The sequence below is a fragment of the Solanum lycopersicum genome, chromosome 2 (assembly GCF_036512215.1).
Source record: "Solanum lycopersicum chromosome 2, SLM_r2.1".
NCBI lineage: Eukaryota > Viridiplantae > Streptophyta > Magnoliopsida > Solanales > Solanaceae > Solanum > Solanum lycopersicum.
Window position 1 is genome coordinate 44520401 of NC_090801.1, and position 144179 is coordinate 44664579.

The 144179-nt window shown below is 36.5% G+C and overlaps 3 protein-coding genes and 2 long non-coding RNA genes across 6 annotated transcripts in view; 4 read left to right on the forward strand and 1 right to left on the reverse strand.

Moving 5' to 3' along the window:
• The first annotated feature begins 30809 nt into the window (after positions 1 to 30809).
• Positions 30810 to 31547, forward strand: LOC101253842 (calcineurin B-like protein 3). Its single transcript, XM_019212081.3, has one exon. It carries the CDS (start codon positions 30810 to 30812, stop codon positions 31467 to 31469), a length of 660 nt encoding a protein of 219 aa, XP_019067626.1. The 3' UTR covers positions 31470 to 31547.
• Positions 31548 to 41121: 9574 nt separating this feature from the next.
• On the forward strand, positions 41122 to 67218 carry HSD1 (3-beta-hydroxysteroid-dehydrogenase/decarboxylase). Of its 2 annotated transcripts, none has more exons than XM_010317381.4 (13): positions 41122 to 41334; positions 41449 to 41685; positions 43400 to 43489; positions 43616 to 43749; positions 43836 to 44006; positions 44208 to 44333; positions 45587 to 45666; positions 52554 to 52752; positions 53320 to 53425; positions 55765 to 55939; positions 61313 to 61469; positions 66255 to 66321; positions 66504 to 67185. In XM_010317381.4, exons 2-13 carry the CDS (start codon positions 41451 to 41453, stop codon positions 66650 to 66652), a joined length of 1689 nt encoding a protein of 562 aa, XP_010315683.1. In that variant the 5' UTR covers positions 41122 to 41334; positions 41449 to 41450; the 3' UTR covers positions 66653 to 67185.
• Positions 67219 to 70491: 3273 nt separating this feature from the next.
• Positions 70492 to 95535, forward strand: LOC112940907 (uncharacterized). Its single transcript, XR_011214566.1, has 4 exons — positions 70492 to 71210; positions 85550 to 86688; positions 92296 to 92411; positions 95324 to 95535. It is a non-coding gene; the product is annotated as an uncharacterized lncRNA (long non-coding RNA).
• Positions 95536 to 99156: 3621 nt separating this feature from the next.
• LOC138342071 (uncharacterized) lies at positions 99157 to 99747 on the reverse strand. Its single transcript, XM_069294253.1, has one exon. The coding sequence runs from the start codon at positions 99745 to 99747 to the stop codon at positions 99157 to 99159; it is 591 nt and encodes a 196-aa protein (XP_069150354.1).
• Positions 99748 to 137166: 37419 nt separating this feature from the next.
• Positions 137167 to 144179, forward strand: part of LOC138341707 (uncharacterized) — a 9197-nt gene continuing 2184 nt past the window's right edge. Inside the window, exon 1 of the long non-coding RNA XR_011214567.1 lies at positions 137167 to 137210. This is a non-coding gene — a long non-coding RNA (uncharacterized lncRNA). The remainder of the gene's footprint in view (positions 137211 to 144179) is intronic.

A 144179-nucleotide genomic window follows, 5' to 3' on the forward strand; every position in this document is an offset into this window, starting at 1 on the left:
TCATGCAAGACCCATATTTAGAGTTAAAGATACAAGAAGTTAGGGTTGAAAACCCTTCTTGAAAATCTATTTGAAAGGACTCCTTGAATGGAAGAGAGTTCAAGGATGACTGTCATACCTTAAGTATAAGAAACCCCAATGATTTTGATGAAGAACTCGACCAACAACAGCCCTCTTAGCTCCTTCTTGACTTTTAGCTTCTATGGAGTTTAAGAGAGTCTTTTAAGAGAGAAGGGTTTTCGGTTTTAGGAAATGTAGTATAAAATTAGGTATTAGGGTTTGAAACACTTTAATATACTTATAAGACCATAAAACTATCACCCTAGGTTCATAAAATACTTGGTGTGAATTTACCAAATACCCCAAGTCAACACAGGAAAGTGACAACTTTTTGGGCAGCTTTACAGACGGCTCTAACCAACGGACCGTTTGTCCATCAACGGCCGGTTGGTGGTGGTTTGTTGGTTGGGATTTGTCCTATATCCAGTGAATTATTTCTTTCCTTGCAGTTCAAGTCTACTCACAAGGTCGGCATACCTTTTGTTAACAAACGAACCGTCCGTTGTGGTCGTCTTTTGTCGCTGCTTGGCAGCTTCTTGCCAAGAGATGGGGTCCTCTTCTAAGGCCCCTCGTGGGTCCTAGGTGGGGTTGTACCTGGACGTTACACCCCTAAACATAGTAATATAATTCTTAGGAACATCTCCCAGCTATCTCAAACAAAATGAACATGTAAAACTCGCTCAAACACATGAAGACACACGAGCACTTTCTAAGGCACACCTTGCGAACGTCATGGACGTTCTTGGACGTTTGACCTCCAAACTTAACCGAAATTCACACACTGACTAAGAACATCATTATAACTGAAAGTAACATAAAATTTACTCAATAAACATCCACGAATCTTTAGTTCACCTTAGTTCTTTTTAGGGTGTTACATTATCCCCCACTTGGAATAACATTCATCCTCGAATGACACTAAAACTTTGTCCATAAAGAACTAAATTAGAAAAACATAACACATTACAATAATTATCAAACATTCATACTCAAAGAACCAACTAACAAGGAGCAAAATTTCACATTTTCAACACTTTGCAACACATGCAACTTCGCAACAACCTTCACATTTCAAAATTCACCTTCGTTCTTCATTATGGAGGAAATACCTTCTCAAAAATTAAATATGCTCATATACAACACTTTTACACACATTGAAACTACAAATCAAGACAAAACAATTTTTTTCAAAAAAGAAAATTTTGACAGTGAAACATGCTAGAATTTCAAAATCCATTCTTTAAGAAATTCATTAATAAAAGCATGATCATATGAAATATAAAACCATATAAACTCATCTCATATCATAAACACAACAACCATAAAGAGTTAAGGCTTACCGGGACTTTCAAATCTACTCCAGCAAGACACTTACCCAAATGTTGCTTCCCACAAGAAGCACACCTAGTCCTCTCAAAAGTATGGCCACCTCCTTGGGAATTTTGGTTTGGATCTCTATCCTTGTTCCCCATGGAAGACTCTTGGTGAAAGAACCTCTTCTAGGTTTTTGCTAACTAGAATCATCCGACCTAGGCCTCTTACCCTCTTGTCTTATCCCCCTAATTTTGGACTCCTCAATTTGTTATTCATACACCATGAGCCTAGAAATATCCATGTCATTAAGAAGCATGGTCATACGACAATCCTTCTCCACCAAGCTAGACACTCCCATCACAAATTTGTTCATCTTATCCCTGGGGTTGGCTACCATGGTTGGGGCATACTTAGATAGTTAGGTGAATTTAAGGGAGTACTCTTGCTCACTCATTCATCCTTGAAGAAGGTTCATGAATTCAACCATCTTCTTCTCCCTTCACTGTAGGGGGAAGAACCTATCTAGGAAAGCCTCTTTGAACATCTCCTAGTCAACCGGACCATTTCTCAAGGGTCTGTTATCCCTCCATTGCTCAAACCACACTTCAGTCACATCCTTAAGTTGGTAAGCGTCTAGATACCTTTCTCCTGAGGGGTCACACCTATAGCATTCACCACTTTGAACACCTCATTTATTAAGCTTTGTGGATCTTCATCCACCTTCGTGCCATGAAAAGTAGGAGGGTTCATCCTCATGAAATTGTGAATTCTAGAAGCAAGAGTACTAGCATGAGGTTGAAGTCCACCTCCTTGGTTAGCTTGGGCAACAACGTGATTATTGATGACATGAGATTGAGCCATTATGAGTTGGGTCAAATTCATTAGGTCATCCCTCAACTTTGCATTAGTCATATCCCCTTCAACAAAGGGAAATTGAGGACCTTGGGGCATAGGAGGCACTTGGGGCACTTGAGGCTCTTGAGGTTCCGGAGGAACTTGAGGTTCTTGAAGGGGAAACTCCTCATTCTCTCCCTGTAGGAAAACAATAGTAACTTGGTCAACACAGGGAGGGATCCTCTCATTAGCTATACCTATGTCCTCCCATCTAGTTGTTGATCTTCTCGTATTCATGTCCTAGTGTTCCTTTGCATATTTTACATTTTGGTTTGAGTACAAATTGATGGGAAAGGTTCCTCACATCTTGACGAGTATATTTAGTTTTGAAACATCTGGTCACAACTCTCCAAGGACCAACCTAAGGGTCCTTGAGGAGGACCCAAACTTGGGCTTGAAACTGCCTAAGGCATTACCAACCAACGATTACACAAACGACGAACCGTAGTCCTATGCACGTCTCATCGATTGGGGGCGTCACTCCACGCTTATGGTGGGAGATGAGCCCCAAAATTATGAATCTCTATCATAAACAACGGACCTGCATGACGGTTTTGTTGTTCCATCAATGGTCCGTCGACTGCAGGTATTGTTTGGCGCCTGCAATTCCTGCATATTCTCGGCCAAGATAAGGGTATTTAGGGAAATTCACCTAGCTTCTAAATAAAATATTGGGAAGTTACTTAAGGTGTTTTTTGGTATTTTAAGTCACTTTATAAATCTAGAACCTATAGTTGAGTTCATTATCCAAAATCAAAACCCAAACCCCAAATAGAATTCTATAGTACTCCATTGAAGCTAGGAGCAAGGTTAAAGCTAGGAGCTTGATTTCTCCACTGAATCTTCCACAATTTTGTGGATTATATTCATTGAGGTATGGTGTTTCATTGTTGAATTCTCAGTCTTCAAGGATCCAAACTTCAAAGGCTTTTCTAAGAATTTCTCAAAACATAAAATCTTCTAGTTTGATTTCTAGCCATGGGTTCTTGCATAAAATAATTTAAATCAATGATTTATGTTATTATTGATGTTAAATAAATTATTTTAGATCAAAACTCCTATGAACCCATTCATGAAATTCTAATTTTGACTCTAATGTGAGTGATTTTATCATGGCTTGATTGTATTGGATTATTATGTAGATTACTTTGTGCTATTGAATTAGGTAAATATCATGTTAGAATTGTATATAGGCCTTCTTAATTGTATCATTGTATGGTTTGATTTTTGGTTTGGATTGGTATGTATGGCTATTGGTAAGATCCTTTGTAAAAAGAATTGGTTGGAATGGCTAAGGATTGGAGGTATTGATGATGGAATGGTGGTAAGATGACAAAATCTCTTCTATATTGTGTAGTATAAGTATTGAATTGTGTTGATTGGTATGATCCACTTATGGTGGTGGTGCTTATGTGTTATAAATGTGAATAACATGGCTTTGTCGGCATTACTTTATGAATTGTGATGTTATTATGTTGTAGCTTGTATAGATGATCATGTGAAGGATTATGTGGTACATGTGTATGAATGAAGTGAAAACACATTTTTTTCCTAATTGATTATAAGTGATCATGATAGACTATGATGATGTCTTTATATGTGTATACTTGATGTTGAAATATGATTCTCTCTAATGTCTATATAAGGCTTATGATGGACTATGTTGATATATCTATAGGAGTGAATAGGGTGGTAGATTAGTTGTCCCTATGTGCTATTTAAATGTGATTCTACATGTGATATGATGATGATGTGTGTCTTGATCTGGTAGACATATGTCCCTCTAGTTGATACATAAAGAATGTGGATGTGAATTCTTGACTTAAGCTTAAGAACCTTTGTCATGTATGTGTATGTATGAGCAAAATATTACCTTGAACATGTTAAGACGGTCATTAACTTGGAACCTTCAAACTAGAAAGAAGGTTATAATATCCTTAAAGTTAAAAATCGTAATGGTATCCTTCTTGTGTGAATGATGGACTTAGGGATAGGTGGGCTGGAACGGCACGAAACCATCACTAAGAAATTCACTGAGCTATCCTATTTGACCATTGAGTGGCAACCCTAGTGGACCCATCTTTGGTAAGGTGTATTATGATTTGGTAGTGACTTAAATATGGTACCTCTTCATATGCCCTTGTGATTGAACTTACTCTATGAGAACATGGCTAGCACCGACTGAATATGCTTGTGTTAGTGACTCTACTTAAGTTGAGAGTAGAGTTACAAGAAACTCTTGATATTCCTTAACCATGTGCTTACATGGGATGTGTCCTAGTTCTACCTTTGACAAGTAGATTACCCTCCATCGGAGTAGGGTAGACTCTAGATTCCATGTCTAGCTAGTATGGTCTATATCGGTTAATGCGTATTCTCATCATGTGGGATTCATTCTAGTTAGAGAAGTTCTACAAAGTATATGTAGTGGAGTGAGAATTTATCTATACATTGCACGAGTAGGCTTTGAAGGTGCTAGGATGAGGGTTCCCTAGGTCTTCAAGACCATGATGTGAAAGTCCTTAATTGTTGAATGTCTTTCAAATGGATTAATGAACATAGTCGACTTAAATTAATGTATGTAAGTAAAAAGGTACTTATATAGAGTAGCTTTGAAGATCGCTTAGGTAGGATTGAAGAAGGTGTATGGGTTGTCTCTTCATATCTTACTTAGGTGAGTCTTAGAGTAACTTTAGATATGGAATTAATTAATTAAATGGGAATAATCTTGCTTTATGTAGTCTTGAGTATCACTTAGGTGTGTGTGAATGGGTTGTAGGGGCGGCCGCTTCATATCTTACTTAAGTGGGCCTCAGGATAACCTGTGGTAGGAGTGTTATATGCTTTTTTGGTTTCCTAAGTGTGTTAATGCTATAACGGGGATTACATGGGATATGTCTCGTATGTTTGAATGTTAACTTGAAGGTGGTTTCTTATACTTATGTTATGAGGTTTTCTCCAAAAAGAGCATGAAAGCATGCTTTAATACAAATGTCATTTTAGCATGATTTCATTGCATATCACCATACTTAATGCATTCTAATGTATTAATTACATATATTATCTTATCTCTAAAGGTGTAGGTGGAAAGTGAGGAGTCATTTGAAGTGAAGCTTAGGTAGTAGCATTATTTCAAGCAAGTTGTTGTATGTCCTCAATTGAATCGAGGACATAGCTATGTTTAGCTTTTCTATTCAAAAGACATTGTTTAGACTTTGATATTTTCTATTTTATTGATGTATGGGCCATGACCCAAGATATTTAAGTTTCTAAAATGGAGACAAGGAGACTTAGCATCTACTATGTTTTTTATAAAGAGATTTTGAGTTGATGTTGTGAAAAGTTTTAATTCTGCACTACTTTTCATATATATATATGCGATGAATGATGTCAATGGGCTTGTATAAGACCTCTGAGAGGTTGAGTACACCGAGCCACGATTTGAGAATACCATTTCTTCTAGGGTTGACTCTCATGTCGTGGAATCCACGGTCCCGCTGACTACCTCCTCGCCTACCTTGTGGACGCTCTCGACCATTATTACTATTTCATATAGGTACCACTACTCTAGATGGCTACTGCACAAAATGCAACAGACGAGGGTGGGGAAAATCTCTCCTCGTAGGTTCTCCGCAATTGTAGCAAGTACGATCGGGAAATGGTCTGCCGCCTCATGTAGGAGTGTCTCCCTGGATATCCTAAGTCAAAATTATAAGGTGGAGTTCCCGAGTAATTACCTGTAGAAGCGGGTATAGCCGAGGCATGACAGACTGAATTGGCCTTGCTGCAAATGTTGGTCTCCCTACCCTTTAGAATTAAGAACCTTGAAGTTACTTGAGTTTTTGGCTCGTTTAGTCAATGCCTTAGCATGACTGTCTCGCCTTACCCCCTCGACTTTTTTAACAAAGTTTGTTACCCTAATTAAAGCTCCTTCCTGCAGAAGTCATATAAATAGATAATACTTGCAACTCATAATTTAGTCCCTTAATAAATAAACAGATCCTCTATTCCTCAGTATTGAGTAGCATATCTAGACAAAGCATGAAACTTACCCTCATAAGTAACCATAGTCATACCACCTTACTTCGAAGTAATGAACTCATCCTTCTTACGATCCTGAAATGCTCAAACCTACCTCTCAAATACTAAGTAAAGCAGTCGTATCAAGTAAATAACCCAACTAATGAGGTTGGGATCGTTTCCACGAGGAAAATAGTTCAGGCTTACATTTTTTCTATTATTACTATTATTTAGTCAATTATTTCCTTAGAAAACAAAAAGACAATAAAGGGGGGGTTTCATTTCCAAATTAATGAAAATAATTAATTAAACTAAAGTAAACAACTAACAAATTCAAATCGTGGAGCTTAATCAATTAATAAAAGTAATTAGGGCTTAAATGTTCCCTACAGGTTCCTAACTTGATAATTCTAACTATAACAATTCTTTCCTAGTATCTTGCATGTAAAGTGATAAGTTATGTATCTCTAAATCCTTGGTCCGCCATCTAGAAAATTTAACTCTCCACTTTGGTCCGGCTACGTGTGTTGCTTTACTAACCCTTACCTTTACCTCATATTAAGCATTGTATTCGATATTTGACTAAGTTATTACCTCATACCAAATATACACTAAATCTATGTTGATAATTATTTTCCTATTATCTACCTCCTTGATTCGACAAGTAGAATTAAGGAGAGTTCTAACGTTGGTCATCTGTTAAAAAGACTTCTAAACGAAAGAATTATCAATACATGCAAGACATTATTCTAGAATTGCTATTTTAAATAGATTTCACCGCATTACTTACCCATGGTTCCCACAACCCTAGTTATGGAGTTTAGTTACCCATAGTCATAATCACACTATTCATATATTTAATATAAGAATTCATGCACTTACTTTGATGAGAAAGAATAAAATCCAGAAATTCACTTGACTAATCAACAAAAAAACCAACAATCAATTCCAGAAAAAGTGTAACAATTGCTGAAATTTATCCTTCAATACTTGAACAAGAGAACTAAAGATTATCCAAAATTTTAACTATCAAAAAGTCTCTTATAAAAAAGTCTAACATCAAAAAGTCTAACTTCAAAGAGTCTAACCCCAAAAACGAGGTTTTTCGAACTATTTATAATAAAAACAAAAAAACTAATAAAAGAAGGATTCTAATTACTGAAAATCTATGAAAACGCGTCCGAGTCGACGGACTGTCATGGTCACGACGGGCCGTCATGGCCTCCGTCGTCCCAACTTCACAAATTCTTCTTCTACTTTCTTCATTACCCTCAATGGACAGGTATGACATACCGTTTCAGGCACGACGGTCCATCGAGGGTCTTTATTCCATACTTCATGGAATAAGAAGAAACTTACATAAAAATCAATACAAAAAGGCTTTTGGACACACACTAAACTTAAGGAAAAACATTAAGAATACCGTGAAACCACGGTATATCAACACCCTTAACTTAAATTCGTTGTTTTTCCTCAAGCAACGCACTATGACTCACTACAAAATCTTTGTACAATAGTATCCATATTTTAGCTTTTGCAATCATTTGTCTATCAATCTCATCATGTTTATGCATGTTATCACTATTAGTCTTGAATTATGTCGAACCAAACCATGACACAGACTCACCATGCACTGACACCTATCCTCTTTAATTTCTCACCTAGGTGCTAATATTTCTGGTATTGCAACTAGTGTCCTCACTTCAAAACAACATCCTCATTTTTCACACAATGATTTCAGTTCGAGTATAACAATTACTTTTCAACACTCACTCTTAAAACAAATTCACAACTCATTCATACATATTTCCATAAGCTTGCCCTTATTTTCACTGCTTTAAGTTTGTCATACAACTCTTAGGATCACGATAGAACTTTCTTAGCTTGTAACATAGGCTCAGGGTCAGGTAGGGTATATTTAGGTATAATTTAGTGACTTGTTGACCTCCTTGACATATCGGCTAAACGTACCACTTGTTATCGTTTTATTTTGCCCAATTTCTCATATTCTTTCACCTTGATATTTTCCCTTCTTTCTTCATTTGTGTAAGTGACTCTTTTCTTTTCTTGCTTGTATTTTTTTCACTTTTCTTTCAACTAGTTCTTGAGTCACTTTACTTTTGTTCTTTCTCTCTCTTTGTTCTTTCAACCCCACTTTCCAGAGCATTCCTCATAATAGCCACCCTCAACTCATGGTTTTGCATGAGTCAAAGTACACAATACCCAAAGTTGGGTCAGGGCCACGAAAAGGTTGTTTACTGCATTAGCCACCCTCAACTAATGCTTTTGGCATAAGCTGAGGTGCACATGTCCAAGGAGTGACCAGAGCCAACACATTATTCCCAGAAAAGATCAGTTGGGGTGAAAAAGAAAGGTCTATTTAAATCTCAAATCATTTGGATCAAATATGGATTAATTTCATTCTTTTTTTATATAAAAAAATTTATTTAAGCTAAAAATTGGTTATATTGAACAAGGACCTATGATCCTTTCCTAATTGTCTATTACAACTTACTTTTAGCAGTACTAACCAAGCAAGTTCTAGCTCAGTACAAATAGTGGACTATTCAAATTTTCCTCACACTCACTTGACATCTAATTACTCTACCAGATTATCAGACACCTAGTTCGAGTCTTAGACTTAGGGTCATGCAGTGGTGTATCTTTATGTCATGCTTAGAGCCACACATCTATCAATTACTATGACTAGCCATGCATCATTTTCATTACATCAGGATATCATGTTTGTTTTAGCCATCATGCTTCAGAGTTATACTATGTATACAAGATATAGACAAGCCAGTTCAACAATAAAAATAATCAGTCTGTTAGGGAAAAAGAACACATGCAAGAAAACCCCAAAGGAGGATCATGAATCGGGCTACTCAGACTTCAGCCTACCACTCACTTTCCATTTACCCCACCTCCAACAAAAAGATATGTGATTTTCCCCCATGCATAAAAAACTGAACTACGAGAGTGGTAGGTGAAGCAAAACTGAGGCTCAAAGCGCCGGCAATTAGCAAGCTGGTGGGTCCGGTTCCCCGGAACCCACGACATATGTAGTCTGGACACCCTCAATAGTGTCCTCATCAGCAACAGCATTATTAGTAGTGCCTCCCGCTGTCTCCACATTTCTAGAGCTAGATGCCCCAGCAGCTGACTCTATAGCCCTGATCAGACGCGTCTCCTCATCAACAATCTAGGCTCTCCTCGTAGCCTCCATCTCACGGCGCTCCTTTTTCCATGCTCTAGCCTCATCCTCCTCTGGACCCCTGCGCCTCTTGGCATGCTCTCGAGGGAGAGGTGGTGGAATCTTAGAAGTGGCGAATAAAGTCGCCAACACTGTGTCCTCAACAGGCTCTGCAGAAGGGGCCTCAGAATCAGGCACCCTAGCCTCTAGGATCATATCAATATCAGCTTGCAGACTCTCAACCGCAACCTGAAGGGTCGACACGTCCACCTGAGGGGCTGGCCGGGCTAGCACTCGCAACTCAAAAGCACTAAGCGCTTATGAACCTCAGCGATCTTCTACTCGGTGTGCTGATCTATCTTACTCTACAAGTGCTCCTCCGCCTCAGCTATAGACCTCTACATCCAAGGCTGGATGTGATGCAAAAGTTGGCCATCTGAGCCTCTAGTTTCTGGACCCTAGCAAGCGGGACCAGAGAAGTGAAAGGGGCTAAGCGAGAGGATCTAGGAGCAGTGCTACTACCCGGGATAGACTCGACTGGGGTAGTGTCAATGGTCGCTGAAGTAGCCTGCATAACCGTTCGAGCATGTGCTACCGTATCAGCCAGATTTTCACCAAGTGGAGGCAACTCTGGACGGGGCTCTCTGTGTGGAGACAACTCATTGGCCTCATCCATGATGGGGCCGATATCAACAATACCCAGCGGAGTCTTGAGCTGATCAATGTGCCAGATGGGCACACCTGCGGACCTGCATAAGGAAAATATCATGCACGGAAAAGGGTAAGTAGTGGTGACCTTGAAAGCCCTCTCGTGCATGATCGTCTGTGGAAGCCAAGCGAATTCCACCTCAAACCCGGCTATCATCGCCGCCATCAGAACAGCACAATCGCACGTAACTATATTATCACCAGCCGTGGGGGAAAAGGCAGTGGCAGACAATCAACTATAAAAACTTAGCCATGAAGCTCCGTAACCCAGTCGGCACCCTCTCCATCAATAGATAAGTGCAGTGCCATCAACCTCTTGGTGGTCTCTCTCAGCCATGGCTCATGCAAGAATTGGCCATCTTTAACAATTTCCCACCGGTAGTCGAACTCAGCGGTGTGAGGGGTCCTGTTGGCATCAACATCCTCGCCGTACAGATACCGCTGGATGGTTGGTAGGAAGATGTCGACATGTATACCACGTACTCTAACGTGCTCACGTGGGGCTTGTTTGGCAGGGGCAGCCCGCCTATCGATCAGTGATCGGAGAGTAGCCACATAAGAGGCATAAAACTCTCAGACCAACTCTTCACTGTAGCGGCCCAAAGAACGAGTTATCCACTCTAGCCGGTGTCTGGTGATGAGATTGTGGATATCTGTCATGGTGGGGAAACTCCCCATAAGGACCCATTTCTCCAGTGTAAGGGTCCGTGTTATGACGCCTTTATCATTTAGAAACTCAGCATCTGAATACACTTGGTATTGCGCGTCGACACACCACCGGTAAGGCTGGTCGGAAACCGGGGTGAGAGCGCCAGTTGGTGATCCTGGAGTGGAATCAGTACTATTAGCCTCATCAGTGAGGCAGAATGTGCAGCTGTGGTAGGTGCAGGGACTTCTACGGACCCGGAGGCTTCATTCAACCACGAAACTCCTAAGGAACCAGACGCCCCTTCTTCATGTGTCGCTAACCTAGAAGGTGTGCCGGTCAGTGTGCACTCCTCATCAGACTGGGAGGCAGTAACTACGTCGGACGCCACCTTTTCGGGCGTAGCTCTGGTTGCATATGCAGCTCGTTCTGGAGTGGAAATTCTTGGGGGCACGTATTCGAGATCATGCTCATCATTAGAGCTTGTAACCAGTCGGGCAGACGCGACGACAGATTTTGAACGACCACGTGCGTAAACTCGATCTTGTTTTGGTGCCATAGAGATAATACATGTAAAGAATCACTATTAGTACTAAAAGGAGCAAACAATACAAGCAAAAATGACACAAAATAAACATAAAAGCAAAGTGTAATGACATCGTTGTAGTAATACTGAAACACGACGTACCAGGTGACGGCTCGTCATGAGTATGACGGACCGTCATAGGGTCCGTCATAGCTTACTTCAACTATGTTTATGTGGAGACCCCTGAAGGAAAGTCTCTGACAGTTATGACGGATAAGAAGGACGGACCATCGTGATAATGACGGCCCATCTGACAGTCATGATGGTTATGCAGGACAGACCGTCGAGGGTATGACGGTCTATCATAGATGTCCGTCAAAGGACACTTGGAAAAAAATGGAGACCCTTAGGACAAGGGTCTCTGACAACCATAACGATTGTATGGGACGGACCGCCATGTTAATGACGGTCCGTCTTAGATGTCCGTCAGAGGACACTTAGAAAAAGTTGGAGAACCTTAGGAATAGGGTCTCTGACAACCAGAATGGATGTGCAAGACAGACCATTGCGGGTATGGGTCCGTCGTAGATGTCCGTTAGAGGACACTTGAAAAAAAATGGAGACCCTTAGGACAAGGGTCTCTACAACCATGACGATTGTGCAGGACGGATTCGTCATGTTAATTATGGTCTGTCATAGATGTCCGTAAGAGGACACTTAGAAAAAGTTGGAGACCCTTAGGAATAGGGGCTCTGACAACCAGAATGGTTGTGCAGGATGGACCGTCAAGGGTATGATGGCGTCGTAGATGTCCGTTATAGGACACTTGAAAAAAAAGGAGACCCTTAGGACAAGGGTCTCTAACAACCATGACGGTTGTGCAGGACGGATCATCGTGTTAATGACAGTCCATCTTAGATGTCCGTCAAAGGACACTTAGAAAAAGTTGGAGACCCTCAGGACAAGGGTCTCTCACAACCATGACGGTTGTGCAAGATGGACCGTCGTGGGAACGACGGTCCGTCGCATGTGTCCGTTGGAGAACAATTAGAGAAAATAAATAGTGGGGTGTTGTAACAAACCCTATGACGGTCCTTCGTGTATACGACGGTCCGTCATTGGGGTCTCCTTCAGTCATTCAGTGACAGAACTGAGGATGACACAATCATCCCTTATGACTCAAATGGAATACTTAGTGTTAACCTACATGTTTCTAACCCAAATACCTAGCAAACTAGCAATGCAAAAGCACTAATTTCTTGAGTTTTAACAAGGCAATTCGAGGATTCTCAACCTAGGTTAGACAAAATTGGATCAAAGATTGAAGACCCACAAAAAAGAAATAGGCTAACAGTAATTGAAAAACAAAAATGCAATGTAAATAGGTAGAGATCAGAGACACATACCTGAGAAGAGGAGAAAAAACAAGCAAGTGAGGCACTTGGTTATTAAGAGCAGAACCACAACAGCACACTCGAACCAGTAGAAAGAAGATTTCCAGAATTGGGGATTTGGGGAAGTGATCAGTTGAAAGAGAGGTAGGAAGTTGAAGTTTGAAAGGGAGGGAATGGGAGAAAGAGGGAAAGAAATCATTCAAATGAAGGGGTGGGGGGTTTTAAAGGTTGAAAATTTTAAAAGTTCCCCAGCCGGGTCGGGTCGGGTTGCTGGTTAATGATGCAACAATTCCCCGACAATGGTCCGTCGTATATGCGATGGTCCGCTATGGGTTCCATCGTGGGTGCCCTAATTTTGAAAATAACTATAGAACGTACCTGGCACGACAGATTCATGCGATGGTCCATCGCATGTGTGACGGTCCGTCAATATGTCCCTCATTGAATGTTGCGGAGTGATTTTCTGCAGAATTTCTTAGTGATGTGCCTGCAAATTTAAAACACATTAGTAGAAAATTCTACCATTACAAGAAATAAACTATACGTATTTGGTTGCCTCCCAACCAGAGCCAGATTTAACGTCGCGGCATGACTGAAGACACTTGATTACTCAGACTTCATCAAGATGGTATGCCTCGATTACTTCATTTGCTGATTCAGCATGCCCGAAATAGGTTTTTATTCGTTGTCCATTCACCTTAAACCGCACACCCTCCTTGGTTTCCAACTCAATTGCTTTATGAGAGAATAGTTGGGTAATCAAGTTAGGGCCAGCCCATTTGGACTTGAGCATGCCCGGAAAAAAGCTCAACCTAGAATTGTATAAGATTACCAAATCCCCTACCATAAACTCTCCTTTTTGCAATTTTTAGGTCATGGTACTTCTTCATCTTTTCTTTGTAGGATATAGCGGATACCGATTGAAGCTCACCACTCTGCCTCATGGAACTACAAATGTTGAAGGTCACTTCTTCATTGTTCAACCGAAATTTCATCTACCCTTTTTCCATATCAACTAAGTCTCTATCTGTAGCAAGGAATGGCCTCCCAAGAATAATAGGCACTTCAAAATTGACTTCACAATCAAGAAAACAAAATCTGCCGGAAATATGAACGACTCCACTTTTACTAGCACATCGTGGAGTATCCCTGTAGGCCTTTTTACTATTTGATCGACCATCAGTAGCCGCATCGCAGTGGACTTTGGATCAACCAAACCCAACTTCTAGTAAATCGAGAGGGGCATGAGATTCATGCTTGCCCCCAGATCACATAATGCTTTCGCAAAATGTAATAACCTGACTGTACAAGGAATAGTGAACGCACCCGGATCTTCTTTCTTTTGTACTAGAGATCTTGTAGCAATAGCACTACAATGTTGCATTCTATCACTATCCTCAAAAGTGACCGATCTTTTCTTTGTAACCTGATCTTTCATAAACTTAGCATAACCGAGCATTTATTCTAAAGCTTCTACCAAAGAGACATTGATAGAAAGCTGCTTCAACATTGTAATAAAACACTGATATTTACCATCCTCGGTCTTTTTCATTAATCTTTGAGGAAAGGGGGTGGTGGTAGAGGCATGGGAGTTACCTTTGTAGGAACTTCAACATTTTTTCCGGTGTTATCTTCTACTTCACCACTAAACTCTACCGCTTTATCATTATATTTTGTCACCTTTTCCTCATTAGACGCCATAGGTGGGTCAATGGTTTGCTTACCACCCCGAGTAATGATTTACCGGTTGCCGTGTGTTCACAGTCGTAGATAATTGGGCCATTTGTAACTAAAGTTGCTTAATCGATATTCCATGTTTATCGACTTTCTGCCCAATACCCGCTAAATCACTCCTTAACTCTTTAATGTGCTCATCACTAGCATTGAACCTCCTCATCATTTTGTGCAACATATCCTCAACTCGTGTCATACTACCTCCACCATCCCTCGGAGTAACTTCACGATTTTGAGGAGGAATATAGGGCTCATTCCTATCATTTCTGTTATCATAAATACCCCTGTTGAAATTGTTGTCGCGGTTGTAATTTCCATCTCGGACATAATGACCCTCACGGTTATAGTTACCATAGATCCGGCCTTGGTTTCCTTGACCTCGGCGCCACTTCTCCTGATTTGAGACTTGGGCACTCGGTCGGAAACCCCCCGTCTGCTCATTTACCGCATAGAAATCCTCCTCATAATAACATTCATTATTTGGTGGTGGTGGTTTAGACAAGTAGTTAACTGCATTTATCTTTTCTGAACCCCAGTGACATGTTTTAATACCAATCTAAGCTCAGTTCTCATCTGAGCCATCTCTTCACGAATCTCATTTGTGGCTGGGTTGTGTGTAGATTGCACTGCGAAGGTATTTCTTCCAGTATTTGACTTCCTAGTACTGCAAGCTTTATTATATCGGGAGATTTTCTCTAACTTTTCAGCAGCATAAGGACACTCCCCATAAAAACCACCCGCTATAGTATCCAATACCATTTTATTATTATCATCTTGTCCCCGATAGAAGTATTGCTTCACTGACTCATCATCTATGCAGTGATTGGGGACACTTCTCAAAAATGAAGTGAATCTGTGCCACAAAGTTGTTCACTCTGTGTTTGTGATTTAGTTTCTTGGAGACCGGGTAGTAACATGCTAAGAAAACGTCCCTTAGTTGGTTCCAAGTGAAAATTGAGTTATAAGGGAGCTCAGTGAACCAAATAGCAGCTTCTCCCGTCAGTGAGAGAGGAAATACTCTTAACCCTATTACATCCAAATCCAAATCAAGCCTCCCTACACAACTTTTACACACTGCCCTTACCTTAGCTATATGGGCATGTGGGTCCTCAGAAGGTAGCCCTAAAAATAAACCTCTAGCAATGAGCATTTGCATAAGACTACTAGTTACCACAAAGGTGTGGCCTTGTGGTAGAGGGGGCAAGACAAGTGGCCATCAGAGTCTGCAATATTATCATAGCCTTTGTAGTATTCTTGAGGACGTGGAGCGGGATTTTGGCCCCTTGGTTGATTTTCACCATGATCATCGGGTAATAACTGACCATGAACATTAATCGGAGCTGGGATGTTCTGGTTTGGATTATCATCGTTAATACCCAAGTTTTGATTCATATTGCATAGTGTACGCTCTAATTCGTGGTCGTAGGGAAACAAGGGTTCTCTTTCTCTCTGTGAACTTGGCATAAAAGAAAATTAGTTCTGCAAGAATCAAAAACAAAAGAAAAGTAAAATTAAGAAAATATTGACTAAACTTCAGTAATAAGTTTAAGTTAATCTAAAAGCTATTTTCCCCGGCAGCGGCGCCAAAAATTGATACGCTCAAACTTACTTCTCAAATAAGAAGTAAAGCAGTTGTATCAAATAAAGAACCCAACTAATGAGGTTGGGATCGTTCCCACGAGGAAAATAGTTCAGACTTAACTTTATTCTATTATTACTATTATTTAGTCAATTATTTCCTTAGAAAACAAAAGACAATAAAGGGGGGTTTTATTTCTAAATTTATGAAAATAATTAACTAAACTAAAGTAAACAACTAACAGATTCAAACCATAGAGCTTAATCAATTAATAAAAGTAAATAGGGCTTAAGTGTTACCACAAGTTCCTAACTTGATAATTCTAGCTATAAAAATTCTTTCCTAGTATCTTGCATGTAAAGTGATAAGTAATGTATCTCTAAATCCTTGGTCCGGCATCTAGAAAATTTCACTCCGCACCTTGGTCCGGCTACATGTGTTGCTATAATAACCCTTACCTTTACCTCATATTAAGCATTGTATTCGATATTTGACTAAGTTATTACCTCGTATCAATCGTCACTAGCCTATTAGATAGTATACACTAAATCTATGTTGATAACTCTTTTCCTATTATCTACCTCCTTGGTCCGACAAGCAGCATTAAGGCGAGTTCTAACGTTGGTCATCCGTTAAAAAGACTTCTAAACAGAAGAATTATCAATTTATGCAAGACAGTATTCTAGAATTGCTATTTTAGTTAGATTTTTACCTCATTACTCACCCATGGTTCCCACAACCCTAGTTATGGGTTTAGATACCCATAGTCATAATCAAACTATTCATATATTTAATATAAGAATTCATGCACTTACTTTGATGAGAAAGAATAAAATCCAGAAATTAACTTGATTAATCAACAAAAGCACCAACAATCAATTCAAGAAAAAGTGTAACAATTGCTGAAATTAATCATTCAATACTTGAACAAGAGAACTAAAGATTATCCAAAAGTTTAACAATCAAAAAGTCTCCTAGCAAAAAGTCTAACATCAAAAAGTCTAACATCAAAGAGTCTAACCCCAAAAATGAGGTTTTTTGAACTATTTATAATAAGAACAAAAAAACTAATAAAAGAAGGATTCTAATTACTGAAAATCTATCAAAACGCGTCCGAGTTGACGGACCTCATGATGGACCGTCATGGTCACGACGGGTCGTCATGGCCTCCGTCGTCCCATCTTCACAAATTCTTCTTTTGTTTTCTTCATTACCCTCAACGGACAGGTATAATGGACCATTCCAAGCACGACGGTCCATTGAGGGTCTCTGTTCCATAATACTTGAACTTCTTGGAATTTGGGTACTAGGACTACTCTCTGATCACAAATTCTTCTTTTGTTTTCTTCATTACCCTCAACGGACAGGTATAATGGACCATTCCAAGCACGACGGTCCATTGAGGGTCTCTGTTCCATAATACTTGAACTTCTTGGAATTTGGGTACTGGGACTACTCTCTGATCATTGCGACGAACCAGCAGGAAGGACCATCGTGGCTATGACGGTCCGTCGTGGACTTCCATAATCTCACACTAAGTCAGACTTCCCCATCTTTCTTCAGCAGGTTCACTGCGATGCCACCTACGGGCCGTCACAGGATCGACGGACCGTCATAAGCTCCGTAGGTGGTCTCTTCTGCATTTCTTCACTCTAAAACTTCCGCGTTCATCTTTGGACAGATTTCCTGCAAATAAGGAGAAACTTACATAAAAATCAATACAAAAGGCTTTTGGAGACACACTAAACTTAAGGAAAAAGCATTAGAAATACCGTCAAACCACGGTATATTAGATCCCTCAAAGTCCTAGGCACATATTTCTCCAAAAACAAAGCATGAAATCAGGTCCAAGCAAGCTCTTCACCACTTCTTAGCCTCACCTTGGAGCAGAAAATTCACGAACTAAACCCTATGTTGATGGACAATTCCAGACTAATGAAACCTCTCGTAACAATTTAGGATGAACTAATATGCATATTCACACACAGAACCATGGAACATAGGCGGTTTCAACTTCAAAAACATGGTCAACATTTCATGCTCATTACCAGTCATAACAAGATACAACAAGGGACGAAGAAAGTATCATTACTAATAGTTCCACCCATATTAGGGATGGTGATAGTAATAGATGATGGGAGCTTGAGTTGCTTGAACAGAAGGAACAAATCTAGGACTAACCACCCCTTTCAAGAATGACATGATCTGTTGAGCTAACACAGGATCGATGGGAGGAATACATGTATTCTCAGGATTCATATCTTCTTCTTGTCCAACCCCTCAACATTTTCAACCTCAACATTCTCATTTATCTCTTCATGATGTACAAGAGGGGCCTCATTTCGGGGAGCATTTTTTATCGGTACCCCATCTCTAGTACGTCCCACTCTTTCTCGGTCTCTACCCCATAATCTTACTTTACCCCTGCCTCGACGTGACCTCTCACTGAATAATCCTCAGCTGGAGCATTGACGGAAGCTACGGGCATGACGTTGTTGAATTTGGTATTAACCATATGTGGAGAAAAAAAAGAGTGAATAAGGTTAGATACTAATCTAAATCAACATATACCAATTGGAATCATGTTGTAGCACGAAGGATACAAGAGAAAATAAAGATATTTCCTAAAGTCCTATAGCCTCTCTAAGAAAAGTACAGACATCTTTGTACTGTTCCGCAAGACTCTACTACATCATTTTGGTACACCAAGATAAACAAACCAAGGCTCAGATACTAACTTTGTCACAACCCAGACCATCGTGATTGGCACCCACACTAATCCTCCAATGGGAGAACCATTTATGTTAATTAGCTAACAAACTTAATAAAAAAATACTAAGAAAGTTAAGTTACAGAAACAAGTTAAATGTCAAGGAAATAAGTAGAGTTCCCATAAACTCCAAATAAAAGTCTAATAACAACTTACATTGAGGAAGTAATGCCTAAAACGTGAAAGACAATGTATTAAAACATCTAACAGTGAACCATAAGTCTAAACAAGAAGAGTTACAACCCCAAACTATTGAACTAATTACCTAACTAGAAAAGTCTAAGTTCTAAATGGACATAGATGAAAGGAAAACTCATGGAAATACGAAAGAACTGGCTCACCCTTGAATTCGAACGATGCCTAGTTATCTTCTAACTGAGGTCTGTCGATAGAAACCTGAAGATTCCATGTACTTAACAAAGAAAGAGCAAGTGCAGTATCAATACACAACCATAGTATATTGGTAGGATCACATAATTATCCTATTAAGTGCAACATACATAAGTCATTACCACAATATGACCACATGCATATACCGAACATATACAATATCATCAACATTTACGTATAAGTTACAGTTTCACATTTCTCTAGATACACGATTATAAGAATCTAATGTTTTGAAGAAAAAAACAATACAAAAATTTCTAATATTGAATTCGAAGTGTCATGCTATTATTACTTGGTATATGGAGAAGATAGTCTTCTTTTTTCTCTCAAATACAAATCATTGGTCCTCTCATGGAACCCAAACCCAAACTGTTAGCATATCGTAACGTGGTCCCTGATCCAATATTTATGCTGAAATATGGCAATCAATCCCATAATTATGTCATAAAGTAGCAACCGATCTAAGTTAGTATGTTAGAACGCAAAACCCAATCCATTCAACAAGCCACAATCACAATTAAAAGTGTATTCTCAAGATCATACAATCAAGTCATGATTCATGCATTCATCATTCATCTGTTTCATTTACATACACACACACACATACACATACACTCACACACACACACACACACACACACACACACACATATATATATATATATATATATATATATATAATGAGGAAAGAACAAAGATACATCACACAATCATAAAATCACAACAGACTCCTACCTCATCCTAAAACCCTTAAGAAACTTGATCCTTCTCTTTTTGTATACATTTAGTTTGTTCTTGGTCTACAAAAAATCATCATAATACGGAAATGAATAAACAATAACTAATTACCTGAATTACTAATCAATTCTATCAACCCTAGATCATACCTATGATCCTCATACCTAGATTAGGTCTTTCTTCATCATAATTTCCATATCAAAAGCCTTCCCGTCAATAATTACCTATTAGATTACGTTCCACTGATCGAAAAATGAATTCAGGGAGTTAAATTTTACCTTTAGCCTTAAGAATGGTGAAAACTGTCAAGAAAGCACTAGGTTTGTTCCTTAGCTCTCAAGTTCAAAAATTGCGAAATAAAACATTTTTGGGTTTATACGACTTTAAGTCTCGTCTGTCCCATGGCGGCACCCACCTCGTTATAACAACCCTGCCCTGGTGACATAAATCCTTCCTCAACAGCTTTCACGGAACCAGTAAATGAAAAATATAATAATTCCAAGATCTTGTTTCACAACACACCTTCCACCAACGACATTTAGAAACTACCCGTTCACGCTAAGATCAATTCTAGGAGTTCCACTCGCTCGATTTTAATTATGTAAAGTCGAACGGGTTCCTTAACGACTTATCTATATAATCATGTGATCAAATTCATAATTAGACCAATCAATTTCTACCAAATTTACCTAGACTTTAATGATTCTAATTTCATCCAAATCTTGGCGAGGTTTGGAAAATCTAAGTTACTACGAAAAAGTTTTTCACCAAAAAAATTTCCCCATTGACTTTTCTATAACCACGGAATACGGCCGTTACATTCTTTGTGTAATGAACTTCTAGTCATTTTATGTACTTTTTTCTTCATTTTAACCATTTCAATAGCTTTTATATATGATTTATCATTTGCGAGAATGGATGACACAGCTTCAAAAGTAATCATATGAGTTTCGGAGAAGATAATTTATTTTGAAAATATAAATGGGACATATATAGTGAATGTTATTAACATGAAACTTTCAATTAATTTTTTAAAGATATTTTTAATTGAATATTATATTAAATGGAAAAAATATAATAATTCATATATTTGTAAGAGTTATTTGGTTCGATTTTTAAAAAAAAAGTTATTTGATAATTTAACCAAAAGGAAAAAAATATTTAAGAAATATTTATTTATTCATTTATTTTTAAAAAGGGAATAAAGGGGAAAAACCCAAAAGAATAAGGAGATAAAATAAATAAATGAAGGGTTTTAAGTATAGCAGCAATTGTTCGCAGTAGTTTAGTAGAACAGGAAATACACAGTGAAAAAAAGAAAAGAAAGGAAGATAAAAGAAGGAGAAGAGGAAAACAGGAACTTCATCCCAAGCATTAAGGTAATTATTCTCTTCTTTTTTATGAGATTTTTATGTGATTTTGAGTAGATTTTTAAGGCAGAAATATAATGAAATTGTGCTAAATTAAGAAATATAGCCCTAGGGTTCTTATAACAAAACTTTGATTTAAGAGTCGAATAACGATTTGGTTTAGCTAAAATTTGACGTGCAGACTTATTTTATTATGGATGAGAATACTCTAAAACAAAAATCTAGATTTTACTTCGACAGATCACATTGACATTTTGACTTGATTTTAAGACAAAATAAGAACAACGTGGCTATCTTTAGATTCATATGCTTATGAGGATTTTTTATTTGAATAGACTATAACCATTAAAAGAGTTATGAAAGGATAAGTTCATAATTTTGCGTTAAGCTTAAATATGAGGTGAGTAGAGATTTCCTATTTCTTTTCAGTGTAAGCTTTGATGTAATAAATGAATTTGGGGGTAATGAATGGTTTTCAGAAGTACTAGATTCTAAAACAGCTTCTTTTTTATTTTATATGTTATTTCCTTCTAGACAATTGTTTAAGTTTTTTAGACTAAGTTCGTATTCACAGATGCACTTATACTAGTTTTATCAAGTTTTGAGGTAGTTTTATTATAACTTTTTTATTCTGCACTTATATGAGTTAGTTGCTTAATTCAGTATAATTTTTGCGGAGTGTCTAAATGGTTAAATAGTATATAGAGAAATGAGGTTCACCAAAGGTACTGGTACGTTCCCTCATGGCCTAGTGAGATTTTGAATCGTGATAACATGTATGGTTCATAGGTCCCATTAAGTACAAGAGCAGAGTCTAGTGAAGTTTTGTGACTTGGTGTAGGGGCATCCGCTACTTATCTTGGGGAGGCTATGCAACTTTAGTGAATTTCAATTATTTTATTTCTTATCTTGCATATGTGGTTTAGTTTAAGGTTTAAACATCATTGTTTCATTCTCCCATCAATAGTAATGAGACATTCTCAAATTCGTATCCCAACGACAATAATGATGTTATGGGGTATAATGTGAGATATTACTATTGTCTAGTAAGATAATTGTGTAACAAGCATTATGACTTTCAATTTAGTAATAAGATAATAGTATTTTCTCGAAGATAAGTCTAAGCTTAGAAGAATCAATCAATTAAATAGAAGTGTTGAGACAATGATAAGGCTTTGATGAGAAGTTAAGGAATGACAAAAAGAGTAAAGGTGATTTTTTATGATCGAGGTAGAAGGAATTATTATAAGATTTATAACAAATATTTCCTTTCTATCCTATGGAATAGAGGTGTATTAAAAAGAATTCAAATAATTTAAGTTGGGTGACATAATGTGTCATGTTGGCATGATGTTCGTTTAAATGAAGCCACAAGGTGATGTTAGTATAATATGTGACGAGATGATAAAAAGTTAAGTTGGGTACCAATTAACAAGGACATTCAAAGTGACAATTAATGGTAGATATTGACATATTGAACTTATGAGTTATCCCTCTAATATTAAATCAAAAATCAATAATATTAGTTAAAACTAATAGGGTAAGACAATTCGTTATTTAATAAATTTTGAACAAAAATACTTGTATGAAACTATGTGAGTAACATTAATAGATAGATGAGTATAGTGGCAAAGAATCACCCTAAAATCATTGACCAACGTTGTGAAGGTTGAAAATATCATATTGATAGAATACTAGCTCTATTGGAGTAATGAAGGTTGTCCTAAGTGTTATTCAGTATGTTCTCGATTTTTTAAAATTTTATTTTGATCATGAATCTACGTTCTTTTAGATGGATATGCTTTTTGACCATTTTATGTTTGTATTTATTTATACATCCTTAGATGGTTCTTAGTGGTGAATCGATTACATCGATCTTAATTTATTAATTTGTTAGCACAAAATATGTGGATAGACTTAATTATTTTGAGTATGTAGACATTGATATCAGTTTGAATTTAGATTAACTTTCTCCATATTATGAAAATTGTATACTTCTAGGCAAAGAAAATGATCTTAGATATTTTGGTACTCTTAAACTAAAGTGGTACGTCAGTCCAGTATCTATCTGAGAAAGGTAATATTATTTTCAAAGGCTCGGAATATGATTGAGAAAGGAATGTATCACCATTCTAGCTTATGTTGGGGATACTAGTGTTTGTACTTATCCAATAAAGTCATTGTCATGGTAAACGAGCTTCTAAAGGTTTCTAATGACCTTTTAGGAATTCCACTTGATCACACTACATTGATGTTCTCTTGTAGTCGGGAACTCAGGCTATTCAATCTTACCATATCGAATAAACCCAATGTAGTTGAAGGAGTTATGATATTTGTAGAGTAAAGTCTTTATTAGGCCCAATGTTTCCTACCAGGATACTCTGATACTATTTGTGAAGAAGAATGATGGCACCACAAGGATGTGCATCAACTAGGAACAATTGAACAAAGTGATTAATAAGAACAAATATCATATTCTACATATGATGACTTACTTATTCATTCAGTATTCTCTAAGATTGATTTGAGGGTTGGTTACCATCAATTGAGGGTTATAACAGAGTGTATGTTTAAAATAGCCTCCGTGATTCGCTATGATCTTTATGCATTATTGGTTATGTCTTTTGGGCTTACTAACTCCACAACAATATTTATGGAGTTGATGAATAAGACAATGAGGTTCTATTTCAGTTTTCTTTATCATAATTTTCATCAACGATGTATTGACATACTCTTAAAGTAAACAGAATCATGAGCAATATTTAAAAATTGTTCTTCAGTTTTTAAAAAGGAGAATTTTGCATACTTTTTTTTGTAAATGTAAGATCTATCTCTTGTTAGGATCGAATACACGCACACACACTTGATGAATGATAACACAAGAACTTTAGAGAGAAAGAGATGAGAAATCTAAAGAGAGAAAGAGAGAAACCAATATTTCGTGGTAACACCCTGTGAGTAAACTTCCACGGCGGTATGGTATATATATTAATAAATATGAGTATTTTTGGTTATAGAGAATAAATAGTATAGCCTAAAAATAGTAATATATGACAGTACATCAAATATTAATCAGGCTCCACAACCTAACAATTCTCCCACTTGGAGAATGATTCAGTCATCCAAAAAGTACATTCTCAAACAAAAAAATCTTTTCATCATCAACATATTTACCGCACCGCAACATCTGTAGCAACAACTACAGAAGACCAACCGAGGTTTTGCATAACCCCAGTTTCCCAACATCAACACATTTCATCAACGTGTCTGCTGGGTTCTTTGCACCCTCGATATTCTCCAAGCACATATCACCATCCTCCACTGCCCTGCGTGTGAAATGGTACCGCCTTCTGATGTGCTTTGTCTTCGAATGATAGACTGGATTTTTCACCAACTGTATGGAACTCTGGCTATCTGAGTAAAGAATCTTCTCGCTCTGCTTCTTGCCCAATTCCTCTAGATAATCTGTCAGCCATATCATCCCTTTCCCAGCTTCAGCAATTGCCACATACTCAGCTTCAGTAGATGAAAGAGAAACACACTTCAGAATCCTGGACATCCAACTCACTGTTGTTTCACCTATGGTGTAAATGTACCCGGATGCACTCTTGCTCGAGTCTACATCCCCACCAAGATCACTATCCACAAAACCCTGTAGAGTCACCTTGCCTTTGCCAAAACAAAGTGAAGTACTAGATGTACCTCTCATATATCTCAGAATCCACTTCACAGCTTCCCAATGCTCTTTCCCTGAGTTCGCCATGTACCTGCTAACAACTCCCACTATATTTGCTATATAAGGTCTAGTGCAAACCATAGCATACATCAAACTCCCAACTGCTGAAGCATATGGAACAAGTGTCATATGATCACACTTCTCGGCTGTCTTGGGTGACTACTCCTTTGACAATTTAAAGTGATTTTCCAATGGAGTAGTCCTGGCTTTAGCATCATTAACCTTGAATCTGCTCAACACCTTATCAATGTACAACTCCTCAGATAGATTTAAAGTGCCAACAGATCTATCTCGAGAAATTCTCATCCCCAAAATCTGCTTCGCTGGACCTAAATCTTTCATCTCAAACACTGCAGACAACCTTTTCTTCAGATTGTTAATCTCCCTCATACTAGATCCTGCAATCAACATATCATCCACATACAAGAGTAGAAAGACATATGAATCAGTGTATTTCTTGACGTAACAACACGAATCCTTTTCACCTTTGCAGAATCCACTATTGGTCATGAAGGAGTCAAACTTCTTGTACTACTGCCTTGGTGCTTGCTTTAGTCATATAAGCTCCTGGTGAGCTTGCACACCATGTGTTCCTTGCCTGGAACCACAAATCCTTTCGATTGCTGCATATAGATCTCTTTGTCCAGATCTCCATGTAAAAACGTTGTTTTTACATCCATTTGTTGTAGATGCAAATTCTCCAATGCAACAATACTCAACAGAATTCGAATAGAGGTTAACTTCACAACAGGAGAGAATATTTCAGCATAATCAACACCTTTCCTTTGTGAATATTCTTTAACCACTAAATGAGTCTTCAACCTTCTTTTGCCATCTAGTTCAGTCTTGATTCTGAACACCCACTTGTTCAGCAAAGCTCTTTTCCCTGCAGGTAACTCAGTCAACACCCATGTGTCGTTCTTCTTAAGTGACCTCATCTCATCATCCATGGCTTGCTCCCACATGTTCAAATCATCCACCTATAGGGCCTCATCAAAAAACTTTTGTTCCCCCTCATCAGTCAACAATAGATAGTGTAATGAATGTAAATACTTATATGGTGCCCTGATGGTTCTGGATAATTTCCTTAAAACCTGCTCAGGTGTAACTTGCTCCACTTTAGATTCTTCAGTTGGAGTTGGTTGAGTATCTGCTTCGACATCTCTGGGTTACTCTTCTCCAACTCAAACTCAACTCCCACTTGCTTTGTAATCTCTAGAACCTTCTGCTCTCTGTCCTTGTACAAGACAGACTCATCATATGTCACGTCACAATGTCTCGGGATCTTTCTATTCTTGTCATCCCAAAACCTGTAACCAAAAAACAGAACCATAGCCTATGAAGTAACACTTCACAGCCTTGGCATCAAGCTTGTCTCTTTTATCTGGATCAACATGAACAGAAGGAGTGCAACCAAAAGTCCTTAAGTGTGAGTACTTGAGTTCTTTTCCTGTCCACACCTTCTCTGGAATCTTAAACCTTGAATGAACTAATGGTCCCCTGTTGATCAAGAATGTAGTTGTGCTCACAGCATCTGCCCAAAATGTTTTGGGCAGCCCACAGTGTATCCTCATACTCCTTGCACGCTCATTCAATGTTTTGTTCCTTCTTTCAGTAATTCCATTCTACCTTGCCTTACTAGGAAATGTTCTCATCAATCTGATTCCCTCAGCTGCACAGAATGCCTTGAACTCTGATTTGTCATACTCTCCTCCATTGTCAAACCTTAGGCATTTGACTTTCAAACCGGTTTGATTCTCAACTTCATCTTTTCACTTCTTGAAAGTTGCAAACACATCTGAGTTATGCTTCAAGAAGTAAACCCATACCTTCCTGCTGAAATCATCAATGAAGGTAACATAGAATCTGGATCCTCCAAGTGATGATACTAGAGATGGTCCCCAAACATCTGTATGGACCATTTCCAACCGCACTTTCTTTGGCTCTCTAGGAGTCTTCGTGAAGCTTACTCTTTTCTGTTTGCCCATAAAACAGCTCTCACAAAGACCCATATCAACATACTTCAGACCCTCTAATGCTCTTTTTGCAACCAGCATCTTCATTCCTTTATCACTCATGTGTCCAAGTCTGTTGTTCCATAGACATGAACCGGAAGCACCTTCAGCAACAGCGGTCATGTTAATACACCCTGCAATGGTGTACAAGGTTCCAGATTTGGTGCCACGGGCTACTACCATAGCACCTTTCACAATCTTCCATGAACTTTTCCCAAACTCTGCTGCATATCCCGTGCTATACAACTGACCAACAGAGATCAGATTTTTCTTGAGCCCAGGAATATATCTTACATCCTCCAATGTCCACTGGTTTCCCAAGGTGGTTTTTATGCAAACATCCCTCTTTCCTTCAATCTCTAAGGCTTTATTGTCAGCAAGATACACCTTTCCAATATTTCCAGATTTGAAATTTTGGAACAACTCCTTGCTTGGAGACGAATGGAAAGATGCACCAGAATACAAAATCCATGATTCAACCGGTTGTTTACATTAAGGATTAGAGCATCCCAAATGTCCTCTACTAAATTTACAGAATCATTCTCATCTCCAAATTTCTGATTCTGTTTCTTCTTTGGCTTTGTATAGCTCGTCTGAAAGTGTCCTTTTTCTCCACGGTTCTAACAAGTCATGTTTGATCTGTTCGGGGATTTTTCTCGATTCTTTAATTTTGATCGACCATGTTGATTTTGGCCTTTCGTCTTACTTGTCCCCCTTCAGTCAACGCTGAGAGCACTGCCTTGCTAAGAGCAACATCACGGATTTCATCAAACTTCAGTTTCTCAGATCCACGATAACTGCTAATCGCAGCAACAACAATATCCCAAGACTCAGGCATACATGACATCAAAATCAACGCCTTAATTTCACCTTCGAAATTAATATCGACGGAATTAAGTTGACTCACAATCATATTGAACTCGTTTATATGATCAGAAACAGATCCATTCTCAGACATCTGTAAATTAAACAATCTACGCATCAAATATACCTTGTTCATCGCCGATGGTTTTTCATACATGTTCACAGTGCATTCAACAGACCAGACGTAGTCTTCTCCTTCACGATGTTGAACGCCACATTTCTTGACAAAGTCAACCGGATCAACCCTAGAGCCTGGCGATCCTTGATCTTCCACTTCTCCTCCGTCATGGATTTCGGCTTCACCCCGGTCAACGGTTCGTGAAGATCTTTTTGGTACAGATAATCTTCAATCTGCATCTCTATTGAGAAAACTTACTCATAAAAATTTGACTTTTCAGTGATCTAATAAATGTGAGGTGAATTTTCATAAACTTAAGCCATCGTTGGCTTCAACCTCGACTATAATATTGTACTGGAAGATGAAGTTTTCACTATGTGGTATGATATTTCATGAATTGATATTGAAAATGCTTTGATGTATAAAGATAATATAATAATGTACGCTTTGCGGAGGTTGAAAGTATAGGTGAATAACTACACTATTCATTATTTAGAGTTGGCAGTGATGGGTTCTGCTTAGAAAATTTGAGGACATTATTTACTTGGAAGCATTTTGAGGTATTCACGAATTATCATAGTATTCAATATATTTCTAGTCAGAGGGATATTAATTGAGATGGTTAAAGATACTTAAGAAATATGATATAACTATCTTATATTACTAGAGCAAGAAAAATGTAGTAGCAAATGCATTAAGTGGAAAGTCAATTATTATGGACAACTTAATTATGTTGCGAATGGATAAATGTTCAACTTTTGGCTAATAGATTTGTGAGATTTGATATTTCAGAGTCCTATAGATTTCTTGATCATGTTGAGGTACACTTTTTTGTAGTGAATTAGTTCAATGCTACATCATTCAAATATGAGAATTTGAATATATAATTCAAGACAAGACGTTATATGGTAAACATGAAGAAGGAAGTTTTTATTCAAAGGGTGTTTTGAAAACTAAGGGTCATATTTGTATTTTAAGAGTTGATAATTTGACTAAGTTAATTATGTAAGAGTCTCATGGTTCTAGATATTCTCTTCATCAAGGAGTAGAAAAAATATATTATGATATGAAGCATTATTGGCGATCTCGAATAAACATAGACATGTCGAGTATTCATGTTGATGTTTGAACTTCTAACATGTAAAGTATAAGCACCAGAGGAGATGGTGAGTCTCGGAGGATGCCTACACATGAGTAAAAGCGGGGGTGAATGCAATGAATTTTTGGTAGGATTGGCAATGACTTTGATAAAGATATGTGATATTTGACTTATTGTAGATAGATTGACCAAAACAACTTACTCTATATTGATTTAGACTTCATACATGCGAAAAAAATTTACTAGAAATTACATCCAAGAGATAATATTTTTCATGGTGTGTCCAGTTTCATCATTCCAAATTGGAGTACTAAGTTCACAATCAATTATAGAAGTCTATGAAAAAAGAGTTGTGTTCTCAAGTGGAGATTATATAACTTTTCATTCACATATAGATGAATAGTCTCGGACTATTTAGATGTTGAAAGGTATGCTATGAATGTTTGTGATTGTATTTTTGTGGTTATTGAGGCTAGTTCTTGTTTTTAGCGGAGTTTGCTTATAACAATCACTACCATTTTAGTATTCATATGGCCTTATTGAAGTGCTTATATGATAGAAGATGTCATTCCCTAGGTTGTTGGTTCAATGCATTCGAGGTCAAGATTCGAGTAAATATTTGTAGAGAGATTCCTTTAATAAGGTCAAGTTGATTCAAGATAGAATTCTTATACCTTAGAATAGACAAAAGAGATATATTGATCAAAAGATTTGTGATTTAAAGTTCATGATTGGAGAGAAGGTTTTAGTAAAAGTATCACTCATGAAAAGATGTTATGTGACTTGACAATGATGGCAAACTCAGTCCAAGGTTCATTGGACCAGTGTTTTAGGGAGGTGGTGTATGAGCTCGTTATGTCACTGGATTTATCAGATATTCATTCGAAATTTCATGTTTTGGTGTTGAGGAAGAACTTTATCGATGACTTTTATGTGATTAAATGGAATCAATACATTTAGACAAAAACTTAGTATTTATGGAAAAAACTGTATTTATTATGGATAAACAGGTTCAATCTCCACTTCGAAGGTTGAGTCCAACATGCAGAGTAGATATTTTACATTATTTGACATTTCATAAACTTCTTCTTTAGATTCAAGGACGAAAGTTATATGAAATTAACAACAAATTTCTAGTTAAGAGTATTCATATATATGACGCCCTAATATCGTTGCAACCTTTACCTAGCTCTTTATTTTTCATCTCTCTCTCTCATATCACGTGCGAGGCATGGACTCAAATTTCTTTTACTTTCTTAGACTCTTTATCAATTCAAAATAGGCTAAATAAATAATGGTATGAGTATATCATAAAAATACAAATAATTCTTTTAAATGTTGATCGATTAAAATATCCCTCAAATATTGATCATCTTTTATGACCTTAACAATTTAAGTTAAGGATAAAATTTAAAGTTAAGGATAATATACTTTCTTTCAATTTATATTGAGAAAAAGAATAAGCCAAAAAATATTTGACATGGCAAATGAGTATCTCAATTTGTTTTGGACAATGGTTCTTCAATTTTTATGAAAAACAAATAGAGTACTTTAAACACCTCTATAAAGGAATTCATTGTACTATATTATTCATTTAAGGAGTTTCTAACTTATTTGTCTTCTTGCCTCAGAGACTCCACCATGCTGTCGTGCTTAGGTTCTTACCTTTCAAGGTTTTGTAATATTGATTTTGATCAATCAGCGGACCTCGACGATATTGATGTCCTTGCAAGAGAGACAATGTTTAGGGTCAATGAGATTGAAGCTCTTTATGAGCTCTTTAAAAAGATTAGTAGTGCAGGGATTGGTGATGGCCTAATCATGAACAAGAAAGAGTTTCAATTGGCTATAAACAACACAAATGTGAAAGAAAGCTTCTTTGCTGACAGAGTATTTGACTTATTTGACACAAAGCGTAAGGGAATTTTGGGCTTTAAAGAATTTGCTTGTGCACTTTCTATTTTCCATCCAAATTCAGCTATTGATGATAAGATTCAGTTTTCTTTTCAACTATATGACATCAAACAACAGGGGTTCATTGAGAGAGAAGAGGTGAAACAGATGATGCTTGTTGCTCTTGCTCAGTCTAATATGAAATTTTCAGACAATGTGATTGAGAGGATTATTGACAATACTTTTGAAGAAGCAGATATCAATCGTGATGGAAAGATTGATAAGGAGGAATGGAGAAGTTTAGTGTTGCGAAATCCTTCCCTTTTGAAGAATATGACTCTCCCATTTCTCACGGACATTACTACAATGTTTCCGAACTTTACCTATCACTCAAGAGTTGAGGACTGATTTGAGATTGAAAAAAGGGATTTCCTTTTTGTTTTTGGATGTTCAATGGATATATGGAAACATTGTGTTTGCTTTTTTTATTTCTCCATGTTGATTTTCGACATTAGTATTTCAAAAAATGGTTATGTTTGTTCATTTGTTTTTGATGAAGATGATACTCATTCAACTTCGTTATTGAATTCTTATATGCAATGACAATGTTAGAATACTTGTTTGGTATTAGTTTGTTATCTCAATTTATTTATTTTACCTTTTGTTCACAACATTATGGGTTTTTTTGGTATAGAGGAAAATGTTTCCCATTTTTTATATTTGATTGGCTTAAATGTTTGAAAATGTTTTTCTAATCTACTCATTTTCCTCAAATTTAAGGAAAATGATTTCCCTTCGAAAATTAAGAAAAACAATTTCCAAAAACTCTATTTCATCCTTTTTTTTCTCTTACCCTATCTATACGATTATACCCCATACCCGACCCTCCCCATTCCAAAGGAAAGTTAAAAATTTTAAATTTCAAATATATATTTATCCCTTCAACCAACCTCCTCCCCCCCTCCCCAAAAAAAAAACAAATTAAAAAATATTTTTAAAAAATGTTTCAAATTCTGAGATTTTTTTACCTCACCCAACCCCTACTACCCCTACTCCCTACCTCCCCCCTCCCCCTACCCCCCCCCCCCCCCAAAAAAAAATTGCTTTCAAAAAATATATTAGACTTTTTTTAAAAAAAAATTACGCCCCCATTCCCCAACAAGGTCACCCCCACCCAAGTCGTCCCCTTCCCTTCCACCCTGTCAATTTTTTAAAAAAATATTTTGAGAAATATTTCAAATTTAATTTTTTTTTTTTCATTTTTTACACAACCCCTACCTGCTCCTCCTCTCCGTCAATTTTTTTAAAATAAATTGCTTTTGAAAAAAAATCCTAGGTATAATTTCAGGGTCGGATTTTAAAACGGTTATCGAGGTCTTGTCCTAGTTTGGGTGTCAGGGTTGGTTCCTAGATCAGTTATCAGGGTTCACTTTCGGATCAGAAATTATTTTCCTAAATAGTATTTTTTAGTCTCAAGCCAAAAATAAAAGAAATTTTCTGGAAAATATTTTTTATTTCACCAACAAAAAAAAATTCATACTCAACCAACCAAACATGAGAAAATAAGTTAGAAATCCACTTGTTTTCCAAGAAAACATTTTCTAGAAAAGTATTTTCCACGGAAACATTTTCTTCATACAAAACATTTTTGAGTAATTGTTAACTTATAAATGGTTTATAGATTAATTACACATATTATATATTTTTTACGTTTTTTCTTATCTATTAAAGGTGTTTGTGAATGATAATGGCATCAGCTTAGAAAAATTAACGTTCTTCTATAAATAATCTTAAATCTTATTTGATAATGGATAGGTAATTAAAGTATAAAGAAATTCCAGTTAAAAGTCTAATTATATAAAAACTTAAGAGACCTATTATCATATTATGTCTTATAGTTCTCCAAATTCATTAGTTAGCAGGCAATGAAAATATTATACTAGAGTAATGGAGAATTACTACATGCATGACTTGTATTTGAATCAACGCTCGATTAATCGTGATATTATCTCTATTATAGGCCCGTTAATATTCTTATGTAAGTTATATTGTGCTCCTTAATTGTTGTCTTACGTAGGGTGTGTTTGGTAAGAAGGAAATAGTGGGCGGTGCTAGGGTGCGGGTGGATTGAAAAATGAAAAATTGAAATTGAGAATATTTTTTAAAAATAAACTTTAAATATTTTTTTTCTTGGGGAGGGGGGGATAAACAAATAAAAAATTGAAGTTGAAAATATTTTTTTAAAATGAACTTAAATTATTATGTTTTGGTGTGTATGTGGGGGGGGGGGGGGGGGGGGATGATAGGGCGCTTATGGGGAGGTCGATGGTAGGGCTGAGAGTGGGGTGAAAAAATAAAAAAATGAAATATTTTTAAAAACAAATTATAATTTATTTATTTTTTTCAGAGGGACAAATTATAATTTATTTATTTTTTTCAGAGGGAGGGGAGGTTAGTGGGCTAGTGGGGGCATGGTTGGGGTAAAAAATAAAAAATTGTAGTTTAAAATATTTTTTAAAAAATAAACTTTAAATTTATTTTTTCAAAAAATAAATTGTAATATGAAGTTGGAGGAGAGTTTTGAAAATAATTTTTCTCAATTTTTGAAGGGAAGTCATTTTTCTTAAATTTGAGGAAAATGAGTTGATTTGGAAAAAATTTTACCCAACCAAACATGAGAAAATAGAAAAATATTTTTTGAAAATTGTTTTTCCTTTATACCAAACACATCCGTAATCTCATCTTTCTACAAGATTAAGTCAATTTTAATTAGAGGAATACATAAGTCTCAAAAACACATTTAAAATATTTTCTTTCTTTAGTTTCATACTCGAACTATTGAGAATGTGAGTTTAATACCTTAACTATCACTTAAAAGTTTGAGAAACACACCTCAGTGGGTGTGTATAATACACTCTCTTTTTTATTAATTGGAGAAACACACCTCGCTATAGAGGTTCCCACCAAAAAATTAAAATTTTCTTTTGGAAGCTATTCTTAGGAGATTTTATGATTTCTAATTTGATGCTCACTAAAATGCAGGTTCATAACTCAAATGGTTGTCAATCAAGAATGTACTTATCCTTACATGATATTCCCCCATGAAGCTAGATAAGAATGTTTTATGAACTAACGGAGTATAGATATTTTCTTTGAGATGAATTTCTACATGCAAACAGGGGAGGAAAAGGGCCGAACCTTTTAACCACCGACTCCAAGAGTTTGTCTAGAATCCAGTGGTTGAAGTTCCCTGGTCTGCCCTCTGAGGCTTGGTGAGAGAATTCTATGCGCTTCTCCCGACAATTTTTTTGAATTCCCCTCAGGCTTCCTTTCACATTTGAGGGGTGGATGTCCTTGTGTATATTTATATGGTGAATAAGGTCTAATGAGTATCGAATGCTCCCAATGATGAATTTAAGGCCAAGCTAAAGACGATGGATATTAGGTGGTTGCGGGATGCACTGTCAATTAGGAGTATCAAGATAAGGTATATTGGATCCTCTTTAGCTTAGATTTCACGGTCCTCATCTTGACAAGTAGGACACACTTTTTTTATATGAAAGTTGTACACTTAATTTCATATTATAGATCGTATGGTTTATATTGGTTAACGATATCTCCACACTATGATATGATTTATATATATTGTTTGACCTTGTACTATATTTTTAGATCACATTAGGTTTATGTTATGTTTACATGGTCATTGTATTATCATGTTTAACGGACTTATCATCTTATATTTATGTACTTTCCCCATACTCAGTATATTCTGAATATTGATTGCATACTTTCCTACCTATATTGTTTCATAATATAGATTCCGACATATCTCATTGGGCTCACAGTTAGTATTGCTCTGATCATCCAGTTAGCAGTATTGGTGAGTCCATACCTCCGCGAGAACACCACTTATGATTTCCTTCTTATTTTTACCTTCAATTTTTTATAGTTAAGAGTTAGCTAGGGACTTGTCCTAACAATCACTTTGATTAGAGGTTTTTTAGACCCGTTATTTTCGCATATATTGTTTTTATATCAGATTTCTTTTTTATGATATGATAGTTAATTGAAACTTACTCTGCTTTTAAATTTATTTTAGTTATGTATGATATTTTAATGTCATGCTATGTCATATGGTTAGTTTGGGGTCAATATTAACTCTAGGTGTAGTATTGGATCGTGATATTATTGAATTGCAATGTGTTGTGCGGAAAGGATTTGATTCATTCTTACATATGCATGTTGTCTAGAATTTGCCTAAAAATAAATTTCAGGGCGAAATTCTAGATTTAACTTGACTTGAAATATGAACATAGGTCCTTTTGAATAACCACTCTATTCCAATTTTTTCCTCTATTGATGTAACCTTAGTCCATCCAATTGATCCTAAACCCAAATTTTTGTCCACTATGTTGCATATCTTAATCCTTTGTGACTGTTTGTCACCCTCAAAGTCTAACTAATTGCTAATAAGTTGTGATATAGGCTGAAAGCTTAAGTTTGGGAGAGAAGAAGTGATTAATACCCATGTACTAACAACAACAATGATAAAATTTATTAAAATATGATCAAAGCAAAAAAAAAATATACATCCAATAGCATCCGTAAATGATAGGGAAAAAGGTCTAAGAAATACTTCAACTTAATCGAAATTGCTGATACGATACCAAATTTTATGGAAAGACTTGTTACCCCCAGAGCTATTTAATAGTATATTTTAGAAGTATATATGTGCCCACGTGGACACAGTACTATTTATAATTATGCAATATTTTTTATGTCCACGTGGACACATATATACATTTAAAATACACTATTACATAGTGTTGGGAATGGGGGGGGGGGGGGGGGGGGTAAAGGTCATTTCCAAAATTTAGTATCATAACAACAATTTCGATCAAAATTCGAATATATTTCATACCTTTTTTGCCTAAATGATACATATGTATTAGAAATCTATTTTTGCTACATATATCCAGCAGATATAGTATATCCAACAAATTTAGAAAGTATTGGTATAATATTATTGAATGAATAGATACAACATATTCTAACTAAATTGAGGAAACAAATACATTAATATTGAACGAATAAATACAATGAATTATTGTATCATTCATGAAGAGTGAATCCTATATCGTTGATATAACATGAATTTCAGAAGCTTTATCATAATACAACTCATATTTTAGTAAGTTATATCAATGATACAATATGAATTTTAGATAGCTATATCATCGATATAATATTATTTTCACGGAAGTTTTTACGTTTGACAATTATCTGGACTGTATCTATGTCTGATAACTAGAGTACCACTATTTATAAAAGTTATCCAAATAAATTATCATCTTAAAAAGTATTCTAATATTTATTATTAAGCTAGTCAAAAAATTAACTTATGATATAAAAATTGTTTAAATTCATAAGACAATAAAAAATATTCACGTAGGTGACTTGAAGTTTGTACTATTTACATGCATTTGCTCCATAATCGCTCTGGTTCGCACCATCTTTTGTTTCAAATAGAATATTCTATCAATATAGCAAGATTTGTGAACGACTTAATAAAATATAAAATTGTAAATTATATTAAAATTATGATCCATCGTAATAGGGAGTTCACGGTTTGAATAAAAATCGATTCAAACCAAAAATCCAAATCAAACTGATAAATAAATGGATTTTATTTGGATTTTGTTTGATTTGGTTTGATTTTTAGATTTTAAAAACTCAATAGCATTTGGTTTGATTTTGTTTGAGAAAATCGAAAAAATAATCTAATTGAACCAATAAATTAAATGCATATATTTCATCACTATACAATATTATTGTATAAACAATTTCAAAGATCTAATATATGTTTTCATTTTTAATGTATTTATGAAATAAGAAAATATCGAAAACGAAAATATCTATCTTATTGGTTTCATGTATACGAGTGACTCTGACAATTCTTGGTGGGATTAGAATTGTCACGGTCTCTTTCTTCTAGGGCAAAATGATAAATGTTGAAGCTTTACTCACAATAAATTTAGTAATTGTAAGTTCTATAATAGTCGTTCTAACTATTATTCGTTTTGAATGGATTGTTATCATAATTTTTTCTTGTTTTGAATGAATCGTTTCTCTTATTTTTGTTATGGCTGATAACTTAATAACTGAACTGATGACAACTAACCCGATAAATGTTTATTATATTTGATTTGGTTTGATTTTGAGATTTTAAAAATCAATTATATTGATTTGGTTTTGATTTTAATGAATAACCGATTCAAACCAACCCGTGAACACCTCTAAGAACATCATCATAACTTGTAAACAATTAAACACATGCAAATTTTCGTAATTACAACACTTGTGAGTAATTTTAATAAGATACTTAGAGGGTATATGTATTGGCTTAAAAGTGAGTTAGTATCTTAAAAGGTCATTGAACTATGGGAAATTATCTTGTAAAGCCACTAAACTTTATTTTGTATCACTAAAATCACTCAACTTAACATATTTATCTTCTAAAATCATTTAACTTAACACATTTATCTTCTAAAACCACTCAACTACAATTTATCATTTAAACAAATTTGACATGGTAAACTAAATTAATTTTTATGCCATGTTATTATAGACCCCACAATAAATAAATTATAAAATTTATTTATTTTAATGTCATGTAAGCATGAACCCCACAAATAAACAAAATTATAAATATTATTCATTTTTATGTCTTCCCTCTTAAATTATGTGTTATCAAATCTATAACTTTTTTTTGGAACCATTACATACAACCAAAAAAAATTTCTTGTCAACAACATTTTTAAAAAAAATTCTAATCAACATTCGGAAGAAATATTAAATTCAATGCACCGACTATATTATATTTGCCTCCTGTGAAGCACCATTGTTAGCTAGAAAAAAAAGAGAACAATATATTGTATCATAATAGGTGTCTCACATAACTACAAAAAATTATTAAAATAATTTATGTACTATATTATACATGTTGAAATCTTGTCCATAATGAAGTGTTTTGCGATTTGAATCTTCATTTCAGTTTTTCTATATATGCATTCCATTCCTGTTAAAAATAAGAAATTATAAGATTAATTATTTTAGGATAAATTCACTATAGACTTTATATCGCCTTTATGTGGATGAGAACTTAGGGGAGGAATAGAGAAAAAAGTAGAAGAAGGAGGCGGCAGATTTAAGGGAGAGAAATAGAGTTTTAGTATTTTACGAGAAGACAATTTGTCGATGGGTGAGTATATATTAATAAATATATTTTATAATTTTATTTATTTGTGGGGCCATTAATTGTATGGCATAAAATATATTTTATTTTGCCATGTCAAATTTATTTTGGTGACAAATATAATTTAATGATTTTAGAAGATAAAAGTGTTAAGTTGAGTGATTTTGGTGATACAAAATAAATGTAAGTGACTTTACAAGATGATTTCTCATAGTTCACTGACCTTTTAAGATATTAACTCCTTAAAAGTTGGTCAAACCTATTTTTTTAAGTCAGTTTTTTACTTTTGAAGTGATTGATAAATATAAAAATAACTTAAATTTAGTAAAAAAACGACTTGAAATAAGTTAGAAAGTGTTTGACAAGTTGAAAAATAACTTAAAAAATAAGTTTAAAATGACTTGAAATGAGTTAAAAACCAAAAGTAGACCTGCACCTACTTTTTATTTTTTGACTTAAAAGTCATTTAAGTTTATCTTTTTATTTTTGACTTGAAAACTATATATAAGTCAATTCAAATGGGCGAGGAAAGGCTCAAAATAGTCTCTCATCTTTGGGTTAAGACTCAAAGTGATTCTTGAATATCACACGGAGCACTAATAGTCCCTTATGTTTGCAATATTAGTGCACTTTTGGTGCTCTCCTAAAATTTTGCCTATTTTTTAACATTAATTTTGTCCAAAATTTTATTTAAGGAATGTCCAATCGTCTTTTTATATATTTAATAGAAATAATAACTTTATCCGAGAGAATTGATAAGAAAAACACCTTTTTCTGTTTATGAAAATATTACTGCAGCTAAACTAAGAACATTTTAACATATGAATTTGCAGGAATAGAAAAATGTGTACTATTGCACGTGAAATTATTGTAATAAATCTCTCGACTTTACACGCAATACGATTTCTATTAAACAAAATAAAGTGTTTTTCTTCTCAAATTCTTTGATATGGAGTTGTTATTTCTACTAAATATATAAAATGACGATTGAACATCCCATACATAGGTTATGAATAAAATCAATGCAAAAAAATAGGTAAAATTTTGGAGGAGGACCAAAGTATACCAATATTACAAACAAGAGAGATTATTAGTGCTCCATGTGAAAACTCAATAATCACTTTGAGCCTTAGCTCAAAGGACTATTTTGATGCTTTCCTCCAAATGGGCTCTTAGAAGTATCACTTGTGAAAGTGTTTTTTTTTTGGGTGCCTTGCTATTTATATATTTTTTTAATAATGATTTAGTAGATTATATTGTATATATTTTTTGTTAAAGGGCAATAATGGAAAAGGGTCAATTGTCCCTGAATTATACGAAATAAATCACTTATATCTTTCGTAATATTTTGGGTTCACAAACACTCTACCATCATTTCAAAATATCATAAATATTCTTCAGAATTAACACCCCAAATTTTAAATGACGGGCTGATCCCTCTACCTAAATTGCTAACTTGGATTTCCACTAATTCATTCTTGCTAACCCATAAATTCATTTCCTAGGATTCCCACTAACCTATTCTTGGTAACTCATTCATTCATCTTCCTAAAGCAAATTAAATTCCCCTTCATTATTCACTATTGACTTCAGAAATCAAACTAAACTCCAAATTTGATGCATAAAATGGGCATACCAATTGCATATAGATTAATATTTTCTTGGTCCTTCAGCCGTATCAATCTAGACCTATCAAACATCATTGTAAAATGCAACATACTTAGAGATCAATGCCTAATAGGTCAAAAATTGCATTTATAAAATCATTGTATTTTATATTCGTCTTTATAATAACGTGATCAGTAATACCTCCTCTATACGAAATGGATCCATCGGATAGAACTCATTCATCTTCCCACCGTGACAGAAATAAAATAGTGTTTTATCTTCAATTCCCATTATAAAGGATGACAATCTTGAAAACTAAAGTCTATCAACAAATAAAATTTAATGAAAACCCGTTACTTGAAAACTTAACTAAAAGCCCGTTGTTTGTAACTTTATTAGAAATTTTTTTTCCCCTCTAAAACTAGGGTTTGATTTAGAGGATGACTTGATGAGTTAATAAGAATGTGTTAGGGAGGGAACCCTAGTTGGCAGCTTATATGGAGGGATCAGTCTCACGTGGCTTGCCATATCATTAAAATTTTGATATGTTAACTCTTGAGGTATTTGTGATCTTTTGGGATAACGACGGGGTAGTTTTGATCCCAAAATGTTACAGAGGATATAAGTGATCTATTTCACATAATTCTGAAGCAATTTTGATCCTTTTCTAAAATTTGAATATTAAATGATCATTTTTGTGCAAATCTCCCAAACTTTAGTAGGCGTTTGAATATGCGATATGAAATTAATGTTTGGACATGCGATTTTTCGCTGATTTCAAAGACCAGTTACACACAACTTATGTTTCTATTATGTCAATATTAATCACTACTGTTGGAATTATGGTTCTTATTTATAGTGATAATTATATAGCTCATGATCAAGGCTATTTGAGATTTTTTGCTTATATGAGTTTTTTCAGTACTTCCATGTTAGGATTAGTAACTAGTTCGAATTTGATACAAATTTATATTTTTTGGGAATTGATTGGGCTGTGTTCCTATCTATTACTAGGATTTTGATTTACACGACCTGTAATAGATATTGTATTTTTAAAGAATATCTCTATAATTATTTATCATGCGATTTTATAAATTTGTGCTTATTTGATAAAATTGATAAAAGAAATGGACAATTTTTATAATTTTACCGGTTTATGAAAATACATACAAAATAAAATGTTCAAATAGCAAGGCCAAACGGGTCCTTGTTCGTTGCTCGTCATCACAAATCACATATTAGAATATTTCTTTATTCCTCTCACATCTCTTCATCTTCAAGCCCCAAATTTGTGGTAGAAACCCTAGAAAATTCTGAGATTTTACCGCAGATTATGATATTGAAGTCATTCAAAGTGCTCCCTCTTTGTCTGTAGCTGCTACAGTTTGAAGTACGAAGACAGAGAAGGTATGTATGTGGCTGCATTGCCTCCTACTTATATTAAGATATTCCAAGCTGCATGAGTCCTTTTACGGATACATAATTGATTGATCGACTTTATTTTGTTTATTGGAGTAGTAGGAATGGCTGATGTGCAAGAGAGATGGTGTGTGGTGACTGGAGGAAGAGGCTTCGCTGCTCGGCATTTGGTGGAAATGTTGATCCGATACGAAATGTTTCAAGTTCGAATTGCAGATTTAGGTACAGCCATTAAGCTGGAGCCTGATGAGGAGGAAGGCACAGTTGGAAAAGCTATGCGATCAGGCCGTGCTAAGTATGTATCCATGGATCTTCGTGACAAGTCCCAAGTACTCAAAGGTCTTTCCACCTTTTAATATTTTACTCCATTTTTTTTGTTTTGATAACTGTGTTTCCTGGTCAACTTGTGTGAACCTCCACTAATTCCACGGGTACATGCTACCCTCAACATCACAGAAATAGATGAAAAGAAATCATCCTAGTATTTTGACTCCGCTAAAATTTGAACCTAAGATCTCATAACTCTTAGTCCACTTGATTGATTATAAGTTATACCCATAGGTGCATCCAGTTTTATTTTCTTATAGAAACTCTTTAACTTGCTCCCCACTGCCAAAAAACAGATTTTTAATTCTTCAAATGAGATTAATTCCCTCATCTCCCCTCCAAGCGAAGACATTGGTTATATTTAGAACCTCTAGTTCTAAAAACTCCTATTTGTCGTAAAAGACAAAATATTGAGTATTGTAATGAGATATAAGCTAAAATAGAGCTAAGTAAAACATAGAGGATATATGCAACCTACCCGTTTAGTTTGGGATTGAAGTGTAGTGGTAGTTATTATTGTTTGTTTTTAATTTTTCTTAAAAAACTTATTTAGTTAGCTTATCTATGATGTCCTTTTATTTATCCATTGTATAAAATGTAAGAGCTATAGACATCAAAGCTTTGCCATAGCAGATCCTAGTGTTAGCAGGTCTATCTGCTGCCAGCTTAGTTGCGTGGACTAATTTTTAATACCGCACCCGCGCCCGTGTAGGGTTCTCCAAAAATACAGTACTTTTCAGGAATCTGACACGTACCTGTTGACATTTTTGAAGTGTCCGAGCAACATAGGCTGCCAGTAGTGCATGATTTTGGTGTAAGAGAATACTGAATCAAATCTTCTGTTCAACACCTCTGTCATTATCATAGAACATGAGAGTTTGTCCATATTGACTATAAACAAATGTAAGTTAAGGTAGTGAGAAAACTATTTGTTGTGTACCAGGTTCCTGAGAAAATGAGCAGCTTGTTTATTATTGACTGGCATTTGGTCCTGTTTTCAGCTTTTTGGCCAGAAGAGTAAAACATGTGGAACTTCCATATGTACATCGAATATATGCTATTCCTTCATTCCCATATTGATTCAATTAGAATAACATATGCCAATTAATCTTCCCCTGTAAATTTAATTTAGTATCTAAATTAGCAATTTTCTTGATGGATAAAGTGTAACATCTATTTGTAGAACCAACATAATCGTTAGACATCTGTTTTTTTGATGGGTGAAGTGTATCTTTTATTTATAGAACCAGCATAAATGTTGGCAATACATTTGTAGATTCCATGTAGTGCTAACTTTTTTCTTTTAAAAATGTCTATGCTTAGCAATAGATTACCAATTTATTTGTGAGCCATTGGTATTGATGATCTCGATAACTTGGTCTCTAGCTGAAAATTGAAAGATGTAGCTTATCAAGGGTATAAGTTTTGAAGGACCAAACAGTTTCAAAAAAATAAGTTTTGAAGGAGGTTGACAGTGCTTCCAATTATGGCTTGTGATCCCTTATACAGCTTTAAATGACACTCCATGTACTTTTAACCATAGTATGAAAGCAAAAATGTCAGTTTCCACATTTGGGAGACTGTTACAAATAAAATTACCTGGCATCAAAGCAAAAGGACGAATTATGACAGGAATTGTCCAAGACCATCTTATTTGGGTTAAAATATTCAAAATAGCTTTTCTTTAGTTATGTAGTGTCATAAATCTTCAATTGATATCTTGCAGCGTGTGAAGGAGCTGAGGTTGTCTTCCACATGGCTGCGCCAGATTCATCCGTCAACAACCACCAGCTTCATCATTCTGTTAATGTGCTAGGTACTGTTTACAATTAGGGAAAGCTTTCATTGTCAGAAATTTGACTTGTAAATGTATTTTACTTGTGTGGCTTCCTGTTTCCTGTATGAGAGTTTTACTCTCCTCTTTTGTTGAACAAATATAAAGGAACCAAGAATATCATTGATGCTTGTGTTGAGCTAAAAGTGAAGAGACTTATTTATACCAGCTCCCCCAGTGTGGTGTTTGATGGAGTTCATGGTATTACTAACGGGGATGAATCATTACCATATCCTTCGAAGGTATAGACTTTGTTTCCTGTTTAGCATCCAAATGAATCTTTGTCAGATTTATCTATAACATACTTTGTTACTGATAATGTTTTCAGCATAATGATTTCTATTCTGCAACTAAAGCTGAAGGAGAGGCACTAGTTATCAAGTCAAATGATACTAAAGGGCTCCTGACCTGCTGCATTAGGCCTAGCAGTATTTTTGGCCCTGGCGACAGGTTGTTGGTTCCATCACTAGTTGCAGCTGCAAGGGCTGGAAAATCTAAGGTGACTATATAATATGTCAAATTTAATGTTCAGTAGTTTGATTAGAAAATGTGTTATGAGGAACTTTCTACTAGTTGACTATTAATTTTTTATTTCTAAAATTTTTGTAATGGTGAAAGAATGATGGATTTTAAATGTCTTCTATTCTCTATCTACTATTTGAATGATTTTGACAACTTCTTTGATTCTTAATTGTTCCAGTTCATTATCGGTGATGGCAACAACATGTATGATTTCACATACGTAGAGAATGTCGCACATGCTCATGTATGTGCCGAACGAGCTCTTGCATCAGGGGGTGCAGTTGCAGAAAAAGCGTCTGGTCAGGTAACATTTCGAATTTTATTTAATTTCTATGTTATGTATAAGCTTCTGCTGTGATCTCATGCTTTGCCATATGCTTTCAATCTAATGTATCCTATGAGGTTCCGACCCTTCAAAAATGTTAATGGGTGCATCATGCATGGCAGATCCTCCAAAAGTGGTGCATTTTTGGAGTTCATAGCTATTATATGTCTTGACCTGTGAAGTTGTAGCCAACATATGGAAGTACCCAGGAGTAAACAATTTAATAGAAATTCTTGGGCTGCACCAATAGAAAAAGAAGAAGATAGTCTTTGAATTACCATTGAAGTACCATTAATTTTTGTACTTCGCGACATGTGTTTAATGTCACAATAATATTAAGATGAATATTATATCTTGCAGCAACAAAAGTTGAGCCATCAATCTTTGGTTTTAATTGAAAGATCTTAAATAAAGGTCTTACAAATGTTTATACTGCATCATACAGCACCATAGGTTTGGTGAAGCTCACTACTTTCCTTTAGGTCCATGTAGTTTCTGGTTCCTTTTTTGCTTAATATCTGTCTTATTTATTGGCGTTTTCCACTAAGGACTAAATGCCTAAGTCGTTAAACTATTGAAGGGTCATTGGCTATTGTGTGGTAATATATTAGTTATACTTCTTTGGTAGGCAGAGCCTGCAGAGGTTTCCTCATCATCTCACTTATCTTAATATTGTTCTTTGCTTCTCTGACAATGCATTTAAAGAGTACAGACTTATCAAATTGCTGGTTATGTGGAACTATTAAAAAACTCTATTGGGTAACACAGATTATGCCGGTCGTTATAGTTGACAACACTTGTGCATCCATTATTAACTAGCTTACAGTTTCTGTGATCAAATAAGAAACCTTTCTTGTAGTTAGATTCCTTATCTGTTTAGGGAGCTTCGATATATTTGCCTTTGCCCTCCTCCCTGTCACAATTATACTGTAAACGATCAAATAAGAGAACCTTTGTTGTCTTTCTTTTCTCTAGCAAGTATGGGAACTTCCACCTTAGAGTTCGTCATGATTTTCTTACCCCCTTCCCTGCGTTATTATGGTTAACACCTCTTTGTGAGGTGAGGTTAGATATGAAAATGGTCATATTGTCCATGTAGACTTGTGAGTAAATAATGTTTTTTATATTATCAAATTTCCTCTGAGAGGAACATATTAGGAGTTTCTTTTGCTATTTTTTCAATGTTAGCTCTGTTGAATAATAAAGCCTTGATAAAAGAATGCTGTTTGCAGGCTTATTTTGTCACAAATATGGAGCCAATAAAGTTTTGGGATTTTGTTGCACTTATTCTTGAAGGTCTTGGTTACGGAAGGTATTCTTATTTTATGCCTCTGGCTTTGCCAGAAAATTTTCCCTACACAATTCTTGTTCTATCTATTTTCTCTGGATCACTTTGTGGTCTTATTATGAAAAACACTCTAAAGCTTGTCTAGTATAATTCCTACTTTGCAGATGTCTGGAATTTATCCTGCATGGATCCATCATTTGTCTTGACATACCGGTGTCTAAATTCTAATGGGTCTGATAAGGGTGTGGGTACTTCCTGTGATGTCTTCAAAATATACTGAAAATTAGCAAATAAGTTGATGTACCTGTATAAGATATTTCCATGCAACGTACCAAGTACTTACATGTAAACAAGTCCGAGAAACATAGAATTTACCTGCTTTATATTTTTTTGTGATTTGGAGATAAGTTTTACCAAAAAAGTTCAAGTACATTACATAAACAGTGAAGATGGCATCCTCTGTCATGTAGAACTAGGGAGAAACATTATATATTAAAAGCTTTTAAGTTCTTTCTGTTCATAAGCCATAGCTTTCACAAAATTAATTAATTACAGAAACCACTTGCTGGAACATATTGAAGCCTCATTTTGATTGTTTAACTTATAGAGCAGAACCTCTGTTATGCTTAAAGTTCCTGGGCCATAGTAGAGGGGTTCCACAAATTATGGTGGTATATTTAGTTTGGATTATGACCATCAAGTATGAGGCATCTTAGGTTTGTGTATTGAAAGAAAAAAGAATGTCAGTATAATATATGGTTTGCTACGCTTGGTTTTACTGCTGATTAAAAAAAATAGATACTAAATGGTTAAATGGCCTATTAAAGTGATAAAAATGTGCACCTAGTAAACCCATACATCCATCTCAACATCTTCATCACCACCACCTTCATCTTCTGAGAGAGAGTTCTTGATTGGCCAACACTTCGCCCATACAATATAGATGGTCTAACAACCATTTCATAGAATTTGCATTTAAGTTTAGGTGGCACATTTTTATCACTCAAGACTCCGGACGCAAGCCTCCATTTCATCCACTCGGCACCAATATGGTGAGTGACATCCTTGTCTATCTCTCTATCTCCCTGGATAGTAGACTCAATATACGTGAAACTACCTCTCTTTGGATGGCCTGTGTATCAAACCTTATTTCCACCCAGTTCCACACCATTCTCATGCATCACCTCACAAAACTTGCTCTCCATGTATTTAGTCTTGAGCCTGCTGGACCTAAACCCTTTAGACCCCAGGGTGTACTCCGTACTTCCAACTTAGCATTAACTCCTTCATGAGCGTCTTCAATCTAAACTTCGTTATCCACAAATAACATACACCATGACACCTCACCTTGAATTAGTCGCGTCAAAACATCCATACCAAGCAAATAAAAACGGGCTAAGGGTTGATCCCTTGGAAACCCCATCAATAAGGGGAAGTGCTTCCAGCCTCCTTACTCGGGATTATTGAAAGAAATCACCTAACATTTTTCTGTCTTTGCTAGGATTTGAACTCTGATCTCCCATACTCTTTCCCCACTTTATTGTTGGCTAGGCCAGACCTTGAATGTTGGCTAAGGGTTTGAGGGTCTGAAAAGTAGCGTGTGAGCTGGTGACATACAATATTGAATATAAATCAGGGAAGGTGAAATGGTGTTGGCAAAATCAAATAGAATGTTCTAAGAAGGCATTGTTAAATGAATCAACTTATGTTTGAATTTTGATGTCTTGTAACACAAGCAAATTGGATCAGTAGAACTAATAATAGATTAAATAGAGACCACATTCGTGAGGTAGTTTTGAACTCATCTATTTTTGCTAACCGTGGTGTTCGAGCTAGCTTGCACACACCTCGACTAATTCCATGGTTGCTACCTCTCACCAACACATGTAGCGGGTAACTCTATCTACCAAAGCCTGGACATAAAGGAAAAAATCACGTAGTGTTTTTATTGTGTCCTCTGAGATTTGACTTGAGACCTCATGGTTCTCAACCCACTTCATTAACCATTTGCCCACACCCTTGACTGAAATTTCGAGCTGATTTTAAATTCTTTCGAAGAGCCAGTTATGGGTGAAACCCATGTTCAACCCTTTCTGTAATACGAATCACACAAAATGCTGAACTATGGGGTGTTTTTACACAAATAGCCGGCCGGATTCAATATTTATTTTTCCTAGCCGGTATACGTAGATTAAAGACCGATTATACATGGATGGTTATACACATATTATATATGGATTATACATATATTATACATCGACTATTTTTAGTTTATGAGCTGGGGGAGCAGATATTTAGATTAGATCTTTAAATAGAGGGGAGCAGATATTTAGATTAGATCTTTAAATAGAGGTGGTTTTTGTGACTTTCAAAAATTTGAGTTGAGATAGCCAACTCAAAATGATTGTTAATTGCTTTGGTTGTAAGCTATGTGAATGGATGATCTAAAAAGCCTGTGTTTCCATGGACTATATTAAGGTTAAGTAGTAAATTATTTTTTCCATTTATGTTCCAGAAGTAGAACTATCCACTCAAACAATAAACAAGCAAAACTATCCACGTATAAAGTAAAATCTGATTTTGGCTGTAAGATTATGTATATGTGCATAAGCATGTATCTTAGTGCAAGGGGGGGCTCGCTATGGTGGATGTTGTACATTATCTTTAGCCAATTTGGGAGGGATTGATATCTTAGGTTCTGTTTGGTTAGTGTTTTAAGAGAGTTATGTGAATTCTCAAAGGGGATCACAGGTTTCCGGATGAACAACAGAATGGGAGAGGGTAAGGAGATATGTCATCTATTGTATGCAGATGACGCCATCATATTTTGTGAGCCAACAGTGGATCAAATTAGGTTTATCAGTCTAATTTTGATACTCTTTGAGAGTGCTTCAGGGTTGAGAGTCAACTGGGGAAAGAGCAGCCTTTTTCAAGTTTTGGTGGTTCCTCGGGTTCAGAGCTTGGCCAACATACTAGGATGCAGAACAGAAAAGCTACCAACCACTTATCTCGGTATGCCCCTAGGCTGTAAACACAAAGCACTAGAGATATGGGATGGGATTCTAGAGAAAACTGAGAGGAAGTTAGCTAAGTGGAAGGCCCAGTACCTATCAATGGGGGGTAGATTAATCTATCAAACTCTGTCCTTGATTCACTACCTACTTATGTGATGTCACTTTTTCCAATCCCAGCAAAAGTGGTTAAAACACTGGATAAGATGAGGAGGAAGTTTCTGTGGCAAGGTAATAAAGAGGGGAAAGGTTACTGTTTGGTGAAATGGAAAACAATGTTGCTTAGTAAAAAAGATGGGGGTCTGGGAATCAGAAATCTTAGGCTGCAAAATGAGAGTCGTCTATTGTAATGGTTATGGAGACACATCAATGAGGATAAGGCTGTGGAAGGAAGTCATTGTGTCTAAGTATGGTGAAGCTAGCCCATGGTGCACGGAAATGGTAACTGATACCTATGGAGTGGGAGTATGGAGAACAATTAGGAATTTATGGCAATTAATGGAACACAATATTTGCCTCAAGGTTGGCAATGGAGCAAAGACAAAATTTTGGAGAGATAGGTGGTTGGATCAAACTCCTTTATAGGAGGCTTTCACTAACCTATTTCTTATTTGTGTAAACCCAGAGGTGACAATCCAAGAGTGTTGGTCCACACAGGGGTGGGATATATCTTTTAGGAGGCGTTTAAATGATTGGGAGATAGAGAGGGTAGTCCTGTTACTGGGAAAAATCGGGCAAGTTTCTATTAGCAGTACAGAGGTTGATATACCTCTTTGGAAACAGTATGGTAATGGGATATTTTCTGTAAAGAGCGCCTATACAAGAGGTCACCAGGTGACTAATACAAATTCTCAATGCAAGTGGAATCATTTCAGGAAAAGCAGCATTCGTACCAACGTTAAGTGCTTCACTTGGTTGGTTATCAAAAGGGCCTGCCTTACCCAAGAAGTGCTACAGAAGAAGAAGAGACAATTGGTTCCTAGGTGTTTTGTATGGTGACTGAAGAGACAAATAAGCACCTTTTGTTGCACTGCAAGTGCACTGCTCAGTTGTGGACTTTGTTTCTCAACATTACTGGCTGTAGCTGGGCCATGCCTGAACATACATCAAGACCTTCTTAGCTGCTGGATCAGAAGAGGGGGAAGTAAGAGCCAAAAGAGATGGTGGAGATTGATTCCCTCATTATATGGTGGTCAGTATGGAGGGAGAGAAATTTTAGATGTTTCGAAGATAGGTCCAATCCCATTTATAAAGTAAATGGAATTGTATTGTATCTTTACTCTTTTGGTGTAAACAATTATGTATAGAACAGTGTTCAGGAAAGCGAGCGCTTCATCGCTTAAAGCGATGAAGCTAAGCAATGTGAGCCTTCTACGCTTCTCAGACTAGAATGAGTATGCAAGCACTCCATCGCTTAAAGCGAGCGCTTCATCGCCTAAAGCGTGAAGCAAGGCCTTATCGCTTTTTACCGCTTCACGCTTCCCTGAACACTGGTATAGAAGATACTGATCAGATTATAGATCTGTTAGGGAGTCTGTAGTTTAACTTTTTGGTGGTGGCCATCATATCCTTAATGCTGAAGAATACAAACTTACCTATTTCAAAAAAAAAAAATCTCAAAAAAAGAGAAATAATCTATGTAAATAAAATCAACACAATGTCGTACGTTGTTTGATTGGTGATTTTAGTAGAGTTGATCTTTGTGATTTTAGCATAGCATATGTAGTGTTTGGTCAGATTTTTTAAATTTTTTAAAATAAATAATACCCACATAAGTTAACGAGGGAACTCATTATTTTTAGCTGGTAGAATATTAATAAGAATACGTGTACTAAATACTACACGAATTAGAACATTAAATGACAAAATAAACTATACAATGTTTATTATTTTGTAATATATCAAACTAAACATCCTACAAGAAATAATTCCTACATCACAGTCCTTGCATTAAATGACAAAATAAACTATAATGTTTATTATTTTGTAATATATCAAACTAAACATCCTACAAGAGATAATTCCTACATCACAGTCCTTGTATTGCTAATACATGCGTTACTAATCCTTGCATATGTAAAAAAATCAACACAATGTCGTACATTGTTTGATTGGTGATTTTAGTAGAGTTGATCTTTGTGATTTTTGCATAGCATATGTAGTGTTTGGTTAGATTTTAATTTTTTTTTTTTTACATAATACGCACATAAGTTAATCAGAAAACTTATCTATTATTTTAAGCTGGTAGAATATTAATAAGAATATGTGTACTAAATACTACATGAATTAGAACATTAAATGGCAAAATAAACTATACACTGTTTATTATTTTATAATATATCAAACTAAACCTCCAACAAGAGATAATATAATCCATACATCACAGTCCTTGCATTGCTAATAGATGCTTTACTAATCCTTGCATATCTAAACAAAACGACCCCTTAATATTTCCTTCTTTTGCTTCTTGCATCTGACAAGGATGTACCTTTTGGTGTGAATTGAGGAATAGTGTGTTTAACCTGGTTTGTTAATGTCTAATTTAGTTTTATTCTTTTGATAAGATAACAGATTTCATAGAACGCATCAAGAAGATGCATCGTTTACAAAGCATAGAGAAGCTCAAGACATTGTTAGCTCTATTACAAAAGGCTAATCTAAAGTTAGGAGCTAACAAAGTACAAAAAGGTTTCAGGAGAATTGACTGGGGGAAAAATTGCTCCAGCTGCAGAGGGTTGTTAAAAGTCTATACTTAAGGATGTAGCTTGGGGAAGAGGTGCCTTCAAAGCATCTATTGTTAATTTCTGTCCATACTCACCAAAAGATTCAAGCTGGGATCATCTTTCATACTTCCCTAATGGGGTTTCCGACCTTCCATGAGCTCAAGCTAACAAGTGCATCTTTAATGCTACTTGCATAAACCATTTTAGACCAAAAACTGAGATGGACATGTTCCATATGCCTGCGGTTGTTGTACAATGAAAAAGATGCCTGTTGGTCTCTAGAGCCTGGTGACACATGAAGCATCTGTTGACAATGTGGATTTTTCTCCTGATGAGGCTGTCTTGGGTGAGGGAGGCTTCATGAAGGGCTAGCAACGCTAAAATAAATCACCTTTGGGTGTAACCTGGTTTCCCAGATTAACTTCTATGGCCAATTAACTAGGATTTCGTTTTGAGCACATAGTGAATAGTATGCTGCTTTCACAGAATATTTACCAACTGCTTTATCCCCCCGAATGAGTCTGTCAGGTGATTGATCATTGATCTGGACAAATCCTAGTCTCTCCAGTAGTCCAGTAAGCTGAGAATGTCTTGTAGTTCCCAGTCTTGGAAGTTCCTCCTGAATTCAGTATTATTCTTTCACTTATGCTGTTTAGATGGTTGATCTGGTTATCAATCAGTATCATCTCTATTTTGTGATAGGACCAAGTGGCACTGTGTGATTTGGCTCTACATACAGAGTTGGCTATGAAAGTGATGAAGATATATGAAACATATTAAATTAAATAGGTTTCGACAGGTTCAGATTTGTTTTTTTTGGGTTTCTTTTTTCTATTTGGTCAGATTACTCAACATTTATCAGCATGTTTGCATATGATAGAGAGAGAGAGAGTGTGTGTGTGTGTTTTCTTGGTTATCTGTTACCTGTAAAATCAACTCACTGTAATTCCTAGCCAACTGAAGCTGTCTATGATGCCCATGACATTTGCAGATGTAATTGAATAACAGACCTGATTTTATTTTGTGCATTCATGAAAAGGAACTATGGCTTCACTGTTATTTCTAGGCAGTTTTTGGTTGCTTCACATTCTAGTAGATACCATTTGTCTTTTCTGCTTTTCGTTTACCTCATTTCTTGTGATGTATATCTTTAATTCTGATTGTTCATAGTATGCAGGCCAAGAATCAAAATTCCTGCTTCTGTTATGATGCCAATTGCATATTTGGTGGAGTTAACTTATAAGCTGTTGGCGGCATATGGAATGAAGGTCCCACAGTTGACCCCGTCAAGAATCAGACTCCTATCTCGTAGCAGAACATTTAGTTGTTCGAAAGCAAATGATCGCCTTGGCTACACACCAATTATCCCACTTCAGGTTCCCGTACTTTCCTTGAAATTGATCTATTGTTCGGTAATTCCACATATAAACCATAGTCCCCACACTTTCCTTGAAATTGATCTATTGGGTCTGGTAATTCCACATATAAACCGTAAATGCCATGCTGTATCTGTCTTTCACTGTCTGAAGTGTTAGGGGTTGTTTGGTATGGGGGATGGGATAAACAAAGTTATCCCTCCAAACAGCCCCTTAAGGTATTCTACTCATAATCTTCTGCACTGAGTAGTCCTTATTAACTTCTTAAGGATGCTTTCATTTCTCATGTGGTCAGTGTTTTCAGCTAAACCATATTCTTGGACTTTTGGTGCTCTGAGTTTGAACTTTTTATAGATACTCATTGCTTCGCAGATGCATCAGTCTGAACTTCCACTATGAAAGGAATTATGGAATTAGATTATATTTATACCTAGATTTTAAGTGTTGCGTATTTTGTTGTAGGCCCTCGTTTCATAACATCACTACAAATGATTATCATTTTCCCACAGTTTCTTTGGCTTTTGTTCTAATTATGTACCCTGTGCTGATGTGATTCTAATTCTTTAGGAGGGCCTAAGGAGGACAATTGAATCATATCCACATTTGAGAGCTGAACAACGGTTAAAAAAGGAAGGCCCTTCTAAAGCTTCTCTATTTCTCGGAAGTGGGAGAGGTATGCATTTGACCTCTTTCTCATAACTTGAACCTCTTGTCTCCCCCATTTGAAATTTAACAATATCTTATTTCTCTGATGGATTATTTTATTGTATAGCGAATGTATTGCATCTATCTATGGGATCTTTCTTAGGATAGGCCTTCCAAAATTTATTACATGGTATTTTTCTTGTAGAACATCTCATTCAGGTCAAGAAAATGAATGCGACTTGTCAAGAAATTGAATGTGACTTGTCTGAGTTAATGCACAGATCAAATTTCTTGTCTTAGTCAATGCACTGATTAAATTTGTCAGAGTAATTCAATAGCCAGGGTAAATCACAACCTTGAACTGGTCTCTATTGTACATTGTTATATGTCAAATTAAATATATGAGGAATATGCCTCTTGCATTATCACATTATCGAACTTATCTACCACGTCTGAAGAATGAACAGAAAGATATCCACAACCAGTAGTTGGTGGATGGTGGAGAGAGAAATGTTTGTATTATCACCATCTCTCTTTTTGCCTTCTTGTGGAATGATTTTAAAAAAGCTTTTCAGCTCTGATGCTAACCATAGTAGTGCACACAATTTTGTAAAATTTTAAGCCCATGGTTTCCCCTCTGTCAGCATCAAGTTGATTTCTGTTTCTGTGGTGAATGATCAGTTGGGAGTCGGATTTGAATTAGTCATCAGTCTGAAACTGGAGTAGGGATGGCAATGGCGCGGTGCAGGCCGGGGGTGGGAAAGGTTGTGCTTAACCCGCAAATTTTTAATCCGCCCTGCCCCGTATAACAACTTTTTTCATTCTTAACCCGCCCCACTCCGCCCCGCACAATTTTTTAATATTTTTATTTTTTCTCTAGTTAAGTTTGATATACTAAAAATAAATTCATTTTTTTCATTAAGTTGTATTATTTAATAGATAATGACTTAAAAATTTACATATTAGAGGTCAACTGGGAAACATGCAAGAAATTGTTTATTTTTTATTGAAACATTTTCATTTACTATCTTAAATATTATAGTAGCTTCAAAGAAATTATCTTAATAAATAATGCCCTATCACTCTTATAACATGTAAAAAGTTTAAAATTAAGTTTGAACCCACATAAAATCACATATACCAGCAACCCGCCCTGCCTTGCATTAGTTAAAAAAACCCACTTCAACCCGCCCTATACAACCCTAAACCCACCCCGCCCTGCCCCATTGCCATCCCTAAACTGGAGGCTTACAAACTAAGCGTCCGGAGACAATTGCTTGGTTCTCTACAATGTATAAAGTATTTTTTTTTTGAGAAGGTAACAGTCTTGTATTATATTCCAAAAATCAAACCTGCCACAACTTGTTACAGGTTTACTAATTACAAATGAGTATCAGGAAGATCTTCAATCCTAAATAAACAAAAATTACAAGGTGCCTAAAGCATTCATTACCGATTCTAGATCTTCCATATACTCCTGTTTACACCAAAAGTGATATAAAACCAAGCAATTCATCTTCATCTTCTGGATGCTGTTACTTTTGTTCTGGAAGTGTATAAAGTATTAAAGTACAAACTTTACAAGTGGGAGGTATTAGGGCCCGTTTGGACATGCGATATGGAATCATGATTTGAAGTTGAAGTTTCATTTTGACATGCAATTTGGATTTTTCAAGGTGTATTTTTTCTCATAAACATGAAAACCCCATAAATTGTGAAAACTATCAAAAGTTTCCTTATTCTTATACAATCTTACCAAATGAGCAAACCATAGTTTATAAACAAGATAACCGAATATCCCAAGGCAGCACATTGATAAATCATATATCTTCATGTTCCTTCAATAAATGTTTGCGATTACAAACTCCCAAATACACATAATTTTACAACGATCCACTCGTCAACAATAGTAGTAACTAGTTACTCTTAATATAATCCTTTCACGTGGTACGGACAAACTCCTCACGTCGAGCATGAGTAATCATGATTTGGAATCTCAAATCTTGCTTTTTGGAGAATTTGGAATATGAAGTCATGACTTCAAATCACATATCCAAATGCAGTTTTGAAATCATACTTTTCAAATAAAATCATGATAAGGAATGTCCAAATGCAAGCTTACTGTGCAATCTCAAACTGGTTTTTCCCTTGTTTAGGATGTTTGTCTGGAGAAATGGATCAATACTCTTCACTTTTTCATCTGCATACTGAGCACAATTTCAACATTTTGACACTTCTTAGATATATTGCATGTTTGTAGAAGATTGTGTGTTTAATGTGATAAACTGCGAATGACAAAGACTTGTATTCTATTTTAAGAGAAAAAACGAAAGTTCTGACTCAACCTGTGTGACTGTATTTTTGCAGTTGCTGACACACTTCTTTGGAGGAATAAGAAACAGACACTAATGGCAGCATTAGTTCTAGCTGCAATTTATTTCAATTTCATAGCTTCTGGCTCCACCATAATAACCTCTATATCAACAATTTTGTTGGTGGCATCGGTTTTCTTGTTCATCCATGGGAGACTGCCTCAGAGAATGTATTCATCTGTACCCTCTCTCACTCTTTCTCTCTGTCCTTGTGTTTGTCTGTGCAGCAGGCATCTATATGGATTGGTATCATGTTTATGTTGAAATTTGTTTCAGTTACTGCTGTAATTTTTTAGCATACTAAGTTGCTCTAGGTTAGGACTTGGGATGAATCTACTTTTTTGAATTTTAAATTTCTATTAGATTTGTGTAGTTTGTTGAGATATTCTAGTTTCTTTTTTTGAATTATTGTTAAGCATATTTCTGCAGATTATGTTTTTAAGTTGGCTATTTAAAACCCTCAATGCTTGATAAAATTATTGAGAGACATTTTTAATCACACTTTAAACCATTTTCGCTGCACTATCTTTTAACAAACCAACAAAGGTATCAGAGCTTTATTGGTTTCATCTAAGGATCCATTTTCTTAAAAAGGAAAACCCTTTAAACTTTTCAAACCCTTTTTAACCAATAGCAATTTTTAACCTATTTACCCTTTAAACTTTTCAAACCCTTTTTAACCAATAGCAATTTTTAACCTATTTTTCAAACGTGGCAAACAACAGTCTCTCTTTGCCTGCCCCATCATTTTTCTCTTTCTCTGGTGAAAACTATCAACAATTTTGCAAATCCTACAATTGTCCATATTAAAGAACTTTCGATAGAGCTTTTAAACAGGACAAGGTTATTGAGGGTTCCTCTTTCTGCACAAAACCAAAAGAAGAAAAAGAAAAAAGAAAAAAGAAAAAAGAAAAAAGGAGAAGAAAGAACAATGTTATGAAAGTCTGTAGGTTCAAAGACTCTCAAAACGATCCTCAAGAACAAACAGTAGAAGCAGAATTTGAGGATCAAAATTTTATAAATTGCAGCAACTAAAGCAAAGGAAGAGTGTGGAAGTTTGTTTTAGTTACTATAGTAATTCTTTAGCATAATAAGTTGATTAAATTTAGGATGAATCCACTTTTTTGAATTTTAAATTTCTAGTAGATTTTGTTTAGTTTATTTAGATATTTTAGTTTTCTTGAGTTTTTGTTGTGCATAATTCTTTTTTGAAATCAGTAACTTTGTATCATATCAGGATCAAAACAGTACTTTCCTAGTACTGAAACCATATATACAATAGAGCTCGGTTGTCTTCCCTCTCTAGCTATAAAGAATGTAGAACATCTATGATAGGCACAATATCAACTTCATCTTCTGCACATCACTCTAAGCTCTCAAAATATTTGGAATTCCTCTCCTTCCAAATTGTCCACCAGATACAAGCTGGGACAATTCTCCATCAACTCCTATCCTTAGCATGTTTACATGCTCCCTCCCAGCGGCTAAGACCGTCTGTTATCTTGCCTGGCATTGTCCATGCTATACCCTTAAGGTTTAGGATGATTCTCCACAAATGAGCTGTGTATGGACAATACAAAAATAGATGGTTCACTGTCTCATCTGTTTCTTTAGACATGAAGCATCTTGAGCACAGTGTCATACCTCTGCTCATCACGTTGTCCGCTGCTAAATTGGCCTCCTTGGCTAGTAACCATACAAAAAATAATACCTTGTGGGGGACTTTTATCCTCCAAATCTGCTCCCATGGCTAGTTTTCTATCTGGTCGTTGGACTGGTTCATAATTTTATAGGTAGCATTGACCTCAAAAATGCCTTTGGAGTTCCCCTGCCCCCATAAATGATCTTCATCAGCTTGAATCCCAGGAAATTGATCAAGTTTGCTAAGGAAATCAGCCACTTGTCATGGGCCTATTTTCAATGGCTTGTGGGACAACCTTAATGGCTTGCACAACAACTAAAAGGCTCAGTCCTAACCAACAAAAAACACTAAGGGGCTGAACAAATGTCCACAACAATACACACAAGGCAGCAATTGATGGAAGTAAATTTAAGGGCTTGTGGGAGGCAATATATTTTTAGTGTAAAATACAGGTGAAACTGTCCCATAGGATTTATACTTGCTGAAATGCAAGTCTACAAGTTAAGGGGATGAAAATCCCAAGGAAAAATGCTAAAAAAGATAGTCTTGACACAAGGACAAAGGTTGGGGGAAAAAGCTAGTCAAGCTTTCCAAAAATGGCAAAAAGTCACTTCCAAGAGCAGCTTTATCCCTCTTGGAATTGAAAAGGGTGACAATGGCATTATTTGGCCTTCAAGTATGTCTAAATCATCTAAAGAAGTTGGTCAGATGGAAAGCACAATATTTATCAAAAGGAGGGCAGGCTCACTTTGATGAATGCAGTCTTGGATGCCTTCCCTATGTACATGCTAACTTTGTTCCCAATACCTGCAGGAGCAAGGAAACAAGAAAAGAAAGGGATACCATCTGGTAAAATGGAAAGTTATGATTATGGGAAAAAACAAGGAGGATTAGGCTTCAAAAGTTTGAAAAACCAAAGCAACGCTCTAAAGCTGAAATGGTAGTGGAGATATGCTCATGAACCACACTCAATGTAGAGCAAGGTTATTAAACTGAAGTACGAAGAGATGGATTCATGGATCACCAAGGAAGCAACAATCCCTATGGTGTTAATGTTTGGAGATCAATTAGGAACTGGTGGCCTTCCCTAAGGAATCATAATACTATAACACTACACAATAGTGTCAGGACACAATCTGAAAGATGGATGGCTTGTTAACCAAAATTTGTCAGAGATCTTCCCTGGCATCTTTGACTTAGCACTACATAAAGACAGTGGCGGAAATGTCGTCTCCCCAAGGTTGGGACCTATCTCTCAGAAGGAATTTAAATGACTGAGAAGTTTGTAGATTAGTTGAATTCTTCAAAAGGTTGGAATCATTTCAAGGTTTGAAGGAAGGGGAGGACCGCCTAAAGTGGACAGAGCACAACAAAGGAAGATACAAAGTGAGCTCAGGTTACAGGGTCATGAATAGGGATCCTCTAACCGTCAATTGACCTTGGAGACAAATCTGGAAAACCAAAATTCCACTCAAGGTGGCATGCTTCACTTGGCTGCTATTAAAGGAGGCAGTACTAACACATAAGAATATGAGGAAACGAAACAACATTCTGGTGACACATTGTTGTTTATGTGGGGAGGCAGCTGAGACAGTTAGGCATTTGTTCTTACATTGCAAAATCACTGAACAACTGTTGAAGATTTTCATCAATCTCAAAGGTATTCCATGGACAATGCCTGGCACGATCGTTGACACTCTCTCAAGATGGGAGGAAACAGGAATTGAGGCAAAGAACAGAAGTTATTGGAGGCCAATTCCAGCATGCATCTGGTGGACCTTTGGAGAGAAAGGAATGCTAGAAGCTTTGAGGATAGAAGTAGATTCCTACAAATGATCAAAACAGATTGTATTCTATTATTATGTTTTTGGTGTACAAAGAGTTCCCCCGTAGATGCAGAAGTAATCCTAGAAGTATTAGAATCATGTTAGACTTGCTATTTTTGTTCCTAGATTTGCACACCTTTTTGTAAAGGGCCTTTCAGTACTACATAAGTACTGGTTTATAGTACAAATCATTACCTTCTCAAAAAAAATATTGGCATTGTGTATTAGACTTGTATAGGTTCAATCTGATTTTGCCCGCCCTCGGAAATGCTGAAATTTAATGTAGACTCTTGCGGGGCGGCACATGCTCCCCCATATGATTTGGTGACAACCCTGCGCCGCACAGATGTAAATAATGGTGGACTTGTTCTCGGAATTGCCTCAAGTTTTTGTACTTCACCCATGTTGCCTCATTCGGTGACGATACTTTCCAATGGACGAGGAACTGTGCGCTCAAATTATTCTAGCCCTTACCACAAACTAATTGATGATTGATTATGGCTTTGATCTGCTTGTCCACAGCCGGTGGTGTGATAAATATCCGAGCTCAACTGGACTGTCCACACTCCTTGTCTTCCACGTCTTCAAAATACAATTTCAATTGGCTAGCATGGAAGACAAGATGCAACTTCAAATGATGAGGCATATCCACCCGATACGAAATTTTGCCAGCCTAGGCAATGATCTCGAAAGGACCGTCAAAGCGTCTAATCAAGCTTTGTTTCACTCTACAACAACTTAAACTGCTTGGAATTAATTCGTTAATTGATAGGACGCCTTTTACGATCAACAATCTTCATTTTGGGGCTGCTTTGTCAAGATACGACCTTGCAAGGTCGACTTGCTCCTTCCAAGCTTTCCCCATATGATAAGCTCTCGGACTTTTCAAACCAGCATCAACGGACAAGGATTGAGGCATGTTGGTTTGAAATTTCCGGGTGCTTATCATATGGCGAAAGCTTGGGAGGAGCAAGTCGACCTTGCAAGGTCGTATCTTGACAAAGCAGCCCCGAAAATGAAGAAGTTTGCGGATGGTAAAAGTATGTGACATTCACTGCAACGCCCGCCAGTTTCAATGCTAAGGAGGCAGCTTGTATATTTTTGCGAGACGCTGTGAAGCATTGGGGTGCACCCACAAGTCCTTGCATTTACTTTCATTGTTTGCTGCCTGGTGTGTATTGTTGGGGACATTTTGTTCTAGCACCTTAGTGCTTTTTGTTGGTTAGGACTGAGCCTTTTAGTTGCTGTGCAAGCCATTAAGGTTGTCCCACTAGCCACTGATAATAGACCCGTGACAATTTCTGCCGAATATGTTTTCAAGTTGTCTATTTAAAGCCCTCTATGCTTAATGAAGTTTTTGAGATATTTTTGTTCATTCATCAAACTGTTTTTGCTGCACCCATCTTTTAGAAAACCAACAACTACCATGGTACTACTGGAGGTGTTAACTATCAACTAGACTCTAGGTTTATGAGAAGTATTCTTTTGTAGTTTTGCTTGGCAAACTGAACTTTTTCCCCTTTCTCTTTCTGTCTCTACTCTTGACTAATGACATCTGTTAACTCGATGCCTTTTTCCTATAGCCATAATTCTTTTACTCCCGCTGTCCCATTTTATTGGAGGTAGTTTGACTCGCCACGGAGTTTAAGAAAGAAAGTAAGACTTTTAAAACTTGTGGTCCAAAGTTGAGGATAGAAATTTGTTTGGCAGTAAATCATTTCATTAAGGGTAAGACGTTTTATAGTTAAATTGTAACTTATTAATATAGAAATGTGTCATTCTTTTTGGGACTGAGTAAAAAGGAAAGTAATTCACATAAACTGGGACAGAGGGAGTAGTAATTATACATTTTCTTAGTGCGAGTTATTGATCATTTAGTTCTAGACATAGGAAAGTTTATCTGTTCCTAGCTGGCTTTTAGAAATTATTCTGCATTATGTTAATGGTCAATACTGATATATACGTGTTGATTAAGGTGCAGTCTATTGCATATGTACTTTAAGTGTAATAGCCAGGGAGCTGGCATTGAGTCAGTTCAAGGAGTGACGATATGTGCCTTTTTTTTTCTGGTACAGAATGGGTTATAAGTTTGACAAAGTCCCTGTATCAAGCTTCCATGTATCGGAAGAGACATCGCACCAATTTGCTCTGTCAGTGGTCTCAGGGTGGAATTCTGCAGTGAAGGGTTTAAAATCTCTTTGTAAAGGTGCTGATTGCATGTTCTTCCTTAAGGTAATTGCCAACATATGCAATCTATTTTTTTAATTAGTGCACCAAGTCAGTGCTATATTGGTTTTATAAAGTAATTCATCCTTACGCCATTAACATCATTCTACTTACATAAAAACACAAAATGTATAGGTGCTTCAATCTGTTTCTTTTAAGCAATACAGTTCGATCAAAATATCTTCTCCATCTGTTTCAATTTATTTGGCCTATTTGACTTGACATGGAGTTTAATCAAGTAAAGAAGTCTTTTGAATCTTGTGATCTTAGATATGCCATGTGGAAAGTTGAAACTAAAGAGTTGCTAAAAAAAGGAAAGGGTCATTCTTTTTGAAACAAATTATAAAGGAAAGTAGGTCAAAAGAGGGAGTATTATTTAGTACCAAAAGTGATGCAATGTTTCAGTAATATTTGGCTGGCTATAAGTTGATTATGCAATCTTTGTTTTCTTTTTAGTACGTACGGATATTATGCATTCTTTTTCTGGAATACATGACAGTCTTAGTAGCTGGAAACATAGGGGGAAATCAGTAATTATAACAGCAAGAAGCTCAATAAAAGATAAAAAAAGAGTGCACAGGATCGTGGACACCTGTGCAGTTTGATAAATCTGGAATCGTAAAATCACCTAAGAACTTTACATCACAATTTGTTAAAACTTGAGAAGTGTTCAACAACATTGATAAGATAACAATAACAAAACAAGTAGCCTATTTAGCAATGAATGAAGCCCAACTAGAGACATCCATTGGCACTAGAAAACAAAGCAATTGTCACTATGTTGCTCGGACTCTCCAAAAATGCCAATGGGTGCGTGTCAGATTCGCCAAAAGTAGTGTATTTTTGAAGAATCTGAGACGGGTGCAGCATCAAAAGTGAAGAGTCCGCGCAACTAAGGCAATTGATAATCAAGTTCTATCGAGAAAGATGGAAAAAATGCTCTCAGGCCCTTTTTTTCGAGGTTGTCAGTTTTAGTCCTTTTTGAATTTTTTTGTCTCCAGTGGAGAAACTTTCCGGCTGCTCTATAGCCGGAGTTTTCAATAGATATGGGAGAAGATAGAATTTTTTATAGTGCAGGGTTTAAATCCTATGACATTACTAGGAGATATTCAGATTCAGAAGTATGGTTCGACTGGATCGAGCGCAGCAGATATTTAACGAGAGAAGTTACTATTAGCATTAATGTCATGAAGTGGTTGGTGTTCGTCTTCAATGCAGCTACAGAAGAAAAGAGGAAGACAGTAAAGAGATGGAACATGAAGGACCACTTTTCAGAGTTCTTTTGTACTCTGAAATATAATGAAAGTGGTAGGTACATCAGTTTCATAGCCATTCATGGGGAAGTAAATCTATTATTATTACACCAAAGGGTCCTACTAAAGAGGGTTGGGGAAATATAGCCCATAAATTTACTAACTTTATCAATGATACAAACAGAGTGAAAAACCCTATTCCTGGCAGAAATAGACAAACAGAAATCTCGTACAAGGAGGCTTTCAAAAACAGCAGATGGATGACAGAGGAGACCAAAACAGCACACGTAACAGCAAGAAACAACAAAATATCTGTAATTAGAGGTTCAACAAGGACAGAATCAGATCTGTTGAGCCGATGCCTAGTTGGAAAATTCAGATGTCGCCAAAAGAGACGCCAACTTTGAATGACGTGAGGAAATGGGCATGTAACACATGGAAGTCAACTTTTGGAGTTTATGTCTTCAGCATGAATGACTCCCAGTATCTCTTTGAATTCCCGACGAGGAAAGCTGCAGAACATGTCATGACGGGAGAATAGACTTGGCAAAAGAAAAAATTAGATCTCCAATGGTGGAATCCTACCATCGGATGTTGGCCGGAGGAGATCAGCAGGGATTGGATCTGGATTAGATTATTGAGTTTACCATTTATTTTTGAATCTCTGGTCACAGAAGATATTTGAAGAGATAGGTGACCATTGTGGTGGATTCATTGAAACAGAGGAGGAGACAACTCTGAGAAATCGTCTTCACTGGGCTCGAATCAAAGCGAAGGGGGATGGAAAGGAGATTCCTAAAGAGGTTGAAGTGGAAACTGAAGGCCTTATCTATACAATTCCGGTGTGGGTGGAAGCTCCGGTCACTGTGAAACTAGATGGAAGAAGAAGTGAGGGGCCTTTGAATTATCCACTGAATAATAGTACAGTGCCAGCTTTTTTTGATAGAGACATGAGGGCTGACACCTAGGTGAAATTGAAAAGGCATGTGGGCACATCAGTCGATGGGGGAAAGACTTACTCAAAGGCACATGGATTGCCAAGTTACAGGGAAGGGCCTCTTAAAGGTAATCGTGGACCTTTTACTCAGCTGCAAAACTTGGGCCCAATTTTAAGCCCAACTAAAGCAGACCCAATAATTCAGAGATTTCCCAATTTCTCTGAGAATGAAGCCCAATGTATAGACCCAGTCACAATTGAAATCCAAGCAAACACACTTACAAAAAGAAGAACGATATCGCACTTCCAGTCATCTACAATAACTCTGCAATAACTCCTGTCGTGAAGAACACAATGAGGTACAAGGGTGAGGAAGAACACACAGAGACACAAGAAGATCAATTCAACATTTGTATGACTAATACAATAGTGGTGGGGAATAAATCAACTGAAATCGTACATTTAAAGGAAAGCTCATCACCGAAAGAAGTTGGGCAAGTAGACTCAGAGGAATCTAAGGCCTTGCAACTGAAGGAACAAAATGAAGCAGCAAATTGCATGGAAGATGTAATTCCTTTGAAAATGCAATTACCAGTTGAGGAGGTTGTTCAAGACAACACTTCGGAATGGATTCAATAACACATCATCAAACGCTGATTTGGGTGTAGATCTTAAAGGGTGTGCTGAGAAGGCCAAAAAATAATTTATGAAGATAGACAAACAACAATCGGATAACAAGGGGGAGCAAGCCATTATAAAAAAGAAGGGGGTGAATGAACTGAAAGGATTAGAGATTGATACCAAATTCTGTAGTTATGGCTCAAGAAGTTAGGGGGGGGGGGGGGTAATACCTGGCAATAAAAGATCAATGACGTTGGAAAGAGTGCCTTTGAGTGTTAGGGGGTCTAAACTGTGGCAGAAAGAGGAGGCTAATCAGAAATATTCCACATACTTGGAAAGCTTATGTAGTGTGTCTACAGGAAACAAAACTAACAGGGGATATCACAAAGATACGGAAGAAAGTTCGGACAGACCAGTTGCGGAAGATACTCATTTATCTGTGGAGGACTAAGTGGGCGAGGCCAGGGAACATAAAGGGATTGCTAAAATACTGGAACAAGGATGGCAATGCAGCCAAAGAGGAAGGAAGATGGAAGACTGCCCTTGCATGCACTTCGTGGACAGTATGGAAAGAAAGAAATAGGAGATGTTTCTGAGACAAGCAGAGCATCTTCCAGGAGTTCAAAATGAACTTTTTATCTCTATTTTATTTTTTGGTGTAGACATAAATTATTAGCTCAAACAGAAGATGTTTTTGACGTTTTAGACTATCCATAGGAACAACAAATAGATGTTCAAGATGCAAGTTGTAACACCTTAGAAGGGGGACTACATATTTTGATGTAGTGTACCAATGGATATATATATTAACTGTTATCATTCTCAAAAAAAAAAAAAAGCAATAGCTACTCATGAGTTATTTCTCCAATGGTACAAGTTAGACAGGAGGAAGCTGGAGGAGCATTAGCCCTCATGGAGGTATCCAATTGGTTCGAAAAAATGTATCTTGATGATGACTCACCACCTTAGAGTTCGTCTTGAAGGTTCTGAAAATTAAGAAAAAATTGAGGACAAATGGTGAGGGGTCAGAAGATTGACTGTTACGGTAACATCTTCATCATAATGTAGAGTTAAGAGGGATGTAAATTCTAAGTTCCTTCCTGAATTATGACTATGAGGCCGTAAGCAAAATAAAAGAGCAGGTTCTAAAAAACATTGACTTTCAACTACAATGTATGCAAGGTTATGGAACTTTGACATTCATAGAAAATGAAAAGGTTAAGATGTCATTAAGGCGCTAGAAAAGGGGGATTGTGTGTTTAGGGAAGTAATGTCTCACAATAATTGGTGAGAGAACTATGGAGAGTGGATGTGAAGCTTAGCTTGATGCTGCATATTTGAGATGGGGGAGGCATCCTGTTAAGTTGGAGGAGTGTACTGTTCTGTGATGTTTGAATGATCTTTGGGTATGTATCTTCATAAAACAAACGTTCTTTGTGGGAGGATCTTTAGATTGAATTTGTGTAAATTGTGGAGGGGGGGTTAACAACAATGGATAGCTGGTACTTGTTCCTTTTTTTGGGGTGGGGGGGGGGGGGGGGGCAGGGGGTAGGCTTATGTTTCTATTCAAATAGATGAGGTTTCTTCTTCAAGTTGCATATTAGGAGACGGGGAGTTTTTTTTTTTTTTTGGGATCATTTAGTTTTCTTTTTCGTTGTCTCATTTTCGAAAGTGACAAGGAGCACTGGTTTATTATGTTTTCAGAGCTGTATTTTAGTTGGTATTTTATGAATTCCCCTCGAGTGCCACTGTAACAATATTTACTTTTACCTAATTAGGAAACCCCAACAACGTGAAAGAATGTAGAATGAGCATTTTTTGTTTCACTGAATTTGAAAAATCCTGACAAGACATCGAATGCAAAATGGATAGGATTTTCTTGGCCATCTTGCTTCTGTTTGCCAAAATGAGTAATTATATATGCATACTGGAACTTCCATCTATTAGTTTGTGAAATCTTTCATTTGGATGATGAAACAGGTGGCTCTCTCTCTATTGATTCTAAGTATCCTTGGAACAATTTCTCTGCAGAGTTTGTTTGCCATAGGTAAGTGGTCTCTCTTACCTACTGACACTGAAATAGCACATGTATTTTTGAGAGCCTACATGGTAACAACTCATCTGCATCCAGAATTTGTTGTACTTTCTCCTAAATTATGCAAATAGCAGCTCGAGCTATGCAAGTTCAATCCCATATTTGGTTGCTCTACCATCTTTTTTCAATTGCAGGAATCCCAGGTGCCTTTACTTTGTTTTACATATATGAAAAGAAAGAGGAAGAAATAGATCATGTACTTCAAGATATTGTCTTATTTACATGGAAGTTGAAGTCTGATATTTCTGGGAAAATTTTCAGCTCTACAAAAAAGGACCGATAATAGACAGCAAATTACCTGTTCAAACTTCTTCCTTATCTTGAGAAGCTTTCTTAAGCAGGTTGTTGAAGTTCAAGGACTTCACACTTATCCTTGTGTGTAACATATTAATGGGAACCTTGCTGAAAGCCAGTTTTTCTGTCTGATCTGATATCAGGCTGCTGTGTGTCAAGGCATTGTCTTTTTGTTTGCTCTTCTCATTTCTCTCCGCTTCCCCTCTTTTGCCAATATTACTAGGGTATATTTGGCTCTCGCTGCATTTGGTGTTAATGGTTTCGTTCTGGTCCTATATTTGTTGGGGGGCAGAGGTGGAGGTTGAAACAAATTTTTGCGTCTATTGTGAATGTAATTTTGCTACTCCTGAAGAATGTGGTTGTTCTTGTGTTGGGACAGCTTTCCTCTAATTTTACTTCTAAGTTAAAAGCCAACATCTTTAATGTTATCTTTTTCTCTCATGGTCTGCGTGCATAGTAGCATGCAAAACTATTATGTTATCTTTAACTTTTTCTTTTTAATTGATAACACAATTGTCGAAAGGTCGATCATGATTGAATGTTTAGTATTTTGGCGTCTTGATGTTTGTCTATTAATTTTCATTTGACCTTGAAATGTTTACGGCTTAAAGAGGATAATTGTGTATTTATTTTTATTGGAAATTTTTTGTTCTTTAAAAAGTCGTCTGCTTCATTTTTCAGACAAGTTTGTAGAAAGGTATTGCATTTAAAGAACAAATAAAAAAATGCATAGTTGGTACCAAATTATTTAGGCTAAGGATAGTGCAGTTGTACACAATTTGAGCACAACCATTGCATCTAAGATACTTTATTTTTTCAAAATGTAAAATTGTTGTAAAATATGTATTGGATATTAACAAGCAAAAATAAATATAGACACAGTTAAACCAAAAATAACAATACTGTAGATGATTATGTTAATAATTGAAAAATATCCACTTAAAATTTCATTTTTATTTTTATTTTCTTCTTCTTCCACTTGCCTAACACTAATGAGAAAAACTCATCATTCGTTAAAAGTTTAGTTTGTCAATATTATTTTCGTTTGAGAAGATTTATTCATTTCATTATTCAATGAATTGAGATATCTCATGAGAGTAGTTATTCCATATATACACATACAGGTTGATAGGATAAACAATTCTGAAACTAACTAAAACTCCTAAACAAAAATAGGATAAAATAATTTTACATTTTAATTCGAGATTACTATTCCTTATTATTTATTAAGACCAGTAAAGTTCTTCGTACACTACTCTAATGAACATTTTCTCTTATTTTCTTGTTCATATTTTAGGAATTTGGAATTTTGAAGTTCGTATGATATTCTAGTGAACATCACTCACTAAATTTTAACATTTTTCATGGATTTTTTTATTCATTTACAAGTAACTATTCTAATTTTGAGCCAGCAAAACTATAGCTACAGAATAAATAAGGCCAATTAACATCTTTTTTTTAAAATATTTATTTAAATTCGCATAAATTCATGCAATTCATCCCACAACAAATTTTGAAAAATTCAATATGAACCAGTGCCCCGTTACGCCTCATTATCATTCCTAATTTTGACCTTAATTAGTTTTATTATTAGTATTGGACGTATCGATGAGGGTATATATTGAATTTTTTTTAAAATTTTTCTACATCTTTTTTTTTGCATTGATTTCAGTGACACTAGTAAACTAAAGAAATCCAATTTCTACAAGATACTATTGTCCTCTGCTTTTAACACCCATTTTTTAAAAAACTACTTGGGTAAAAATGTTCATTTGTAGTGAGAATTAAAAAGTTGACCTTTATTCGAATTTTACCATACAAACATTTTAAGTTCATTTTTGTACATACTATAGGTATATAGTTTGATTCGGTTTCGTCAGCGACATTCTTCCTTCTATATATCAACTATTAATAATTGAATCATGAAACTTTCTCTTCATACCTAACTTGAGAGGGATGTAATAGCGTATGAGAACTATATTATTAGTTATATTTTAATACTTGATGTTAGATTGAGATTTTTTATTTTTTTTAGATTTATATTTTGTATAGCTATATTTCATCATTCAGTTTGTTCGTTTTCTATATTGGTTGTCTACTCTTACATCCTACGAGCTAGTTTAGGATAATTGATTTATTTTATTTGTACATGAACTTTAATAGAGGCTTGTCAAATTATTATATTTTGGACTATACTTTTTAAACTATCATTATAAGGGATTGTTTGAATTTATATTTATGTGGGGAGGATTTACAGCAAATTACGCTATGCGGGGTGGGGGTGATCAAGTTAAAGTAAGACGGGAAATAAGGATGGAAAGTTTTTCGACAAAATGGAGAAAAGGAAAATAGTAAAACAATAAAAATAGAGTAGAAAATGAAAATTGGATCTTGGATGATCTTGTGATAGGGCTGGGAAAGGGGACCAGGAGGACGACAAAGAGGGACTAGGAGGTGTATTGGAATGATATATTTCATTCTAGGAGCTAATTCTAAATCTTAGGCTTAAATGAGAGCGCCTTCCTCATTTTGTGCAACATCATTAAAATTCTTTTTTCTTTCTTTGTTTTCTTCATAGAAAGATGAGAAGTAAAGAAAGTAAGAGTGTAAATACATGAGTTTTTTTGGTGAAATCGAATGTTGGCTTATGATATATAGTGATTAGTAGAGTTTGAGTGATAAATAGAGATGAGATTGAGAGTTTTAGAGACTGTTTAACTTTAATATTGGGAAAATGCACAAGTACTCCCCTCCTCCCTACCTATGCTCGAAATTTCAGAGACACACTTATACTATACTATGGTCGTATTACCCCAATAATTTATTTTATAAATAATTTTCTATCCCTTTCCGGACTATGTGGCACTAACTTGTGGGCCTAGCGCGTGTGGCCATTTTTTTTCAAGCTAGTGCCACGTAGGCTGAAAAGGGGTAGAAAAATATTTATAAAATAAGTTCAGGGGGTAATAGGACCTTAGTGTAGTATAAGTGTGTCTCTGAGATTTCGAGCATAGATTGGAGGAATACTTATGTATTTTCCCTTTAATATTAGTAGTGCATATATTTTAAAATTTTATTGAAGTGTCATTAGGTTAATAATTTATAGAAGAGCTTTCAAAAAATATTTTAGTTATATATATATATATATATATCGAATGTTGGCTTATGATATATAGTGATTAGTAGAGTTTGAGTGATAAATAGAGACGAGATTGAGAATTTTAGAGACTGTTTAACTTTAATATTGGGAAAATGCACAAGTACTCCCCTCCTCCCTACCTATGCTCGAAATTTCAGAGACACACTTATACTATACTAAGGTCGTATTACCCCATGAATTTATTTTATAAATAATTTTCTATCCCTTTCCGGACTACGTGGCACTAACTTGTGGGCCTAGCGCGTGTGGCCATTTTTTTTCAAGCTAGTGCCACGTAGGCTGAAAAGGGGTAGAAAAATATTTATAAAATAAGTTCAGGGGGTAATAGGACCTTAGTGTAGTATAAGTGTGTCTCTGAGATTTCGAGCATAGATTGGAGGAATACTTATGTATTTTCCCTTTAATATTAGTAGTGCATATATTTTAAAATTTTATTGAAGTGTCATTAGGTTAATAATTTATAGAAGAGCTTTCAAAAAATATTTTAGTTATATATATATATATATGTATATATATATATATCGAATGTTGGCTTATGATATATAGTGATTAGTAGAGTTTGAGTGATAAATAGAGATGAGATTGAGAACTTTAGAGACTGTTTAACTTTAATATTGGGAAAATGCACAAGTACTCCCCTCCTCCCTACCTATGCTCGAAATTTCAGAGACACACTTATACTATACAAAGGTCGTATTACCCCATGAATTTATTTTATAAATAATTTTCTATCCCTTTCCGGACTACGTGGCACTAACTTGTGGGCCTAGCGCGTGTGACCATTTTTTTTCAAGCTAGTGCCACGTAGGCTGAAAAGGGGTAGAAAAATATTTATAAAATAAGTTCAGGGGGTAATAGGACCTTAGTGTAGTATAAGTGTGTCTCTGAGATTTCGAGCATAGATTGGAGGAATACTTATGTATTTTCCCTTTAATATTAGTAGTGCATATATTTTAAAATTTTATTGAAGTGTCATTAGGTTAATAATTTATAGAAGAGCTTTCAAAAAATATTTTAGTTTTATATATATATATATATATATATATATATATATATATATATATATATATATATATATATTAGAAAAGGCATAATCAACATGCTTGCTTCAAGGGCTATGCTTCAAGGGCTATTTTGGTCTTTACAATGCTTGCTTCAAGGGTTATTTTGGTCTTTACAAGTATATAGTTAGCTGTCTTTTCTTTGTTAATCTATTTTGCCTTTTCATTTTCTCAGCTAACGTGTCTTCTTCTTACCTTTTCATTTTCTCAGCTAACGTGTCTTCTTCTGATAAAATGAAAATGCATGTCTTCCTCCTAATGCTTCAATTCACTATTTACACATGGAAGTTCACTCTTTTCAGCCTTCCTTCTCAAGCCTTCTCCAGGTAATGTTTTACATGTCTCAATTAAGCTCTCTCTATATATATATATATATATATGAACTTGGCACATGAGCCTCATGGGTGTGTCAATCGTCAATCTAGTTTAATAATGATTTATATACACATTTATTTATAAAAAATATATAATATATTCATAATCTAGCTCTTATGTATGTAATATGTAATATTATTCTAGGGTATATATTTATTTCAATTAAATATTAAAACGATAATCTGGACGAATTTTACATGTAAGTGTTGCAGTAGGAAATGTTATGTGAAAGAAAATGAAAAATAGATCTTGGATAATTATGTGGTGAGGGTAGGATACGCGTCAAGGAAAATGACGACGAAGGGATATCGGATAAAATGCAATGGTATGTTTCAATCTAGGAAGTGTTAATCTTAGACTTAAATGAGAGAGCCTTCTTCACTTCGTGTCAAACCATTAATATTATTTATTTATGTTTTAAGAGAAAGATGAGAAACAAAGGGAAAGAATGTAAATGAATGAGTATTTTGTGAAATCAAATGTTGATGGCTTCTGTATATATAGTGAGAAGTGGAGTTTGGGTGATAAATAGAAAGAGGATTGACTAATTTTAGAGATGTTTAACTTTAATTATCGTAGTGCACATCTTTGAAAATTTTATTAAGGTTTTATTGGGTTCAATAATTTAAAGAAGAGCTTTTGATAAATAAATAAATTTTGAGAAGTAAAGAAAGAAAGAGTGTAAACAAATGAGTTTTTTCGTGAAATCAAATGTAGATGGCTTATGATATAGAATGAAAAGTGTAGTTATAATAGATATGAGATTGAGAATTTTAGAGACAATTTAACTTTAATATTAGTAGTGCATATTAAAACGAGAATCTAGACGAATTTTATAGATAAGTGTTACAGTAGGAAGACATTATGGGAAAGAAAATGAAAAACAGATCTTATAATCATATGGTGAGGTTAGGAAAGACGATGAAGGAATAACGGGTGAATGCAATGGTATGGTTCAATCTAGGAATTGTTAATCTTAGGCTTAAATGAGAGAGCCTTCTTCAGTTTGTGTCACACCATTAATATTCTTTTTCTTCAGAGAAAGATGAGAAGGAAAGAGAGAGAAATGCAAATGAATGAATTTTTTTTGTGAAATCAAATGTTGATAGCTTCTGTTTATATAGTGAGAAGTGGAGTTCGGGTGATACATATAAAGGGGATTGAGTAATTTTAGAGATAGGTTAACTTTAATATTTGTAGTGTGCACTTTGAAAAATTTAAAAAGTTTCATTGAGTTCAATAATTTAAACAAGAACTTTCGATAAATAATTAAATTTTGAGAAGTAAAGGAAAAAAGAGCGCAAAACAAATCTTTCTTTTGTGAAATCTAATGTTGATGGCTTATGATATATAGTGAAAAGTAGAGTTTGAGTGATAAATAGAGATGATATTAAAATTTTATTAAGGTGTCATTAGGTTAATAATTTATAAAAGAGTTTTCAAAAAATAATTTATTTTTTTCTTATGATTTCCTATATATCTATATAAACTTGACACGTGCGCCGCACGTGTATGTCAATTTACAATCTAGTTTCGATTGAGAAAAATCATAATTTATATGCACTTTTATTCATTCAAAAAAAAAATATTACATTCATCATCTAGCTCTTAGATATATAATGTATAATGTTATACTAAAAAATATATTTATTTCAATAAAATATTAAAATGAGAATCTAGACGAATTTTATACATAAGTTTTACAGTAGGAAGACATTATGAGAAAGAGAATGAAAAAAAGATCTTGAATAATCATGTGGTGAGGGTAGGAAACGACGACGAAGGAATAACTGGTGAATTGCAATGGTATGTTTCAATTTAGGAATTATTAATCTTAGGCTTAAATGAGAGAGCCTTCTTCAGCTTGTGCCACACCATTAATATTTTTTTTTCTTCAGAAAAAGATGAGAAGCAAAGAGAGAAAAATGCAAATGAATGAGTTTTTTTTGTGAAATCAAATGTTGATGACTTCTGTATATATAGTGAGAAGTGGAGTTTATGTGATACATATAAAGGGGATTGAATAATTTTAGAGATAGTTTAATTTAAATATTTGTAGTGTACATCTTTGAAAAAATTATTTAAGTTTCACTGGGTTCAATAATTTAAACAAGAGTTTTCGATAAATATTAAATTTTGAGAAGTAAAGAAGAAAGAGCGCAAATAAATCTTTCTTTTGTGAAATCTAATGTTGATGGCTTATGATATATAGTGAAAAGTAGAGTTTGAGTGATAAATCGGAAAATATTAAAATTTTATTAAGGTGTCATTAGGTTAGTAATTTATATAAAAAAAAATATTTTTTTCTTTTGATTTTTTATATATATGTATATAAACTTGACACGTGCGCCGCACGTGTATGTCAATTGACAATTTAGTTTCGATTAAGAAAAAAAATCATTTATATGAACTTTTATTAATTAAAAAAATTATTACATTCATCATCTAGCTCTTAGATATATAATATATAATGTTATACTAGAAAATATATTTATTTCAATAAAATATTAAAACGAGAATCTAGACGGATTTTATACATAAGTGTTATAGTAGGAAGACATTATGGGAAATAAAATGAAAAACAGATCTTGGATAATCATGCGGTGAGGGTAGGAAACGACGACAAAGGAATAACGGGTGAATTGCAATGGTATGTTTCAATCTAGGAATTGTTAATCTTAGGCTTAAATAAGAGAGCCTTTTTCAGTTTGTGCCACAACATTAATATTCTTTTTCTTTTTCTTCAGAGAAAGATTAGAAACAAAGAGAAAAAAAATACAAATGAATGAGTTTTTTTGTGAAATCAAATGTTGATGGCTTCTGTATATATAGTGAGAAGTGGAGTTTGGGTGATACATATAAAGGGGATTGAGTAATATTAGAGATAGTTTAACTTAAATATTTGAAGTGTACATCTTTAAAATTTATTAAAGTTTCATTGGGTTCAATAATTTAAGCAAGAGCTTTCGATAAATGAATAAATTTTGAGAAGTAAAGAAAGACAGAGCGTAAACAAATTTTTCTTTTGTGAAATCTAATGTTGATGACTTATGATATATAGTGAAAAGTAAAGTTTGAAATAGAGATGATATTAAAATTTTATTAAGGTGTCATTGGTTTATAATTTATAGAAGAGTTTTCAAAAACTAATTTATTTTTTTCTTATAATTTCTTATATATCTATATAAACTTGACACGTGCGCCGCACGTGTATGTCAGTTTACAATCTAGTTTCGATTAAGAAAAATAATAATTTATATGCACTTTTATTCGTTCAAAAAAATTATTACATTCATCATCTAGATCTTAGATATATAATATATAATGTTATTTATACTAGAAAATATATTTATTTCAATAAAATATTAAAACGAGAATCTAGACGAATTTTATGCATAAGTATTACAGTAGGAAGACATTATGGTAAAGAAAATGAAAAAAAACAGATCTTGGATAATCATGTGGTGAGGGTAGGAAACAACTCAAGGAAGACGACAACGAAGGAATAAGAGGTGAATTGTTAATCTTATGCTTAAATGAGAGAGCCTTCTTCAGTTTGTGTCACACTATTAATATTCTTTTTCTTTTTCTTCAGAGGAAGATGAGAAGCAAAGAGAGAAGAATGCAAATGAATGAGTTTTTTGTGAAATCAAATGTTGATGACTTCTGCATATAGTGAAAAGTGGAGTTTGAGTGATAATAGAAAGACGATTGACTAATTTTAGAGATAGGTTAACTTAAGTATTTGTAGCGCACATCTTTGAAAAATTTATTTAAGTTTCATTGGGTTCAATGATTTAAATAAGAACTTTCGATAATTAAATAAATTTTGAGAAGTAAAGAAAGAAAGAGTGTAAACAAATGACTTTTTCTTGTGAAATGTAATGTTAATGGCTTATGATATATAGTGAAAAGTAGAGTTTGAGTGATAAATAGAGATGTCATTAAAATTTTATTAAGATGTCATAGGGTTAATAATTTATAAAAGAGCTTTCAAAAAATAATTAATTTTATTCTTTTGAATTTGTATATATATATATATATATATATATATATATATATATATATATATATATATATATATATATATATGACACGTGCGCCACACGTGTATGTCAATCAATGTCAATCAACAACCTAGTTTTGATTAAAAAACAATAATTTATATGCACTTTTATTCATTAAAAAAATTTATTACATTTATCATCTAGCTCTTAGATATATAATATATAATGTTATACTAGAAAATATATTTATTTCAATAAAATATTAAAACGAGAATCTAGACAAATTTTATATATAAGTGTTACAGTAGGAAGACATTATGGGAAAGAAGATGAAAAACAAATCTTGGATAATAATGTAATGAGGTAGAAAACGACTCAAGGAAGGTGACGACGAAGGAATCACTGGTGAATATTCGAATAAATATTTTTGAATTGCAATATTATATTAAGGAAGGTATTTATTTCAAATAAATATAAAAAGAAAATCTCGATAACCTCTTATAATAATACCCTCTGACAAGTCCAAAAAGCCGTTAATCTTTTGGACATTAGTAAGAAGAGCATTAGCACACCAGACTCATAGAAAATTTGCAACAAAACGTTGCCCTGGAACTGCCCTGTCCTACCTCGGCCTTCCCTGCCCTTCCTTTCTTGGTATTGTAATCAAAACTACAAATGAAAAATACTTATGTAAGAACAAGAATTGAACTTCACTTAGAATGAAGAACACAATTTTTAGTTGGTCTTTCACCAACAGCTACACCAGTGATGGATCAATCTAGTGGCTGTCAGAAAGTAAGAAGAGGAATAAGATATCCAACAAAAAAGGTGGGTACGAAACATAGGAATCAAAAAACCAAATTAGGAGAAAATAAAAACGGACCTTGGATAGTCATGCGATTGGACTAAGGAATAGCAGGTGAATCAGAATGTTATGTTCAAACTAATTTTTTTAACCTTATACTTAAGTGGAAGCGTCACCATTAACATGCTTTTTTGTGAAAGAGAGAGAGAGAGAGTGCAAATGGATGAGTTTTATTTTGTGAAATCGAATGTTGATAACTTATGTACATATAGTGAGATGTGGAGTTTGGATGATAAATAAAGATGATATTGAGTAGTGCACATCTTTTAAATTTTTATTAAGGTGTCATTGGGTTTAATAATTTTAAAAGAGGATTGAAAAATTAATAATTTTTTTCTTCAGTAAAAATCAAGCATGTAAATATACTTGACACGCGTGTTACATGTGTATGCCGATCTTGCTCTAATTAACAAAAAAACTAAGTTATATGCACCTTTATAAATTTTTTTTTATATTCATCTACTCTTGGATTTGCAATATTATACTAGGGAACATCTTTATTTCAAAATAAATTTATAAAAAAGAATCTGAACACCCTCTTTTTATAACAACCTCTTACAAGTCTGAAGATTCATTTTAATCTTTTCGACTTTAATAAGAGGAGCTTTGACACATTAGCCTCATCACAAATTTGCAACAAAACGTTTCCTGGAACTGACTAATCCTACCCCGCCCTTCACTTCTGCCTCCTCATTTGCTATCGTAATCAAAACTACAAATGAAAGATACGTAAGTAAAAAATAAGAATTAAATGTCACTTAGAAAGAACACAGTCTTTGCTTGTCTTTTGCCGGCTTCCACTCCCAGTGATGGAGAAATCTAGCGGCTGTCGGAAAGTAAAAAGAGGAACAAGTATCGAGAATATCCGGCAAAATAGGTGGATATGAAAAATAACAAACAAAAAATAAAAATTTAGAAGAAAATAAAGGATGGACCTTGGATAATCGTATGGTGAGGCTGGAAAACGAGACAAGAAGAACGGCGACGAAGGAATATCAGGTGAATTTGAATGTAATGTTCAATTTCAGAATTTTTAACTTTAGGCTTAAATGAGAGCGCCTTCTTCAGTTTGCACAAGACCATTAACATTCTTTTTCTTTTTTTATAGAGAAAAATGAGAAGCAAAGAGAGAAAGAATGCAAATGAATGTGTTTTTTTTGTGAAATTTTAAGGTTGATGACTTTTGTGTATATAGTTAGAAGTTGAGTTTGGATGATAAAGAGAGACGCGATTGAGTAATTTTAACGATAGTTTAACTTTAATATTAGTAGTGCACATCTTTTTAAAATTTTGTTAAGGTGTCATTGGGCTCAAAATTTAAAAAGATCTTTCATAATATCATTTAATTTTTTCTTTTGTAAACATTTAAGTGTGTGTATATACACACACACACACACTTGATACGTGCATTGTAAGTGCATGCAATCTATCACCGATTAGAAAAGAAAAGTTCTACTTTTTCACTTTTATAAAAAAAATTATTTTCATCATCTACTCTTGGGGTGTTATACTAGAAAGATATTTATTTCATTAAAATATTAAAAAAACAATTTAGACGGTTAATGGTGAATAAGTTTGTTGCTGTTTGATGATTTATTAGGAAATATCCTTTTTATCTCTTTGATGAACTTCAGATTTCGCTTGTTATGGACTCTATGAGTTCAATCTTGTTTTATCCATTCTTTCTTCTAATTTTTATTTCTTCCTTGTCTAATTTTTTTTTGTTATCCATATTTATCTTATCTTGTTTCTTTACTTGTTTAGTTTATTTGCTCCTACATATTTGAGTTTGTATAAATTTGTAGCTTAGTTGTTTGCTCCCATCATGTTTGCAGCCTTTAATTTATTGGGAGCCCTTTGCTACACAAAAATGAATCAGCTAGTCAAGTTAATTAGCTTTGTCATATAAACAGTTAGTTATGGGTGTTGTTGAATCTGTTAAAAACAGTTAGCAAACTATATAATTTCTCATTTTTATAGAAGAAATTGTATCATTACAGATCGGGTCATTAATTCAATATATTTCAAATTACTATTGAAATCTCTTCTTCATCTTGTATCTCTTCTTCTACCGTATATAGCTGAATAACTCGAACTATACCTTAAGCTCCTAAAAACTTGGTTCTATCTTGAATCCTTGTCTTTTAAATATCACTCCCCTTATTAGGAGTCTAAGGAGTCATATAATTTCTCTTTTTGGATTGAGCAAGAAGAGCTTTGACACATCAACCTCATTGAAAATTCGCAACAAAACTTGGTTGAGAGATCTACACAACCTAAAATCTACACTTTTATATTTCTTGACATGTAAGATATTTTCTTTTATATTCGAGGGAACCCTAAAGGACAAGGAAACAACGTTTTAGTGAATCTAAGGTATCAACAAAAGAAGGGATAATGCAATGGAAAAACGGAGTAACATGAGTGCCCAAAGTCTCAAGCTAGATGGAGAAAAGGGTAGACATGGATAAAGTTGTATGATAGTTCAATTGCCCCATGCCTTTTATTGCATAGTGTATAGAAAACATAGTACAACTCATTTGGGCCTAATTCCTAATCAAATTCAACACGAAGCCAATTTGTTCTTGTAAATAAGGACTTTGTTGGAGATGAAACTTTATTCGGTGACATTACATCAAATGGATTAGATTTTGTAGAAACTGGAGTAGCTTCAGTTCCAATACCTCTAGCACTAATCCAAGTTCAAATTTTTCCATTACTCGCTAAGTTTTTCCATGAAATCATTCAAACTAACATATCTCTTAGAATACAAAGATTTTTGTGGCCCATGACCAACTGAATTAAAGATATATCAGCCTTCTTCCTACTCTATCAAGTTTGCATCATTTTGAGTTCAGAGTAAAAGGTTGTGACTATTCTATTGCAAAATCTTCAGTATGATAATTATATCTAGGTTCCATGAACTGGCAACTACGGGTCATGAAACCTGCTATTGGAATTTAATTAGAGGATCGAAATTTGCACCTGAATTCCACGGATCCAATCCACGAACCGTGGATCATTTTATGGGTCGTAAAAGGGTCCATAGACCCTGAATGTTATTTGTATATCGTGTATATATATCAAAGTTTAGATTTCATTAAAACACTATTTTAGGTTTCTTTTCTCAGTTTCACCCCTTGGTCGACCCCAACAGCCCCAAAAGTTCTCTTCAACCCTATTAAGAGACCGTTTTGATTAATTTTTAAAAAGTTGCTTTCTAGAAAGTCGAACTTAAATATAAGTTAAAAAATGATAAGTAAAAGAGCACCTACCTTTAACTTTTTTAAAGTTATTATCTTATAAACTTATTTTAAGTTATTTTAACTCCATCAAATACTCCCAAAAACTATAAATGACTTTAAAATAGGTTTTACCAAATTTTAAGCCAATCCAAACATGCTCTAAGTCTTGCTAAATCAAGAACTCAATTCTAGGGTTCAAGACTTGATTTCTAAGCAAGTATATCAAGATTTCTTCCTTCCAAATCAAGGATTTTCAAGAAATGAATCCAAGATTTTCAAGAATAGATTTCTTGATCATTTTTTTATCAAGTTATGATTCTTTTTCATGATTCATGGAACGTTTAAGGTATGTAAACGAATCATAGTGAGGAACTAAGTTCTTCGTGATGCCATACATATACAATTCCAATTAGTAAGATCAAAACTAGGGTTTTCACCTTTAAGCTTCAAATTCAACTATTCTTCCAAGGTTTTTCCCTTTTAGATATGTGAGATTTCATTAATGAGTATCCCTTCATCCTTTAAGTCCTAAAGAAACCTCAGGTTCTTAAGTTTATCATTTCTATAAAACTAGCGATTTTATGACCTTGATGGGTTTCAATGTAAATTAGTTCTTCTTCATGATTAGCCTTTAATTGTAGGTTTTACTTATTAATATCATGTTTTCAAATGCTATTTCATGAGCCCTTATTCATAACTTCCTTTTTTTACGGCCCTAGTGATTCATGATTGAGATATAGACCTTCATTCGACGGTTTCGGGTTGGATTTGGTTCATGCTTGTAGTGTTGTTATTAACTTGGTGTGGTGTTGTTTAATGGTGGTTTTGTGATGATAGTTGGTTTAGTATACTTTCCAACATCTCATTTGGTTACATATTCGAGATTTGTTTATCTTACCCTATTTTAGTCGTAGTCTGTGATTTAGGATCATAATCCTCTACGGAGTTGATATCTATCAACTTGATCCTATTGGTTCATTTGATAGTCCTATCCATGGTTAGAGGTTCTCTATACACTCTCCTATTCTAGATTTACTAAATTTGTTCTCAGTAGTTGTAGCTTTTTTTTGAACTTGTCGGGCTTATGGAAGTCGTTCAAGTTTTTACTTTACTTGCACACGGATGTAACTCATGGGCTTATGAGAGTCCAGTAGTGTAACATCCCTCCATAGAAAACGCTAAATTGGAAATTTCTAAATTAAAAATTTTGCGAAGTCGTTATAAGTTTTGGGTCAAATTTTAACGCCCATAACTTTCGGTATAGGAAGATTTATATGGCCCATAGGATATCAATTGAAAGATGTAGGCGTCCTCTTCCAACATCATCAAGGTTGCAAAGTTTCGAGTTTGGATGAAGGAGATGTGGCTATTTATAATCTGCCTGTCCAGTTAAGAAAAGTTACCCAAATTAATAAGGGGTATTTTGGTCTTTTCCTTACCCCTTCTTCTTAAAATGTTTTTGGTAATATTATGAGGTCAAATATGATTTGGATCAGTCTTATAAATCCTGTACACGCTTAGGGTTTTGAGAGGAATTTAAGAAGGGGAGAAATGGAGTAAAGTTAAGGCGTTCATCAAGTTTTCTTGTGAATCGAAAGTTGTTTCTCCAATGGTTTAATCCTAAGAGGTATGTGAGTCCTCATAGTGTTGGTTAGTTCATCCACGTGTCAATCATTTTATTTTAAGTGCAATTTTGTTCTTGAAGTTGATGAATTTGAGTTCTTGATGAGTTTTCTAGAAGTTTCATTCGTAATCTTGATTGATGAGATTTTGATGAATTCTTAAGATACGTGTTAGTAGTTTTAGAGTTGTTTTCAGTATATTATTGTGTACTAATGTTGGGTATTCAAATCTAAATGAGTTGGAAAGAAACCATTTGAAACTAGGCGAATTGGGATTGAAAAACGAGAAAGAAAATTCATCAGGTTTTTCAAGTAGGGGGTTTGCATGCCACGCCAGCAGTTTACCCCAAGAAATGTTCTATAGTTTTGGTCCTGGGGCGCCGTGCCACTCATTGCGCTCCAACCCCCTTTATTATTTTAGGGGTTGGTACCCTGCACCACTCAGTGTGTTAGGGTCGTCAAGTCTTATACTCTTTCGTTCTTCTTTTCATATGAGTTCCCTCGAATTGTAGTTATGTTTTATAATTGATTTCTCTAAATTAGATCTAATCATTCATAATATGAGATCATAACCCTTGAATCCATAACTTGAACTCAAGGTTGTCACGACCTAATGGTACACCCTAGATGTAAGAGACCCCATACAAGCCACTTAACGTTCATAACATTATAAATGGAACATAAGAGTAAAGACAACATCAAAAGCCATACATTTAATAAAAGAAAATCACATGTCTAGAAACATTGTCTCTTTAGCCATATAATACAATAGGATGAAATTGGGACAAGCCCATATAAATCATGTCCAAAAACTCAAATGTAAGATACAAAATGAAAACAATATAACTTTGTCCTCGGATGCATGAGGACTCACCAAACTCGAGAAATCAACCAAGCTAACCTATAGCCATGAAATTGAGAACCCTGAATATCAGACCTTACATTTGGAGAAATATAGGCAAGAGTATGCATTAGTACAAAACAATGTACCAAGTATGATAGTCATGCATAAAACGTTTAAATAATGCTAAAATGGGTCATTTCATGATCATGCAATTGACCAAGCTAAAACATGATAAAAGAAGGTTAGAAAAACATACTTCATAAAACATGGTCAATGCAAGATAATCATCTTTGAAACCTTTGAACACATATGATATACTCTTTGAGTAACATTAGTTCATTATTAATGAAGGATTAAGCCTTCACCGACATAGTGACCATGTTAGCTATGACATGATCCCCGGTGACTCCCACACCAAAAAGGGTTGCCCTACTTGTCGAGGTAAGGGTCATGAAATTCTAGCTTAAGTGGATCCACTAGCTAATGTCTATCTAGACAATCATCCTATGGGGCCACATAGGTAAGGGATAAAGAGATTGCTTCTAGAAACCCAATCTCAATATCCTCTCGGTGCTAAGCATAATTCCCATAGAATAGTCATTTCTTACTTGTTCTCATTATCCATAGACGGGCATATCATCTTGTAAATCCAAGCTAAATTTCATTAGGAAAACTCCTTGTCTTTGATTCAGTTAGGAGAGAAAATCTTTCAACCTTAGAATTCTTATTACATGAGAAAACCTTTCACAATTATGTTTTTATGTGTTTATGAGAATATCCTTTCAACAACACAACAACATCATCATCATTGATACTTTACTTTCAAAGCATCCTTACATTTACAGAGGCTTCATAAGAATATGCATAAACTCATACTTTGCCCTTTCAAGGTCAAAGCTTAATTTCAATCACCACATCAAGAAAACAAGGTTTATAGAGGAATTCTATCATAAATTTATGTGATTTTATCACTTTATGCTTTATTTAATAAAACCCCTCTTTAATAAACAACCCAAATCGTATGATCAGAATTGGAAAACATGGGGTTTACATGGGTTCATAGGGATCAATAATCAAAGAACTCATCACAATTGAAGAAACCCCTAACTAAATTGGGGATTTGTACCTTTGAAAAATAGAAGAATTTGGGAACTCCATGGATGGAAACTATCATACCTCAATTCCAAATGCTTATCTTCAATGGAGGAATTGAAACTTTCTTTGAAACAATAGGTCGAATCAACCTTCTTCTCCTTTTCCTCCTCCTCCTCTCCCCCTTCCTTTTCTTTGGAGAGTTCTTCTTCTGTGCTTTTGAAAGAATAAATTGAATGAGTTAATTTGGGGGTTGAAAATACTTATATAAGAGTCTAAGACTTAGGCACAACAATATAGTAGATGAATTAATTAAATTAGGAAAAAACTTAACTACCAGACCCTGACCCACGGAGGCTGAACGGCGACTCGTGGACTGGCCTATGGTCCATCCTGCACGAGCATTTCTAACTTCAAAAATTATTCACGACCTACGGAATTCTGGGCCACGGACTATGGTCTGACCGATGACAGGCCCTAGTTTCTGCCTTTGCCAACTTTTGGGTGGCCAACACACGGACCCACCTATGATTTGTGGTTCAACCCATAAGTCGTGGTTGTCCTTCATGGATGGCACCACAAAGTCTTGAAAAATGGAAACAGTTCTCTTGCTCAAACCCGATGTTACAATGGTAGAGTTACGAGTCAAGTTTTGAGAGTTAGTTTTAGAAGTATTTTACAATCATTTTAAATTTGTTTTATCATGACTTGAGCACTTCAGTTTGAGGATGATCAGAGTCGATTAATTTTATTTAATGCTATATATGAGAACTCAGTATTCTGAAGAGTAAATGTTTCACATTTAAGATGAAAGGAAACACCTATTTCCAAAAGAGTTCTTGAGCATTTTGAGTACTATCTCTTTAAGAGAAACATTTTGAGTAATAATCTCAAACCAGAGAAAGATTTATGTTTTTAAACATATGAACTAAGTTATATTTTGGAAGTATTATTGAGCACCGATACGGGGACGAGTTCAGATAACTCAAAGTCCTCATAAACCATGTATCCCACATGGGTATAAAGGGTAATACTTTTTAGATGATTCCTTATTGCTTTAAACATAGACTAGTGTATCTACTTAGTTAGTAGGTCCCATACCTCGACAAAGTACAAGACAGTTCTGACAGTGTTGGCGAGACGCTATATCATCACATAACTCATAGTAGTGATTGTCAGTTAGAGAAGCTTCCACACATAGTATTTTGTAATCTTAAATACAAACAGAATTATTTTGTATTCTTATTTACAAACATAGTTATTTTCACAGACAAATATAGTTATATTGTAGGTAACAAGGACAAATTTACCCCTGCATTATTGTAAATGGTATGTAAATACCTCTCATTATACTATTAGGACACTAATGCCCTTACCGTTTAACTTTTGGAGTGTATATACCCTTGGACTAACGGAAGGACCCATGTCATGATCTAAACGGTGTATCCAAAATTTATTTAATTTTTATCCAGACATGGTCTAAACGGTGTATCCAAAATTTATTTAATTTTTATCCATACTAAAAAATTTGACCTGATTAAATAAAAACCCGCCCAAATAATTTATGACGCGCACCAAATTATTACCCCAAAACTCCCAATAGACTATCTTCTCCCCCAATAGACTATCTTCTCAAGCTTTTCCTTCTTAACAGAGAATGCTATAATTTGTTTTTATAAAAAAATTTAAATCTCATATTAATTGCTACCTAATTTAATGTAATTCTCATCAACAAAGTAAGATTTTACTAATCTTTTTTAGACAAAAATAGACAAATAATGACACAGACAAATTTTTTGAATATATGAGTAGAACTTTGGGGGTTTCTCAGTTGATGGAAATGGGATTGATTTTTTCTTGTTTATATAGTGTCCTCTTGGTCGCCGTTGTTGAAGCTTTGTAAAGAGAGCTAGAGGTATGCTCGGCTTCTCGTCGGACTGTTGGAACATCGGTGAGAGAGAAATGGGTGCGTGGTGGCCGAAGGGTTGCAACCTCCCTAATTTCGCCGGATGTTGGGTTTGTAATAGTTAGAGGTGGATTTGTTTGTGGAATTTCCCCTGAGAAGATGGAGTTGCGGTGCAATCTTTGGTTGCCGGAACTTGAGAAGAAAGGGAAAATTAAATTTATTTGCGAGTGGGTCTTAAAATTATTTGGTGGGTTTTTAATTATTCGGGTCAATTTTTTAATTATGGGTAAAAAGTAAATAAATGTTGGATAGGCTATTAAGATCGTGACATGTGTCTTTCTGTTAGTTCAAAGGGTATATACACTCCAAAAATTAGACGGTAAGGGCGTCAATGTCCTAAAAGTATCACGAAGAGTATTTACATACTATTTACAATATTTTGAGGGTATATTTGTTCTCTTTCCCTATATTGTATTTTCTAACACATTGAGTTATTGTCTACTATTTTAAAAGTTTTTCCGTATAATGCATCTTTAGTACTGCTTTACATTGAAATGATTTGAGTAAGTTGAGTATCCCTTAGTTGAGTTGAGACGAGGTAAGTTCTTCCTATAGTTTCAATCAAGCTTATGTCTTGTTTAGATTTCCATTTGCATGTTCTTACATTCCATGTACTAACACCATATGGATTGCAACTTTTATGATGCAGATACATATAACTAGGATCATCAACCAATGCTTCGTTGATCCAGTTGAGTTCCAGAGTTGTTTTGTGAGCCTCCTTGCTTCCGGAGGATCCCTTATTTATCTTCAATTATTTCAGTTTGTTAGGATGATCGGGGTCTTGTCCTGAAATCCTTCATAGTATTAATGTCTTAATAGATAGTTAGACAGTAGATCATGAGTCTTTTCATTTTCAGTTGCTTATGTTGAGACTTGTACCTTTTTTCCTAGTTGAATCTTTTATTTGCAAAATATACTAAGTATTTTCTTGAGACATTGAGTAAAATTGTGCTTTTGAGTTTATTTTATTATGAGTAAGTCTTCTGCTGAGATTTAGACCAAGCCAATGATCCGCTTGGGGTCAAACATAGTACTTGAGTGCCTATTGCTCCCAGGGTATAGGTTCGGGGTGACGAGTTGGGTTTGAGTTAGTTAGATACTTGCTTCATTCCAGTCCGTTTCTGCACTCGTGTGCATTCCCAATAGATTTTCACTTATTTGACCTTTGTTGCGTTTTATTCGCACTTTTCATATTGTTTATACTTTTCTTGCTATTGAATACCTAGTGATACTTAACTTATGCTACACTCTAAACCTGTGTCGTGATGTAGGTCCAAGCACCAGCTATTAGATTTGAGTTCGAGATAGTAGTTGTAGTATTTGGAGGCGGAGGTGAGCTTATGGCACCTTGAATCATACATGTGTCCTTCTATTCTATTTTGCTAGTCTTTTGTAATTTGAGATAAGTCTGTATATTTTTTGTCCACTTTTGCGACTTGTACTCTTTTTATAGTATATATATCTGTATATATATATATATCCTCCAAAATAGAAGTGGAAGTTGATAGGACTAACACAACAATACAACTTTGTACAACAAGCTCAAAAACGTGGTACCCTATTATATTAGTCACCAACATTTGGACAGACACAACATCAAATAGATGTACCAACGGTAATGCGAGTTGTACTGTATTGGGGCTCATTTCATTGAACAAGTACTACTTTTAATAATTTCAAAACTATTCTTAGTAAAAAAAACACGTGTTCCATTTGCTACTAATCGGAGACACGCGTATTGGGGCCACCTCTGTTCATCATCTCTTCCCTTTCCTAAATATTCTGGTATTGCTTTTTCCTGCTTTCAATTATGATTTTTTTGAATCTGATTTTTGTCTAATATGCTATTTTGATCATTAGTTTTAATTCTAAAAGCATTTTCATTGCCTAATTGCATCATGTTAAAGGAAAAACTCATGTGATTATGTATTTCTGCTTTACTTGATTTTCAAAGTTGTGATTTTTTCACGGCACATTAGTGCACAATACGATAGTTTTTTAAACTATAGTTTTCTGTTGGATATTCTATTTTCATGTTATTAAGTGTGTGATTTTCATACTGACACACATGTGTTGTTTGATAATATGTCTCAAAGAACTGAACAATATTATTTTACTTCCTTTGACATTTTGTTATGCTCTTTTCTCTCTTCTTTGATCCATTTTATGTCACTTTGTATCTATCAAGTACTTTGAGGCATGTAAATGTTTAATTTGTATTTTAGAAAAGGAGTTTGTGGTTTTAACTTTTAACCCAAGGTTCAAAATTAAGTTTTTCATTCAATATCTCATTTTATAAATGGACCAAAACTATCCAATTCTCCAAATGCAAACTTTCAATTTCAATGGGAATAAACAGGCCAGGAATGGAAGTTGCTTTACGGTATTATGGGCAATTCCATTGCTAGGTGGGAATGAACTTTTAACTTCTTGGGAAAAGAATAGCATTTTTTTTCATTTTAGGTAAAAATTAACAAAGGTTTCATGAACATTAACCAAGTAAGCCTCGCCTCTTTGATATGTCGAGCCTTTTTGCAAATTTTATACTGTTGGTATATATAATGAAGGAATATTGATTGTATTAAAGTGTTAACCTAATAAGGGACTACATGGGAGATATATATAGGAGATATAGGAAGGAGTACTAATCCTAATAGGACTAGGATTAAGGACTACTAATCCTAATAGGACTAGGATTAGTACACAGTACATACTAATATTATTTTATATTATTTATTTAATACTATCTGTTATTATCCCCCCTCAAGCTGAGCTGAGCGGAAGCGAACGGAAGCTTGGAACTGAGGTAATCGTGCTGTCGGCTCGGGAGAGGTTTGGTGAGAATATCAGCCGGTTGTTCTTCAGTGGGTTCATACTGCACAGTCATGGTGCCGGCCTGAACTTCATCGCGAACAAAGAGACAATCGGTATCAACATGCTTCATTCTTGTGTGTAGGACGGAATTCTTGGCCACACAGATGGTTGATTTGTTGTCAAATAGAGAGCAGGAATAGTGTGAGTGGTGCAGAGTTCACAAAGAATAATGTGACCCACATGGTCTCAGCAGCAAGAAGAGCAAGGGCGCGGTATTCAGCTTCAGTCGAGGACCGAGAGACCTTGGGTTGTTTTTTGTACATCAGGAGATCAGGTTCGGCCCCAAAAAAACGAGAAACCTCGATGTAGATTTTCTGTCATTTTTATCATTCGCCCAATCTGAATCTGAGAAATCCCGAAGCTTCAAGTCCCCGGGTCGAATGAGTAAACCACGACCAAGAGTGCCAAAAATATACCTGAGAATGCGTTTTAGACAATGGTAATCATGTTCACTTGGTTGATGCATGCGCTGAGCAACTCGGTTAACAGCAAACTGGATGTCAGGACGGGTAATGACCAGATACTGTAGAGCCCCAATGAGGCTGCGGAAGTGGGTGATATCGGTAAAGGGGGTGTCGGCTCCATTCGTAGACGAAGAGACTGCCATCGGTGTTGGTTGACTGGTGCATTTTTCCAGTCCAGCTTTCTGCAACAGATCTCGAGCATATTTTGACTGATGAAGAAACAAGCCGTTGCTTGTCCGAGAAACCTCCATTCCCAAAAAATAATGTAACGGGCCAAGGTCCTTCATTTTGAAGGTAGTATGCATAGCTCGAGTGACATCCTGAATGAGAGCTGCAGTAGAGCCTGTAATAATGATATCATCTACATAGACAAGAAGAATGACTGTACCATGTGCTGAATGTCGAGTAAACAGACTCGTGTCGTGTACGCAACACATGAAGCCGAGTCCCAGGAGGAACGTTTTCAGACGTGTGTACCAAGCACGGGGGGATTGCTTGAGCCCATACAGAGACTTCTGGAGTTTGCAAACATGTTGAGGGAAGCGGGGATCAACATAGCCCGGTGGTTGCGTCATGTAGATAGTTTCATCAAGCATGCCATGAAGAAAAGCATTGGAAACATCCAACTAATTTATGTGCCAATTGTTGCGCACGATGAGCGACAGTACCAGGCGAATGGTTTCCTGCCGAATAACAGGACTGATTGTCTCGGAGTAATCAAGCCCATACTCCTGATTGTAGCCTTTAGCAACCAAACGAGCCTTGTACCTGGAAATACTGCCATCTGCATTGTGTTTAATTTTGTACACCCATTTACAACCCACTGGGTGCCGCCCATGGGGCTTAGGTACAAGAACCCAAGTTTTTTGATCAGTCAAAGCTTTAAACTCGTCATCCATAGCATGGCGCCAATAAGCATTTTTTTGAGGCAACAGAGTAGGTTGTTGGTTCACTATCGGAAAGGGGTGTATTTGGTAGTATGGTAGCCTGAAAGGTTTTGGGTTTACAAATACCGGCTTTGCCACGGGTTAACATGGGATGAGTATTGGGGGTGGCATGGGCGGTGGTGATTCGGGGGTGGCCGGGAAGGACCCAAAATGGATCGGGCTGGAGATGTTGTGGGTATGGGGTGGTTCGGGTTGGTTGTGAGTGTGGGTGGTGGTTGCGAGTGTATTGTGGGTGACGGTCGAAGGGGTGATGAGGGGTGGTTGGGTAATGGGTGGAGGTGTGAAGGAAGGTGGTGAGGGACCCTGTGAGTATGTTGGAAAAAGGGGAAGGACGCCAATGAATGATGTATTTGTGGAGGAGGAAATAGACTCGTAGGGAAACTCATTTTCGACAAATTTGACATGACGAGATATGTAGACTTTATGAGTTTGTGGGTCAAGACAGCGATAACCCTTGGAGGTAGGATGATAGCCCAAAAAAAATACAAGGACGGGATCGGGGTTGTAATTTGTGAGTAATATGAGGGCGTAGCCAAGGGTAGGCAAGACACCCAAAGACGCGGAGGTTGGTATAATTGGGAAGTTCTTGGTAAAAGAGTTGATAGGGTGATTTGTTTGAGAGGGTGTGACTGGGCATTCTGTTAATGAGGTAGTTTGTGGTGGCTAAAGCTTCTACCCAAAAGGAGATAGGGAGATGAGATTGATGTAGAAGAGTAACCACCGTTACAATGAGATGACGATGCTTACGCTCAGCCAACCCATTCTGTTCGGGAGTGTATGGACAGGAGGTTTGATGTATAATTCCCAGGGATTGCAGAAACTGGCCAAAGATGTTATTTACATATTCCTTTCCATTGTCACTTCGAAAAAGTTTAACATGAGAATTGAATTGTGTTTTGACCATTTTCTTAAAGGTGACAAAGGTGGTGTATGCCTGTGATTTGTGTTTTAGTGGGTACAACCAAGTGTATTTTGTAAAATCATCCACAAAACAAATATAATAGCGAAAACCAGCAAATAAAGGAACAACAGTAGGACCCCATAGGTCAGAATGAATAAGTTGAAAAGGTGCAGTTGTACGCTTCTCAGATAAAGTAAAAGGTAATTTATGAGATTTAGCAATTGAACTGGAGTCACAATTGTTTACATGAATGGAGGAAAAACCTAATTGAGACATTAAAGAATTTATTATTTGAGTAGACGGTGACCCAGACGACTGTGCCACAATAGACTGTGGCCATCAGCCGAAAGAGCCACCGGAGCCACAGGAACGCTTTCTGAAACTGGGTGGGCAGACGAACTTGTGCCAGGAAGAACGTACAGACCATGCTCACAGGGGCCCTGAAAAATCACCCTCTTGGTAGTATTGTCTAGGATCAGAAAATCATTAGAGGTGAACAAGAGTGAGCAATTATTGTCTTTTGTGAATTGGTGAACTGAAAGGAGATTGGTTTTAATAGAAGGGACGTGGGTAATCCAACAGCCATTCAAAGGAAGGGCCGGCTTGAGATGCATAATTGGCACGGTTATCACTATTTCGGCTCTCCTCATACCGAAACCAGCAACGAACAATGGTGTGTCCTGTTTTCTGACAGATTTGACAAGTTGGACGATCCCGCTCGTAAGTGCCCTGCCCGCCGCTGGAAGATGACTGTCCGCCGCTGCCGAAGGAGTGCAGGCTGTTGTTGCTGCCGTGCTGCTGACCGTCGTACAGCGAACGACTGCCTTGCTGACCGCCGCGCCCGCGGCCTCCACTGTTTCTGCCATAGCAGCCGCGGCTCCCCTGCCGGCCGCCACCACACCCCCCGCGATAGTTCTGGCTTGCGGTGAGGGTGGTGGCCGGCTCCATAACATCGGCTTCTCGGAGAAGAAGTTTGCTCTCCAGATCCACGTTGATTTCTTCACTTTTTAGCCACGAGGAGAGAGTAGCCAGGTCAACGGGCGTTGGACTGATGCGAACCGACTGTTTAATGGAGGAGTAAGCTGATGGGAGCCCCCGAACGACGCACATGATGAGATCTTTTTCGGGAATGATTTCGTTCATGGTGTCGAGGGCTGTGATGATGGTGGAGACCTCGTCTAAATACTCCGCCATAGTTTTTGTGCCTTTGGTAATTTTGTGGAGACGATCACACAATTGAAAAATATGAGAGTGGGAAATTGATGCATAGCGTGTTGCGTGGCTGAAGCAGTTGTGTAGGATCGGATGTGTTTCTGAACCGTGGGAGAGATGACCGCAATCAAACATGATCGGATCTGGCCATCCACGGCTTTCCAGGCGGCATGGGCCGGATTGGTTTTTTCTGATTTGTCCGTGGCGGTGATGACTGCCGGCGACGGTTCTGTGCTTCCATCCACGTATTTGAGAAGGTAATTGGCCTCAAGGGCTGTAAGAACGGTGATTTTCCATGTAGGGTAATTTATGTCTAATAATTTTTCGGGAATCAGGGCATGAAGATGCCTGAGAATGAGTTTAACGCCAGAAGGAAGTGAATCGAGAGGATCCACCTCGGTTGTCATGGCTGCCGCCGCCAAGAGAAGAGAGAGAACGATTGGTGCCCTAAAGAGAGAAAAAAAAACTAGAGAAAAGAAGATCTAGGTTTTCTGGCTCTTGATACCATGAAGGAATATTGATTGTATTAAAGTGTTAACCTAATAAGGGAATACATGTGAGATATATATAGGAGATATAGGAAGGAGTACTAATCCTAATAGGACTAGGATTAAGGACTACTAATCCTAACAGGACTAGGATTAGTACACAGTAAATACTAATATTATTTTATATTATTTATATAATACTATCTGTTATTATATAAGTTGAAAAATTCGGAAATGTTATTGTAGGGTGGAACGGTGCTCTACCATAGTACAACACAAAATCTAGAGACATTATAGAACCTTGATGAATCAGCTAATTGGAATAACTTGACATAGATTTTAATAGTTATCTCCTTTGGCACATTTACACAATAAAATACTCTTGATTTTGTATTCTAGAGAGTAATATAATTCCTGTGTTCTTGCATGTTATTAGGGAATGTTGAAACATCAATAACTTAGCTTTCGACCACCAACTTCTTTAACGTTACTGTTCTCCGTTTCAGTTGATCCTCAAATTCTACTTTATATAAGGAAGTGGAAAACTGAGAAGATCTCCAGAAAATCAAGATATCATCGAATGCGAATAGATCCTACATTGTTGTGTCCCTTGATAACCCAGGTATTTTGCAACAAGCTATTAACACTTATGTGACTATTCTGAGAATTGTTGATCCAATGAGATGTTATTGCTTTGTGCATGAATATGTTTGAAAATAGGATAATGTGTCTGCTGTTTTAATTGTACTCTTATGATTTCTGAAAATAAATAAAAGAAAGGCTCAAATAAATTGTTGGTACTATGGAATTCCCCGCAAAATTGCCGGAATTTGCTTCCTCTTTCTAAGGTTTTATAACTGAAAGGGAATTGAAACACCAGGCAGACCCAAGTCATTAATTTACTCGAAATGATCAAATAAAATAGAAACTGAAAGAAAGTTGGCAGTATTCATAATCATCACGGCCAACATACTGCATTAAATGTGGATACTAATCTCAAAGAAATCACTCAAAACACTTGGTAATACGGGTTAAGTTTTAATACTTCTTGTAACTAAGTTTGAAGGGAAGCACAAATACCGAAAGTGAAATGTGAAATTATTGTTGAAGGAGAGAAAACATGTAGATTCAAAAAAGCAAGTGATGCCTTTTAAAAGACTTTTGACAGAGGAAACACCACCCACCAAAGAAAATTTCATGATGCCTTTTAAGAGACTTTTGACAGACTTGCACCTTAATGAATTTGAAATTGATTGTGAAGCACTTAGTTTAAAATAAATAAATCAATAAAACAACTAACAAAATCAGCCATCACAATATTGTAAAATAAATTTGGTTTAAAGCATTAGTTAACATATGTCCTTAGTTCAACTTGATGTTTATTAACATGTCACCATCACCTAGTCACATTTAAGCTTAGTATAATGGGAAGAAGTAAGCTTACTGAAAATATTACTCCTTTTTTTAAGATTCCATCACCCTTTCTTGCTCCCATACATTCTGTTGATGAAGTATAGTATCAATTAAGCATATCGATTATTTTTTACAAGTGTCTCATCTGTTTCATCAATTCCTAGCTATTGTGTCTTGTGTTAAGACTTCCGCTTTTTCAAACTCTTTATGTTGATGAAAATGTTCTTTAGAATCTTTATTTTTACCATCTGCTAAGTGGCTTGTGTAGAGGCCCTACACAAGCCACTTAGCCCACACAATACAAGATAGTAGAAATAAGGATTTTAAAGAACATTATCATCAACATAAAGAGTTTGACAAAGCGGAAGTCATGGGCTCATGGCTGCCCTAGCTCCCCATCAACCCGGTCCTGGTAATTATATATACATCTTATGTTTTTTTAGTTATACTTCTTTGATCTTTCTTTTGTTGCTTCTTCACCCTTCCCAAGTTTCAAGTTTAAATCACCTTTTTAGTAAAACGATCCATTGAAGTATTTTTTGCATCCCAATACTTAGAAAACACTTCACCTGTAGATTTGAGTTTTACAAGTGACTAAGCTTTCTTCTATTATTGTTGTAGTATTTGAATTGGACAATATTGGATTAAAGAATTCTTATACTGTAGTGGGAAGACATAAGTTTACATCATTATTTTTGGGGAAAATGTACAAGTACGCCCTCAACCTATGCCCAAAATCCACAGACACACTTATATTATACTAAGGTCCTATTACCCTAAACTTATTTTAAGAATTTTTCTTCCCCTTTTCGACCTACGTGGCACTAGCTTGAAAAAAAGTCAACTAGCGTTGGGCCCACAAGATAGTGCCACGTAGACCGAAAAGGGGTAGAGAAAAATTAATAAAATAAATTCAGGGGTAATAGGACCTTAGTATAGTATAACTGTGTCTCTGAGATTTCGGACATAGGTTGAGAGGGTACTTGTGCATTGTCCCTTATTTTTGTCATATTATTGATACTGACAGTTCTAAAAAAACGAGAGAGTGATCATACAGTAGGGAGATCGTTGATGGTTGAAAAAAATTAGATAATTTTCAGTTATATCAATTACCTAACGGGTAAATTTGTTGTGAGCTCAAACAAAAATCATTCAATAACTGTATTTTAAAATTGTCATAGCATGTGAGTCTTCCCTCTTGATTCTCATTCCCTTAATGAGGTATTATAAAGGATTGTTTGAGAAACAAATATTATCTGATGATGAAGTTCACATTTATGTGATTGTGCATATGTGGTAGGTTTTGCTTAAAGAAGTTGTTCTTAAACTTTTAATTTTTGAATTTGAAGTCTCAAGTCAATAGTAGCAAATTAGATGATAAAGAAGTTGTTCTTTAACTTTTAATTTTTGAATTTGAAGTCTCAAGTCAATAGTAGCAAATTAGATGAAAGGAGAGAAATGCAACTAAAACATGCTTTTATCTTAACAAAAAACACTCAAATAATTAATGTTAGAGGTAAATCTAATGGCTAGATGGGTCTACGAAGTCATCTACTTCATCCATCTGTTTCATCTTCAATTTACTCAAAGTAATGTTCATTATTGATTAATTTTTGAAGGTACAATGTCTAAGTGCAATAATTTTGATAACAACAATTGTTGAGCCTTTTACTTAGTTAAACAAAATACATACTAATGTAAATAATCTTTTGCGGGATAAAAGAAAAGGAAAAATTTATTCATGACATCTTAAAATTTCTTCCTATTAAGGTAGCCAAAGAGGAACACAGTATGATGGAAACAACACACTACTTTTTGGTTGTTGCTAAGAGAGCAGCCAATTTTACTTTGAATTGGCTAAAATATTTGGACTTGAGCAAATGTGTACTCTAAGGTATTCTTAGGTTAGTTAAAAACATGTATAACAAGTCAAGAAGGTAGAGATGAAAGTTGAGTTTTAAGAGAACAACTAAACTTTCTTCTGTCCAAGTCTTCTAAGTTAACTTTCCTCTATTGAAGTCTTCTGAATAAATATGCAATCTGTGTGCAATTAGTTAAGTTCATATACTTAAAAGAAACTAACCAGACTTTACTGGTGTGTTCCTTTTCAATAATTTGCAGGAACAACAAATAGTAATGTGCAGACACCGAAAAACAGACATATGCAAGCAGTTGAAGAATTTTTGTTTCCATGGCACATTGCATAGTCCAAAACTGTGACACCTTCTTTTCTTCTTCTTTGTTTTGAATTTTTTTTCGGTGCACATTGTGTTATTAATCAACTGAAACCGCAAGATGAATTGAAATCTGAAAAATGATAAACTTTTTTTAAACTACAAGCTGATTAAATAAGTAAAGGGGCAGCTCTACTAACAGAAAACATGGAATCATGGACTTCTAAAAGACTGCTAACATGCCTATAAAATAAGAACAAATATAACTAGTTAATAAGATAATGACTAAAAGAATTAATTTTCTAATAATCAGCTGAAATCTCTGACCCATGAAAAGAAGATCATGAGACACGTAACAATACTCCTCCTGAATCAGGAGCTGCAAACTCTCAAATTTTCTCTAAGAAATTCAAATCTGTTAACATGAAATGACTTTGTAAAAATGTCTGCCACTTGATTCTCTGATTTGCAATAGAGTAAAACTACTTTATCATTTTTCTGCACTTCCTTCAAGAAATAAAACTTGATGTTGAAGTGCTTGGTCCTTCTATGAAATATGGGATCTTTGGATATGGCTATAGCAGCTTGATTATCCGCAAGGATCTGAGTGCTCTCTACTTGCTTCAGCTGCAAATCGATCAAAATTTTCCTGAGCCATAGTGCTTGATTATTAGTGGCTGCTGCTGCGATGAATCTGCTTCAGCTGTTCATTGTGCTACTATTTCCTATTTCTTTGAGCACCATGAGAAACATCCTGATCCATCAGCTGTTCATTGTGCTACTATTTCCTGTTTCTTTGAGCACCATGAGAAACATCCTGATCCATCAGCTGTTCATTGTGCTACTATTTCCTGTTTCTTTGAGCACCATGAGAAACATCCTGATCCAAAAGTGAAACAATAACCAGACGTGCTTTTTATATCACCAGTTGATCCGCCTCAATCACTATCAGAATATCCACGGAGTTTGAAATTTTGACTTTTGGTAAATATGATGACATGGGTTAGAGTTCCCTTAAGATACCTAACTACTCTTTTGGCGGCCATCATGTGCAACTCACTTGCACAATTTAAAAACCTGGATAAAACACTCACAAGAAACAAGATGTCAGGCCTTGTTGTTGTGAGATACATCAAACATCTAATTAAGCTTCGATACACTCCTTTATCAACTAATTCAACTCCATCATCTTTTTTTAGCTTTTCTTTTTTATTCATTGGAGTACTGACACTCTTGCATTCTTCCATTCTAAATTCTTTTAGAATTTCCTTCATATAATTCTTTTGACAAACAAAAACTTCATTTTGAGTTTGCTTGATCTCCATTCCCAGAAAATAAGTCATCTCGCCAAGATCAGTCATCTCAAAGACTTTAATCATTTCCTCCTTGAATTCTTCAATCAACCATATATTATTTCCTGTCACAAGTAAATCGTCGACATACTGAGAAATAATAATAGTATTAGAGGCAACTTTCTTGACATAAAGAGTCGATTCACTTAAGCTTTTTTCAAAGCCTAAGCCTAGCAAATGATTATCCATTCGGTTGTACCAAGCTCTACGAGCTTGCTTTAGACCGTATAGAGCTTTCTTTAACAAATAAACCATATCTTCATGTCTTGGTACGCTGAATTCTTCTGGCTGCTCAACATATATTTCTTCATGTAGTAGACCATTCAAGAAAGCAGAGTTCACGTCCATTTGAAAAATCTTCCAATTTTTCTATGCCGCAATAGCCAAAAGAATCTGAATTGTTTCCAAACTGGCTATTGGGGCAAACGTATCAGAAAAATCTACTCCTCAAACTTGTGCATAGCCTTTCACCACCAATCTAGTTTTGTGTTTGTTTACCGAACCATCTGGATTTAACTTTGTTTGAAAAATCCATTTAACTCCAATCACTTTTCTATCTGGGGTCTTTCCATGAGCTTCAAAGTTTGGTTCTTTTCTATCATGGTCAGCTCCTCCTTCATTGCATTTGTCCAATTTTGATCCATTTTTGCTTCCGCATACCTGCAGGTTCAAAAACAACAACATTGCATCTCTCAAAAATATCAGAGAGTGACCTTGTTCCCCTAATAGGTTGATCATCCACCAAGTCATCATAATCAAGTTGTGAATTATGAATTTTAACTCGAGACTCCTCATTCCATTCCCATTGCTCATCTTCAAGGAATTGAACGTCTCTACTTACCATAATCTTGTCTGTTTGAGGTTGAAAGATCCTATAAGCTTTAGAAAATAAGCTATAGCCAATGAAGATTCTCAAATCTTCCCTCTTATCTAGCTTGTCTCTCTTAACCTCTGGAACATAGGAAAAACATAGACATCCAAATATCTTGAGGTTTTTCAAAAGAGGTTTGACACCATACCATGCTTCAAATGGAGTCTTTCCTTCCACTGCCCGCTTGGGCAGTCTATTCAGAAAGAAAACAACAGTGTTTGTTGCTTCAGCCTCTTTAGTAGATTCTTCTCATGCAACAAGCATCTTAACATATCCATGCTTGTTCTAATTTTTCTCTCACTCACTCCATTTTGTTGTGGATAATAAGGGACAGTAACCTGGTGCTCAATTCCAGCTTCTTCACAAAAAGAATTGAACATAGTTGAGGTATATTCAGTTCCATTATCTGACCTTATGACCTGAATCTTGCAGCCACTCTGATTTTCTATCCAAGCTTTAAACTTCAAGAAAATTCTAGCAGCTTCCGACTTAAACTTCATAAAATAAATTCAACACATTCTTGTTAGATCATTAATGAACATAATATAATACCTACTGCCATTGAGTGATGGAGTTCTTTGTGGACCACAAAGATCAGTGTGAATGACTTGCAACTTTTTTCTGTTGCTCTCCAAGTGAAACTTTTAAATGGAAGTCTAGTATGCTTCCCAAGCACGCAAACCTTACAACTTGAAAGGTTCTCCTCCAAGTTTGGTAAACCATTTACCATTTTTCTCCTTCGCGTAAACAATAAAGCTTTGTGATGAAAGTGCCCCAACCTTTTGTGCCACGTTTCCGCTACAGTGAGCTTGCTTGGAAAAGCTATGTGTTCCTCATTCAATGGATTCAAGAAAATACTTTTTCCCTGCATTTTAATTCTGAATATTTCCTGACCACTAGGATCACTGATCAGGCATGCTTTATCTTCAAATATAATTTGAATCCATTTTCTAGGAGTTGCCCAATATTTAGTAATTCTGATTGATTTCAGGAACAAATAAAACTTCATAAATAAGTTTTGTACTTTGTAACTTTCTATTGCTACAGTCCCCTAGGTATTCTCCATTTCCGATCCTAACTCTTGATTTAACTGATCTATCAAGTTCTTTGAAAATCTTTTCATCACTGGTCTTGTGGTTCGTACAACACTATCAACAAGTCAATTTTCACTTGAATTTTTGCTTGCGAAACAGGTGGCCACTAATAGTTGCTAGTCTTCTTGTTGGTCTGCAATCTGTGCATCATTTGGTTTTTGTAATCCCTTCTCTTTGCAGTTAATCTCAGCATGATCGAGCTTGTGACACTTTCTACATTTCATATCAGGTTTTCTCCTACACTTGAAGTGTGGATGATTTTTCCTCCCACAATGTTGGCAGGGAGGATTTTACCTTCTCTGTTGTTGCAGTAACACCATTTCTCATTGTTGTTGCTTTGTATTTTCCATGATTCCCTTTCTTTCCTTTTCCTTTATTTCCCCTGGCAGTTGAACTGCAACTTGGCTTGTAATGCTCCCTCAATGGATCCCTCATGCCTCATCATTCTTCGTTGTTCTTGTGCCTACAGTGCACTCAATAACTCTGCGAGGCTAAGCTTAGACAGATCTTTAGTATTTTCCGATGAAGCAATAGTTGCCTCATATCTCTCACGTAAAGTTTCAAGTATTTTTTGAACTATTGTATTATCAGTAAATTCATTTCCAAGTATCGTTCTTACCTTATTAGCAATCCCAAGCAACCTATCAGAATAATCCTTAATGGTTTCTGATTCGTTCATACGCTGCATCTTGAATTCTCTAACCAGGTTCAGTACTTTCATTCCTTTGATTCTTTCATCTCCCTCATAGTCTTTCTTAAGGAAATCCCAAATTGCTTTGGCTGAGTTACATGTCATTATTCTACTGAAAATGGTGGCAGAAACTGCAGCAAAGAGACAAGATTTAGCTTTGGATTTTCCTGTCTTCTTTTCCTTGTGGGTTCTAATATGAGCCATGGTCGGATTCCCTGGCAGAGGATGCACTTCGTAGTCTTCCTCGACAACCTCCCACAAATCATTAGCCTCCAAATAAACTTGCATTTTCACTGCCCAGGTTTGATAGTTTTCTCCATCGAAAACTGGTGGAGTTGCAGAAAAAGAGCATGCATTCTCCATTGTTTTAATGGTGTTTGAAGATAATATTACATGGATAAACACTCAGAAAAGAACCTCGTAAGTCTCACACAAGTCCCTTAAGAAGTAGGACTCTGATAACAATATTAATTAACTAAAACAGCAAGATGAATTGAAATCTGAAAAATGATAAACTTTTATTGAACTTCAAACTGATTAAAAAAGTAGAGGGGCAGTTGCACTAACATAGAACATGACCTATTCAAAGCAGATCATGAGACACGTAATAACACATTGTTGTAGATGCTTGAATTAAGAGACTTTGTTTCTACCTTACTAGATCACCCCTTTCACTAAATTGTTGCACATCACTTGAATAATTAAGTTGAGTCATTGCAAATTGTGGCATATAAATAGGTTGTTTATAACAAACTCCCTACGTTGGGCCCGTGTTGAGCATAGGTCATGCCCTTCTAGTATATATATATATATATATCATCATAATCGGGTTGTGACAGATTTAATCATAAAACACAAATTTGATAGCATAATCAAATCCCTCTTTTTGAGTTATTCCATGCCAAATCAAGTTCTAGGTTAAAATTCATATATATTGCCTTGGTATTTCGGAACTTGTTGAAATAGTTTAAGAGGATAAACTAGGGGTTCGGTGGTGTTTTGACACCATTTTTGCCTTTTAGATACTAATTCTTCAAGTTCTGGTGTGTCTCACTTGCGACCACTAGGGCCACAGTTGCAATACACCAGGCTGAAATTTGCAATAATGGAGTGGAATCAGTAAAAGAAACACATTATGTGCAATTGTGAAGCTTTTAGCCAAGGATTGGTTCGTAAAAGCGATGAGCCTACAGTAACAAGCTGTTCAATGAATGAAAATGTGCCTCTTGATGCATCAGAAATAGCATACAGAGCAGAAGAATCATGGTTTGAACCGAACCCATAAGTATAAACAGGGAAACTTGACATATCCTCTGCCTCTGCCCTTTGTTAATGTAAGGGTGAAAGGAACAAGGCAACCGATTCATAGCTAGCCGGTCTGAAGGCCCCAAATTTTCTATGACAAAGCACATTATTTGCTTCAAGAGAGTCACTTTTTATCCATTCATGCTCTCACTATGTCACTATCCGACACTACCTTGTAGTTGTAATATGGTGCTTAGCGCCACAAGTGACCCCAAACTAACTGACGGACTAGCATGATACTAAGATATACATGCATAGAACTGAAATACAGATGCAGAAGCTAAATCTGAAATAGGTTTATTAAACTCAAAACAACAAGTATCTGAATAAACATAAGTTGTAGCTAATGTGACTGTTTTAAAGCCTCTACTGAGATGAGTTGCAAGGACAAGCCCCTAGCTAACTCTTAACGTCTGAAAATTGAAATAGTAACAAATGAACGAAATATATAGATCATCCTCGAAAGATGAGGAGTCACCAATAACACTACCAAGCCGAACTAACCGCGGTCTGAGTGCTGAATGTCTGAACCTATATCATAGACACTGACGCCTATATCGCTTGAGACGTGCCGGGGAGGTGGTCGAGAAACTGTTGTTGAAGGACGAGAGGCATTAACAGGCGAAAGCACCCGAACTTGACGCTCTGTAGTAGCAACATCAGTAGCAAATTGGAAAGGAATATCCTTCCATTTAGATCTACAGATGGGGCAAAGGAGGCTCCCATGCTTAACATTTTCGCCGATGCAGTTGAAGTGAAAAGAATGGCTGCATTCACCAGTAAATATGGCCTTACCTTTCCCAACTTCCATACCTCCAAGGCAAATTACACATGTTACCTGCAACAACAATATAATAATTGAATACAAAAGCAACACACCAATCTTCAATCAAAATTCGTACAATTTACATGGCAACAAGACACAAATTTAAAATGTAAACATCTATTAGTCTTAGTGAAAATGGTGTTTGAACCACCTTGAGCACATCAACTGCTTAACAAGATATAGGATGTTTTCTTCTTTTAGTTAATGATTCTTTTATTTCTGATAAGGTACTAATAAAATTAATTAACTAAAAGTGCATAATATTGATTAAAATTATAATTGTTTTGAATAATAAAAATGGTTTAAAATAATTATAAATAAAAAATAAACTCAAAATAGGGGAGATAAGTATTATATTATAAATCACCGGATTAGTGTATTGAGTCAAACTTAATAGAAAGATTTTTGAAATTATCCTTAAAAGTTTTTCTTCTTAAATTCTCTAATTAAAGTTTTTCTTCTTAAATTCTGAAAAGTAGTGGTCTTTTTTATAAAATAAATAAATGAAATGTTCTGTTCAAATTCAATAATAAATGTTTTAATTGATTGCAAAAATCAACTTAAAATGTCTGTATGGTAAAATACAACAAAGGTCAACCATTTATATCAAGCTAATTATACTAATCAATGAAAGATAGTGGTCATTTTCAATACTTAAAATAATAATTAAAAAAATCTGTTTTAATTGATTAAAAAAATCAACTTAAAACGTTTATATGGTAAAATTCAACAATGGTCAATGTTTTATATAATATATTGTGCCACAAAAGAATGATACCCTGTTGCTTTTAAAATGGGCGTCAAAAGGAAATTAAAGAAATCAATATTATATTGTAGAACTGAATTTCTTTAGTTCACTAATCAATGCCATGAAAAATGTAAAAAAATAATAATTCAATGTATACCCTCATCGATACATTGAAAATAATAGTAAAACTAATTAAGATCAAAATTAGGGAATGCGATGCGACAAGAAGGGGTAAGTTTAAATTATATTTTTTCATAAATTTATGCACACTGCAATTTATATGAGTTTAAATAAATATTATTTCTAAAAAATATAATTTATGCGGGGAGGATTTACAACAAATCATGCTATATGGGGTAGGGGTGGGCTGGTGGATTGAAATCTTCATCATTTTAGCTGGATTTACTATGTAACTATAACGCTCTGCCCGCCTCATTTGTCATCTAAATAAAAATTACAAATAAAGGGTACTTAAATAAGAACAAGAATTAAATTTCACTTAGAAAGAACACAATTTTTTTGTTGTTTGTTGTCATTTGCCGCTTTTAGTAGTTAAGCAATTAAATATTGTCGGAAAGTAAAAAGGGGAACATGAATGGAGAATTTTAGGCTAAAAAGGGAGTAAATGAAAAAAATAAATAAAACAAAATATAAAAAGAGAGGAGAAATGAAAACAGACCTTGGATGAACGTGCAGTGGGGTTGGGTAAACGAGATAAGGAGAATGGTGACGATGACGGCAACGGCGGAATAACCGGTGTATTGAAATGGTATATCTCATTCTGGGAACCGTGATCCTTGCGCTTAAGTGAGAGCGCCTTCTTTAGCTTGTACCAAACCCTCAACATTTTGTTCTGTTTTTTTTCGGAGAAAAATGAGAAACCAGAAAAGAAAAAGGACAAACTAATGGGTTTTTTTGTGAGATTCAACGGCGATGGACTCTGTATTTATAGTTAGACGGAGAGTTTAAGTAATAAATAGAGATAGGGTTGAGTAAGTTTATAGATATAAATTTAATTGAGTAATACACAAATTTCAAAATGTTATTACAATGTCATTAAGGTCAATAGTTTCAAGAGTTCATATATATATATATATATATATATATATTATTATTATTAGTAAAAATTAGCAAAAGAATATTTTACTATATTTAAACCAAACACCCCCAAGTTATACGTGTTGGTTAATAGTTAATTCATAATTTACTTATTTGAGAGGAAAAAAAGAAAACTAAACCACTAAAGTTAGTTATACAATTGAAATGATTGATTCATAATTTTTAATTTATAAATTTTAAACTATAATTACTTTACTCACAAGATTTTATATAAGATTATTTATTCTACACATAAAATTTATATTTTAAACATAAATATAATATTTGAATCAAAACTAATGATTTATGTGGAACACTTGATTATATTGAAACTTTGCTTTTCATTAAACTTTTGACACTACTAATATAGTATAAATAAGTGAACTTCGATTAGGAAAAATTAATCAAGTTATATACACATTTAAGAAAATAAATTATATTCATCATCTAGCTCTTGGGATATATATATATATATATATATATATATATATATATATATATATATATATATATATATATATATATATATATATATATATAAAAGAGAATTTTAGGTTCACTTACGTGGCGCCATCACAAATCAAGATTCCATTTTTTATTTATTTATTTTTAAAATTATCCTTTTCCTTTAATGAAATGTTGTGACTTTTAAGAAAAATTGCGACTTTGATGAAGAATTGCGATTGTTATGAAAAGTCATGACTTTTATGAAGGATTGTAACCTTTTTGAAGAATTGCAACTTTTCCAACTAGTTGTAATTTTTTGATAAGGCATAATAAAAATTTGTCTCCTCTTATTCTTCTTCTTCTTCAAATATTTGTGCACTTTACTTATGTTGAGTGGCTCAGCAATACCATTGCTTATGGCAAATCCTAGTATGTATTTTTACAATCATAAATTTATGCATATGTTAATAAGGATAAATGATACGATGGAATATTTTTATTTTACTTTCTATTACTAATCTTTTATGTAAGATAATATAGTGTTTTAGTTTTATTGTCTGATAGGTTTTAAGTATTATATTATATATTTCGTGACATTACATTCTCGTGCGGCGCGCTGATAATTTCACTTAATATATATATATATATATATATATATATATATATATATATATATATATATATATATATATATATATACCCCTACACTAAATAAACTTTTTATATATAACAAATCTAATTAAATGACCGTTTTACCCTTCATTCAAGTATGTTTTGTGCACTATTGTAAATCTAAATTCATTCAAATAGTAAAACTGAAGAAGAAAATAATTACAGAAAATGGATGCAGAGATTGAATCATGCTAAGAAACTTAAAAGATTTAATATATTTATTTCTCCAACATTTCATACTGTTATACTTACTTATTTCTCCAACATATTTCAAATGCTGATGACAGATTTGACTTTTGAGCACTCATAGGCAAGAAGAACAAGTTCCAAAAAGGTTTCAATCCTTTGCAACCTTTCAAATGGTACTGACTGTTCCTGAAAGTTGCAACCTTTCAGAACATTCATTTCCAAAAATGACGGAAAATTTAAATAAAATGGGAAAGTTTTTAAATCAAACAGGTTGCGCGCGGATCCGAATCGGATCGGGTTAATCAACTAAAAAGTTAAAATGTTTCGGTTAATTTCAACTAAATAACTGAAAACGTTTCTGTTATAAACTAATTAATTGAAAATATTTTTGGCCATTTAATTAATTAATTAATTAATTAAAATAAACTTTGTCCAAAAATTAATCTCTCGATCGACCATTTGCCGAAGCCAAAGCCAAAAATGAAGCCGAAGCCGAGCGAGCGACAGCGCGAGAGGGGTCCCTCTTTCCAACCGTTTTAACAATTAATAGGAGTGTTTCTATATTTAAACTCTTCTATATTTCTTTCCACCACCAATGAGAGACAAATGCTTTTTCATTAAAGCATAAGAGGAGTTTTAAAATTCCCAACTCTTCAACTTCTCAACTTTTTTCTCTATTTTCCATCAATTCTTGCTACATACACAATAATCTCCACATTGACTGGGAATGGTTATAACATAGGAATGCACAGAAAAGTGTGTACTTTACAGACAATAATTAATTGCATATGGATAAGTAGGTTTCCCCTCAGACTTTTCATAGTGAACATATGTCGGATATATTCGGTCAATCGGTAGATGTGGTATCTTTGAACCGTCGAGCTTTGGTGTATACCTAGACAATCATAAGTCACAATATTAACCCTTTACTGTTTATGGTTCTTAAGGTTGTGTTCTTTTTAGCCATGAACACCGAGTGTATAGAATAGGCTTTTGACATAACCACTTCATACTCACATAGGTGATTTCTAACCGTGTCATCTCATAGAGACACTATTTGGTCAAACGTACCAAACTTAGCAAATCATCAAAAACTTTAAGCTTTATTACCTCATTAACAAGCCTTAAAGTCGTAACCTTGATTCTGAACATTGCCTTCATCATGAGAATGGATTGAGTTAATTGACAATATCGAATCGTCAGCCACAACTTTATTTTTCTCCTTGAATCTAGCTCTTGGGATCTCCAGTCTACTAAATAGAGTTACCGTCATGCTGACTTGTCCTAAGCCGTAAACCCATTCCCTCAGATGATCTTTCAACTGCCTCTCTCACTAGGCCTTTCGTTAGTGAATCTAACATATTATCACTAGACTTTACATAGTCAATTGTGATAATTCTACTAGAGAGAAGTTGTGTAACGGTGTTATGTCTCCGTCGTATACGATGAGACTTTCCGTTGTACATGACGCTCCCTGCGCTACCTATTGTTGTTTGACTATCGCAATTCATGCAAATAGGTCCAACAGGTTTTGGCCATAATGGAAAATCCTCTAAGAAATTCTGGAGCCATTCAGCTTCTTTACCAGCCTTATCTAAAGCTTCTATTATGGAGCGAGCAATACATGTCTGTTTGGATGATTTCCAAGAGACTGCTCCTCCACCAAGTATGAACACATAACCACTTGTGGATTTTACTTCATTTGACCCGGTGATCCAATTTGCATTACTATATCCTTCAATCATAGCAGGATATTTATTATAATGCAAATCATAGTGTTTTGTATATTTCAGATATCCCAACACGTTTCATTGCCATCGAGTGAGTTTGATTCGGATTACTAGTGGACCGACTCAGTTTGCTAATAGCACATGCTATATCTGGTCGCGTACAAATCATAATATACATCAAACTTCCCAATACTCTGGCATATTCAAATTGTGAGTCACATTGACCTTCATTATTTTGAAATGTACATCCAAATCAATTGGAGTTTTGACAATATTGAAATTCAAGTACTTGAACTTATCCAGTATTCTTTCAATATAGTGAGATTGAGATAATGCTAGTCCTTGAGGAGTTTTGATAATCCTGACCTCTAAGATCAAATCAGCAACTCCTAAGTCATTCATATCGAACTTGCTGTACAACATGCACTTAGTAGCATTTATATTGTCAACGTCTTTACTCATTATTAACATGTCATCAATATACAAACAAACAATGAATTCATGATTCATAACGTTTTTAATGTAAACACATTTATCATATTCTATAACCTTGAATCCATTTGCTAACATAGTTTTGACAAATTTAGCATGCCATTGTTTGGGTGCTTGCTTGAGTCCATAAAGTGACTTCACAAGTCTGCACACTTTCTTTTCTTTACCAGGAACTATAAACCTTTCAGGTTGTTCCATGTAAATTTCTTCCTCCAACTCTCCATTTAAGAAGGTTGTCTTTACATCCATTTGGTGGACTTTAAGATCATGTGCAACTGCTAATGCTATTAACATCCTAATTGATGTTATCCTTGTTACTTGAGAGTATGTGTCAAATTAGTCCAGACCTTCATTTTGTCTGTACCCTTTGACTACCAGTCTTGCCTTATATTTGTCAATAGTCCCATCATGTTTCATTTTTCTTTGAAAGATCCACTTTGATCCTAAAGGTTTATTTCCTGGAGAAAGATCAGCCAATTCCGAAGTGTGATTACTTAAAATTAATTTGATTTCACTATTGACAAATTCTTTCCAATAAATTGACTCAGACGAATACATAGCTGCTTTAATTTTTTAAGGCTCATTTTCAAGCAATAGTGCTACAAAATCTGGTCCGAAAGAAACAGGTTTCCGTTGGCGAGTACTGCGCCTAGAATCCTCACTAGTTAGTCTTTTAGTCTTTTTCCACTTCGTTTAAATCCTAAGATACGTTGTTTTGCCCCTAAATCATCAGATTTTAGTTAGTTTAAGCCTAGAAACATAACTAAAGCTTACCTAAGTCAAATCATTAATCAAAAACTTAGAAAATTAGAAGCAAAAAAGGAAAAAAAAGGTCAAGAACCCTAGTTCAAGAACATAACAAGGTTCCAGCTCTAAAATCTAAATATTTCTTCATGGATTTCATCACCAGGTATGGGGGATTTCAATAGTGGGTTCCTTTCACCCATTAGGTCCATAGTTAACAATCAGATTCTTGATTCCCATATCATGATTAGACCTAGGGTTTCTAGAACTTCAACAGAACTTCATGAATTTATTAGTTATATGTTCCAAATCAGATTATCACTTAGATTATTGCATGAATTTTAAAACCCTAGCTATGTATTTCTTTAGTTCTTGAATTACATATCCTAGGTCAGATCTTTTAGTTATTCAGTTGTACATGCCTCAGTTATAATGCATCATTATCAGATTAAATGTTGCATTCTCACTTTGCATGTTCAGTTTTGAGCTATCTAGTATTTATAGAAAATCAGACATAATCAGTTAACTACATAAATCAATGGGAGTAGCATAGTAACGAGTTGGACTAGGGTTTAGCGTACCCAATTAGTCCCAAACTACTAGCCAAGTATGTAACGACCCGTTTAGTCGTTTTGAGCAACAGACTTCAATTCTGGAAAAACTGGCAGAAGCGACAGACCCCACGACGGAACGTCATGGGCACGACGGACCGTCGCAGGGTCTCGTTTCAAAACACTTAGAAAATCTGAAATTGGGTACTGAAAATCGACTCTCTGAACTTTGTGACGGAATGGCAGGACGGACCGTCACAGGTGTGACGGACCGTCACAGACCCTTGGTGGAAATATTGGGTCTCTGAACCTTGCGACGACCTGCAGGACGGACCGTCGCAGGCACGACGGCCCGTCACAGGTGCGCAAATCCCAGGCAGAATCGGATTTCCTTACACGTTTTAAGGGACGTTTTGGGACTATTCTTTCCTTAATTATAGATTTCGTGGGTTTATATTAATAACTCAAATTCTTGGGGGTTAAAAGAGGTAACCCTAAGTTAATTAGTGGGGTATTATTGCCATCTTTTATTCTTAATTATATACTAATTAGGGTAAAATAAAGAGGGTTGGAATAAAGAAAATAGAAAGAACAAGAGAGAGAGAGAGAAAATCGAACGAGAAGGGAGAAACAAAGCTTTGGGAAAATTCTTGCTTGACTCAACTCTTCGGTGGAGGTAGGTTATGGTTTTCATGCTTTCATAGTAAACTCTTAATAGAGAATGATATGTATTGGTAGTATTGTAAACCCTACTATATGCTTAATTGTATGTTTGCATGAATATGATTGTGTGATTGTGATAAGATGAGCATGATGAAAATATTGAATCCCAAATCTTGAAAGGAAACTTTAATATACATTATTAATGATGATGCCTTGGTATAGAAGAAGGCTTGATGAATTAAAGTAATGAGATTGATGATGCCTTGGTATAGAGAAGGCCTGATGATTTACAGAATGATATTAGGGGATCGGGTGTCACGAACCGACATGTAGAATTAGGGGATCGGGTGTCACGAACCGACACGTAGAATTAGGGGATCGGGTGTCATGAACCGACACGTAGAATTAGGGGATCGGGTGTCACAAACCGACACGTAGAATTAGGGGATCGGGTGTCACGAACCGACACGTAGATATAGGGGATCGGAGTGTCACGTACCGACACAAGAGGAATAATGAATATGAGGGATCGAAGTGTCACGTACCGACACAAGAGGAATAATGAATATGAGGGATCGGAGTGTCACGTACCGACACAAGAGAATTAAAGGTAATGAATCTTGAAAGATGCTAATATACTCAATCTAATGAACATAATTCCCAAATGAGTATGGTGTTGAGGCTTGAGCCCTCATGGATGAACTTGATGGTACTTATTGATGATTATAATACTTGTTGTGGCTACATGTTGAGTTTTATAGTTGATTTACGATAATATTGATATATACTGTCCCCTATTTTGAGTTGGCCGATGGTATCTACTCAGTACCCGTGTTTTGTACTGACCCCTACTTTTATGTTTTCTTCTTGTTTATTTGTGGAGTGCAGCAAACGTGCCATCGTCTTCAACTCAACAGTAATTCAAGCCAGTCTTACTACATCGGAAATTCAGGGTGAGCTAATGCTTCTAGCTTGGACTGGATCTCCTTCTTCAAGTCTTGATGCCTTGAACTTCCGGCATGGACTAGCTTCTTATGTATTTTTAGCTTTTAGAATACTCTTAGTTTAGTCATTTGATCGTAGATGTTCTTGTGATGATGACTTCCAGATTTTGGGGATGATAATAATAGTTTTGAATTGTTTTTATTAATGAGTTAAGTCTTCCGCATTACTTCATGTTGATATTACCTTGAAATGTTAAGGTTTAGATTGGTTGGTTCGCTCACATAGGAGGGTAAGTGTGGGTGCCAGTCGCAACCCGGTTTGGGTCGTGACAAACTTGGTATCAGAGCATTAGGTTCGTTGGTCTCATCACACAAGAACAGGTCTAGTAGAGTCTTAAGGAACGGTAGGGGGACGCCTTTACTTTTCCTTGAGAGGCTATAAGACTTTAGGAAAAATTTCACTCTTTCATTCTTTCTTTCGTGCTACTACTTGAGTCCAATTGGTATCTGGGCGATACGAATTGGTATCTGACCATCTTCACTCTCTTTCACAGATGGTTAGAACTAGAGCAACGACTACGTCAACACCAACACCGGCCAGACAAGAAATAACGGAGCCAGCCACTGGGGCTGTGGCTCGAGGAAGAACAGCGGCGAGGGGCCGTGGTAGAGGTCGTGGGAGGACGTCCTCTAGAGGGAGAGGACGAACACCTAGCCCATCTGATACTAGGGCAGTGACTCCCCCACCGACTGAGGAAGTAATAAGAGAAGGGGAGGATGGGGAAACTGAACAAGTGCAAAATGAGGAAACGCCACCCCAACCTACCCCAGAGATGATCAATCAGGTTCTGGCTTTTTATCTTAGCGGGTTATCTGATCAAGGTCAGGCACCTCCAGTGTTTTCTGCGCCAACACCTCCGGTTTCAGAAGTACAACATGCGGCTACTATGGCTCCCCACATGGATGTTCCATTGGAAATAGGCACGTTTCCACGTCTGACTACTGGGCCTATAATGACAAATGATCAGCATGAACTTTTCAGTAAGTTCTTGAAATTGAAACCTCCGGTCTTCAAGGGTGCTGAATCGGAGGATGCCTATGATTTTCTGGTTGACTGTCACGAGTTACTACACAAGATGGGTATAGTAGAACGGTTTGGTGTGGAGTTTGTGACTTATCAGTTTCAAGGGAACGCCAAAATGTGGTGGCGGTCACATATCGAGTGTCAACCAATAGAGGCACCACCTATGACTTGGGCCTCATTCTCTAGTTTGTTTATGGAGAAGTATATCCCCCGGACTTTGAGGAATCGGAAAAGGGATGAGTTCTTGAGCCTAGAGCAAGGTAGGATTTCGGTTAATGCTTATGAGGCTAAGTTTCGTGCACTATCCAGATATGCCACTCAACTCTGTTTCAGTCCTCAAGAGAGGATTCGCCAGTTTGTGAAGGGGTTGAGGTCAGAATTGCGGATTTCGGCCTTACAGATAGCGGCAACGGCAAAATCCTTCCAAGAGGTGGTAGACTTTGTGATAGAAGTTGAAGGAGTGAAGCCAGACGACTTCACCACAACATCGACATCAAAAAGGCTTCGAAAGGGAGGTGAGTTTAATGGTTCTTACACTACAGGACAAGGTTCAGGAAGTTACTCAGTCCGACCAATTCAGTCTTCACTACAGACTGTAGTTGGGGGACCACCTCAGACCGATCAACACTTCTCCGAGGGGCATATGATCGACTCCAAAGAATGTTATGGATGTGGGGAGATTGGACATATTAGGAGAAATTGTCCCAGACCAAGTTACAGACCCCCAATAGCTAGAGGTAGAGGTGGTCATGGTAGAGGCCGTTATTCTGGAGGACGTGGTGGTCACCAAAACGGCAGAGGTAATGGGCAAACTGGGGCCACTACATCACAACATGGTAGGGGCAACGGACAGACGAACGATAGGGCCCAGTGTTACACTTTCCCTGGGCGGTCTGAAGTGGAGGCATCTGATGCTGTCATCACAGGTAATCTTCTGGTTTGTGATTGCATGGCTTCTGTATTGTTTGATCCTGGATCCACGTTTTCTTATGTATCTTCCTCATTTGCTAATGGTCTAAATTTACATTGTGAATTACTTGATATGCCTATCCGTGTCTCTACTCCGGTGGGTGAGTCTGTGGTAGTTGAAAAGGTATATAGGTCTTGTTTGGTAAACTTTGTGGGGAGCAACACTTATGTAGATTTGGTTATCTTAGAAATGGATGATTTTGACGTGATTCTGGGTATGACTTGGCTTTCTCCGCAATTTGCAATCTTGGATTGTAATGCTAAAACGGTGACGTTAGCCAAGCCTGGGACAGACCCGTTAGTGTGGGAGGGTGACTACACTCCCAATTCGGTCCGCATCGTCTCCTTTATTTGTGCTAGGAAAATTATTAGTAAAGGGTGTTTAGCTTTCTTGGCACATCTCAAGGACGACACTACCCAAGTACCTTCGATTGAGTCGGTTTCAGTAGTTCGTGAGTTTCTGGATGTGTTCCCTGCAGATCTTCCTGGTATGCCACCGGATAGGGATATTGACTTCTGTATTGATCTTGAACCCGGTACTCGCCCCATTTCTATACCCCCTTATAGAATGGCTCCCGCGGAGTTAAGAGAGTTAAAAGCACAACTTCAAGAGTTATTGAACAAAGGCTTCATTAGACCAAGTGCATCTCCTTGGGGTGCTCCGGTTTTGTTTGTAAAGAAGAAGGATGGGAGTTTTCGAATGTGTATAGACTACAGACAACTAAACAAGGTAACCATAAAGAACAAGTATCCTCTTCCCCACATTGATGATTTGTTCGATCAGTTACAAGGTGCTTGTGTCTTCTCTAAGATTGACTTGAGATCCGGTTATCATCAATTGAAAATACGGGCAACGGATGTGCCAAAGACTGCTTTTCGATCGAGGTATGGGCATTACAAATTTGTAGTGATGTCCTTTGGTCTTACGAATGCCCCTGCTGCGTTCATGAGCTTGATGAACGGGATTTTTAAGCCATATTTGGACCTCTTCGTGATCGTATTTATTGATGATATATTGGTATACTCAAAGAGCAAGAAGGAACATGAAAAGCATTTGAAAATGGTATTGGAAATGTTGAGGGAGAAAAAGCTTTATGCCAAGTTCTCTAAGTGTGAGTTTTGGCTAGATGCGGTGTCCTTCTTGGGGCACGTGGTTTCTAAGGATGGAGTGATGGTGGATCCTTCTAAGATTGAGACAGTGAAGAATTGGGTAAGACCCACTAATGTGTCAGAAATAAGGAGCTTTGTTGGGTTAGCTAGCTACTACCGCCGATTTGTCAAGGGATTCTCTTCTATTGCTTCCCAATTGACGAACTTGACTAAGCAGAATGTCCCATTTGTATGGTCGGATGAATGTGAGGAAAGCTTTCAGAAGCTCAAGACTTTGTTGACTACCGCACCTATCCTTACCTTGCCAGTAGAGGGTAAGAACTTCCTTGTTTATTGTGATGCATCCTATTCTGGTTTGGGTGCAGTACTAATGCAAGAGAAGAGTGTGATTGCTTATGCTTCAAGACAATTAAAAGTGCATGAACGTAACTATCCCACTCATGATTTGGAATTGGCCGCGGTAGTGTTTGCATTAAAACAATGGAGACACTATTTATATGGGGTTAAGTGTGAGATCTATACGGATCATCGTAGCCTTCAGTATGTCTTTACTCAGAAAGATTTGAACTTAAGACAGAGGAGATGGATGGAGTTACTAAAGGACTACGATATCACTATCTTGTATCATCCGGGGAAGGCGAATGTTGTAGCGGATGCTTTAAGTAGGAAGGCGGGAAGCATGGGAAGTCTAGCTCACTTGCAAGCTTCTAGACGCCCATTGGCTAGAGAGGTTCAGACTCTAGCTAATGACTTGATGAGATTAGAAGTAAATGAGAGGGGAGGATTGTTGGCTTCTGTGGAGGCAAGATCTTCCTTTCTTGACAAGATTAAGGGAAGACAGTCTGATGATGAGAAACTGCGCAGAATTCAAGATAAAGTATTGCGAGGAGAGGCTAAGGAAGCACAAATCGATGAGAAAGGTGTTTTGAGAATCAAGGGAAGGGTATGTGTACCCCGCGTCGATGATTTGATCAACACTATTCTGACAGAGGCTCATAGTTCAAGGTATTCTATACATCCGGGTGCAACCAAGATGTATCGTGACCTAAAGCAACACTTTTGGTGGAGTAGAATGTAGCGGGATATTGTCGACTTTATTGCCAAGTGTCCGAACTGTCAACAAGTAAAGTGTGAACACCAAAGGCCCGGAGGAACACTTCAGAGAATGCCCATTCCGGAATGGAAGTGGGAAAGAATTGCAACGGATTTTGTGGTTGGTCTTCTGAAGACAATGGGTAGGTATGACTCCATTTGGGTGATTGTTGATAGGTTAACTAAATCTGCTCATTTCATTCCGGTCAAGGTGACTTACAATGCAGAAAAGTTAGCCAAACTTTACATCTCGGAAGTGGTGCGATTGCATGGGGTTCCACTATCCATCATATCAGATAGAGGTACGCAGTTTACTTCTATGTTTTGGAAAACATTGCATGCAGAATTGGGTACTAGGTTGGACCTTAGTACTGCGTTCCATCCCCAGACCGATGGTCAGTCTGAGCGAACGATTCAAGTGTTGGAGGATATGCTTCGTGCGTGTGTGATAGAATTTGGTGGCCATTGGGATAGCTTCTTACCCTTAGCGGAGTTTTCATACAATAATAGCTATCACTCAAGCATTGATATGGCTCCATTTGAAGCACTGTATGGTAGGAGATGTAGGTCTCCCATTGGTTGGTTTGATGCGTTCGAGGTCAGACCTTGGGGTACTGATCTCTTGAGGGATTCGATGGAAAAAGTGAAGTCTATTCAAGAAAAGCTTCTAGCGGCGCAAAGTAGACAAAAAGAATATGCAGATCGAAAGGTTAGAGACTTAGAGTTCATGGAAGGTGAACAAGTCTTATTGAAAGTTTCGCCCATGAAAGGGGTGATGCGGTTTGGAAAAAGGGGTAAACTAAGTCCAAGGTACATTGGACCATTTGAAGTACTCAAGCGAGTAGGGGAAGTGGCTTATGAGTTAGCCTTGCTCCCAGGGCTGTCCGGAGTACATCCGGTATTCCATGTGTCGATGTTGAAAAGATACCATGGGGATGGAAACTACATCATCCGTTGGGATTCAGTTTTGCTTGATGAGAACTTGTCTTATGAGGAGGAGCCTGTTGCTATTTTAGATAGAGAAGTTCGCAAGTTGAGGTCAAGAGAGATTTCATCCATCAAGGTGCAATGGAAGAATCGACCGGTTGAAGAAGCCACTTGGGAGAAGGAGGCGGATATGCGAGAAAGATACCCACATCTGTTTAAAGATTCAGGTACTCCTTTTCGCCCTTGTTTTCCTTCTTTTGATCGTTGGACGAACGATGGGTAAATTGGTATCTAATGTAACGACCCGTTTAGTCGTTTTGAGCAACAGACTTCAATTCTGGAAAAACTGGCAGAAGCGACGGACCCCACGACGGAACGTCATGGGCACGACGAACCGTCGCAGGGTCTCGTTTCAAAACACTTAGAAAATCTGAAATTGGGTACTGAAAATCGACTCTCTGAACTTTGTGACGGAATGGCAGGACGGACCGTCACAGGTGTGACGGACCGTCACAGGTGTGACAGACCGTCACAGACCCTTGGTGGAAATATTGGGTCTCTGAACCTTGCGACGACCTGCAGGATGGACCGTCGCAGGCACGACGGCCCGTCACAGGTTGCGCAAATCCCAGGCAGAATCGGATTTCCTTACACGTTTTAAGGGACGTTTTGGGACTATTCTTTCCTTAATTATAGATTTCGTGGGTTTATATTAATAACTCAAATTCTTGGGGGTTAAAAGAGGTAACCCTAAGTTAATTAGTGGGGTATTATTGCCATCTTTTAATCTTAATTATATACTAATTAGGGTAAAAGAAAGAGGGTTGGAATAAAGAAAATAGAAAGAACAAGAGAGAGAGAGAGAAAATTGAATGAGAAGGGAGAAACAAAGCTTTGGGAAAATTCTTGCTTGACTCAACTCTTCGGTGGAGGTAGGTTATGGTTTTCATGCTTTCATAGTAAACTCTTAATAGAGAATGATATGTATTGGTAGTATTGTAAACCCTACTATATGCTTAATTGTATGTTTGCATGAATATGATTGTGTGATTGTGATAAGATGAGCATGATGAAAATATTGAATCCCAAATCTTGAAAGGAAACTTTAATATACATTATTAATGATGATGCCTTGGTATAGAAGAAGGCTTGATGAATTAAAGTAATGGGATTGATGATGCCTTGGTATAGAGAAGGCCTGATGATTTACAGAATGATATTAGGGGATCGGGTGTCACGAACCGACACGTAGAATTAAGGGATCGGGTGTCACGAACCGACACGTAGAATTAGGGGATCAGGTGTCACAAACCGACACGTAGAATTAGGGGATCGGGTGTCACGAACCGACACGTAGAATTAGGGGATCGGGTGTCACGAACCGACACGTAGAATTAGGGGATCGGGTGTCACGAACCGACACGTAGATATAGGGGATCGGAGTGTCACGTACCGACACAAGAGGAATAATGAATATGAGGGATCGGAGTGTCACGTACCGACACAAGAGGAATAATGAATATGAGGGATCGGAGTGTCACGTACCGACACAAGAGAATTAAAGGTAATGAATCTTGAAAGATGCTAATATACTCAATCTAATGAACATAATTCCCAAATGAGTATGGTGTTGAGGCTTGAGCCCTCATGGATGAACTTGATGGTACTTATTGATGATTATAATACTTGTTGTGGCTACATGTTGAGTTTTATAGTTGATTTACGATAATATTGATATATACTGTCCCCTATTTTGAGTTGGCCGATGGTATCTACTCAGTACCCGTGTTTTGTACTGACCCCTACTTTTATGTTTTCTTCTTGTTTATTTGTGGAGTGCAGCAAACGTGCCATCGTCTTCAACTCAACAGTAATTCAAGCCAGTCTTACTACATCGGAAATTCAGGGTGAGCTAATGCTTCTAGCTTGGACTGGATCTCCTTCTTCAAGTCTTGATGCCTTGAACTTCCGGCATGGACTAGCTTCTGATGTATTTTTAGCTTTTAGAATACTCTTAGTTTAGTCATTTGATCGTAGATGTTCTTGTGATGATGACTTCCAGATTTTGGGGATGATAATAATAGTTTTGAATTGTTTTTATTAATGAGTTAAGTCTTCCGCATTACTTTATGTTGATATTACCTTGAAATGTTAAGGTTTAGATTGGTTGGTTCGCTCACATAGGAGGGTAAGTGTGGGTGCCAGTCGCAACCCGGTTTGGGTCGTGACAAACTTGGTATCAGAGCATTAGGTTCGTTGGTCTCATCACACAAGAACAGGTCTAGTAGAGTCTTATGGAACGGTAGGGGGACGCCTTTACTTTTCCTTGAGAGGCTATAAGACTTTAGGAAAAATTTCACTCTTTCATTCTTTCTTTCGTGCTACTACTTGAGTCCAATTGGTATCTGGGCGATACGAATTGGTATCTGACCATCTTCACTCTCTTTCACAGATGGTTAGAACTAGAGCAACGACTACATCAACACCAACACCGGCCAGACAAGAAATAACGGAGCCAGCCACTGGGGCTGTGGCTCGAGGAAGAACAGCGGCGAGGGGCCGTGGTAGAGGTCGTGGGAGGACGTCCTCTAGAGGGAGAGGACGAACACCTAGCCCATCTGATACTAGGGCAGTGACTCCCCCACCGACTGAGGAAGTAATAAGAGAAGGGGAGGATGGGGAAACTGAACAAGTGCAAAATGAGGAAACGCCACCCCAACCTACCCCAGAGATGATCAATGAGGTTCTGGCTTATCTTAGCGGGTTATCTGATCAAGGTCAGGCACCTCCAGTGTTTTCTGCGCCAACACCTCCGGTTTCAGAAGTACAACATGCGGCTACTATGGCTCCCCGCATGGATGTTCCATTGGAAATAGGCACGTTTCCACGTCTGACTACTGGGCCTATAATGACAAATGATCAGCATGAACTTTTCAGTAAGTTCTTGAAATTGAAACCTCCGGTCTTCAAGGGTGCTGAATCGGAGGATGCCTATGATTTTCTGGTTGACTGTCACGAGTTACTACACAAGATGGGTATAGTAGAACGGTTTGGTGTGGAGTTTGTGACTTATCAGTTTCAAGGGAACGCCAAAATGTGGTGGCGGTCACATATCGAGTGTCAACCAATAGAGGCACCACCTATGACTTGGGCCTCATTCTCTAGTTTGTTTATGGAGAAGTATATCCCCCGGACTTTGAGGGATCGGAAAAGGGATGAGTTCTTGAGCCTAGAGCAAGGTAGGATTTCGGTTAATGCTTATGAGGCTAAGTTTCGTGCACTATCCAGATATGCCACTCAACTCTGTTTCAGTCCTCAAGAGCGGATTCGCCAGTTTGTGAAGGGGTTGAGGTCAGAATTGCGGATTTCGGCCTTACAGATAGCGGCAACGGCAAAATCCTTCCAAGAGGTGGTAGACTTTGTGATAGAAGTGGAAGGAGTGAAGCCAGACGACTTCACCACAACATCGACATCAAAAAGGCTTCGAAAGGGAGGTGAGTTTAATGGTTCTTACACTACAGGACAAGGTTCAGGAAGTTACTCAGTCCGACCAATTCAGTCTTCACTACAGACTGTAGTTGGGGGACCACCTCAGACCGATCAACACTTCTCCGAGGGGCATATGATCGACTCCAAAGAATGTTATGGATGTGGGGAGATTGGACATATTAGGAGAAATTGTCCCAGACCAAGTTACAGACCCCCAATAGCTAGAGGTAGAGGTGGTCATGGTAGAGGCCGTTATTCTGGAGGACGTGGTGGTCACCAAAACGGCAGAGGTAATGGGCAAACTGGGGCCACTACATCACAACATGGTAGGGGCAACGGACAGACGAACGATAGGGCCCAGTGTTACACTTTCCCTGGGCGGTCTGAAGTGGAGGCATCTGATGCTGTCATCACAGGTAATCTTCTGGTTTGTGATTGCATGGCTTCTGTATTGTTTGATCCTGGATCCACGTTTTCTTATGTATCTTCCTCATTTGCTAATGGTCTAAATTTACATTGTGAATTACTTGATATGCCTATCCGTGTCTCTACTCCGGTGGGTGAGTCTGTGGTAGTTGAAAAGGTATATAGGTCTTGTTTGGTAAACTTTGTGGGGAGCAACACTTATGTAGATTTGGTTATCTTAGAAATGGATGATTTTGACGTGATTCTGGGTATGACTTGGCTTTCTCCGCAATTTGCAATCTTGGATTGTAATGCTAAAACGGTGACGTTAGCCAAGCCTGGGACAGACCCGTTAGTGTGGGAGGGTGACTACACTCCCAATTCGGTCCGCATCGTCTCCTTTATTTGTGCTAGGAAAATTATTAGTAAAGGGTGTTTAGCTTTCTTGGCACATCTCAAGGACGACACTACCCAAGTACCTTCGATTGAGTCGGTTTCAGTAGTTCGTGAGTTTCTGGATGTGTTCCCTGCAGATCTTCCTGGTATGCCACCGGATAGGGATATTGACTTCTGTATTGATCTTGAACCCGGTACTCGCCCCATTTCTATACCCCCTTATAGAATGGCTCCCGCGGAGTTAAGAGAGTTAAAAGCACAACTTCAAGAGTTATTGAACAAAGGCTTCATTAGACCAAGTGCATCTCCTTGGGGTGCTCCGGTTTTGTTTGTAAAGAAGAAGGATGGGAGTTTTCGAATGTGTATAGACTACAGACAACTAAACAAGGTAACCATAAAGAACAAGTATCCTCTTCCCCACATTGATGATTTGTTCGATCAGTTACAAGGTGCTTGTGTCTTCTCTAAGATTGACTTGAGATCCGGTTATCATCAATTGAAAATACGGGCAACGGATGTGCCAAAGACTGCTTTTCGATCGAGGTATGGGCATTACAAATTTGTAGTGATGTCCTTTGGTCTTACGAATGCCCCTGCTGCGTTCATGAGCTTGATGAACGGGATTTTTAAGCCATATTTGGACCTCTTCGTGATCGTATTTATTGATGATATATTGGTATACTCAAAGAGCAAGAAGGAACATGAAAAGCATTTGAAAATGGTATTGGAAATGTTGAGGGAGAAAAAGCTTTATGCCAAGTTCTCTAAGTGTGAGTTTTGGCTAGATGCGGTGTCCTTCTTGGGGCACGTGGTTTCTAAGGATGGAGTGATGGTGGATCCTTCTAAGATTGAGACAGTGAAGAATTGGGTAAGACCCACTAATGTGTCAGAAATAAGGAGCTTTGTTGGGTTAGCTAGCTACTACCGCCGATTTGTCAAGGGATTCTCTTCTATTGCTTCCCAATTGACGAACTTGACTAAGCAGAATGTCCCATTTGTATGGTCGGATGAATGTGAGGAAAGCTTTCAGAAGCTCAAGACTTTGTTGACTACCGCACCTATCCTTACCTTGCCAGTAGAGGGTAAGAACTTCCTTGTTTATTGTGATGCATCCTATTCTGGTTTGGGTGCAGTACTAATGCAAGAGAAGAGTGTGATTGCTTATGCTTCAAGACAATTAAAAGTGCATGAACGTAACTATCCCACTCATGATTTGGAATTGGCCGCGGTAGTGTTTGCATTAAAACAATGGAGACACTATTTATATGGGGTTAAGTGTGAGATCTATACGGATCATCGTAGCCTTCAGTATGTCTTTACTCAGAAAGATTTGAACTTAAGACAGAGGAGATGGATGGAGTTACTAAAGGACTACGATATCACTATCTTGTATCATCCGGGGAAGGCGAATGTTGTAGCGGATGCTTTAAGTAGGAAGGCGGGAAGCATGGGAAGTCTAGCTCACTTGCAAGCTTCTAGACGCCCATTGGCTAGAGAGGTTCAGACTCTAGCTAATGACTTGATGAGATTAGAAGTAAATGAGAGGGGAGGATTGTTGGCTTCTGTGGAGGCAAGATCTTCCTTTCTTGACAAGATTAAGGGAAGACAGTCTGATGATGAGAAACTGCGCAGAATTCAAGATAAAGTATTGCGAGGAGAGGCTAAGGAAGCACAAATCGATGAGAAAGGTGTTTTGAGAATCAAGGGAAGGGTATGTGTACCCCGCGTCGATGATTTGATCAACACTATTCTGACAGAGGCTCATAGTTCAAGGTATTCTATACATCCGGGTGCAACCAAGATGTATCGTGACCTAAAGCAACACTTTTGGTGGAGTAGAATGTAGCGGGATATTGTCGACTTTATTGTCAAGTGTCCGAACTGTCAACAAGTAAAGTGTGAACACCAAAGGCCCGGAGGAACACTTCAGAGAATGCCCATTCCGGAATGGAAGTGGGAAAGAATTGCAACGGATTTTGTGGTTGGTCTTCCGAAGACAATGGGTAGGTATGACTTCATTTGGGTGATTGTTGATAGGTTAACTAAATCTGCTCATTTCATTCCGGTCAAGGTGACTTACAATGCAGAAAAGTTAGCCAAACTTTACATCTCGGAAGTGGTGCGATTGCATGGGGTTCCACTATCCATCATATCAGATAGAGGTACGCAGTTTACTTCTATGTTTTGGAAAACATTGCATGCAGAATTGGGTACTAGGTTGGACCTTAGTACTGCGTTCCATCCCCAGACCGATGGTCAGTCTGAGCGAACGATTCAAGTGTTGGAGGATATGCTTCGTGCGTGTGTGATAGAATTTGGTGGCCATTGGGATAGCTTCTTACCCTTAGCGGAGTTTTCATACAATAATAGCTATCACTCAAGCATTGATATGGCTCCATTTGAAGCACTGTATGGTAGGAGATGTAGGTCTCCCATTGGTTGGTTTGATGCGTTCGAGGTCAGACCTTGGGGTACTGATCTCTTGAGGGATTCGATGGAAAAAGTGAAGTCTATTCAAGAAAAGCTTCTAGCGGCGCAAAGTAGACAAAAAGAATATGCAGATCGAAAGGTTAGAGACTTAGAGTTCATGGAAGGTGAACAAGTCTTGTTGAAAGTTTCGCCCATGAAAGGGGTGATGCGGTTTGGAAAAAGGGGTAAACTAAGTCCAAGGTACATTGGACCATTTGAAGTACTCAAGCGAGTAGGGGAAGTGGCTTATGAGTTAGCCTTGCCCCCAGGGCTGTCCGGAGTACATCCGGTATTCCATGTGTCGATGTTGAAAAGATACCATGGGGATGGAAACTACATCATCCGTTGGGATTCAGTTTTGCTTGATGAGAACTTGTCTTATGAGGAGGAGCCTGTTGCTATTTTAGGTAGAGAAGTTCGCAAGTTGAGGTCAAGAGAGATTTCATCCATCAAGGTGCAATGGAAGAATCGACCGGTTGAAGAAGCCACTTGGGAGAAGGAGGCGGATATGCGAGAAAGATACCCACATCTGTTTAAAGATTCAGGTACTCCTTTTCGCCCTTGTTTTCCTTCTTTTGATCGTTGGATGAACGATGGGTAAATTGGTATCTAATGTAACGACCCGTTTAGTCGTTTTGAGCAACAGACTTCAATTCTGGAAAAACTGGCAGAAGCGACGGACCCCACGACGGAACGTCATGGGCACGACGAACCGTCGCAGGGTCTCGTTTCAAAACACTTAGAAAATCTGAAATTGGGTACTGAAAATCGACTCTCTGAACTTTGTGACGGAATGGCAGGACGGACCGTCACAGGTGTGACGGACCGTCACAGACCCTTGGTGGAAATATTGGGTCTCTGAACCTTGCGACGACCTGCAGGATGGACCGCCGCAGGCACGACGGCCCGTCACAGGTTGCGCAAATCCAGGCAGAATCGGATTTCCTTACACGTTTTAAGGGACGTTTTGGGACTATTCTTTCCTTAATTATAGATTTCGTGGGTTTATATTAATAACTCAAATTCTTGGGGGTTAAAAGAGGTAACCCTAAGTTAATTAGTGGGGTATTATTGCCATCTTTTATTCTTAATTATATACTAATTAGGGTAAAATAAAGAGGGTTGGAATAAAGAAAATAGAAAGAACAAGAGAGAGAGAGAGAAAATCGAACGAGAAGGGAGAAACAAAGCTTTGGGAAAATTCTTGCTTGACTCAACTCTTCGGTGGAGGTAGGTTATGGTTTTCATGCTTTCATAGTAAACTCTTAATAGAGAATGATATGTATTGGTAGTATTGTAAACCCTACTATATGCTTAATTGTATGTTTGCATGAATATGATTGTGTGATTGTGATAAGATGAGCATGATGAAAATATTGAATCCCAAATCTTGAAAGGAAACTTTAATATACATTATTAATGATGATGCCTTGGTATAGAAGAAGGCTTGATGAATTAAAGTAATGAGATTGATGATGCCTTGGTATAGAGAAGGCCTGATGATTTACAGAATGATATTAGGGGATCGGGTGTCACGAACCGACACGTAGAATTAGGGGATCGGGTGTCACGAACCGACACGTAGAATTAGGGGATCGGGTGTCACGAACCGACACGTAGAATTAGGGGATCGGGTGTCACGAACCGACACGTAGAATTAGGGGATCGGGTGTCACGAACCGACACGTAGATATAGGGGATCGGAGTGTCACGTACCGACACAAGAGGAATAATGAATATGAGGGATCGGAGTGTCACGTACCGACACAAGAGGAATAATGAATATGAGGGATCGGAGTGTCACGTACCGACACAAGAGAATTAAAGGTAATGAATCTTGAAAGATGCTAATATACTCAATCTAATGAACATAATTCCCAAATGAGTATGGTGTTGAGGCTTGAGCCCTCATGGATGAACTTGATGGTACTTATTGATGATTATAATACTTGTTGTGGCTACATGTTGAGTTTTATAGTTGATTTACGATAATATTGATATATACTGTCCCCTATTTTGAGTTGGCCGATGGTATCTACTCAGTACCCGTGTTTTGTACTGACCCCTACTTTTATGTTTTCTTCTTGTTTATTTGTGGAGTGCAGCAAACGTGCCATCGTCTTCAACTCAACAGTAATTCAAGCCAGTCTTACTACATCGGAAATTCAGGGTGAGCTAATGCTTCTAGCTTGGACTGGATCTCCTTCTTCAAGTCTTGATGCCTTGAACTTCCGGCTTGGACTAGCTTCTTATGTATTTTTAGCTTTTAGAATACTCTTAGTTTAGTCATTTGATCGTAGATGTTCTTGTGATGATGACTTCCAGATTTTGGGGATGATAATAATAGTTTTGAATTGTTTTTATTAATGAGTTAAGTCTTCCGCATTACTTTATGTTGATATTACCTTGAAATGTTAAGGTTTAGATTGGTTGGTTCGCTCACATAGGAGGGTAAGTGTGGGTGCCAGTCGCAACCCGGTTTGGGTCGTGACAAAGTAGGTTGTAAGTCCCTTCTGTTGGCATTAGTTTAGTGATCACGCCAGCATACATTTATACCTTTGGCTGGGTACATTGAGTCCTCTCGATGGGGCGTATACATCAAACTCCACATTTATCTCATATGGTTATTATCGGTTATTAGTAGCTCCTACAGTTCAGTCAGACTCGATTTCATTAACCATTTATCAAGTTATTCAGTATTCAATTCCAGCATGTTATAAATTGGTCATTGCATTCAATTAGCTCAGAAATTCAGTATATCATGTTTAGATTACTACACTTACTTTTGTGCTTGTTTAGTTATGTTATATTTCATCTTTATTCTATCCTACATGCCAGTACCTTTAAGTTCTAACGCATACGTGCGCTACATCTTCTCGTGATGTTGGTTCATGTTCTCAGCATCTAGATCACGCATAGATCGATTCCCGATATCTAGTTCAGCAAATTCAGTGGTGAGTCATCATTCTCCGAGGACAATAGTCATGAGCTCATTTCACTCTTTAGTCATTTAGTTTCAATTTTTTCTAGACTTAGTTTGGGCTTGTCCCAGTATTTCTAGTCAATTAGAGGCTTATTTCAAACATAGTTAGTTTCAACTTAGTTTTGAGTTAATAACTTCCTTATATTAAACCCATTAGTATTTCATTTATCTTAGTTATAGAATATGGGTATTCCCCATCTTTTCAGTTTAAATTATGATTTAGCTTCTACATTCAGTTTATTATCTTTAGTATACTCATGATCATGCCAACATGGTTAGCTTGGGATCACTTGTGGTCCTAGGTTTCATTTCTGCATCTTGCGGGTAGCTCGGGGCGTGACAATTTATCTTCTCGAAGCAAAAACAAAAGCATGTTTACAAAAAGAGATTAGCCTATTAATCTTCACAATAAGAAATACCACGTATTAATTAGATGATCCAGAACATATACAACACTACTCTCTATACTAATTCTAACTGATTAAAATAGACTTCAAAAGTAAGACCCTAAGTTACACTTAACCTACATCTTACAGTGATTCAAACGAACTTGAAACGTTTCTTTAACAAGAGAAAGGATTCCTACAATGTAAGGACTGTTACAATCAAACAAAAATACAGTTGGTACATAATGCAATTGAAGTACTCTATCAGGTCCCTTGTTGTTTTGGAGCTTGAAAGTTTCTCTCTTTGAATGCATCATCCATCTTGTTGTTTGTTGTTGAATACATACCACAAAGAATTATTATCCAATGTATAAAAAACCTCGTCACTTCTGATTGGTGCATTACTTTGCATCTTCACAAACTTCCTAACACGGACAACTTTTACAGCTGTATAACATTTTGACACTAGAAAAATATTCATACTCTACAGAGGGCCAGGTCCCTGGACTTGTGAGGAGATCATCAAAATAGCTAGAAGCATTATTACTTATCAATTTCCCCATTTTTTATGATACAAACAACCTGCATTTTCCTTATGTGAGTGTATAATCATTCCTTCATATGTCTATTTACAGTAAGCATTACTCACGCATATGGCCATAAACAGTTCCCCCTTAATCAATTCCCCCTTAATCCCTTAATCAATTGAAATCAAAGCTTACCCCTTTTGACATCATTAAATAGGCGAAGCAATAAACATATTGAAGTTAAAAAACAAGTCAAGTAAGAATCCAGGGCCTTAGGCCACAAAGAACATGTGTATCAAAGCATAAAGAGTACAGTTTATTACACATGAATAGAACAAAGACAAAGATATCATTATATCATAAATACTGACCACTAAAGCCAACCAAAACAAAACAAGGCCACAAGAGTTTTTAATGTAAAGAGACAAAGACATGACATAAGGGAAAAATGACTCTTTTAGGATGGATATGGAGAGAGTAATCATCCTCTCATTGGCATCCTCATGATACCGGATAAGTTTCTTGTTGAGAGTCATAATTTACTCATGGAGTAAGGCATTATCCGCCAACAATTTTGCATTCTCTACTTTCAACTGTTCTAGCCCGTGTCCATTCATCTTAGAAGTACCAAGTCCCTCAGAGACAATCTTCTGTACTTTATAATTTAGTTTCACAATTTGAATGTCTTGTCATTCAAGAGGACAATGAGATCAGATACTTCTCTATTAAGAACAACTTGTTATCCTAGAACATCTGCCTTCTGATATCGTTCTTTTGCCTTTCCTTCCACACATTCACATTCCAAAATAGTAGATTCAACGAAAATCTGCTTCATAGTACCTAATACCCCATTTCCTAAGGGTATTTCAAAATGATTAAACATAAGATTTAACATATCTCCATAATCCCATGTTTAGCATTCTTCCATGTCATGACCTTGTGCATATGTTCCAGCATGATGTCACAGATATTGATCTCATTAAGTACCTCCAGTTTCTCCATGAGAAAGAGGTCAGCAACATATGTCACTATTCTCTTTTCAGTTCTAAGGACCAACACTTTGTTGATGAATTCAAACAAAAACTGATAAGATCCTTGGAGGAACTTCTTAGGTAACCCTGCTCGCTTGACATCTCCACATTATAGCACATAGAGGAAAGTCGTTGGAAGGTTTACAACCATCAATCCTTTTTATTCCCTCTGTAGGTACCCCTAAAATTATCCTCAATATCTCTTCATCCAACCCAATCTGCACATCCTTTATAGTATTAGTGATTTCACATCCTTCCAGAAGTTCTATTTTGTAGTATAACTCTCGTACCGCTATTTGTGTAGGTATGTAATCGGGGGCTCAAAAACATAGTTCCAACTTTGGATAGAGACGACATCAAACCTACTTTCCATTTCAGGTTTGGTTAGAATGACATAATCGAAAACCCTACCATTAAGAACCTTTTGGTGCTCCATTATATCTGTTCCTCCCTCGTCATCTCTTTTTCTTCACTCAGGTTTTGAACCTGGTCCCTTTACGGGTTTAGTTTTTCCAGTCACTTGTTATCTAACTTTTCCCTTTTTTGCAGCGGATTTCTTTGCTGTCTTCTTTGTATCCTTTAACACTTTCTTCAATCGTAGCCTTATATTCTTCACCTTTTTTTCTCATTTTAGCAACATATATAGAAGCATCCTCTGACTCAGTTTCACTAGATCGAACCGACATGGGAGTAGATGCAGGTTGTTCAGATTCCTACCCTTCTCTTCTACTCTTCCTAGTTCTCTCAGTTTGGGCTTAGCTTGTCGCAATAGCACTCCGCATAACCTTTTGGGATTCACTCCTCATAACATACTTTCTCTTTTACCCTTTAGAGTGAGACAAGACCAACTTCCTTTTTCCTTTTTCTTTCTTTATCATGCTCCAAAATCTCAACAATAAGAGTCTCATTAGGAGTACCTTCGATAATTTCCAAATTAGGATCCTCTATGATAACTACATTTTCTCCTCGTACACCCATTTTTCTCTATTTCAAGAGAGACTCTTCATCCTCTTTCTCGTTGCTCTCAACATCAAACAATTTTGGTGTTTGGTCGAACACAGGTTCACTTGTGTGAGGGACCTGATCCGGTGACCCAACCTCATGCTCCAGTAGAGAAGGTTGAGAATTTCTTCTCATTGAGGCCAAACATTGAACAATTACTATTTCGCCCCTATTGCTGCAAGAATACACGAATCTGGACCCTTGTCTCCAGGCATATCTCCTTCAAACGACCTTTCAGATATAGTAGATGAAACAACCATAGACCCAACATCAAAGGTAAGTTCAGCACCAATTTTTGCCACAAATTGTGCGTCTGAGTTATAATATTTTTCCTCAAATAGCACTAGGGTGGGAGTACATACTAGGACATGATTAGAAGGAAGAACATGAGAGAATATGACGTCAGTGTGAGGAGTAATAAATTCAACCATTTCACCAACTCCACAAAATGGGGTTGAGGGGAATTCTTCGGGGATAGAAGTGGAGAAGTTGAATGAACTAGGGTTTTTAACTTCTTGGGAGACATAAGTTTTGGAAGAAGAATCGAAGTTAGGCATCTTTAAGAAAATAAGAAAATGCTCTTTGAAGAAGAATTAGTGAATCTCTAAGGATGCTTTTGTGATCGAATCACTAATTGAAGAAGTAATTGTGATTAAATCACTAATTGAAGAAGTATATAGAGAAAATCAAAATGAAAAATGCATCGGGTCCCAACGGTGGCGTATTTTTTGATTTATAATGAAAAGATGAAATTAACGTGATGAATGGGCGATGGACAAGTGATAGTGATGTTGACAGTAGCATTTATGATACTAACATCATGGGGTCAAGGTCCTCTTCTAAGTCTGAGCCTTTGCCTGTGTTGATTAAATCTTCCCTTCAACTAGACACACCATGAGCATATACCTACATTAAGGTACCAGAGGTGAATTCTTTTATGACAAGCATTAAAATAAGTACAGATACCTGCCCTACTCTACATAGTCAACAAGAAGAATTTTTGTGCAAATTTCTCAAGGAGCCAGGTGATTTTGTGTATCCAGAGCGTCATCCTATTTTTAATGAAGGATTCTTTGCTTAATGGCTTTGTGAAGATATCATCCAACTGATCTTTAGTGTTTTAGTACTTCATCACCACATTTTTATTTTCAAGATTGTCACTTAGAAAGTGGTGCCACACATATATGTGCTTTTTCCTCTTGTTCTGGACAGGGTTCTTGGTTCTAGTAATGTCACAGATGAGAGGAATGGTATCTATGCATATGCTAAGATCTTCCAGCTGCTAGTTAATCAATAGTAGATGTGACATCAAGATATATCGGCTACATATTATGCCTCTGCATAGTCAGGGCCACAAAATTCTACTTCTTGGTTCCCCATGAAAAATAGTGTTGATCCTAGAATGTGTGCCATGCATGATGTGCATTTTTTGATCAACCTAAAAACCTGCATAGTCAACATCAGTATAACTTGTTGGATCAAGTCTCTAAATTTGTTTAGCAACTTTCAGATGTGACTCCTTTGGTGCAGCTCGAAACCTTGCACACATCCCTACGTTGAAAACTATGTTTGGCCTTCATGCAGTGAGATATAGGAGTAATCCAATGATTCCTCTATACACAATCTTATTGACCTCTACACCATCTACATCTAAATCAAGTTTCACACATCTTTGCTTCAAGAAGATTGTTTTTTTAAGACTTTCTTGGATATACTTCTCTTGGCATATAGAAGTGACTTGAGCTGACTATTTGACCTGTAGTCCTAAAAAGAAAGTGATCCCCCCAATCATTTTCATCTCGAACTCACTACTCATTAATATATCAAACTTTTTGCACAATAAGTTTGAGGTAAATCCAAATGTAAAGTCATCTATGTATACCTATACAAAAAACAATTCCTTACCTCTGTATTTCAAAAACAAGGTAATATCAATCTTACCTCTGTTGACCCCACTGTCTAGGAGGAACTTTGAAAAGAGTTCATACCAAGCCTTGGGAGCTTGATTTAACTAGTACAAAGTATTTATTCTCAGTATACACGCAACTGTACGTAGTCGTGCAAGTAATATAGTTTCTTTTGAAACGAGTTATCATTCCCAAGGGACTTATAATCAACTTATATTCACTCTTAATTCCACAACTAAAGAGAAAAGTAACTTTTTTGTAAGTTGATTTTTTATGATTAACTAATACTAATATGGGTTGAGTTTGAAGTATACAATAGTGAACGACTTCGATGTAAAGTTTCAGGTAAGATTAAAAGTAATTCTAGAGATACAACATATAACGAATGTTATGCATCATAATATTGACTTAGAATTAACTTTAGTTGTAAATACTGGTTTATTTTGTTGATAGTATGATTCGGGTTAACCACCTATCGGTCCCTACCCTAGTTAGCTATCTAGCTATATCGTTGATTAGGGATAAATAAACTAACTGGCGAGCATTTATATTTCATCATATTTTGTAACCAAGCATGGTGTTCGTCTTTTGGGGTCACTCCTGAACACTATCACCACAAGTTATTAGGCTGACCGAGCTCTCTATATTCTCTGGTCTGTCTAATCTCTCCTATGGTCAATTTAAAATTTAGACACTAGATTTATTTCTAAATGGCAGTCAAGAAATAGTAAAGCTAGAATATAAGAGTAATTTGAATTGACAATCGAAGATTAATTCCTAAATCTTCAAATATTCGACAATCAATTCATAGTTGCATCCCCAGAACTAAGGCAATTAGATACTCATACTCATAGTAATCAAGAAAAAATAATTGTTCATAAAAAATCTGCAAAATAGAAGAGTTAAGATGATTTCAAACTTGATTCTTGCCCTTGCACTCTAAACAAACGTTGAACCCTCACAATGGCATCCCTAGGATCTATTTATAGTAGTAGATAAATTTCAATACAAATCCTAGTCAAATTAGAACTCCTAGTTATTGTTTAAAACTTGGAAAAGTCGGAATTTGCTTGGGGCAGCGCGCCTCCATTGCCTAGCAGTATCTAGTACTCTGCACATCCTGGCGCGGCGCGACATCATCATGCCTGGAAACCTTCTCTGCGTGTAGAGCTTTGGTGCAGCGCACCATGAAGAGCGCCTCTACAATGGCTCAGAACAACATGCCCAGGCGCGGCGTGGTTGCCAGTGCCCCTCGTCTAGGTGCTTCCACACTTAGTCATTTTTTTTACTTCCGTCTTTTTTCTTTGTTTTTCTTTGCTCCAGCTCCAAATTCTCTGAGAGTTCATGAAATTACTAATCATGTGTGTAAGTACTTAATCAATACAAACAACCACACAATCAAGGTAATAACTAAAGATCCTCTTTAATCAACACTAAAATATGGGCAATTATCGATTACTTTGGCATATAAATATGCCTAAGATCACAACGCTTTGTCCAATTTCAATACACGATTAGGAAGGTATACATCATCAAAGCTTGGAGGTTGCTTGACATATACTTTTTCATTTATGTTTAAAATTAAGAAAGTACTCTTGACATTCATTTGAATCATCTTGAATTCCATGTGAGTAACAAATGCGATCAAGATTCTGATGGCTTCCATTTTGGCTACATGAGCAAATGTCTCTTCATAATCAATCCTTTCTTCTTGACTATATCCTTGCACCACAAATCTTGACTTATTTATGGTAATTGTCCCATGCTCATAAAGTTTGTTTCTAAACACTCATCTTGTCCCTATAATGGTTCTTTCGATTGTCCAAGGGACCAAGTGTCATACTTTGCTTCTTTCAAACTGATGAAGATCCTCTTGTATTGGATCACCCAATATGTATCTTTCAATGCCTTTTTCATGTTCTTGGGTTTAATGGATGATATGAATGTTGAGTATTCAACCAGATTTCTTTACTTAGATCTAGTTTGGATTCTTGAGTCAAGAGTGGAGATGAGACTGTCCGATGGATGTGAGAATTGATGCTTCCATCCGGAATTTCTCGTGATCTCCTCTTTTATTTCCACATCAGAATCACCTGCATCTTCTTTAGAATTTTCATATCATACTTTATGTGTTGATCCTGGGGGACCGGGTATTCCTTAGTGTTTTGCATCCTTCCCTTCTATACTTTGATCATTCCATTTCCTATTGACCAGTTGTTCAAGCTCGTAGTCTTTTTTATTTTGATTCCTCTTTTATGATTCCTCAAATTTGACGTGCATGCTTTACTCAAAACATATAGTTCTTTTGTTAAATACCCGATAAGAGTTGCTTGTAGACGAGTACCCAAAAAATATTGCCTTGTCACTTCTAGCATCACACTTACCTAGTTCGTTTTTACCATTATTTAGTACAAAGAATTTTCACCCAAATAGATTAAGATGAGCAATAGAGGGTTTTCTGTCATTCAACAATTCATAACGAGTTTTCTTGATCCCGGATCTGATAAGACACCTGTTAGTCATATAGCATGTGTAGTAACTATTTCAGCCTAGAAATTAATTGCAATCCTTGAATCAATCAACATGGTTTTAGGAATGTTCTGTTCTTTCTTTCCATGACTCCGTTTTTTGGAGGAGTTCTTTGAGTTGAAAATTGTGATTGATTCTGTGTTTTGTAAAAAAAACCCTCCAATTTGGAGTTCTCAAACTCTGTACCATGATTAGCTCTGATGCCGACAATTTTGCAATTTATTTATCTGTTGAATGGCTTTGGAAAATTTGATCAGGTTTCCAATTATCTCATCCTTTGTTCTTTGGAACACACTCCATGTAAACATGAACGAATCATCATCAATGACAATAATATATTTCTTACCTCCTCTACTATGAATTCTAACAGGTCGGTATAAGTCCATGTGAAAAGATCTAGAGGTTTGGTTGTGCTCACTCATTTCTTGTCTTTGAATGATGACTTATTTTATTTTCCTTTTGCACAGGAATCATAGGCTTTATCATTTGAAAGCTTCAGCTTTGGCAGTTCATGAACCATCTCCCTGTAAGAAGTTTGTTCAGAAAAGAGGAACTTAGATGACCCAGATGTCGGTACCACAGATTTGCATCATCAGTTTGAGCACTTAGACAAGAAAATCATCTCCTCCGATATAGTCAAGATCTGCAACATACATGTTTTTGACTCTTATAGCAGACATAATAACACTTTTGGTAATAAAATTCATAACCATATATTTGTTAACCATGAACTTGACTTCATTCAGATTTGAGAGATGCTCAAAGGATTGTATTTGAGGCCCTCCACATAGTATATATTGTTTATCGAATTATCAACAAATCTACCTATCCTGCCAATACCAAGAATACAACCCTTCTTTCCACCACCAAACGACACACCACCACCTTGGTGTGCTTTAAAAGAGGGGAAGTTTAAAGTGTCTCCAGTCTTGTGCCTTGAGCATCCACTGTCCATGTACCAGCACTGACTTCTTCCTCTCTTCTACACAAGAATTAATTATTAGTCTTAGGAACCCACTTCATACGGAGTTCCCAATAACTATCGAAAGTATTAACAAGAAACCTTCCTGTCCAAAGAGGCAAAGTGTTCTTGCTGAAACGATAGCTAGGATCTGGTGCCTTACGTTTCCCTTTTTCATTACTTTCAGATTTGACAATTTTCACATATTTTTCTTTTACTCTTCTCAATGTCTCACACCTTTATTTTAGATGACTTTTACGACCACAATGAGTACACAAAAGATTATCAGCTACAGATTCATATTTGCTATATGAGTTATAGGGGGTTCTATAGGTCTGCATTCCAACCCCTTCTTTCCATTAAAACTTTGATGAGACAAGTTAGAGAGTATCTTGGAGGAGTCAGTCCACTTTAGAGAATGACTTAAATCTTTCTCGACCTTACTCAGATTCTTCCTCAGTTGAGAGTTAGTTTCAAGGGAGGCAACTAGCTTAGATTCAAAGATTTTAATTTTTTCTTCCAATTCTTCCTCAAAAATACTAAGTTTTGCTTTCCATCCTTTGTGGTACCAATGTACTGCTCAATAGTCATGCTGTTATTCTCTAGAATACATATTCTGACACTTATTTCAGAACAGATTTGATCTCGTTCTCACACAAAATCAGTTTTTCATTTAACGTTAAGTCTTCAGTAGTTCGTTCATCAACAGAGTCAATAACCAAGGCAACAAGTTTCCTCAATTTTTTAATAGGAATAGTATCTAGATCATCTTTAATGTCAAAGAGATTTACCTCATTTGTATCTTCCTTGTCATCATAGTTTTCTATCAGAGAAAATATGAAGTTAAAGATACTTTCATCATCTTCAAAATGCCATCATTGAGACATCTTCATGGTTTTCCACATCTTCTTCTGACTTCTCACCATCTGATCAGCATGAGCCTTTCTCTAAGCATTTTCTGGGACTAGATCCTTTTGAGAAGTCTGATGTCATGAGTTTCTTGCTTTTGACTTGGGCGATCCCTCATAAAATGACTGGGCTTGCTGCATTTATGACAAAAATCATTTGCAGTAGCTATTTTGCTGGTGAAAGCTTTTTTCTAAAAACCCACATACTTCTTCATGATCTTTGAAAACCTTTTTTTATGACATAAGCCATTTCAGCCTCCTCCTCAGTCACCTCATTTGGAGATGTTTTCAAAGCTATGGATTTCTCCATCTTTCCTTCCTTTGCCATCGTGCCCAATTTCTTATTCAGCTCATAGGTCTGAATATTCCCAATCATATCATCCATATGTAGAGTCATTAGATCTTTGGCTTCTATTATGACATCTACATTACTTTCCCAGGATTTGGGAATTACTTTGAGCATCATGCGAACTTGATTTCTAATAGGGATAGGCTCACCGAGGCATCTCAGCTCGTTGGTGACAGAGGTGAACCTTGAGTTCATCACAAAGATGGTTTCACCATCCTTCATAACAAAAGTTTCATACTGAGTGGTTAGCATATCAATGTTTGACTCTTTCACTTGTTGGTTTCCTTCATGGGTTGTTTGAAGACAGTCCCAAATTTCCTTGGTAGTATTACATAGTGATTATGTTGTATTCGTCTGCTCCAATTCCATATACCATAATATTTTGCTTTGTATTTATTGTCAATCTTCTCTCTATCAGCCTCATTGTACTCTTTTTAGTTTTGACGACAATAGTGGTGAGATCTTTGTCCTTCACTTCCTTTGTAGGAATTCAAGGTCTATCAAGAATAATGTCCCATAACTCAGATTCTTCTGCATTGATGTAGTCATGCATATGTTTTCTCCACCACCCATAATATTACCCATTGAAATAGGGTGGTTGAGAAGAAGATTGTCCTTTCTCCATGTTTGGTGGGGCGGCCACTCCTTCAAGATCTTGCTTTTCTTGGTGTTAACCAAAATGAAAAGGCATACTCTAATACCATTTGTTGGAATGTATGCGTCCACCCGTATCTATGTGACTAGGTCCTCGACACGGTTATACTAGCACAAAGTACAGTAAATGCCGAAGTAAAGATTACAGACACAACTTTACATGGAAACCTCCTTTCTCAAGGGAGTAAAACCACGACCTCTCTCAACATAACTTTTCAAACTACTTTCATTTATCTTCTCAAAGAAAATACAAGAACCAATTTACAAAAAGAGATTAGCCTATTAATGTCCACACTAAGCAATATCACCTATTACTTAGATGAAAGACAACAAATACAACACTACTCTCTATACTAATCCTAACTGATTAATATAGACTTCAAAAGTAAGACCATAAGTTACCCTTAACCTAGATCTTACAGTGATTCAAACAAACTTGAAACATTTCTTTTACAAGCAAAATGATTCCTATAATTTAACCACTATTACAAGCAAACAAAAGTACAACTGGTAAATAAAGCAATAGAAGCACTCTATCAAGTCCCTTGTTGTTTTGAAGCTTGAAAGTTTCTCTCTTTGAATAAATGATCCATCGTGTTGATTTTTGTTGAATATATACCATGAAGAATTATTATTCAACGTACAAACAACCTTGTCGCTTCAAATTGGTGCAGTACTCTGCAACTTCACCAACTTCCTAATGTGGACAACTTTTACAATTGTATAGCATGTTGACACTGGACTAGTATTCATATTCTGCAGAGGACCAGGCCCCTGCACTTGTGAGTAACCCATCAAAACAGCTAGAAACATTAATACCTATCAGAATGGATGCATTTAAAAGTAAATATGACCTTAGCTTTCTCAGCTTTCATACTCCCAAGGAAAATTACACATGTTTCCTGCAACAACAATATCATATAATTGAATACAAATGTGACATCTTTTAACTTGAAAGAACTAAGAATAAGCTAAGAAACCAAGAATAATCCTTTTTGGAAATAAATAAGAAAATCTGGAAATTTCCTAAATTTTAAAAGTGAGTTTTTGGTCATTTTTAAACGACCATAACTTCCAGCTCAGGAGAAGTTAGTGAAAGTTATTTAAATTGTTGGAAGGCCCTTTGGAATATCTTTCCAACACCGTCTAATTTGCTTATTTTCTATATCATATGAGGGAGATATTCCTTCGGAAGCTGGGTTGTTGGACTGACGAAGGTCCAATCCGGATTTTAGTAAGGGTAAAGTAGTCTTTTTATCCTACTATTTCCTAATTAGTTTTAAGGGATTATTAGGAGTAAAACTAAGTCCCAATTCAGTTTTAGCAAAGTTGAGAACGCTTAGGGCTTTGGAGAAAAAAGAGGAGAGGGAGGAAGATCAAGAATTCTTCAAGAAAGGCAAGAATCGTTGTGTGAATTTCGTCGGGGGTGATCCCTTTAATGGTATGTGAGATCATTTTGTGATGGATTTTTCCACTCACACACCAATTTGATTTAATTCACCAAGTTAGAGTAGATTAGATGATGAACATGGATATTTTGACTAAAAAATTATCGTTCTTGATTGAATGGGTTGTAACATGTCCTAGTTGATTGGATTTGTGTTTCTGGGCTTTCTTACGAGTCTAAACTATTGGGTATTGAGTATATTAGTGATCCTAAGTGTTTTTGGGGAAGATCCTTGGAAGTTGGGAAGTTTAGAGTTGAAAATCGGAGAAGAAAAGTTGGAAAAACTGTTTGACAGGCGCTGGGGCGCCGCACCTACCAGAGCCCTTCAGGATAGACCCTATCTATCAGGCTCTGGCGCAGCGCGCCAAAGCGCCTGAGGACAGTGTCTGTCCGTCGGGCTCTGGCGCCCTGCGCCTCTCAAAGCGCCCCTGGAGATCTCATTTCTCCCCCATCTTTTTGTACTACTTCCTAAGTGATGTACCTATTATTCCGAGTTGATTCCAACACTCGGTAACGACCCTTTTGGTCGTTTAAAGTGCTAAAGCCTTATATTTCATAAATTTTTTTTGTTGGGTTCTAATTGGCTATGGACTATTCATAATTAAAATTATAAAATTAGTGGGGTAATTTTAATAATTTATATACTTGGTGGTTAAAGAATATAACATTAAAATTAATAGTGGACCACTTTTATAACTCTTATAATTAGTATATTTGATTAGGGTAGAGGATAATTTGTAGAATAATAGAAACCGATATGAATAAAGAGGAAGAAACCGACAACGGCTTCAGGTGAGAAACTTATCAAACTTTCAATATGTTTAGATTCTTACTTATAATAATTTATATAGTAATAATGTAATGGTTAGATTTATGATGATAAGGTTGCATGATTACCGGTGAAATAAAGAATACTATTTGATCTTTAGACGATTACTTTATAATGTCGAATTAAGAACATCCTTTTGTTAAATATTTTAAGTTCAATATTTCTTTGGACAAGTAAATAATTCTTGCTGGAGGGAATGAATTTTATCAATTTAATATTGTATGTAAAGAAATTAGAATGAAAGTTGGGAAACAGTAATAGTTGGACGATTAGGGATAGCGTATTGGGATTAACATTTGGAGATGAGATGAAAATTGACAAATAGCTAATAATTGCCATGATGATGGCAATGATTGGATAAGAATGCCTTAAATAATTGATTATTAATGAGTGTAATAAGTTCCATTCAAGCAGAAAATGTTGCATCCTAGTGAGTGATATTAATGCCGGGGAGTATATATCGGTGTTTGATGTTGAGATTCTTTTTATATATTATCCCATTGTAATTTAAGTTTAAATTTATTGAGATAAGTAATTAAATATTAGGTGTATTAAATTGTTTGAATACTATAAAAGTTATGATAATTGGAGAAATTGAGACTTATCCATAAGTTGGAACATTAGGAAATTTATTATACAATTAGGTAAGTTCTTGGGTTTAGGCATAGACATATAATAATATAACTGTTTGTAGACTCGTTAATATATAAATTATGCATGTATACTTTATAGATTAAAAACGTTCAGAGGCGTTAAGGAAAGGAAAGGCATTGGAGAAGTAGTTGTCTTGACTTCGATTATTCGGTGGAAGTAGGTTATGGTTTATTTCTATTTGATAGAATAACTCTCAATTGCGATTGATATGTATTAAGTGATATTGTAAAGTCTCCTATATACTTGATGGTGTGGTTGTATGTCTTGATTGTATGGTTGTGGTTAGCCTAAAATTATGAGACTGTTGAATTTCTAATCTTGAACCCTCTCTATTAAAATGACGCCTTGAATAAAGAAGGCTTGATGAAATTAAATAATGAGATAATTGGATCGGAGTATCCCGTTCCGAATGGTATTATTGGATCGGAGTGTCACGTTCCGACACAGTATTATGGGATCGGAGTGTTACGTTCCGACATGATATATGGGATCGGAGTGTCACGTTCCGACAGTAACATTAAAGGAAAGGAATCTTGAAGTAACTTAATATACTTAATCTTAAATAACCTATTTTTCAAATGAGTATGGTGTGGAGGCAGGAGTCCTCATAGGTGTGCTTGATGTTGTGATTGATGGTGTACCTATTATGGTGTTGTTGTCACTTGTTCATGTGTTTGTTGTTTGCCACCTATTAAGTATTGTAGTTAATTTTATATTATTATTCAATATATATTGATTTCTATTTTGAGTTGACCGATGATACCTACTCAGTACGTGTTCCTTGTACTGACCCCTACTTGTATTTTCTTCTTTGTTATTTTGTGGAGTGCAACAAGTGTACAATCAACTTCGACTCGCCTTCAGCTCTAGCCAGTCTCCAGCACATCAGAGTTCAGGGTGAGCTATTATTTCTAGCTCGTGCTGGATTCTCTTATTCACGGCTTGATGTCTTTGAATTTTGGACATAGACCATTTTTTGCTTATTTTGGTTTCTTAAATACTCTTAGACTTGGTAATTTGACGATAGATGTCCTTGATGTGATGACTTCCAGATTTTGGGAATAATGAATGTTAAACTTTAGAAGCTTATTTAATTGGTTACATTAATAAGTTTTGGATCTTCCGCATTATTTTTGTTATTCATAGTTGATCTATTGGTAAATATTGGGGTTCAAATTTTTTAGTTCACTCACCTAGGAGGTTAAGTGTGGGTTCCACTCACGACTCATTTTGGGTCGTGACAAACTTGGTATCAGAGTGTTAGGTTCGCTGGTCTCATCACACAAGGAAAAGTCTAGTAGAGTCTTGAGGAACGGTATGGGGACACTTTTACTTTTCTTCGAGAGGCTATAGGACTTTAGGGAAACTTCATTCTTTCTTTCTTTCGTGCTATTACTTGGATCCAATTGGTATCTAGGTGATACAAATTGGTATCTGAACTTCTCACTTTATTTCGCAGATGGTTAGAACTAGAGCAATAATTGTGCCAAGACCAACTCCGGCAAGACAGGGTGCGTCTGAGCCAACCATTGGGGTTGTAACTCGAGGAGGAGCAGTGGAAACAGGCCGTGGTAGAGGTCGCAGGAAGACGCCCACTAGAGGCAGAGGACAAACACCTGGTCTAGCAAGGAATAGAGTAGTGACTCCTCCACCGACTGATGAGGTAGTGAGAGAGGGTGAAGAAGGGGAAAATGAGCAGATTCAGGATAAGGAAGTACCACCCCAGCCTACCCTAGAGATGATTAATCAGGTTCTTTTAGCGAGTTATCTGATCAGGGCCAGACACCTCCAGTGTTTTCTGCACTAGCACCTCATGTTCAGGGAGAACAATATGCAACTGTTGTGGCTCCCCGCATGGATGCATCACCGGAAGTAGGCATGTTTCCTCGATTGACTACAGGGTCTATAATGGTAGGTGATCAGCATGACCTTTTCATTAGGTTCTTAAAGTTGAAACCTCCAGTCTTCAAGGGTGCTGAATCTGAAGATGCCTATGATTTTCTGGTTGATTGTCATGAGCTGCTACATAAGATGGACATAGTAGAACGATTCGGTGCTGAGTTTGTGACCTACCAGTTTCAGGGGGATGCCAAAATGTGGTGGCGGTCGTACGTTAAGTGTCAACCAGCAAAGCACCATCCTATGACTTGGGCATCATTTTCTAACTTATTTATGGAGAAGTATATACCCCGAACATTGAGGGATAGGAGGAGAGATGAGTTCCTGAGCTTAGAGAAAAGAAGGATGTCTGTTGCTGCTTATGAGGCTAAGTTCGTGCACTATCAAGGTATGCCACTCAGCTTTGCTTCAGTCCACAAGAGCGGATTCACCGCTTTGTGAAAGGACTAAGGTCAGATTTGCAGATTCTAGCCTTACAGGTAGCTGCTGCAGCAAAATCCTTTCAGGAAGTGGTTGATTTTGTGATAGAGGTAAAGGGGGTGAAGCCAGATGACTTTACCACGGGGTAAACATTTCAGAAGTTTTGTAAGGGAGGTGATTTTAGTGGTTCTTACTCCAGAGGGCAGAGTTCACGAGGTTACCCAGCCCGTCCTATTCAGTCTTCATTGCAAGCTTCAACTGGGGGTCCATCGCAGACCAGTCAACCTTTTTTTGATTTTGGAGGTTATCTCCAGACTTTTTCATTTTCACAAAGACCTATACTTTACTCCAAGAATTGTTATGGATGTGGAAAGGCTGGACATATTAGGAAATATTGTCCAAAACAGAGTTACAGAACCCAGTAGTTAGAGGTAGAGGTGGTCATGGTAGAGGCTGCCATTTTGGAGGACGTGGTGGCCAAGGTAATGGTGGTTACCAGTTCAGTCGGGGTGGCAGTCAACTTGGAACTACTACAGCTCAGCTTGGTAGGGGCAATGGACACACAGGTGATAGGGCCCATTGTTATGCCTTCTGTGGGAAGTCTGAAGCAGAGACATATGATGTTGTTATCATAGGTACTCTTTTGTCTCTGATTGTATGTCTTCTGTATTGTTTGGTCCTGGATCCACATTTTCATATATATCTTCCTCATTTGCTACTGGTCTTGATTTATATTTGAATTTTCTTGACATGCCTATTCGTGTCTACTCCTATGGGTGAGTCTCTGATAGTTGAGAAGGTGTATAGGTCATGCCTTGTGACTTTTATGGGGAGCAATACTTATGTAGATATGAATATTCTAGAGATGGTTTATTTTGATGTAATTCTGGGTATGGATTGACTTTCTCCAAATTTTGCAATCTTAGATTGTAATGCTAAAACTGCGACATTGGCCAAGCCTAGGACAGATCCGCTAGTGTGGGAGGGTGACTATATTTCCACTCTAGTTTGTATTATGTCCTTCTTTCGTGCTAAGAGGATGGTGAGTAAGGGTTGTTTAGCTTTCTTGGCATATCTCAGGAATGATACTTCCAAAGTACCTTCGATTGTGTATGTTTCGATAGTTTAGGAGTTTCTGGGTTTTTTTTCTGCAAACCTTCCTGGTACGCTACCGGTTAGGGATATTAATTTTTGTATTAATATGGAGCCGGGTACTCGCCCCATTTCCATTCCCCATTATGGAATGGCTCTAGCAGAGTTAAGGGAGTTAAAGGCCCAACTTTAGGAGTTGTTAGGTAAAGGTTTTATTAGACCGAGTGCATCCCCTTGGGGTGCTCCTGTGTTATTTGTGAAGAAGAAAGATGGAAGTTTTCGGATATGCATAGACTACAAGCAGTTAAATAAGGTAACTATTAAGAACAAGTGTCCCATTCCTCACATTGATGATTTGTTAGATCAGTTACAAGGTGCTTGTGTCACTAAAAAATTGATTTGAGATCCGGTTATCAACAATTTAAAATACGGGTAACAGATGTGCCAAAGACTGCTTTCCAAACCAGGTATGGGCATTATGAATTCTTAGTAATCTCTTTTCGGCTTAAGAATGCACCCGCTGCTCTCATGAGCCTGATGAATGGGATTTTTAAGTCATATCTTGACCTCTTTGTTACTGTATTTATTTATGATATACTGAAAGAGCAGGAAAGAACATGAGGAACATTTGAGAATTGTATTGGAGTTGTTAAGGGAGAAAATGTTTTACGCCAAATTCTCCAAGTGTGAGTTTTGGCTCGATTTAGTGTCCTTCTTGGGGCACGTGGTTTATAAGGATGGAGTGATGGTGAATCCTTCTAAGATTGAAGCAGTGAAGAGTTGGGTAAGACCTACTAATGTTGCAGAGGTAAGGAGCTTTGTCGGTTTAGCTAGCTACTACCGTCAATTCGTCAAGGGATTTTCTTCTATTGCTTCGCAGCTGACAAATTTGACTAAGCAGAATGTTCCATTTGTATGGTCGGATGAATGTGAAGAAAGTTTTCAGAAACTCAAGACCTTGTTGACTACTGCACCAATTCTTACCTTGCTAGTGGAAGATAAGAATTTTACTGTTTATTGTAATGCATTTTATTCTGGTTTGGGTGCAGTACTAATGCATGAGAGGAATGTGATTGCTTATGCTTTGAGGCAATTGAAAGAGCATGAACGTAACTATTCAATCCATGATTTGGAGTTGGCTGCAATTGTATTTGCATTAAAGCAATGGAGACATTATCTATATGGGGTCAAGTGTGAAATTTATACAGATCATCATAGTTTACAATATGTCTTTACTCAGAAAGATTTGAATTTGAGGCAGCGGAGGTGGATGGAACTATTGAAAGACTATGATATTACTATTTTGTATCACCCAGGAAAAGCTAATGTTGTGACAGATGCTTTAAGTAGAATAGCAGGGAGCATGGGTAGTTTAGCCCACTTTTAGGTTTCTAGACGCCCATTGGCTTGAGAAGTTCAAACTCTTGCTAATGACTTTATGAGGCTTGAAGTACTAGAGAAAGGAGGATTTTTGGCCTGTGTGGAGGCAAGATCTTCTTTTCTTTGACAAGATTAAGGGAAAGCAGTTTGTTGATGAGAAGCTGAGCCGAATTTGAAATATGGTATTGCGAGGAGAGGCTAAAGAGGCAGTAATTGATGAAGAAGGCGTCATAAGGATTAAGGTAAGGGTATGTGTGCCCCGTGTGAATGATTTGATCCACAATATTCTTACAGAAGCTCATAGTTCAAGGTATTCTATACATCTTGGTGCAACCAAGATGTATCGTGATCTAAAGCAACATTTTTAGTGGAGTAGAATGAAGCGTGACACTGTTGATTTTATTGCCCAATGCCTGAATCGTCAGAAGGTAAAGTATGAACACCAGAGGACCGGAGGGACACTTCATAGAATGCTCATTGCTGAATGGAAGTGGGAAAGAATTGTAATGGATTTCGTAGTTGGTATTCCAAAGACATTGGGCAAGTATGATTCTATTTGGGTAATTGTTGACAGGTTAACTAAGTTTGCTCACTTCATTCCGGTCAAGATGACTTACAATGTAGAGAAGTTAGCCAAACTCTATATCTCAGAAATTGTTCGATTGCATGAAGTTCAACTTTTCATCATATCAGATAGAGGTAAGCAATTTATTTCTATGTTTTGGAGGACCCTACATGTTGAATTAGGTACTAGATTGGATCTTAGTACTGCATTTCACCCTCAGACCGATGGGCAGTCTGAGCGAACAATTCATGTGTTGAAGGATATGCTTCATGCGTGTGTGATAGATTTTGGTGGTCATTGGGATAAATTCTTACCCTTAGCAGAGTTTTCGTACAACAATAGTTATCACTCAAGTATTGATATGGCCCAATTTGAGGCACTGTATGGGAGGAGATGTAGGTCTCCCATTAGTTTGTTTGATGCATTTGAGGTTAGACATTGGGGTACTGATCTTCTGAGGGAATCATTAGAGAAAGTGAAATTTATTCTCGCAGCTCAGAGTAGGCAGAAGGAATATGCAGATAGAAAGGTTAGGGACTTGGATTTTATGGAGGGTGAACAAGTCTTGTTGAAGGTTTCACCGATGAAAGGTGTGATGCGGTTTGGTAAGCGAGGTAAGCTCAGTCTGAGGTATATTGGTCCATTTGAAGTTCTGAAGCGCGTGGGGGAGGTGGCCTATGAATTGGCATTGTCTCCAGGGTTGTCAGGAGTGCACCCGGTATTTTATGTGTCTATGCTGAAAAAATACCATGGTGATGGAAATTATATTATTCGTTGGGATTCAGTTCTTCTTGATGAGAATCTGTCTTACGAGGAGGAACCTATTGCTATTCTAGATAGGGAAGTCCGCAAATTGAGATCAAAAGAGATTGCTTCTATCAAGGTTAAGTGGAAGAATCAGTCAGTTGAAGAGTCCACTTGG

What these genes read in the sequence shown, in the direction of transcription:
- LOC101253842 (XM_019212081.3), top strand. Translation starts at nt 30,810, where the DNA reads ATGCTGTCGTGCTTAGGTTCTTACCTTTCAAGGTTTTGTAATATTGAT.
- HSD1 (XM_010317381.4), top strand. Translation starts at nt 41,451, where the DNA reads ATGGCTGATGTGCAAGAGAGATGGTGTGTGGTGACTGGAGGAAGAGGC. An exon ending in CACCAATTATCCCACTTCAG is followed by an intron (nt 52,753 to 53,319) that starts GTTCCCGTACTT and finishes CTAATTCTTTAG; the next exon opens with GAGGGCCTAAGGAGGACAAT. An exon ending in ATTTCTCGGAAGTGGGAGAG is followed by an intron (nt 53,426 to 55,764) that starts GTATGCATTTGA and finishes GTATTTTTGCAG; the next exon opens with TTGCTGACACACTTCTTTGG.
- LOC138342071 (XM_069294253.1), bottom strand. Translation starts at nt 99,747, where the DNA reads ATGGAGAATGCATGCTCTTTTTCTGCAACTCCACCAGTTTTCGATGGA.